This window comes from Dromaius novaehollandiae, chromosome Z (assembly GCF_036370855.1).
Source record: "Dromaius novaehollandiae isolate bDroNov1 chromosome Z, bDroNov1.hap1, whole genome shotgun sequence".
Lineage (NCBI taxonomy): Eukaryota > Metazoa > Chordata > Aves > Casuariiformes > Dromaiidae > Dromaius > Dromaius novaehollandiae.
In genome coordinates this window covers 69,350,501-69,476,376 of record NC_088132.1, presented here as the reverse complement: position 1 = coordinate 69,476,376, position 125,876 = coordinate 69,350,501, and the positions used below count along the sequence as shown (strand labels likewise).

At 40.5% G+C, this 125,876-nt stretch overlaps 2 protein-coding genes across 7 annotated transcripts; both read right to left on the bottom strand.

Annotated features, from left to right (window-relative positions):
* Positions 1-5,353: 5,353 nt before the first annotated feature.
* Positions 5,354-27,706, bottom strand: LOC135325041 (complement component C9-like). The gene is made up of 11 exons (XM_064502437.1): positions 27,221-27,706; positions 22,104-22,221; positions 21,082-21,229; positions 17,173-17,320; positions 15,335-15,473; positions 12,250-12,468; positions 9,768-10,008; positions 8,308-8,436; positions 6,807-6,985; positions 6,362-6,590; positions 5,354-5,532 (listed from the first exon to the last, which is right to left on the bottom strand). The coding sequence occupies exons 1-11, from the start codon at positions 27,304-27,306 to the stop codon at positions 5,372-5,374; spliced, it is 1,797 nt and encodes a 598-aa protein (XP_064358507.1). The 5' UTR covers positions 27,307-27,706; the 3' UTR covers positions 5,354-5,371.
* Positions 27,707-29,182: 1,476 nt separating this feature from the next.
* On the bottom strand, positions 29,183-54,344 carry LOC135323496 (disabled homolog 2-like). Of its 6 annotated transcripts, none has more exons than XM_064502432.1 (15): positions 53,866-54,344; positions 42,123-42,291; positions 40,829-40,968; positions 39,974-40,072; positions 39,534-39,665; positions 37,414-37,497; positions 37,137-37,160; positions 36,815-36,862; positions 36,583-36,645; positions 34,849-35,484; positions 33,805-33,958; positions 32,703-33,230; positions 32,116-32,207; positions 31,358-31,422; positions 29,183-30,692 (listed from the first exon to the last, which is right to left on the bottom strand). In XM_064502432.1, the coding sequence occupies exons 2-14, from the start codon at positions 42,214-42,216 to the stop codon at positions 31,363-31,365; spliced, it is 2,154 nt and encodes a 717-aa protein (XP_064358502.1). In that variant the 5' UTR covers positions 42,217-42,291; positions 53,866-54,344; the 3' UTR covers positions 29,183-30,692; positions 31,358-31,362. The 6 variants fall into 6 exon arrangements, with proteins under 6 accessions (XP_064358502.1, XP_064358501.1, XP_064358500.1 ...); XM_064502431.1 differs by having other exon boundaries at positions 31,358-31,425; positions 42,123-42,242; XM_064502430.1 differs by having other exon boundaries at positions 31,358-31,425; positions 53,866-54,343.
* Positions 54,345-125,876: the final 71,532 nt, after the last annotated feature.

The following is a 125,876-nucleotide window of genomic DNA, read 5'->3' as shown; positions in this document are numbered from 1 at the left end:
AAAGGTAGAGTTGTCCTGGTCAAGTAGGTTATTAAATTCAAGTCGTACACTGCCATCGACTTTCTATGCACAAAAAGTGAATGGCCATAAATCTCACTGAGCTGGGTCTAACGAAGAGAGCTAAAACAGAGATTCTTCAGCCAGCTGAATGAGAAGAGATAGAGGAAGGAAAGAGAGGAGTTGCATGCAGGGGGAGGGGGAACACTGATGAATTTTGGGTGTTGTCCATCTACTAAATAAAAACTCGCTTGAATTTTCATTGAGCAAGCTTGTCGATACGAAGTAGTGGGGAACAAATGCACATGATTGTAAAGTAATGGAAAATACCGCATCTATGGCACAAGCAAGACATAAACTACGTTCTGTGATGAAATCAGGATTTCCTCATAATCTCAGTACTAAAGCACTGGAAGGATTGCTGCAGGACACTGCAAGCCCCAAACCATTGGTTTTCAGTTAAACTTTGACTATTCAAATAAACTATATATCAAAATAGTAATAACAGCAAAAACCACTACAAATACCTGTAGTGGTAAATGGAAAACATATTGCCTATTTTCTAAAAAGCAGAAAAATGCTGGGGCAGCTACAGGCTTATTTGCTTAAGAACAATATTATGCAACTTTTAGAATAGATTTGAAAGAACAATTTGAAAGTGAGAATATCAGGTATATGTAGCTACGTTAACAGTAGGTTTCGTTAATGATGAATTATGTCTGAATAACTTAATATCCTTTACAAATATTTTAACTGGCATTTTAGGCAAAGGTAATGAAATTAATCTATCTAGATTTAAGCAGAGTATTTTATATAATGCCCTTTCATTAATTTTAAGTGGTGGGACTAGGGAGAGGACAAAGGCTGTCAGAATAATTTCAAGGTAGATAAGGTGCAGCTAAAGTAGTATTAGTTTAAAAGCAGAAGAGGAATTCTTGAGTTTAACTGGGATTACTAGCAGTGTTCTGCAGGCACAGGTCTTGGGATTGGTCCTGTTTGTTACTTGTGTCAGGAATCTTGGTCCAAGAGCTGGACTTGTACTAGTGTGGCGAAACTGAATGGTACTGCTAATACTGGGGAGAATCAGGTCATCACACAGAAAGGAGGAGAAGACTTTGTGTATTAGGGTGTAGGAAGCAAGTCGAACTTTAATAATAAAGCCATAACTTAAGGCTAAGAACAAGAATTTTTGCTCTGAGCCGGAGAGGCAATGAAAGAGGAATGTTATCTGAATGGATTCCTTGACTGAAAATGAATGTGAGTCACTGACATGATATGGACAAGTAAAAAGCTGATGTGATTCTAGGGCCCAGTAGACAAACGATTTTCAAGAGGTACAGGGAAAGCATTTGTACAGAGCACTGAAGAGAGCTCATTTAGACTATTGTGCATAGTTCTAGTCAATTATGTTGAGTGAGCATGAAATTAAACTGAACTGCTGGAGGTGAAATCTCCTAGGACAGGCAGGGAAAGGACTTGCTGGCTTCTTAAAGGACACTGAAAGAACTTGATTTATCTAGCTTGAGAAAGTGCAGATGAAAAGAGATATGATGAGGACTCTAAGTATCAAGGAATAATGATTATTTATACTAAAAATTAAAGGATTGAAATCAAATGGGTGTAAATAGGTTGAGAGGATATTTAAAGTGGGCATTAGAAAAAAATTTAGCTTACTTAGGGGAGTGAAGTTCAAAAATGACCTTCCAAAGAGCATAGAAGAGGCAAGAGACCAATAAGGTTGGAGGATACTATATGAACAATTTATGAAAGAGATTATGAAAGAGATATGAAAGATTAGGAACAAAATCTGTCAGATGTGGGATACTAACTGTATTGGAAAGCCACCTGGGTACTTGGTCAGCATGCCTTAGTCACACTGAGGGTTATATCTAGTGCTATGGTAGGTTTCCCTGGGCTATTCCTCCCACACCACTTTCCCCCCCCCCCCCCCCCCCCCCAGAAATATGCATGTGCAGCTATTGTGGATTTGCTCTGTCTGTTAGGCATTTCCTGATATCTGGTAGCTCTGCTCTTGATGAAGGCTGCTGCTGCTCCCACACTGTAGTAGCATCAGATCTTCCACCAAGAACAGCTTTATTCCAGGTGCACAGTGCAGTTAAAGCATATGTGCATTAGGTCTGGTGCTTTCTGAAATGCCCCAGGATGACTGCAGGTGTCACGCACGCAAGTGCTCTGTTCATCTAGGAAATCCCATCTTTACACTTGGGAACACTAAATAAGCGTTTTTCCCTTTCTGTGGTTGGAAGGCAACTGTTCATGGTGGCAGGAACCAGACCTTTTTCAGTCTGCCTCTGTAGCACAGGGTATGATTCACTTTCTTCAGTCATCAGTACTATTTCACTTTTCAAATGGTCTCTTACCATAGGGGCCTTGGGAACTTCTGCTCTCCTGCTTTCTTTTGTGGCATTTGATGTTTTGGTAAGAGTTTTCAGACTCACTTGTGGTGGGCAGGAGGCAGGGAATGAAGGTTCCAGGAGACTCTTCCAGACACGGACTACATGTATGCAAGGGACTGATCTCATTGATCTGGTGGCTTCTACCTTTCCTGTTTTTCCACATTCCTCAGCCCTATATATGTTAGTTCCTAACTTTTAAAAATAAATGTTTTCTTGTGTCTTGCTTCCATGTGGATCTTCTGGTGTCTAGTAGAATAGCTTAGTTCACAGTATTGCCTTTTCTTAAATAGGGACATTGATTTCCTTCTGTCTAGTTAACCTAGCTGCCTTTTTTCATGAGACTTCTAGGAACTTTGTATCTTTGAGAGCTATGCTTCCTCCCTACCCACAACCAAATTTTCTTGCAATTGACCATCAAGTTAAAAAGTTATTGAGGCAGACTGACAAACAGGTGGAATGACAGTACAATCACCTCAGCCTTGTTTTCTTTGGAAGTTTTGCTAAAAATATAGTAATAGAACTCCTGTATCCCTTTGTGATATACCTCTGATTTCAAATAAAAATCTCTAATACATTGACTTATACAAGATACAATATCATACTTTTCAGCAAACCTTCTAAGGCGGAGGAGGAGAAGGAGTAACAACTCTAGTAAGGCTGAATGTCTTTAAAAATATCAGTGATTTGGGGTCTGAATTAGGCAAAAGACATGTGGGGGTGGAAATAAATCCACAAGGGCCATTTATGAAGAGCAGTGACTCTCCCAGATTTTTTACTAATCATATATCATCAGTCAGCTGAAGTTACTGTATATTTTTCTGATATTTACACTGGATTTCTTGTAAATGGGTTTGAAAACACCTACCACAAAGAACTATGAGAAAATCTTTGACAAGGGAGCTCCATTATGCTAGTGCTGATAATTTATGTTCTAATGACAGCAGCAGGCAAATAAAAGAAGGAACACACCCACTGCAACAGTTCGCCTCCATTAAAATGTTTATTGATACATTACTCTGTTTTGATTAGTGATGATTTAAGCTGCGGATGCTTGTAAATCATGGTGTTCCATTGCTTTTGGATAGCTAGCTGGCCAGCAGGAACTTTGATTTGTAAAATTGGCTTGGAATTCATTATTGTTTTCTAAAAAAGAAGAAAGAATAGTGAAGAAGTGATAGCATATAGTTACTGCAACATAATCAGATATTTGCATATGTTACTCAACATTTTAAGGGAATTAGTACTCTTGTGGCTTGCCAGGTACATGATTCCATTGTCTCTTAAGTATGGTTGTAACATAAACTGACTCTTATGAAGAATTAATTAAAACACATGTGACTTTCAGAAGCCTTGAGTATGTAAGATTTCCACTGGCTTCAGTTGGAAGAAAGAGTGCTCAACATGTCTGATATTTCAGGAGCCAAAGTTAGTTGTTTTTTTTTCTTTTTTTTTTTTTTTTAAAAGAGCTTTTACTATGCCACACAGGCACTGCATCAGTCAAAGGCTAATTTGATATCACGTTTCTAATAGGAGGCAGAGGCCTGGGGAAGGATGTACAGGAACAGGGAAACAGACAGAAATACTTTCCCAGACTACTCCCCTATACCCCCAAAATTGACAGTTTAGAGTCTTCCTGAGCTAGCTCATTATCTGCATGTTTGAGAGCCTTGCATTAATTTGTCCTGAGTTTTTTAAAATGCATATTTACTTTTGTTATGTGCACTGTGTGAAGGACCATTCTTCAGTTTGTTTTGCATATGCCACTGCTAGTTTTATTTAATGTCCCCAGTTCTTATATTTGTCTTCCTCATGCCACTCATGATTTTACAGCTCTGTATCATATTATTTCCTCAGTTTCCTTTCTTCCAACTCCTGAAATAAATTATGGAAAGAGTAGCTTTGACAGCCTAGAGAGGAGGTGCTGTTGAAAGCAGTGTGTAATTCTCTGATGTAGGGCTAGTTGGTTCCCTGAATGCTAGCATGTGCTACTGGCCAAGCTTTCTTCAGAATGCTTCACAAGTAGAGGATTGGACATAGTTGAACTCTACTGAAGATGAGCTGGCACAGAAGAAATCTTCTGATAAATATCTTTGGCCCAGGTGGAGGTCATTTTGCATAGCTTACCATCAGGATGTTTCAATGATGACATGCACAAGATCCTTTCCCTATCTTGCCACCTCTTTTCCTGTTGTGGCCTTGCAGGGGAAAAGGAAGTTATGGTAACCCATCAAGCCTAAAACCCGAACACTTCCTCCTGGGCCTGAAAGCTTTTACTCTCACATCCATGGGGCACACAAGCTTCTTGTGCTCAGCAGGTGAAGAAAATTGAGACCACTTTGTCATGTTACAGACTAGAGCATCAGTCCTCAGAATACTTCTTGTTTTTTGCTTTGCTTTGGAGTGTTATTTTAAAAATAAAAATTGTCAAAACCTTGTTGCTAAACATTTTCTAAAACCCCAGTTTTCTTCCAACATAAAAGGTTCAAAATGGCTGTAACAGTAGCTCTGGTGGATCTAAATGTACTTACCAAATATGAAAGTTCAAATTCCCAAACTGTCGTTTATATCATGAGTGGAAAATGTGTCTCTTCCCTTTCCCTAAGACATAAATGTTCTGATGGAGAGTCTGACTGGAGGTGTTATCTGGATTTCAAGGGTCAGGTTTTTAGTCTGTTCTTATCCAGAACTTCATTTTACTCCCAGAGTTCTGTGTATAATGTTACTCATCAAGACATTCAAATACAGATATAGCCATTCACAAATTGGAGCAACAAGGTGTCTGTTTTTAAAAACTATCTCAAGTCACAGATTTAAATGAAACATGTAATCAGGCTTATCCATGTCACATCTTCAATATTGTCACTGGAATGCCCCAAATGTTGGCTGACCATTTATTCTAAACAGCAATAATACATTAGTACCTAAATGGGGCTGCTTACCTGTTCTGAGCTGCATAACTATTTTGCTTCACCACAGGGCCGTTTTTCAATGTTTTCTCCTTGGCATGGTCTGCCACCAGCTTCTGGTGCAGGGTTATTACACTCACGAGTTCGAGTGCTTTCTCCATTCACGCAGGCGGACCAGGCACTCCAACAGCTCCAGCCGCCATCAGTGACAACTGATAAGAAGGCACCATACTAAGATTAGTACAGCATCTCTCTGGCTTCTGTGCAGTGACAGAGATATCATTAACTGGAGGTTTTTTGAGGGTGGACAAGGTGGACCACCATTCAGTTCTTGCTTTCTCAGCTACGGTGACTCTACAGATCATTGCATATTCTAGCTTACATCCCATCTGCACAGTCTTGACTTTTCAAAACTCCATGTCAGCAGCATTTCTTAAGTTTCAAAGGTTTCAAAATTTTGTCACCCTAGGAAGCTGCTGGAGTATCAAATATTTTTGCTACCTGCACCTCAAAACTTGGCCACTGGGAATGAATTTACTGCACAGTAAATTTTTTTACACAGTCAACTGTGGAACTGCATTTATCTCCCTCTTCCCTTTTGTGGATCAATCTAACATTAAGCTAGCAGAGTAGGTAAGAAACGTGATCATGTGTTAGCAAGCACGATGCTTTGTAGGAAACTGAAGACAAACCAGTTTATGACATTGTTGGAGTGTTTTTTCTTGAACTCCATTTACAGCCCTGATTCTGTACCATTACTCCACCGTGCTTCAGTAATGCTCCTATTTACTTAAATTAATTTGGGGTGTCATTCTAAGACACAGCAACGTATGTGGGACAAAGAACTCTAATGAGTGCCCTCTTCATGGAAAGATCCTAGTAACTTACACTAACTGCCACACTATCTACCCATGGGATTTGACAGCAGTAGGTATAAGGGGGTACTATGACACCCTTATGTCTTGTGATGGCTCATTTTGTCAGGATATTGTACATATTAATAAACATGCTCATTTTAATCTGTCTGAAGTATTTACTAACCTTTAATTAGTGTAGATTTGGGAATCTGACAAGCAATTCCCTTAAAGTAGCTAGAGCACATGCACGTACAGGCTCCATCTACCAGCACAACGGTGCCTCCATTTTTGCAAGGTTCACATTTGCACACACTGTATTCAGTAATGTAGTCCTCAATTGCTCTTTCCAAATTTTGTTTCTTTAAATATGCATCTCTTATCGTAACTGGAACAAGCGTATGTATTGGAGAAGGCTGTAGAAGAAAACAGGCTGTGTATAACGGACTTTTTGATAGTTCTGAATCCTTTTGATATAAACATCACTAAAGTAAGCATCTGAAGAAAAAGGCTAAATCTGTCAAGATGAAGAAAATACCTTAAAGTTAATGACAAACTTGGGGCCTCACCTCTGTCTCATAACAAAAGCTTTACAACTGCAAGAGACCCAACTTAGAAGAGCCTGTACTTACTCGTTGCTGAATCACTACTGGAGCATCAACCAATGACTTAGCCCACTCTATGTAATCCTCTACATTAACTGCTTTTAATCCTCGCAGTAACATTTCTTTTATTTTAACTGAAAAATCAATCTTCCCTCCATCAACTAAGGAAATGACATCATCAATGACTGCATCATCTTTATGTTGTACTGTAGAAAGAAAACAGAGAGGAAAAGAAGGAAAGTTTAACATCCATACAACTTGAAGAATAGTTGTCCTTTTAGCACAACTAGTCCAGTTCTTTAAAATGACAGGAGATAGAAGAACCTTTCACTTAATGGTCATGGTGCAATTCCATCTGTCTTTGCTTGCAGTTAGTATGTGGGAAGAAATCTTCTATTTTGCAATTAAATCAGACAACCCTATACCTGAAGGTAAAAGAAATGGGTAGGTCAGAATGAGATAGGTTATAGACATCTTAGCCATTTGATAACAAGCCAAAGAAAATATGAGTAATACTACTGTATTACCTGAGCTGGACCGGAAAAGGGCAGGAATTAGAATAGGAGGAGCTTGCACTTAATAATTAAAATGTAAGAATAGAGCAGCACTAGACAAGCTTGAAATAACTGCCTCTCCCGTGCTCAACAGCAAACACTTCACTCCTTTCCTCTTGCAGTTGTTGTGTGATAAAAGGCTCATCTCCAGGCACACAAAGGAGCACATAGGAATAATGACAAGCAGTGGAACCTGAGTAATCTGATCAGAGGAATGGGGCCCCTGCCCCTCCCAGGTGCACCTTCTGGGTGAGCCATCAGCTCCACAGGCTGACAACAGGAGAGGCTCTCTGGATTGCCTTACAGACTGAGGGAGGTTACTGTCTAGGGGGTATGGGACTAATTAGGATTAAAGATAAATGGCTTGGGAGCCAAGTATCAAAGTGGCCATAAATCTGGGTGGGATACATGTGTTTCTCTATAAGTGAGACAACTCGAGGAGTTGGCTACTAAGGCTACTGGGGGTCCAGACCAACCACTGGAGACCCTAAGGTGTGTGGGAGTCAGCTGAAACCTGTTTGCATGTGTGTCTGTGTGTGAGGCAATTGGAGACAAGAGGATCCAAGGGCCAGTTACTAGAGAGATTGAATGTCTAAGGCCAGCTGCTGGAGGAATTCATATTGTGTATATTTAAATATTTCTCATTAATGGTCCTTCACCCTGATCAGCCAGAGAGGGGAACAAGATGAGGCCATAGGTGCTATTTGTGTTTCCATAAGTGCTGTGTTTCTGTCTATGTTGATATATGTGGCTGGCTGTGAGTATATGTTTGTGTGTATGTGTTGTACATGTGTGTTTGTATGTGAGCCTAAGAGGAATACAAGTTCAGCCTTGCTACTGGTTGGACCAGGGGGCATGGAGTTACAGTAGCTTCACCTCCACTGGATTTGTCCTTGTGCAATCACCATATCAATTATAAACAGAGAATAAAATGGTATCATCTTTTCTTAAGCAAAATGTAAGGATATACTTACATTTGTCCTTCACCGTAATCTTTTTACATCTATCATCATTAATATCAAGATTGGCATTCACTCCTTTATATACTATGCTGGCATCTAAATGATAGCCAAGACATTTTTTTACGTCTTCTACGGTGATACCTGGGAGTGGAAAAAATTAGGTGATTACTACAGGGACAGAATGACCATAAAGAATGTAATTATATTATTCTTCTAGGATAAATTTCAAGGCTATTGGAAATGTTTTATGGCTTTCTTCGTCCCATTTCTCTTTTGTTTTCTCCTCTTCCATGTAATGAAGTTGAGGGTGATTGATTGCATTTGAAGTGGCTACACTGAGGCAAGTGAGATCTGCAGTGATTAGGAAAATGCTAAGAACCCTCCAAAAACTCATTTGTTTTCCTTTCTTTACTTGAAAGTAGATATTTTGTCTTTCTTTTCTGCTTATCATTTCCTCTTTTTATGTGCTAAATTATTGAGTTCTCTCAGCTTCTGTCTCCCCACCTCAAACAAGTTGTTTTCTCACTCCTTTTACTCATACACTTAATTGACACCACTAATCTCCCATGTGCACTCTTTCCCCTTAAATTGCAATCCTTCTCTATCCTCTACTATCTCCAGCACATCTTTTCTATCTATTGAACTCAAGCATTTGATCTGAAACTCTACCCTTTGTTCAGAGAGATTTTGCTTAAGTTTGGATGTTAAGAAAAGAGCAGCAAAACCTCCAGGTGTTGAAAAGAATAATACTACGATCCATAAGTGACATCTTTGCCCCATGTCCCTTGGAATATTTTGAACATTGTGTGCCAATATTATTCTTAATGCTTCATGCAGCAGGTATTTATTTTCTGACCTCCAAAATCAGCTTCAGAATGATCACTTAAACCCATCACAAAACCACATGTACCTGAACTTCACGAGGGAGGATTAAGTTACTGCTTTCCTATCTTAACCATGGTAAGGAAAATTCCAGTGTGAATGTTAAGGTCTATAAAAACAGTTTCAACACAGTCAGCTATATCATGTGATTTCTGGGAAGTTCTTCAATTTATCCATTATTTTGTGCCACTGCCATACTCAGAGTGATTGCAGCATAAGCAGATACCGACTGGCAAAATGAATTTAAGGTTTTGTCAGATTTCCTAGGCATTGCAGACCTCTTGCGAATCAGATCCCACCAGTAATTATTGTGAATATTTTGAATAGTTTTATTTAAGATGATTTTTCTTTTCTTTTCTTTTTTTTAAGTGACATGCTTAAAATACAGACTTCCAATAAAAATGCTGGAAGTTACAAAGACAGACTATCATCTCTTGAACTGGTGTAATTCTGTACTGATGCCATTGATGGCACATACTGAACCGTGCTGTCCTCAGTAAAGCTCCATAGATACATGAGTCTGTCCTCATCCATTTCTCTGTGTGACAGTGATAATCTGCCTAACAGAGCTAGGCCAGCAGAATGCATACCTGATTGAGACATAGCATAATCATCCAGCACATACACAAGTTCATATTTTCCTCCCACAGCTCCAGAGACCGCATAGTGAGTTCCATAATCTTCTAGGAATTTGAAATATTCCCCCTTATCATATTCAGCAGGCAGAAAGTTTAGATCATCAAGGAAACTATCTGTGAGACGAACATCACGACTTCGCATTTGGAATCTTCCAAGCTGAATGTTTCCTTTTACGTGCAGAAAGGTTTGTTTCTGAATACACCAGTGAGAAGAAAGCAAGAGATGAGAGTGCCATTCTGGTATGCAGTACAGCAGGAAAGTCTGTTCTATTTTACTTTTAAAGAAACTGTAGCACTTTTAAACATTGTATTCAGTCTAGCATTTTGGAACAGGGACAAACTTGTTTAAATGAAATAGTAAGTTCTCTAAAATGTCATCTAGTATTTTAACTGAGGAAGTAGCAAGAAGTTTAGCTAATTTCTGTTTTTCCAATTTTGCAAAGCTCTCCATTTGCTAATTTCAGTAAACCCTTTGTGATCTATTTGATGACAGGGTCTTCTCTCTAAGTACACTATCTATAGAAAGTGCCTTCCTGACTTAATTTTAGAACATAGGAAAATAATTCTATATGGCTTGCCAGATAATAGAAGCTGTTCCGGCCTGCACACTGAAGTCAGCTGGAGTTAATTAGAACAGAACTAAGTTCTCTCTTTTTGGAATCACTTCTCTGTTGTTCTCAGTCTGCCTGAATGAAGGGCACTGCTCCAGTTAAAAAACAAAGATGAAACAGCATCATAAAATGAAAATTAGTCAGGAAAAGAACACTTCGGGGCGTATGACCCATACATATATTCTAACTTGAGGTTTCATAATCTGTATAGTCATAAATTACACTGCTGATGATTTTATATCATAGTCTCAACTAAGACCTGTCTGCTGCATATAATACAGGATATCTTGTGAAATAGTAACACTTAAGGCTGTAAGCGAACACAAGCCTTCCAAACTCCTTTTTCATCTTGCAGTGCTTACGTGGATCCCTTCACAGTAGTGCCTAATAGGAAGTAAATAAGAGGGATTTAGCAACTGACCATCACATCAGGTGGTGCCACTTAAGAGATCTTAAATCCCCCACTCAAATGTTGCCTAGGAATGGCAGAAATCTTTGGGCAGCTAAATTTCAGTGAGGAAATTTTTGTGGGTGCAAATATTTCTGCCACCAGCCTATACAAAATCTCTTACTCTACTAATGTTCCCAGGCTGCTCCAGGCTCTAACTCACACCTAAGCCCTGGTGGCATTCTCAGGCCAGAGATTCCTATTACACTAATCTGCAGCAATGTGAGTTTATGGTGATAGACCTCTGTTGGTGAGCGATTCTTACTCATTTTCTGAACTGATCTCAGAGCAAGGATTTGAAGCCAAAACTCGCATTGGAGATCACTAGACTATAAGTGGCCTGACTACCTCCTGAGATACAGGACCAAATCTTTTGAGTCTGTAGAGATGAATGCTTTTACATCTTGGCTTCCACCTCAAGAAACAACCCATATCAATACATTGCCAGTGCATTACATTATTTTATTCAGTATGTATGTATTCAGCATTATTTTAGCTAACCAGTTATAAAATTTATCTTAGTTTTCCATTAAATCCATGTGATCTCCTGGTCTCTGAAGGTGTCCTGAAAAAAAAGGCTGACAAGAAACTGGAAAGATTGAATTACTTGAGGCAGATATATTCTGCTAAGGCTACTTCTGTACTGGTACATAAAATGGGTTAGGGCCTTTTCTCTATTTCAAAGGCAAGTGGAGAGGCATGGCTTGTGTGTACCCCCAAAATCTGCTTGCTTTGTCCAGACTGCCTCCTGGGAACATTCCCTTGGTTCTGTGGTCCCCTGCATCCTGCCTGGCATTGTTTGAGAGCACTAGAGCTGGCACAGACCGAGTCATGGCAGGCAGTGTGCTAATGGAACAAGACAGATAATCAAATGCCAGTGTTAACACCCATGCCTCTTAGATCCGGCTAATTTATTAGTACAGTCATACCTAACTGGCCGAGGTCTGACCTTTGGGTTATTATTATATCTATTTTGCTTGTCCAAGCTTACCTATCTTTAGGCCTACTCATTGGCAATTTTTTATCCCAGGACTTGATCTAATTTGTCCACACTGCGCTAGATCAGAGCTGCTCTGTAATCAAGATGAGATTGGAGATCTCTGGCCCTTCCTAATGTCAAGGCCTCATTGAAGATGAGGGTGGTTGCTAGTTGACAAAAACTGTAAGAACAATAAGCTAGATTTGATTACACTTTTAGCCGCCTCTGAAATCTTAGCCCTAGTATTGCCAGTATTTCATTTTTGTGAATAAATGCCAGAAAAGTAGTAGGCAACTAGAATATTTAGAAATATTAATATTGCTTTTTTCTGACATCATGTAAATTTTAGTGTTTGTAAAATCACTGCATTAAACATGTTAGCATGATTAAACTTACCCTTTCTGTGATGCGTTGCAGGACAGAACTTAAACTTGAATTCTTGCTATAGTAAAACCTGAAGTTTCCTTTTGCAATTTCTTTGTCGCTTGCCTCAGTAGGTGTGTATTTCAGAGACAGATCAACTGAAAATTTTCTTTGTTTTTCTATGTAAACCTCTCGGATCATTTCTGCACGATCATGATAGTACTCAGCTGCAAAGCTTTTGTCTGCTTTTGTCTTGGAAAAGATGATGAAAAGATTGCATGAGTAGTTAAAAAAGGTAGTAACAGAAAATCTATGTAGCACTTTAAAGTTGTATGTTTTATCTATGTTATCAGTACAAAAATATATGTAAAACAGGTTGAATATAAGGCAGTATGAATACAGCAGATGAGCATAAAGGGTGGAAATCAGAGTCACTTTGTATGCTAGTTGGACTGTCTTTGAACAAACAACAAGACAAGAGCTGAGCTTTTTTCTGAATAGCCACATTCCACAGAACATATTAATAAGGCTATATGGCATTTTGAACTAGAAAACTATTTTTTCACACAAAAAAATCCCAGTCTTTAGTAAACAGTTGGTTTGTCTCCTTGGAAATGTTCAGTTTTCATTGAAAAAGCAAATGCTTGAAACTCAAAATAATTTGACTCATCTAGAGAATGTGATTCAGCTAAATCAATAATTTGATTTGTCTTGGTTCTCCCAGAACCTCATGGGGGTTTTATGTGGTTTCCTTGTGTATTCAGCCTCTCCTGAGATCCAGGCTCCCAAGGCTGCCTGCATCTGTTAAGCTACCTTGTGGCCAGAAACTGTTATGGAAAAAATCCCTCACTATGTGGACAGGTGATGCTGTCCAAAAGTAGATGTAATCCAAGCAGGAAGTCTCATCTTCAGAAGAAAACAGGAGCACAATGCCTTCATAGCAGCATGTCTATATTTAAAAATGTTAGGACCTTCACAGATGAAAGAAATTACATGATTTTTTTTTTCCTGGATGGAAGAAAAGCATCTTCTCTTGGTCTTTAGTTTTGATTTCTCCACAGATCAAGAAAAAAACACCTCAGAATTCATAAGCTGGACATGTAATTGGATCTGCCAAATGCTGGGCACAGAGCATGGAGGCACATATGCCTTACGACTCTCTTACATTCCTTGCCCCTGTTCCACAGGGCTTGCATTGAGGCATCTGCAGGGCCTCTGCCCTACTCTGTGGCCAGGCATCACATGCAGCATGATATCAAGATGTGAGAGAGCCACTGAGAGCCAGTAGAAGTGCCACGCAGAGGTGTCCCCATACAGGGAGAAGGTAACTTCCCTACTGAAAACCTTGTCTTTCTGGCCTTTCCTTAGATGATTTGTGTATCTCCTGTGTGGACACACTATATTGTGTGTCCCAGCATGAGGATTCCCAGGTCACTTGTAGACTGTGCCCTGTTGCTTGCAGTGTGGCTTGGTATGCCCAGTCTTACAGTGGGGGACAGCAGGAAGCTGCATGGTCTGTGTAAGGGACTGCGATGTCAAAAGTATCATCACCAGTGGTTTGAGTTTCTACATTATTTGGGTAGTCAAACATAAAAATTCTGTTTTGTTTTCCAAAACACCTGAGCAGCCAGGCTATGAAAATTGGATTTGTTCACCGCATCTCTTGTTGAATATCCAAAACCACAACTCAGTGGAAAAAACTAGCCAAAAAGCTGGACTCTGTGGAAGCACTTGAATTTAGTTTGACAAAAGTAGTAAAGAATCTCCCAAAAATTTATAAAGCTAAAATAATTCATGACATTTCAGAAAAATATCATACCAACTTGCATGTAAATGCATCAGAAACTGCCTTTATGACAGAAATGTGGTTGTTGTGTTCATTTTTTTGTTTTAATATCTATTCTTTTCCCTAGAAGCACCTTTTAAAAGGTTGAACCAAAAACCATAGCCCAACTTGGCATATTCATCAGATATAACTAAGATAAAGCCTGTCACTCCCTCCCCTCACTCCCCAATTGATTTCTGCTATTGCAAGCTATGAGGAAAAGCCAGAAATATTCAGTTTTGGGCTTTGGCATGAGTCTTTTCTTAGAGCTCTAACAAATGAAAACAAATTCCCAGCTCTACCCAAAACACCTCATCTGGATCAGCTCAGTAGTTCAAAAGTAAACAGAAAACTGTGGTGACAATGTTTCAGTGAATGTTAAGTCTCAGCATGTAACACTGTCAGCGTAATTTATATGTGTCAACAGTTCCCTTACATTTAAGGAATAATAGTCTCCAGCTCATTCCTAGAATGCAAACAAGATTTATTATTAGGTCTCAACCTCTGAAATGATTTAGAATTCTGATTTAGCCTACTTATAGCAGACAATGGCTAACTCGTAATGCCTATTTCAATGTTGTTTTCTTTTGCATATTTTAGCAGAACAATAACTGAAAAAGATTCTGTGTCAAAATCAAATACAAGCAATGATCTCTGGGTCAGATTTGCTCATTTTAGGGAGGGTCTTGTTTAAATTGTTATTGTTCTATGAAGCTCCTGCTTATAGTGATAGGCAATACATTTGGTAAATATAATACTTTGCTTTCTCAAACACAGCTGAAATTGAGATTTCTAAGATCATCAGCATTTGGGTGTTCAAACCTCATCTCTAAGGGTCTGTTAGTTTTTCTCAGTAGGACAGAGAAAGTCAGCACAGATTAAGAAACCCAAGCAGGACCAGGGTATCAGGATGTTATTCCTGCACTTTTATCAGTCTTTTGTATGTCCTTGAAAATGCGGTAAAATTTCAAGGTACCTGGTAAAAGCTAGGTATCATATTCATTTCTTTACATTTGCTGTTTTTCTCTTCCATTCATACTATAAACATTCTAGAAAGCCACTTTTGTTTACTATGTGCAAGTACAGCATCAAATGCAATGGAAATTTATATGGAGCAACTGAGCTTAATTGCTAATGCAAATGATAACACGACATGTTGCCCTCTGGAGTTTATCAAAAGCCTAATGCTGAAGAGCTTTTACCATCTGACTCAAGAGATATGTGGAGTCTTCCAAGAGGATGTCAGGATTCAGCTTCACTTAAACACATCCTAGCTTGCCCAGAGGGACTTACATCGTAAATGAGAACACCAACGTTCCATGGCTTGCGGTAGTAGGTCCGCGTGTTCCCGTCACGCACTCTTTCACAAAGGCCGTTGAAAAAGTCGTTGTCAAACGGAGTGGCCATTGGCTGCATTCCTAAAACATTGATTCTACAACAGAAACACAAGAGAGGTTGCACTTCAGAAAAGGAGGTGTCAGCACCCACAGCCTCTTGACAATAGTATTATGACCAGAAAAATCATATTCTGCAAGAGACAGAGAATATAGCTGGGGAACTGAATCTCTGGTGATCAAGAGAAACATGTTCCATCACAACAGGTTGCTTCACCTCTTGTGCTCTTGTCTTCTCATCCATTTAATGGAGATAATGATACATCTTTTGTAAAGCACTTATAGGGCCATGAATGAAAAATAAACAAATAAGATAGATATTAAATATAACCTTTGGAACTGAAAGGAGGTGGAAACCATTTCTTTTTAAACAATATATTTGTTGGGAGTCATTCTTATGGGTTTAAAATGGACGTTTCAACAGCTACTTTTATCTTGTTTTTTTGTAACTCATATTAGTTTGTTTGCTGATAGGAACTGTAATAGCAAACGTACACTAGACCCATCAAACCTGTAGAAGTAATATACAGCCACTCCTAGCTTTGGTCTCTTCTCCCAGGGAGTGACCTGGTGGAGTAATAGAATCTTCTGGGGCAGATGAGAGGAAATTTGGATCATAATAAATCCAGAAAAGAGGGCACGTTGTTTTTATAGCTCTATATGCCTATGTACCCATGTACAAGAGATACTTCCAAAACAACTTCTCCTTGTGGGATTCCATATTGTTTTTTGCCTATTCATGTCTGTTTCATACATGGAGAGCTTTCCAGGGGCCATAGTATTTGTCTGATACATGTTCATATACCTAACTGGGTAGAGAAAATGGTTATCAATCAATCCACCAAAGATGTCAGCATCACAACTGCACATCTATACAACGTTTTCTCATGAGAGACTAAAGTAATAGATTATAATAGAACTAATAAAGTAGCTACTTCTAAAAATGCCTAAGTACCTGGCTCACTTCCTTATTCTACAAAGGCAGCATTTAGCTCTTGTGGAATAGTATCAAAATGAAATGGAGGATGTATCCTTCTCATTTAGTCACAAGGTGGTGCTGTGGTATACTTATATTTTGGTCTGTTCCAGTTTGGATAGTGCCTTATTACTCAATTTGTAGATATACTGTGTGTCCTACTTTTGTTTTATTTAAAGTAAAAGAGATCCATCAGAGTCTGAGAACAGAAAAGTGAATTTTCGATTTAGATTAATGAGGAAACTCCTGTAAACAACAAAGGTCTGGGGAAGAGAAGAATTTAGTACTGAAAAAAGTTGCAGGCAGGGTGCTGTTGCAGTAATGCAGTCTGTTGTGTAAAATAATCAAGATACATTTTCTCCCTCTTAGATATGCATGTTAGTGAAATAATTGGGAATGACATTCTTTATGAAAGATCACTTGAAAAGATGATTTAAATATAAAGATTATATTTATATATAAGCATTGTATGCATATACATATACATATAATTTCTCAATATATGTTATTAACATAATGATTAATGATTTATTTAGTATCCATAGTCTGGATAAGTATTTTATCATCTCGATGTGTATAAAAGAAAACCATACTTAGGTGTTCTTCCAAAGTCACATAGTGTTTCTGAATACAAATGAGAACATCATTCAGATTCCACTTTTAAGAATGGCAGTCTAGCCTAGTGTTTTCAGTTGGCTTTGGAGACGGTCCTAAACTCCTCACAAGGCCCAGTACTAACATTATGTTTCTTCATTACGTACCCTTGCCCTGCAGTCCTGCCAATTTCTGACACATCAATATCATGATTACGGCATGGCGATCGTAAGTCTGATTCACAGTTATCTTCATCAGAAAAGTCTCCACAGTCATTATCTACATTACACACAAGGCGTTGCTTTATACATCGACCTAAGCAAAGAATAAAACATTGAATGAATTAATTTTTTTTCTAAGATGGACTTTAAACACTGTCCCCCCTGCAGCTATTCTTTATGAAGATCTGCCTCTTAGACATATATTTTCATGACTGTTACAAGGAATTAGAATCCTTCTCCCAGCATCCTTCAGATGAAAAAAACCATACTATGAAATTGGCTTATTAGCTTACTCGGATAGCTAAGAAAACTAAGTGACAGGAGAACTGCTGTCATTTGCAGGAAGTTATTATTTCCTTTGACTGTTTCTGTATTCATCTTTGATTATTAGATTTTTAAAGTTGTATTATGAGAATATGGGAAAATATTAAGTCAGTATCAACAAGGAATTATTTCTGAGTTGTTTAAACTGTTGGTATGGGGAGGACATGAACTGTAGTGAGTTGTGTTCTAAAGCAGCAGTGAAATATTAATTCCATTGAAGTCAGGTAGGGTTTCACTATAGGTTTTTAAAAGACTGATTTCTTTCTACATGATTTAAAGATTTGGGGTAAATTTAGCCCTAGCATGACAAAAAGACACTTGATCCTATAAGCTGCCTTGCCTGTAGAGTGCCACAGAATGGCTCTGAACTACTATTTAAACATATACTTTGTAATTTTTCTTTGTCTACTTAGACTTCATGGTATTTGAAATACAGGCACACCCTGTTTTATTGCGCTTCATTTTACTGCGCTTCACAGATAGTGCAGTCTTTACAAATTGAAGGTTTGTGGCAACCCTGCATCGAGCAAGTCTGTTGGCGCCATTTGTCCAACAGCATGTGCTCACTTCGTGTCTCCGGGTCGCTATTGGTAATTCTCACAATATTTCAAACTTTTTCATTAGTATTATATCTGTTATGGTGATTTGTGATCAGTGATCTTTGATGTTGCTATTGTGATTGTTTTGGGGCGCCACGAACCATGCCCCTATAAGATGGCGAGCTTAAATTTATAAATGTGTGTGTTCTGACTGCTCCACCAACTGGCCGTTCCCCCATCTTTCTCCCTCTCCTCGGGCCTCCCTATTCCCTGAGACACAACAGTATTGAAATTAGGCCAATTAATAACCCTACAATGGCCTCTAAATGTTCAAGTGAAAGAAAGAGTCACACGTCTCTCACTTTAAATCAAAAGCTAGAAATGATTAAGCTTAGTGAGGAGGGCATGTCGAAAGCCGAGATAGGCTGAAAGCTAGGCCTCTTGCGCCAAACAGTTGTTAGCCAAGTTGTGAATGCAAAGGAAAAGTTCTTGGAGGAAATTAAAAGTGTTACTCCAGTGAACACACGAATGATAAGAAAGCGAAACAGCATTATTGCTGATATGGAGAAAGTTTTCATGGTCTGGACAGAAGATCAAGCTACAACATTTCCTTAAGCCAAAGCCTGATCCAGAGCGAGGCCCTAACTCTCTTCAATTCTGTGAAGGCTGAGAGAGGTGAGGAAGCTGCAGAAGAAAAGTTTGAAGCTAGTAGAGGTCGGTTCATGAGGTTTAAGGAAAGAAGCCGTCTCCATAACATAAAAGCGCAAGGTGAAGCAGCAAGTGCTGATGTAGAGGCTGCAGCAAGTTATCCAGAAGATCTAGCTAAGATAATTGATGAAGGTGGCTACACTAAAGAACAGATTTTCAGTGTAGACAAAACAGCCTTATATTGGAAGAAGATGCCATCTAGGACTTTCATAGCTAGAGGAGAAGTCAATGCCTGGCTTCAAAGGACAGGCTGACTCTCTTGTTAGGGGCTAATGCAGCTGGGGACTCTAAGTTGAAGCCAGTGCTCATTTGCCATTCTGAAAATCCTAGGGCCCTTAAGAATGCTGCTAAATCTACTCTGCCTGTGCTCTATAAATGGAACAACAAAGCCTGGATGACAGCACATCTGTTTACAACTTGGTTTAACTGAATATTTTAAGCCCACTGTTGAGAGCTACTGCTTAGAAAAAAAGATTCCTTTCAAAATGTTACTGCTCATTGACAATGCGCCTGGTCACCCAAGAGCTCTGGTGGAGATGTACAAGGGGATTAATGTTGTTTTCATGCTTGCTAACACAACATCCATTCTGCAGCCCATGGATCAAGGAGTAATTTCGACTTTCAAATCTTATTATTTAAGAAATACACTTCATAAGGCTATAGCTGCCATAGATTGTGATTCCTCTGATGGATCTGGGCAAAGTAAATTGAAAACCTTCTGGAAAGGATTCACCATTCTAGATGCCATTAAGAATATTTGTGATTCATGGAAGGAGGTCAAAATATCAACATTATCAGGAGTTTGGAAGAAGTTGATTCCAACCCTCATGGATGACTGTGAGGGGTTCGAGACTTCATTGGAAGAAATAACTGCAGATGTGGTGGAAATAGCAAGAGAACTAGAATTAGAAGTGGAGCCTGAAGATGTGACTGAATTGCTGCAATCTCATGATAAAACTTTAATGGATGAGGAATTGCTTCTTATGGATGAGCAAAGAAAGTGGTTTCTTGAGATGGAATCTACTCCTGGTGAAGATTTTGTGGACATTGTTGAAATGACAACAAAGGATTTAGAATATTACAGAAACTTAGTTGATAAAGCAGCAGCAGGGTTTGAGAGGATTGACTCCAATTTTGAAAGAAGTTCTATTGTGGGTAAAATGCTATCAAAGAGCATCTCATGCTACAGAGAAATCCTTTATGAAAGGATTGATGTGGAAAACTTCATTGCTGTCTTATTTAAAGAAATCGCCACAGCTATCCCAGCCTTCAGCAACCACCATCCTGATCAGCCAGTAGCCATCAACATCAAGGCAAGACCCTCCATCAACAAAAAGATTACGACTCACTGAAGGCTCAGATGATGGTTAGCATTTTTTAGCAATAAAGTATTTTTAATTAAAGTATGTACATTGTTTTTTTAGATATAATGCTATTGCACACTTAATAGACTACAGTGTAGTGTAAACATACATTTTTTGGTTTCCCAATGCATATGAAAGTTGTGTGACTTGCTTTATTGCAATATTCACTTTATTGCAGTGGTCTGGAACTGAACCTGCAATATCTCCGAGGTATGCGTGTACAGACAATATTGACAATGGCTTGGGACTCAAAATCCACTTAGCATCTTTCCTTTTCTGTATTATTTTATTACCATTAACATTTCCTGTTTCATTTTGATTTGTGATGAGTCTTGGAGATTACATTAATTCATATGCATGTATGGTTCTACAAATTTATACTTTATTTGGGATCCAGAGGCATTCTGATCTCCAGCAGACATGTACTGTACTATTGTGATCACTTAAACCTCCCTAACCATTTTGTCAAAATTCTTTCAGTTCTAGTTTTTCCCAGTGATTTTTCATAAAATATAAGGGTTCTGTTCCAGGTGGAATGGATATGCTGGAAGGAGGGAAACTCATAGTAAGTCAGCTTTCAACCATGGAGCAGAAAAAACAGGAAAGGAATTTAAACACAGATACAGATTATTATGAGAGATGAGGGGAATGCACTCCTTCTCAAGCATTGTTCATGCTCTGGTTTTGGCCTCCTGGCTTTGCAACCCACCTCCGTACACATTAGGGACTCTGTTTAAACCTTAGTGCTAAGGCACAGCTTCAGGAAATTATCGCCAACAAGCAAAGCACTGAAGTGTGTATCTCTCTGTCTGTTTATGCTTATTGACTTCAACGGATATTGAATGAGCTTCTTCACAGAACTAAGTAAAAAGTGTTTTGCCAAGTTATTGCATAACTCATGGTATGAAAACAAAACCTACCAGAACTGCATTGAAAGTCAGTACCACAGTGTGGTTCTGGTTCTTCAGGACAGACTTCGCTGGTTTTACAGCTCTGTGCATCTCTCAGAGTCTCCAGGCATGATTTTCCATCAAACTGTCCAAATTTTTCAATATTTCTAGACCGAAACTTGGAAGATAAGTAACAGTATTAACATTTCTTGGAGAGAAGAGAGAAGAAATGCCAGAACTGAGGGATTTCCAGCTGAACTTTGAACTTTCCAGAACAAAGGATCTTTGGTGAGATTTTTGGTTGAGAAGTAAGTACTTGTACAACAACATTTAAATTAGTAACAAAATTTTAGCAAGCGTATAGAGATGCTTACCTTTCACTATTTTGTTTACAAGAAATCCAAGGAAGAAATTGCATCATATTTTATATGCTTTTAAGTCTGTGCTTAGAAGAAGGTAATTCTAGTCCATTAATTTCACATGGATTTCACAGATTTAGATGAATATAGATCATCTGTAAGTCTGCCTCCAGAAGGCATTGCATTTTTATCTGTTACCAGTAGGCATTAGCTACTTTTGGGGCACCAGTAATTAGCAGAGTTTTTTGGGACTTGGAATTCTTGTAACTTCATGAGGCAAAATGATGATATAATCAACAAACAACTGTCTTTTGCATTTTTGAACTTTCATAGGAAGAACTCCCCTGAGAAAGCAAAAATTTGATTTTGACAAAAATATCACTTTTAATTAAAAAGGAAAAATGTATTAAAATGTAAGGTTCTTACTAGAACCATCCCCATGGCTGAGAAAAGATTATTTCCATCAACAAAACATTTTGAATGAGAACCTTTGACCAGTTTTGTACACCGGATGCAGCCTTTCCTTGTTACTACTGCTTCAGGTCTCAAATGATTATGCATTTCATCAAATCATGAATGTACATTCGGCATGTATTAAGGGTTGCAATCTGATATTTTCCCAAATCCAAAAGGCAGGGAGATAAAGTCCCTGTGATTGTCACTTTGAAACAAAGACTTACAGCTATAGCTTACCCTTTGATGTGTGCATGGGTCACAGGGCCCCCATTTGCTCCAGCTGCTCAGCTTACAATCTATCGGAGACGGAGCATTCAGTTCTCTTGTCTCCCTGTGGAAAGCTTTCTCTGAAGAGCTGTCAGACAAAACATTCCAGTACAGTCCTGGGCAGCACACTGATATCATGCCTGAGTTTGTTTTTAAACCATAGACCAATGTTTTGGGGACATCTTCAAGCTGTTTCCTGGTTTCACTTTTGTAGCAATATGTGGTACTTAGATTTATAAACTCTTTCCTACTGGTTTAAAATTAAATTTTATTGAGGAAAAAAAAAGAGTCAAAGACTTAATAAGCCAGTCCTTTCCTTTTTTGGATCTTTGTGCATACTCACGTTCTTCTGGTGGTTCAATTCATGGTACTCAGTTCCTGGTTATGCCATGAATTGAGTAAAATGAAACAGTAATACATGGAGAATGCCTGTAGTTCCCTTGTAAGACAACAGCTGTGTCCTCCCTGCTTAGAACTAAAGACATAGGTGCTGATCTAGCAACGTATCCCTAATTGTCAAAGCACTACAATATATCTTTTTAATTTTTGAACTTATTAACTTTTATTTATTTTTAAGGGCAACTCCATTGAAGTTTAAGTGCTTTCCTGAGTTGAAAGAAGGCTCACAGATAAAGGACTGTTTGTTAATAGGCTAACTTATATAGTTGGAAAAGCAGGCAGACGTTTAGCTCATTAATTACTTCTTCAGTTTGCTGAGTTGAATGAGTTGCCAGTTAAGTTTCAAAGGCCTAGATTTTCTAGAGTGACTCCTCATTTTGTTGTCCAGGCTGAAATACTGAGAGACAAGAGTTTCACGGTAAGTGAACGGGCATCATTTTATAAAAACCCAGTTTCTTGGAAGTACCGCAGTTAGACATTAAAAACAGAAGCACTGTAGGATAACTAGTCCATTTTAAAAAGCAAGGCCAGTACTTTACAGATGACCTTATCTTCACAGGTAACAATGCTGCAAAGCAGCAGAGTGAGGGAGCATTAGGGTCTAACCTACCTGGTTTGCTCTCTGTAATTTATTCAGTTTTGGTCTTCCATGCTGAATATTCATCCACTGCATGGTAATTATTTCTTCACCCTGCAGGTTAATGCTGGGGCTTCTGCTCTACAGTGAGATCTTCTCTGCTGAGCCTAGCACGTTGGTAAATCTGCAGCTCCCCTAGTCTGATGTATGCACTTTTTTTGCAGGCAGGGTTTTGCCCTGCACCTTTTGACCCCCTTCCCTTGTACAAATATGCCAGGTGACCAAATAAATATAACCTGATTCCATGAAATTGAGAAATCTGCAGTTTGGATAAAGAAGATAAACCAGTCAGTTCCACCTTCCATTGCCATTTATTGTACGTTAAGATTACATACCTATTAAGATGTTATTGAGACACTAAGTTGACCTGTGTCTCTTTCCAGCCATTGAATCTGAAACAACTCAGTGATCACATGCTTGCCGTGCAACCCTTTATACACCCAGCTCACCCTGACTGGCTCGTATGCTTCAGGTGTTTTGCTGTCGCACTACCAGTAAACATGCACAGCAGCTGCTGCTGGAAGTATCCATATCATGCTCTCATGCTGCACTGCCTGCTGCTTCTAAACAACTCTCTTCCTAGAAGCCTCTTGATCTTAAGCTAGGACTGACTAGGGATGTTGCCTTCAACATGTAGGATTCCAATGAGACAAGCAAAGAATGAAAAAATCCCTACATACAATAGGGACCTTCCAAACTCTAGGCCAGTAGGGAAGTGTGAAGCTTTGCTGTATGCAAAACACCAGGTATTGCAGTAGCTGGCCCAGGACCAAGTCTGACCTTGAGAGAAGTCCACTTTACCCGGAATTCCCTTTCACTGACTGTTAGTAGTGCATTGAAAACTTGCCTTGTTCTTATGCTTCTCATTGAGCATCCTCTAATGGTCACTATCAGATACAGGCTAATGGATCAGCTGGCTCTTTGCTTTGACCAAATATGATTGTTATTAAATCCACCAGGGTACTCTTAATCTGAATCTTTTCTTCTGATTTCATAGGCACACTTAGTGACTAGCTTGCTTTCTCCAGTGCTGTTGAGGCTTACACATCCCCAAATGCTCTGCGAGGGGCATGTATTTCAGAGACTGACTAAGCATACGTACATCAGGATAACAAAGGAGATCTAGCTAGGGAACTGATACAGATTTTTCAAGTTATAAATTGACCTGAAGTTGCACTGGAGTTGCACTTACCTTATGTTATAATAAAGAATGGGGGGAGGGGAAAGAGATAGGAAGAGAGGAAACCACACCTCTTAGAAGCTTTTTGTCCTAGAAGATAGTTACACTGAAGATGGAGGCAATATGCACAAGCTGATTCAGGGGATATGCCATTTGACTATAAAAAAAATCACCACCATGGGGGACAATTAAACATTGAATCAGGTTACCCAGATAAGTAGTAGAATCTTCCTCACTGGAAATATTCAAGACAGCTTGATCGGACTCTGGATAACCTAATCTAAGGCCTTTCAACAGAAGGTCATACCAGATGTTCTCTAGAGGGCCCTTCCACCCTAGACTTTTTCATGATTTTGCAGCTTCCTAGAGTTTCATAAATTATAACATATTTGAAGTTTGATGTAGCCCAACTGCTCCCTGGCCTCTTCAAATACAATTCTTTTACCTGTAATTAGTTCATCTTACAAATACTTTAACAATACTACAATTTACTATAGCATCATAATAGGCAGACAGTACATTGAAAAGCTGCTGTACAATATTCCACTAAATATTTTTGCAACTCAGCATGAAGGTAACATCAGTAGATTTTTATTTCTTCCCTCCATTAATCTTGCAAATGGATGTAAACTGACTCATTACTTCCTATATCTGTAAAGATCACTGCATATATGACCTCTATCTACTTACTGATGTAGTACTGTAAACTTTGAAGGGTAACATCATCTATTCTGGCATTTTAGGGAGAAGATGGACCAGTAGTCCTTTAACATAATAGGACTGGGAACCCTCAAAGATATATTTAGACACCTAGCAGGATTTCCAAAGGCATTTCATATCTCATTCCTATCAATGATTTAGGTGTCTTAGAAATGCACTTCTGAACCTTTAAACTATTACCTTAAAAATGCAATGAAAATCCTCATGCAAAAAGGTAAAAAGGGTACATGAAGAGCAGTGTGTATAAGGGGAGCCTAAAGGAGGAATCAGCCACAATCCACAGCTCCCAGAGAGTCTCCTAAAAGTTCCTATAAACCATTATTTTGAGTCTGCAACAAGGCAGGAAAGGCTGAATTGTTTTTTTTCCAGTGTAAATGAAGGTTTTGCCAGGAACTGTCTTTCTGCAAGCCAGAGATTATGATGGTTGTCTGAGCTGACTTTCAAGTGGCAAAGCTTTTTACTTAAATTCAAATGAGCAACTTGTGCTTGAACGTGCCTTTTGTGTGGGGTAGATATCTCCTCGGTCCTCCTCCAGGCTGTAGCACAAGGTTCACATGACTTGCTGCAGACCCAGCTTTGAGGTTTCAAATTTTCAGAAATTCCAAGGAACAGGTGTGGGAAGTGTTTTACTCAAAGTCACTTTGGGCTGGGGGGAAGATTTGGGAAAACTGACAAGCTTGTCACCTCCACATTAAACCCAGGGAGAATAAGTTACTAAAAAGGAGGTATTAAGGCTAAAAATTTAAATAGGACAAGAGGTGGAAGCAGTTTAGGTACTGAAGAATGTCACTGAAGGCAGTAGCTGGGAGGAAGAACTTCAGAGACAAATGTGAAAATCAAAATACCTTCTCTACCAACCCTGACTTGGGAGTTTTGTGGGAGGGAACAGTGCTCTTTGGAAAGGAAAAGCCATTTCAGAATCAGTGCACAGGATTCCTTGCACCTTGTCCTGGACTGCACAACACACTGTACACCTTCATGCCACCCAGCTTCAACCAGTAACTTATTAGTGATCTATACTTCAAAAGAGAGCCATTTTGTCCATCTGTTACAAAACAGAGGACACAAAAAGGCTTTGTTTGACAGTTAGCACTGATCAGCAGAGACGGCATAGCTCTTATAGTTGGAGACATGATAGCATCATGTGAAGGCATACTTATACCAACTGTAATTGCTAGTGCCATTATGCAGCAGCATAGACTTTGGTATGATATGTAGCCAAGCAGTTGGCCCATCTTGCCTGCTATGGGCTCTGTAATAATTATCTCTTCTGGCTGGATTATTTCTAACTGAACTTATCAGATGTGCTGTAATTGGATCTAAATGTTCAAGCAATAAGAATTATCAAAACACCAAGATGAAAGGGAAGCATTAAATATTGCAGTTCTGAAAGATCTTCTACCAACTCTGGGTACTCCAGACTGTCAAAAGCCACCCTTCGGCCTAGACAGACAGACAGACAGCAACACTTGGTTGTTCAGGCAACATTCACACATGATCATAAAATATTATGCATACTGCAGTTTAAGTCTTAAAGCGAGGGATCCAAGTTTATTCTTATGCTGTATATAGCTATTATGAGATTCTTGCACATTCTTACAGCATTTAGTACCAGCCATTCTCTTAATTGAGATACAGACTAGGCAGATCTCCAGTTTCAGGCAGTGTAGCTATTTCTGTGTTTTCAGATGATGTTTTTGTATGGGCTAAGCCCTTGATTCTCCTTCTAAAGATACTATAGTAGTATAACTTCCTCTCCCTCCTCCCACTAAAGAATCAGAGATAGATATACTAATATTTCAAGTCTCCTAGCCTAACTACTGTCAGCAGAAAATTGACCATTTTCAGAAAGACATCAGGCAGACTGAGATTAGGTTATACTTTCACCCTAAACATATAATAGAAAACTGTTGCTTGAGTTCCACCTTCCTGCTAGAAGATAGCTTAAATGGCTTTCAGCCCCTTTGTTGTGCCCTGTACATGTAAAATAAGAAAAGTTCCATTTGACTCCTCTTGGAAGATAGGAAGACTTCTCCCTTTCAGTTGGATATACAAATAAGCTACCAGTGGAAGTGTCTGCATTATAGATTTAAGCTCTGTATTGGAGAAATAGAACACTCTAGAGACCTGCAAAAGACCAAGGACACTTACCTTCTGCTTTCTCCCAAAAGTGAGGCAGCCACTTCTAAAATGCATAATACAGATATAAGCTGCAGAATAACATGCATGCTTCTCATTTTGCAGCTGAGCAGAGAAGAATGGTCATAACTGAATTTGAAACTTATTTGTTCCTTTTGTTATTTATTACCAAGAGAACAAACAGAGAAGCGCTTACAAACAAAAAAATCCCAACCAGTTACTGACAGAACTGACTTACGGTAAGCACTCTAAAGTCCACTTTTTCCTGTGTGAAGACTGGGAAATAGCATAAAACAGTTTTAAGATAAAACAAGTGTTTTTGTTTACTGGTATCTTTAAACACAAGGAAAAAGATTTTCTATTCCATTAGAGGACAGTTAACTGGCTAGTAAAAGCAGCTACTGCAGCAACTTGCTTAAGGAACAAATAGTCCATAAGTGTTTACAAGAACAAATTCAGCTTCTAAGATGTTTGGAATCTTCCTGTGGAGCCTTGGAGAAATAAAGTGTTTTTTTTTTTTTTTTTTTGGCCAATATAGGAGAACAGCACACAGTGTTTGTTGTTTTGAAGGAGCTTAAAACTCTTCTAGCTTTCACTGTCACTAAAATCTATACCACAGCTTTTTAGAAGGCATTCTTGTTCAGCAGTTTGCTATAATCCAGACTTAAGGCATCATGTGTTGGACACAGTCACAAGACAGAAGTAACTCATGCATAACCTGCTGTTTAGCAGTTAAGAGTTTAAGTGTCTAGACTCAAGCTTAAAGCGATCATGTAGCATAAGGATATTCCACAAGGAGTACATAAAGAAAACAAAACCAAAACGCACACACAAACATACCACACAAAAAAAAAAAAAAAAAAAAAACCCAACAACTTACTTTTAATTCTGTCCCCACCCTCACCTTTTTAAATGGAAGAGGGCAGGCAGTGTTTTCTCCTAATCCTTAGCTTGGGATAATTTCATCTAGAGGAACATAAAACTGATGCAGCTTCAATGCTAATCTAAGGAATTCAGTTGCACTACACTCCTATGTTGAATAAGGGTCAGGGACAGTTAGAGACACTTGTAATATTGTAGTGTTTCATGATAACTGCTTCAAGCGATGCTATGTACAATTGACACAGTTTGTAGTTAAGAGAGGGACTTAAAGTCAAAGTGAACAGGCATTCAAACAAAGCTAGCAGACCAGCAAGCATCTTTGACCAGCCTTTAAGAGGTCCTTCTGACCCAACTCAAGAGTTCTGGAATAGCTGTTTAAGCTAGGTTGTCAGGATGATCACTACTAAGTTGTAGTATTGCTGTAATTTTAGCTTGGCTAGCCAAATAGCTAGATGCTTAGCTTAAAAGCTTCTGTGTTCTAGTCTTACATGTCAGGCTGACAATTAAGTCTGTCTCCAGTACTACAGCGTAGTCTAAAACAGTAAGTTTAATGCCTAAGAATTAATCCATTTTCATCAAAAAGAGATAAAACAACCCCTAGAAATTTTGTTCTGGATGAGCTAGGTATTTCCCCCCTTTAATTTAGTTCCCCCTGCATCAGTTACCTCTTACAAGCAGTTGGAATAAACAACTTAGTTGCACTGAAAGGGAGGAATGAAATTTATGAAGACACATGCCCAGCTTCCACACCCTTGCAGAATGGAATAAGAAAGCACCTTTAGGCTCAGAGGTATTGACAAACTCAAGCTGTGCATTGGCTAATGGGATGAACTTCTAGTAACAACTTACTGTATGTAGAGTGAGTCAGCCTAGGAGACCACTCAGAGCTGGGATTTTATATTTTACTGTGAGGCAGCAAGTGCTTAACAGGCCTGACCCAAGGAGTTACAGCAGAACTTAAGACCATGCTATAAGACAGCCATAGTAAGAAACAGCGAGACAAACAACAATTCTTAACAGGCTCTGAACTCCTAGTATCAGCTAGGCCACAGGACTGAATTTTGCAGGACAGAATCAACAGCCACACTTACATTTGCTATGAAGAGTTGCTTCTTTTTAATGTCATTAAGTAACATCACTCGAGATACTACAGTTTATAACAGTGTAACATCCAAAAGTTTCTGCATTTCCAGTTTGGGACAAATAATCCGTAGCTTTTTTGCATCACAGAAAGTGCAAGAGAGATTTATATACAAGACAAATTGCATGACTGGCTGAATTGGGTACTAAGGCTGTCTTCAAGTTGATTTTTATAGCTCTCCAGTTCAGCAACTGCTTAGACATTTAACAATACTGTTTCAAGTTTATACTTACTATGAACAGAAAGACTCACACATCAACCATCACCACTGGCCAAGAAAGTAGCTGTTACAGTCAGTTATAAACCAACTGATTTAAAGGTCTGTTAGTAAAGAGGTTTGCTAGAAAAGGCACTGCTTTCAAAGGGATGGAGGACTACCCCACATTAATGGCACAGAGGTGGTTTATCTATTCACAGGGAATCTAGGCATGGAGTGAAGCCATGATTGTCTTTGTTTTCTAACATACTGGAAACATGCCACACTACATTGTGCAACAACTCAAACTGAGCAACATCAGGGACATTCACTGAAATACAAGCAAGAAGCCTATCTGCTTGTTCCATTTGTCTGCCAAGCCACCTTAAGACACACTCATAAAAAGCAAACTAACCAACAAAAAAAAGTATCCGAGTAGATTTCCCTCCCTGAAAAAAAATAAAAAAAGCCATTTTAGCACCAAGACAGTGTTTAGTGTCCATGACTACCTGGATGCTCTGCAAGATGTGCTTCAGCTTACCTGACCCTACAGCTTAGGCCTCCAGTACTCCGGGACCCTAGGAGTTCTGTTATGGGCCAAGTCTGCTCAGAGTTCCACAGCCCCATGGTTTAGTCACTTTATTACACACTTAAGGCAGAGTGCTAGTTTTACCATTTGGTGAATAGCCAAGTACTGGATTTTTCCTACCATACAGTTTACCTCCTTGTGGCTCAGAGACCAAGTCATATGTCCAGTCACCAATTAGAAGTGAGTAGTGTCCACCTAACTTTACAACTGGCTGCCGTTGTTATAACATGCAACTGACCTAGTTGTTGAAGATGTGGAATTTTAGCTACTAATTCAATTCCCATGTGTGAAGGTAGCATTTCTTCCCCAGGTACATTCAGTTCCTATATTATAGGACAGTAAGTGCTACAGAAACAGGAATTGAGGTGACCATATTTACAAGACAGCATGACTTAGTGTTGCTAAGCTCTTCCATGGAAGACTGCCAAGACTAAAGTAAAATTACCATCCACCAATTTGAACTGGGGTGTCCGGCATAAGTCCAACTTCCCACTTGCTTTGCCCTGAATCATCTTCACAGCATGTTCTTTAAGGGTTCATGTTTCAATCCACCTGGACGTGTTTTAGATTACAGACATCGTGGAACGGCAGCAAGAGTGGCAGACAGCAAAATGAAACAAGTAGAAAAGTCATGTTGAGAAGTCCAGTTATTCCATTTGTCCTTTTCTGGTTATGCCTAGTATGATGAAAAGGACTTAACATTAGGAATATGGAAAGGAACGGAATTGCTAGTTTGGCAGTTCATGTTCTCTGGTCAATGGTTAAAAAAAAAAAACCAAAAACCAAAAAACAACACATACACACACACACCCCACACAACCCCCCTGCCCCCCCCCCGCAAAAAAACTTCAGACTTGCATTAGTCCCTAATGACAAAGGCTCTCATAACTACACTTATGTTTTTACTGTCACTTTGAATATGAACCGTGAATATTTAGGAGATAGCTACACAGTACACTGTGTGCTAACACTGTGCTTAAAGAGATATCTGAAGGAATTTAGTCAGTCCCTTTGAATTTTGCAGCACATTTATTCATTAACTTTCCTCAGTGAAAGAAAATCTAAACCTCCTGTGGCCTTGAAATCTAAGTCCACAGAAGAACTTAAGATCCTTATTTCTACGAAAGTGACGATGATCAGGTTTATCCAGAAAGAAGCTGTGTACAAGTCTGAGTAGACATATTCTAGAAAAGTGTTCTTTTAGGGACTGGGTGAGTCCTTGCAGTACTTCAAAGGGGCATTCAAGTTAAGCCAGTGTAGTTTTCTAGATAGCTCTTGGCAAAAGTTTTCTGAATCAAGTTCAAAGGACAAAGTAGGTTGTCTTATTAGTGGAAGACTTACCTGATCTATGCAAATGGGTTGCCAAAAGGATCACCAAATGGACCAGAAGGTGATTTCTGAGATTCCTTCTAAGAGAAAGACCATAGCCTGTTAGTAGATTTTCAGGTTTCACCAGGTTCACTCTACGTGGTTATATCAGCTAGTTCCTGTTCAAAACACTTTCTGGAAAGATGTTACTCCAGAGTACTTGCTATGTAAGCACCAAATATACTGCTTTGATATGAGAAAAGCAGTCCAAAGCCATGCTGGCAGTTATCTGTTAGGAAGGCCATGCATACTTAATGAATACTCATCTGGAGTTAAGCCAGTGTAGTCATGATGAGATCTGTTTTAGCCAAATGCAAAGTATCTTAAGTCAGCATTCTGGAATTGCTCCAGAGTTTCCATTCAGGGCTTCAAATGCTGTGTCCCACAGTGACTGGTTAGGCCACTTCCTCCCCTGGAGGATACCAAACAGAGCTCTCATTCAACAAATGGGAGGCTCCTACAGTCTGCACTCAGTCTACTCCGTGGAGGTAAACACATCCAAGGTATGCTTTTTGCAGTTATGTTATTTTATAGTCTGTTCAGAAGGCTATGAATCCAGGCCAAATGGACTCATACTTGCAAGAAGGCTAACAAAGCAATGTCCTGCTAGACTATATATTAGCCTCAGGTATGCAAAGTGTTTCGTTCTCTGGTCTCTAAAAGCAGAATGGACTGGCCCTCAAACACAAGCTTCCCTATCATGAGGGAAACATGCTTTTTTTACTACTTACAGCAGAGGTGCTGAAAAGGTCTGGTTTAGGTTGACTTTCAAACAGGCCATCAGCTGGCAGAGCACTCTGTCGGGGAACAGGCTTTGGAGGTTCTAGGTAGAAGAGACATACTTCTGCATTACTAAACACTTTTCTAAAAGTACTCAGCTCTCTGTATAGCAACACCCCAGCTAGCCAACATTGCTTTGAGTGGTCCAGTAATCTTATGTCCTACTTTCACTTCAGTGCATTTATGCTAGACAGGACTTCTAACACTGTGCAGATATAGTTTACTTGCATGATCTAGTCAACTAGTTTAGGCACTAGGTGTCAGTGTTGGGCCACTGCTGTAGGTTAGGCTTTTTAAAAATTATTAGGGGAGACAATCCTTGAATCCACCATTTCAGTAACCAATAAATCATTTTAGTCCCATCTGATAAAGGCTAGTGGTCAGTCATCCCACTCCCTGAGCAGCTATACAAGCAGAAGAGAGATTTTACCAGTCATTTTGGCAGACAGCTTGCTAGCTTCCAAGTCATCATGATCTGTACTATCTGGAGTAATGCCTACTTTACTACTAAAATAGCTACTAAAAGCTCCAGAAGCACCTGAAAGGCTTTGCTGCTCTCCTCTCCTTGCTGGTACTGCAGGTGGCTTTGTCAGCTGGAAGTCTTTGAACATTTCCTTGACATCCTTCATCTCTCTATCTCCAAGTGGATCCAGAGCAATAAAGGCATCACTCTCTTTCTTGGATAGCTCCTTCTGAGGTGCAGTTCTAGGTGGTGGCTGAGGTGGGCTAGTAGTTGTTGACATGGAAGGCAGTACAGATGGTGTCTGAGCAGGTAGTGTTGAAGGCGGGAATACGCTACTCTGGAATGGATTTACAGCATTGGATGGCTGTGCCCATGAAGTAGATGGAACTTGTGCTGGCTGTGCCCACAGACCAGGGGACTGAGAGGGTGCTGGACCAAAAGATGCTGGCTGGTTCCAGCTTGACACTGCTTGAGTACCAAAGGCAAGTGGTTGAGTAAATCCTGTAGGCTGAGCAGGCATCATAGATCCAGGAAAGACTGATGCAGCCTGAGTGAAGGCAGAGGTCTGTGCACTCCATGGTGAAGTAGTCACTGGCAAGCCACCTGGGAGGGAGATTGTTACACAGCACTCAGCGATCTGAGAACTCTAAGCAGAAGTGCATTGATTCCACTATGAGTACCAGCAAGATGCTTGCATGTGCTCTTCACAAAAATCTGTTGCTTTATACTTAAAATGAAGGCATTTGGCAGGGGGAGGAGAGAAGTCTACCTTTTACCCAGCTCTGTTTCAGTCCTTAGGGGACCTGAAGTTGATAGACAAGCAATAAGAACATATTTAGTCCTAGCACCATCTACTGTACAATTACTGCCAGGATAGCCTAAGACTAAGGCTATAAGACCGTAGCAGTACTACCCTGGCCTCACAAGTTGTGTCTGGCACACACAAATCTTGTGCAACTGAAGCAGCAACCTGTCCTTGAAGTTTAAGCCAGAAAAACCCAGTTCAAGTCAGGAGAGCAGAATTTAGGGATAACTCAGAGAGAGAATTTAGGGTCCAGGGTAGACAGAAAAGCCACATGGGTTAAGTACTGTACATGAAGTAAAGGGAGCTAGAACCAGCATGTTGGTCTTAACAGATGTAGTAGACTGGAGCAAGAGTTTCACTTTGTGAACTAACCTAGACCAGCCAGTGGAGGTGCTGTGGTAGGACTTGCTTTGAAGAGATCCAGTGGGCTAGTTGGCACAGGTCCTGGCTGTGCCACTGAAGTCAAACCAAGGCTCTCTGTAGTTGGTGCAAACAAGTCTGAACTAAACAAGTCACTTGATGCAGTCTGGAAAGAAAAAAGCTGTTGTGAGAAAGCTTGACCAGGCACTTGCTAGCAAGATCAAGACTCTAGTCTGGAGCTACACATGCTTTTGTGGCAGCTACCACAGAGTGACAAGCTTCAGTGTATTCTGTTAGGGCTCAGGTTCAGAAGTCTCAAACCTCACTATCTGGTTTGGGCATATATTAATACACATGGTATTAAGTGGGTATAATCTACCATTGACTTGTAGTTACTGTCAAAGAGTAAGACAAAGTAACCAAATCACTTGCTAGCATAATAAGCATGACTCTCATACAAACACTCCTGCTCAATCTGCAATATTCCCTGCAGAGATAAAGCTGTAATATTTGAAGTTACTTCAGTCTATATGGTACACGGCAGTTGTGTCATGGCTAGTAACCAAGTTTTACACTATTTAAGTACAGGAGAAATGCAACTGACCTGGAGCCACTTCTGCCATCTAGTCAGAGAAGTCAAGATTGCCTTCAGGAGGCAGATGCTGTCAAACTACATACGTTTCAGTAAACTAGTACTAGTATTCCACTGCTGTGGAACCACGGATGGACAGGCACATAACCATCGTAACAAGTTCTGGCATTATATCAAGTATCAATATACATTGCAGCATACTTACCAGACCTTTACAGAAGCATGGCAGCATTAAGGAAAAAAAAGTATATATAATTTAGTGATCATAGCTACTATAAAGCATTCTTGAAAGTTAGAAGATACCATGGCTGCAGAGAGGTTAGAGAAAGCATGGTGGGTGGAAGAGAAGTAGCTGTATTGTGAAACTGCTTAGCTAGTTACATAGTATGGAAAAAGGAGAGCTTCCTTCACCCAGCTTCTCTAAGAGCATGCATTTCACCATTAATTACTTGAACATTGTTCACCTTGACAGACCTCCTTCCTCTTCCTGGCTTGGTACTTTGTGGTGGTGGGCTAATTGTTATAGACTCATGTGACATAAGCTGGATATTGCTTTCAGAATCCAGCTTTATTCCATTCTGCAGAGATACTCCTTTGGAAGGCCCTTCCACAAACAGGTTTGATGGGGCTTTAAGAAAGCCATTCTGTTCTCTCTCTGGTACCCCATTTGGGGTTCTTGCTGCAGACGGTTTACTCTCAAATGGCCACTGGCTTGTGAGTGCTTCTCGTTTGCCAGTTCTATTAGAAATCTGGTCAAACTGTTTACCAAAGTAGTCAATATCACCATTTGAAGCACCATTACCCACCGGTGTCAAGGTGCTCAGACCTTCCTTCTTCTGATCAGCAGATTCTAGAGAATCAAATGAAGGCTGTGCAGATTGGTCTGGCTGTGCAAAAGGATCATCACTGAAAGGGTCTGGATTAGGTGTGGGAAAGAAGCTGAGATTGGCAGAAAAAGAAGTCTCAGGCAAGAAAGGTGGCTGTGGCTTTGGTTGTGGAAGAGAGGTTGTGATGCCATTCAAGAAGAGATCCTCTTTTGTAAAAGTCTGTTTGGTCTCAATTTCAGAGTTTAGATCCACTAACAGAATCTCTTTAGTTTCCTATTTGTTCAGAAAGAAAAATAAAGTTAGTTTTATGTATGACTTGCCTCATAGTACAGAAGTTCAAAGAGAAATAGCTGTAAATGGAGAGACCCTGGTAGCCAATACTTCACTCTGACAACAGATACTGGATCAGTATGAAGTTACACTAAAGCTTAGTTTTACAAGCCATACAAGACAGGCACTGCAAGCCATCATCAAATCAAGGCTACTCAGTTTCAGAAACTCAGTGTTAAAAGCACCAATTTTAAGATTCTTTAGTTTTATGTAAGACGCTTGTTTTACAGTCTAGAGACTGTAGAATCATTAAGCACTAATTATACTTAAGCTTTTGCTGGAGTCAAGCACTCTATTTGAGTTCCAGTCCTTTGTTTTAACAAGCTGAAGTCACAATAAGGCAACACGATTTTGTAAGTTAGCACAGTCTTGCCTTCAGAGTAAGATGAGAAAGCTATTCACAAATGGAAAAAGTTAGTACCCTGTCTCCCCACTAAGCAGGCAGTAGAAGGGCACCAAGACTGAGTCACTTGCTGGAGTGACACCTATTTCAACACTGCTGATTGCATCACTGCTGATTGTGATAGAGCTTCTAGTGTCAGAGTAAACCAGTAGGATTTTTGGTGTCACACTGAGCTGTGATAAAGCAAATTCATACTTCTGTGGAATAAGGCCACATCTTGACCCTAGGGCCACCATCTAGGCTTGCCAGGAGTCCACTTTGAGAGACTTATGTAAGGATTTACTTGTCTTTAAAGCCAGCTTCAGCTTTAAGGGCTTTCAGCTGAGGTTTCTGTAATAAGCCTCACAAAGGCATGTACTGCTAGTACATGCTTCTACGACATCTGACTAACAATAGAGAACTGTCTCTCTGACAACTAGTCCCAGGTATACTCTGATGGATAAGTCAAGAGTGATACTATGTACTCTAGTTAGTAAGTAGGTACTATTATAGCTCTAGGACAGTAATACACTGATTATCGCTAGGCAAGTGTCTTGGTGAGACCAGAAATCAAGACTAGCAAAGTGAAGTAGATCTTAGCATTAGGACCATTTTTGCTTTGAAAAAGCTTTAAGGCAGTTAAGCTAGGCTCTACTTACTGTGGGACTGCTCACATCAGGAGGCGTGGACATATCCCCAAACAAGTCCATCTGGTCAACTCCCTTGAAACCAGAAATATTAAAAGAATTTGCATCTGCTCTTGCATGAGCAAGAATTAAGCATTAGGCAGGTCTACTGCAGACACAGATACTGAGTTTCCCACCTAATGTGGGGATACTGAACTAAGAACTCCTTAGTGGTATCAACATAAAGCTCTACAATTTCACCTACCAGTTTCAGTTTGTCAGCTTGATCAGCAGGCAGTGCTTCATTACCATTCTGGAATAGATGGACAACACTGTCAGTGATGAGAGAAATATCAAAACTTGCCTTAAGCAAGGGACTTTCATGCTTAGAAGAGCAAGTGATATAGAAAGGAAATATAGGAGATCATTATTCAATATTAATTCTATAGATCCTTTTTACTCCTATTTCCATTGGAACTGGGCATCTAATGTTGCTTCTATACTGATAGCAGCACAGAGAAGTCAAAACTAGCTGTATCACAGCAGCAGACATTTTTCAAGTGAAGCTGAGCTGAAGTTCAACTTACCTCAGTCTTATTGACTTCTTCACTCTGGAGAGGAAAAGAGGATTTTAGCATCTGTATGTCAGGTAGAATATTCAGAGCCTTTGCTTTGGATAGCTTACCAGATGCATGAGGTCTTCAAACTGCTGGTATTAGAGCTAATAATCACTGGCCTCAAACAATCCCAGCTCTAGATATAGAGACTTTAATGTCAAGTCTCACAAGAGCCCACAAGCCAAGTCAGAGCTGCAACAGGCTTTACTTTTATAGAAGCTGGATTAGTTTACATTGTTTTACTTGCCTTTTTCTTGTCTTCCTCCTCCTTTTTCTTCATATTATATATTAGCTGGAACAGGTCCTTAAGATCAACAACTAGAGGCTCAGCCTGGGGTAGAGGGAAAAGGATTTTAGGCCATGTACCATTCTGCAGCTTGCTTGAATAGAAGTCCAATGAGCCAAACTTGCCTAAGTGGTGCAACAGTAAGGCTGAGAGATACTAAGAAAACCAAGAGTCTAAAGGACCATCTAGTCTGTATAGAAGAGACCATGCAGTGTCCAGGGATAGTGGGGCACAACAGGCCCAGAACAGTTTTCAACTCCCCAGGAAAAGTTACTGTACTTTCTGCTAAGCCTAACTTTCTTTTGTGTGTGTGTGTGTGTGGGGGGGGGGGGGGGGGGGGGAAGGCAGAGGGTGGGGGGAGGGGGCCCATAAGGTTTCATATGCACCTGACAAGCCCTAATCCTATTTCCTCAAAAGTGCAAAGGGTATCCAAGCTCTTTTGTAAGAGTCTCATGAGAAAAATGCCAGTTTGTCATCCCCCCTACTCTAACAATGAGTCTGGAGAAAGCTTTTATAACTAGCCCTGCATTTAAACAGTGTTTGAATGGCATGTCAGTGAGGCAGGCATAAGGTAAGACTGCCACAGCCTCAAATGCATGGAGCAGACTCCTGTCTGAAACAGTATCTGTATCAGAATGAAAATTCAGAGTAATCAAGAAGGAACGGCATTCCCTGCCCAGGAAGGCCCTGTTCTGAGCCACCTGTTAGAACTGGCTAGAATGGTTTGTGTTGTTGCTGAAATGGTGGTAGGTTAAGCCATATTACTCAACTGATTTGGAAGTGTTGCTTGAGGCATAAAGCAGCTGTATCAGTGTCTAGAGTAGGACAGTCCTGTTCAGGCACTAGGGGGGACCTTTCACTTTATCAAAGGATCTGTTGAACAGGTCTCACTTTGTTTGCCTGTGAGCATCATGTTCTTACTCAAGGATTCTAGATTTGCAATCCCAGGAAGAGTGATTTCAAGAGTTAACTTCCACAAGCAGTACAGCTGCAGCAGTCTAGAGCTACAAAAGTCCTGCTCAGTTCCCAGCTAGAAAAGTTTAGGTGTTAAAAAACAGCAAGTAAAGAACCATCTACAGCTTGGTTAAGCTTACAGGCTGGCAAGCAGCACCTCATGGCAAGAAGCTCAGAGGGAACAGATTCCCAACTAAGGCATAGAGAAGGCTTTTGTATTTGAGTTGTGACTCCAGTGAAGTCACTACAATGCAAGACTGATCAGATAATAAAGCAAGGCTCCCTAAAGAGGGAGCCTTGCTGGAGCACTATCAGCGCTACCTGTAGTGGGTCTGAAGCTTCCAACATATCCTCTGGGATTACAGGCAAAGATATGTGGATGAGAAAATTCCTAGTTTGGGGGTCTTGGCTCTTCAAGTCTGTAGTCACTAATACACAATAGACATCTAACTAAAGGTCAGGCTATTTAGGAAGCTGAATAATACTCTCAGCTTGTTTATAATATCGCTTGTGTACAGCTTTCCTTTATAAAGAAGCTTTAAAATCCTGCATACAAAATTTCTGTATTGAGGAAGCCCATCACAAGAGGATCAGTATCCCTCTCAGAAGGGATAACTCCAGGAGGAGGAGACATGCCATCTATAGGGCCTAAAAGCACTATTGCAGTGGAGTAAGCCTTAGTTTTCAGTGTTGCCAGAGAAAAAGCATCATGAAACCTAGATTAGTGGAGTTATAACATCAGCTCTTTCTCCTACTAATTTTGAGCGAACTTGTGGATGTTCAGCATGGGAATTAGTGTTCTCATTGACATCAGGCCACAGGAAGCCATGACAATAGTTCCAGTTTATCTCACTAGTGACTGCCATGGTGGATGGACAAGTTCAGCAAGATTAGTCACAGTAAGCAAGGCCACTTAAGTGTTTTTATTCTTGACTACAAAGATGAAGGTGAACAAGATGAAAGCCACTGCTGCACAGTCAATGCCTATTGTCCTTCTCTAGAGGAAGGACTGATCTATCTGTGCTGATGTTCCCCTACATCTCATAGGGCTACCAATAAGATTCTAGATATTTATCAGATGTTAAGTGTTCATGCTATAGCAAGTAAAAAGGGCCTCGGATCCATACCTGTTGTGCTGTTTTTATGGCAAAGAACTGGTGCTGGCCCTCGCCTCCACAAATATAGCCAAAGGCACGATTGTCTGTTACATCCCGAGCAATAAAGGAGATTTTGTTCACTGGATGCTCATGCTCTATGACCTAGAATCAGGAAAAAAATTAAGCACCTGTTTGAACTGCAGAGGACACTATAGCTGCCTTTCTCTATAGCCCAGACGAGAAAGACTGTCAAACACCTCCAGTTTAAGACTAAATTTTCAACATCCTATTGTTGTTTGTCAAAACCTGGTCTCCTGCCAGAAAGACAGCCATGTTACAACCTATTCCACTTGCAGAGTCTTATAGAGGGCCCCCCTCCATGATGCCATTAGGCAGTCTAGTTCAGATTGGTCTAACTCCCAAGTTTCTCACTTTGGGAGCCATATTGAGACACCTGAGTCATTTCTTACCCCAGTTTTCTCATCTATTATCTTGATACCAGAGAGGGAGATGTTCACCCAGATCTTCTGTTTGTGCTGACCCTGGGAACGGGCTGCCACTGCCATTCCCTGAAGAGAACCAATATTGAAGTATTAATGAGAGTTCTGTTAGATTTTGTGCTTTAGCTTGCCTCCTCAGCTTTTCTCATGAGCCCATACTGTGTCTGTGTTAGTGTTATTCTAGTTACCCCTGCGCAACTCTGCTCTTAGAATAGCATTGCTCTTGCAATATGCCTGACTAGGTTAGAAGTGACACCTCAGAACCAGATTTTAAATTTTCCTTTGTTAATGTTTAAGAGCTTTGAAGCTTTGTATCTTAGTTCACAGAACTGCTGCAGTAGCAGCATCCTTACCCGGTCAATACAGCTTCCTGACCTGGTTGAAGCTATGTGAGGATTCTGCTTTCCAAGAGTAGAATCATCTTTGTTGCTGTGATTTCCCATTTATTCTTTGGTTTATCTATATCTCCAAGTGTCACCATTGCTATAGTATATCAGCTTGTGCTTTGCATTCTTATATGAAATTGCAGTTTCCCACTCCCCATCCAAAACCCAAGTGTGATGAAGTCCACACTTGGGCATCCAGTCTGGAGGATAACAAGAGATCCATCATTCTGAAGCATTTCTAAGACATTAGAGAGGCATGGTGAGCTACATTTAAGGCCACTGTCCTCTGAGCATGAGGTTACGGATTTGGAAACAGCTTCTATCCAGGGTAGTGCTGTTATTTCTTGATGTTACCATTAAGTCACCAGTTGTGCCAAAATGAGCATTTGATCTGCTTTCTGAAGGCTGAACAGAACATGTTCCTCACACAAGCCTTTACCTTCAGCTTCATCATTGAATCCTGACTCATTTTGTCTCCTCTTGCTTCTGGGACATCATCAATGCCAATTAGTTTAGCTTTGTATTTTACACCATCACCTTTGAATCTAGCCAAGAGAGATTCATCTGTCTTTTCTGACCCTGGAGATAGAGAAAAGTTTTAAAAAGTCTAAGCTGTGAATTTGAGAGTTGTTTTTTTTTTTTTTTAAAAAAAAGAAACAAAACCAAAACATCAGCTATTAGTATGTATTTAAGACTGTCTCTTGACCATAATTTTCTCTAATCTTAGATCTTCCAGTAGCGTATACACACCAAGGTAAGTTTTCACTCCTTTAAAGTCACAGTGCTTTTACAGAATTCAGCCTCTGTTCAGAGTGGAGCCCAGTGCTTAATATTTGGGGACTTCAGGACAAGCATTTGTCACATGATGGACAGAAGACAAATATTTATAGGGAACAGCCAAGTAGGTATGATCACTAGGCAACACCACTAATGAAAAATAGTACTTCTTATGCCTGCACTGAATGTTACATAAGTCTTTCAGATGTCAGTCTCTAGTTGGTTGCATCTAGTGATCATCTAGTTGGTCTAGTGTGGTCACATCTCTTCTTAGCCTGTAAGAGTTTAGCTAATCCCTGTGCTAGAACTTTCCATCAACATTGTTAGCTCTACAAGTCCTGGCACCTCCATTGCCATAATCACTCAGGATTTTAACTGTATTTGCAATTCCTCTGTTCCGTCTACTTTTCTGAACTGCTTTGTTTTCCTCTCTGTATACCCACTATATTCAGAGTGTGTTCCTAGATCTTCTGTACTGAGGGGTTCACATGACCTATCCTATCCAACGTCTACCATCTGATCTTCAATCAACTGAATTCTCTAGCTTCTTTGAATATAAATCTGTATTTGTATGCAGCATGTCACACCTCACTCTCTTGGGGAGAAAGAGCAAGAGTCTCTGAACACAGGTTCACACTGATAGCTACCTGGATGGTCCTGGGAGAGGAGTCACCTTGTCAGAAGCCTTTCATTTCCTCAGAGTCTCAATGGCTTGTTAAAGACTCATTCACTGAGCCTGACTACTAAGACAAGAATCTTGAGAACTAAAACCTAGAAAAAGTTTTCAAAGGTTAAAGCCTGCCTTCTGGGTAGATTTTACTAGCTTATTTATTCATTCCTTCAGTTAGCTTGAAACCTCACAGTTACTTTCACTATATAATGAAACAGATCCTACTTTTAGGCAAGCGCAAGAAGTTAAGGAGACTTGTACTAGAAGAAGTATTCAAGTTCCTTACCTTTCTTTTTCTCCTTCTTTGAAGGTTGTGCTTTTGGTGGAGCCTGCTGCTCAGGCTGGCTGCTGATAGTAGTAGTTTCAGCTTCAGTAGACATGGTGAGATGGTGGTCAGCTCTGCTTGCTGTGGTTTAAATCCAAATAGCAATCAGTAGGCAGGCATAATATTTTACCTTAAAAAAAAGTTGTTAGACCTGTTAGTCCTTTTTTTTTTTTTTTTTTTCCTGAATAATGAAGCCCACTAAAGCCTGAAAATTTTAGCAGTAGATCATACAGGAAGTGTGAATCAATGTCTGTTCTTCTCATGCTACAAAGACCATGAAGTTATGGCCGCTAGGTGATGAACCCTCACTCAGTGATACCTAATCAGTAGAATCAAACTGATCTACATCTACAAGCTGTACTTGCATCGTGTTCAAATCTGTCAAGCTTTTTTTTTTTTTAAACCCTTTAAAGCTATTTATAGCACCTCAGGTATTTTGCTGTCTTCTCCTTCAGCATTGCCAGCAGTGACTCAGTAGGATGGAAGACAATGCAAGAAACATTTGCTAGGATCCGTTCTAAAATGCTCATGAAGATGATACCAGAATACTATAAAGAAACCGTTAAGTCTTATTCATGTTTCTGTAAGTAATGGAAGTCTGAGGTAATAACACCAAATAGGTAAAAGCAAAGAGATTCCTTAGGCTGCAAACCAAAAGTCCTTTCCTGTTCCAGGAAAGAAAAACCTCAACTTTTCTGAGCAGTATCCAAATGATCTTAAAGTTTTTTCAACCCTCCTTTCCTCCTCCCCGCCCCCCCCCCCCCCCAAAAAAAAGAAAACCCCATATACTCCCCACTAAAGTTAAGAGGAACAATGGACTACTATGACTCCTCCTCATTGCATCTAGTTAGGAAGAGAGAGGAAGAAAAGGCAGAATTATGGCTGAATCAGTAGTTGTTTACCCACTCCCATCTGGAAGGTAACTTGTTTAAAAAAATGGATGCAGAAGGACAGGACACAAATAGACCAAAAACGCTCCCCAGGATCTTCTGTCCAGCTTCATTCTAGAAAGCAGCAGCAGTAACATCAAGGCATCCTAAGCCCTGCCTGCCAGTGATCCTACTTCCATGATGGTAGTTGGGGGAGTTACTTACTGTGACTATATAACAATCACAGAGCTAAGTGCATCTTAGTTTTACCTCAGAGTCAAATACAGTAACAAACAGATATCCTAGAAAGGGCCAAATACGCACAAGCAAGACCTCACCTTGGTAACTGTAAAGTGGCAGAACTTCAGGTTGCCAACTTTAAACTCTATTCACTCATGCCTGCCTTAAATCTGTGGATTTATTTGCTTGGAGCCACGCAGTACAAAACCCTGAGGTGGAAGACAGCAGGAAGGGATACACAGGAGTTTCAGCTTCTCCACAGCAAGACAGGGAACATTTGCAAGGATTCAACTATTCTCTTGTTAACACTTTAATTTGAGAAAACCTGAGAATTTTCCAGCCAGTTTGTTTACAGAACAAACTCCCTCCCATCCTTTATCTTGAATCTGGCACAGCTCATCTCACCTGATGAGGCCTGTCAGACCACAGCAGTCATTTATCATACCTTTGAAGGGCTCAGTACCCCAATACCTTTAAGAATCAGTCTAGCAGGTAAGCCCCTTTCTCCAAAGGTATAAGGATGCAGGGATAGACGAGAGTTGCCTTAATACATGTTAATATTTTAAGTGACTACTCCTTACATCTTAACTAAAGGGTCAAGACTACCACGTAATCCCCTCAAGGCTTGCTTTAAACTCTCCACAAAAAAAAAAAAAAAAAAAAAAAAAAAAAAAAAAAAACCTTGAATGAGCGGTAATCTAGTCTGCTTTGGACTACTGGAGCCTCAGCCACAGCTACCTCTGAGTTTATGCTTTAGACCTAAGTTACAGCTGTGCTAGAGCATAAAGTCTTTGCCACACTAACTTCATTTTGGTTACTTGCATATCTACAGATGCATATAAACGGCATGTAGACCACACAAGCACTTTTTATTAAGATGAGACAAATTTATATTTATAGTTCTCACTCTTGTTTGGAGGTTTCCTTTTGCAGTACTCAATCCCTTAACACTTCCTTACTTGGGCTGCAGGAATAAGGTAACAACAGACCAGAGCTATTCTGTTACACCCAGATTCTGAGCTTATCTGTAAAGAAAGCCAGCCAGCACAGTGTGGCAGGGTTAGGGATGTGAGTGCTTAACTCAAAGACAGTTCTGCCTTCAGTTATACTGGCATAGCCAAGAGCAAGATCTTTCCCACAGCAGCTATGTCTGTGAACTGCTAAGCGATGTCTTTTGAATCTTCTCCGTGTAGATAAGTCCACTGTTATCACCAGAGTGAGCTTAACTACTCTCTCCACAATTGTATGGTCTATTTTAATTGCTAGGCTAAGCGTACTATTTCTGAAGTCTTAGATGGCAGGTTTCCCCTTGATGTTACTATCCTGGGAGAACAGTCTGTATCAGTAGATATGCATCACATTCTGCTCACCCATTTACATTTCATTGTACTCCAGAAAGGTATTGTTAACAGGCCATTGCTGGCTATCTTCCTCCTTTCCTATAGGCATAGTTTTGTGAAAATTGAGCACTGGACAGTCCTTAAGAAAGTGACTATTTCAGGCTCTCTACATACAGGCCTTCAACTATGAAGTTATCTATTCTTTCAAGTTAGGCAACTGTTGATTCAAATATTAGTATTGAAGTTTCACACATTTACCCAGGGGGTGGAGGAAATCAGTCTTAACACTTTGGGTAGACTCCAGTTTTGATGTTTAAGAAGTCTGTAACTCCCTACAAGGAAGGCTATTGCCAGTGACAAGACATCCTTGAAACACTGGTTCCTTACCAAGAGCTGAAGCATATTCCACACAGTTGAGCTGAGCAGTGTTTAATTTCCCTCACTTGAGGCAAATGCACCAGTCTGCTGCCTCCCCTAATGGTTAGATTTTAGTTCTGTGTAGTTGCACAAGGGATTGAGACTCTTCATCATGGCTGTAATCTGTCATGATATTTAAAAGCTGGCCAAGAATCTTTTCCCAACAGAAAGGCTTCTTCCTCATCTGTCACAGCAGAGAAAGATAACTGCCTTAATATTGATGAAAACTTGAGTGACAAGGTAAGAAACACTGAGAAGTCAGAGCCAAGAGAGATAATAAACTAAACATCTGCTCAGCAGTCTAATACTTTGTCCTTTTCACAGCCTGTGCTCCTTCTTTGTCCCTTGATACTGCAAGTACATGATTCAGCTTAAAGAGTTATTGCATGTAAATATTAACCTCAAATTAGAATCTGAGAGGCCAGGAGAGGACAAGAGTAGCTTTTACTGCCAAATCCAATATATCCTGTTGGGAAGAAGTAGTAACCGGAAGCACAGCAACAGCACAAGTGTTGAACACACTTCCCCCAGCCCATTTTTCTTTTCCCTTTCCTTTGAAGAGTTAGTCATGTTCTTCTAACAGAAGCTTGTATCAGGACCTGAAGAATGCATCCTGAGAAATGTCTAACCATTAAGTTCAACAGAAGAACTGTTTTTGAGGAGGTTGATAAACAAGCTCTCCACTCAAGTGAGCATGTTTTAAGACTTCAGTTTTGCACACAGGAGATAAGACTACACAGGCTGACAGCAATATATAAAATGCCTAGCAAGAGTTGAAGCTTTAAGCCAGATATGTTTACCAATAATGGACAATCCTGTCTAGCAGGATTTTACTTGTTAAAGTATAATAGTACATTCATGTGAGGCTCTCTATGACTGACCTAAAGTCACAGCTATGCACAGAGATTTGTTAGATGTGAATGTATCACATTTTCTGCTTAGTTCCTGCTGTGCTGGTAGTGCCCTGAGAAGCACTATGCATGCATTAATGAATCAGAAATATGAATGTGCTATTCAGACATCTGCCTTTTGAACAAGGTCATCTGTGCTGGTAAGCTGAATAAAATACCATTTTAAATGTTTTCTTTCATTACTAGAACACCCATTGCTCTAGCATCTAACAGTGTACAAGAGTACATGAATAAGTCTCCCATAACATGACACAAGGTTACTATGATTTAGATAGCAAGTAACTAGAATTCGCTATCTGATGCAAACAATACCATTAGTTTGCTTCCTCTACTAAAAACAACCAGATTAGTCTGTTAGGATCTAGCATAGCCAATAGCTAACATACATGAAAGATATTAGCCTAACCTGCAGGTAGGGTTGTACTCAATATGCATTGTTCACATTGACATGTGACAAGTACCTGCCTGAATACAAGTGGTTGAAGACAGTTTATAGACAGCTTGGGTACTATTCCTCTACAGTTTATGCCATGTCTGGAATGCAAGAATGGCATCACTTGCCAGAAGATTAACAAAATATAGGCTCCTGTGCTGCCAAGTCTAACTCAAGTGCCTACAGTTAGTCTTGTCAGACAAGCCAGGCTAGTGTCCTTTGCTCTCTTACAATGGAAACTATCAATCATCCCCTCACAGAATAAGGTCTAGACTAGCAGTGTCCCCCACCACTCAGTTTCTTCTGCAGTTCTTTGAAAGGAGGGAGGCTAAGGTCAGTGGTTTTAGTCTAAAATCAAAAACCTGTTCAGCTACCTAGTTTAGACCATAGGCACTTAATCTTTCTTTTGAGAAAGAGCTCAAGTTTATTTGCTTGGCTAGGCCCCCACACCAACAGGACAACTGTCTGGCCTAACCTAGAGTATGTCTAGATTAATAGGAGTTTACTTAGGGATCTGCTCAAATATTCCTTTTCCTTCCCCCTACATCCATTAAGTTTCCTACTTCTTTCATGCATCTTGCTTTAAGCCCTATCTAATGTTCTGCCATCTCACTTAGAGGAGAACAGATCAATACTTTGCAGAGGTATTAAGACAGCCCTATGTCAAGGGCTCCTTTGCGAACCGTTCCCTTCTGGAATAAGCTACAGCTGTAGTTGTACTTACCCACTGCAGAACTGGGCATGCTGTATGTGACCAAGGCTGTTGAACTATCAGTAATGAGAAACAGGGAAGAGCAATAGTCATCTGCTTGGTGGGACAGAAGTGTGGTAATGGACATCTCAGGGAATACCTTCCTCACGCTGCTCCCTTCCCTCCAGCTCCTACTGCAAGGTAGACAAGATCTTTAATAGGCTAATTAGCTATGTCAGCTACATATGTTGGCATGTACCACTGTCGGTGCAGGATCCTGCCTGTGAACCTCTAGCCAGACATCTTACCATTTCAGTCTATCTGCCGACTGTTATTTCAACAGCTGAAGAAAACAGTCTGTTCTCATAATATCAGTGCATTGGTTTCCTGTGCTGTTTGGTTTTAAGCAAGAACCTAAAAAAAATTCAAGTTTAAAGTTCCTGAAACCATTTTCTCCATACTTGAATCACTGGAATTACAGTGAAATGAACATCAAGTTAGCAGCTAGAACTGAGCAACCACTTCAGTTCAAGTGATACAATCAGACTGGTACTTTTTGCCATAGTACCATGTCTGAGAACATCATTACTGATCAGATAGTTGGTCACTTCTCAACACAGCTACCGTAGTAGTGGGCTCTATTTTGGGTTTCTCTTCCAATTGCTATGGGACCAGTGTTCCAATATACCTAAAACAGCTGTAGAGGCATCAGTGGAACTCATGACCAGTTTAACGAGACATGTTGTTAACAACTTGCTATGGTATAACTTGGCAAGCACTGTATTCTTCTCACTTCTTAAGAGCGAGGTGCTCCTCATAAGTTATTGCCGTCTGGCCCACAGAAGACTTCATCTCAAGTTGAAGGGAGCTAGCACTGTCATTTGATAGCCTGTGGTCACTGAAGTTTAGACAATAGTTTTTCTTCAGCTATTTCAGCTGATGAATTGTTGCAAGCATCTTGCAACAAGTCTTGTACTCTTTCCAGCCCCCATGCTCAGCATTTAGTATCCCAACCTATCAGTTCATTTCACAGATTAAGAAATCCCTTCACATCAGCAATGCCATTAGCTTAACTAGACTTTTACTTTATTAAGGCTGAACTCCTCCTTACAGATCTATTTAGTTGGTAACCCTGACTTATTCTTACACCATACACTTAATAGAAGGTCACTAGCCTACTTCTGCAGTCCTTACAAGAAAGCTTCCACAAAATGTTTCCTCATATCAATCTTCCAGAAAAACTGCATGCTTTTCAAGATGTAAGCAGCACTCCTTTATGCCACTCACTTCAGTTTCCAGTGCTAAAGCCCTGGAAGTCAGAGCTACTGAGCCAGGGTTCAGTTGTCTATTCTAGCTATTGCTCAGGAAAGTGTCACCTGACTACTCACAGGGTGGAGAATCTCAGGCAAGGTGCCTGCAGTGCTTGCCACTCAGTTTTTTATCATACTGTTTGTCAAGACTCACTGGATATACCCAGCAACCTGGAAGCAAAGCAGTTTTTGGTCAGAGCAGCAAGTGTTTACTTAGATGCAGAAGGTCTGATTTTAAAAAAAAGCAAAAAAACCACCCCACACAACAACACAATACAGCACAAACACTTCACTCAAGCTGTACTCCTAATGCTTTCCTGCCTAGGAGGACTGTTTCTGATCGTCTTACTAGTTAGCACAGTATAGGACTCTTGCCAATAGTTGTGCTTTTCACCCCCTCTTCAGAGCAGGAACTTGACACATATTGAAGCTGTTATCATAGGTTATTTCAGCTGCATGCCGTTAACTGTCCAGTGCTGGCAGAGTTATCCCTCTTTGCAGTTTGGGTGTGTGCAAGCTCTGCTAGGAGAGACTGTACATGTTCTGCATAGCTTAGGCTGAATTATAAGTGTTCTCTCTACCTGTTCACAAGTGTATCTGCATGAGAAACAGGATTTTCTTGTATTCTTCAGTTCACCCAGCTTAAGATCAGTCATCACCATACGGTCAACTACTGCAATCTGTTTATCCAGAAAATCCTTACCCAGCCTGATGATCCTATGAACAGCCAGAATTCTGTCCTTAAGCATTCATTTTAGTGATATTTGAGAAACCTCCACCCAGCCTCCAGCTACTGCTAACCTTTGGTTATGTGAACTGTTGTAGCAGTCATTGGTCACAAGAGTGAGGATTGACTCATGCAACAGATCTGAGTTATGTTCCAGGTACATTACTGGAAGACTGATGAGTCTGTTTGCACCTTATAATGGTAAGTTCTACAACAGATTTTCAGTCCTCAGTGCGGTAATATGAAGCACACTGCTTGTTACAAGGGTTACTCTCACCTTCAAGATTAGTCATTACAAGGGTCTTAGCTCTCACTTGCTTATGCAGCAAGACAGGCAATGGATAACTAAACAAGAGGCAAATCTAAGCAGGATGTACAGAAAGACCTACACCAGAGGTAAAAAAAGAAATCTAAACATGCAGTTTTCAACACTATGCAGCAGCTTGTTTAGTAGCTGTCCTACTGAAGTGGTAGTCAGGTCTCTACTGCAAAATGACTATTTCACAGTAGGTATACCTGTAGGTAGCTGTACTTACACATGCCGTTCTTGTTTGCATTACAGGAAGTTTACATCATTGCTCCTAAACCCAGACTCTGAAGTAATTCTGTAAAGGCTTCCCCTAGCTTTCCAACTCTTCATCTGAAGAGGTCTGATTGCCATCAGAAGGGTACAAGGACAAGACCAGATGTCAGCCTTCCATCCCACTCCGGAGTTCACCTTTTCACAGGCCAGGATAGCTGTTTGCAGATAGATCTGTGATTCAAAGTGCTAGAAAACTACTTCCTACTGATATAGCAATGTTTGTGCCTTCCTTTAAAGTACAAATAGCCCTGTTTAGTGGAATCACAGAAGTTACCCTGCAAGCTAGATTTGCAGTTTGCAACATTAATGCTCCATCCTTAGCATTCCCTATTCATCCTGTCCCTCCCCAGGGAGGAAGCCTCATGCCCTGTGTTTAAGCTACAGGACAGGTGTATTACTGACTTCTTGCAGGAGGAGACTTGCAGTCATGTGACACATTGGCATTAAGAGTTCAGTATTCTCTGCTAGAGGAACAGGCTGCCAGTTGACATTGTCACAAAGCCTCCTGAACACCAGGGTAAAGGTCTGGTATCCTGTCTCTGACCTAGTTGCTCTCTTCAAGAGATAATCCTCATCAAATATTTCACTTCTTTTCATCTCATTGCTTAAGGATGCAAAATGAACTGGCAGAGAGGCAGGAAATTCAGCTCCAAGGCCAACAAACTGTCCTTAACTGGCCCCACAGTGTTGGGAAAGCTTTGTGATTTAAGGGGACATACACCAGCTACAGTGCTTTATTAGAAGCTTAAAAAAAGTCTGCAGGGCATTGCAGCTGAGGAACTTAACCCTCAAGAATGCCATAGCACATGCAAGGCACATCCCTTCAGTAAAGCTGAAACTGGAATGGTCTATGCCCCCATCGACCTGGGCTGACAGGAGTTAGACAGGTGAAGATGCTTTGTTCAGCACTCAGCTGGCCAGCTTGTATGAACAAGCTAATCCAGTTTAAACTGGTACATCTTGTTTATTGACTAGGTCTGCCACTAGCAAGCTATACTTCATCCAGCTTCTTTATAACCCTTAGACCCTTGAACCCTGGTACAGCCTCAAAACCAGTTTCCTAAAGTCAGTTTGTTTTGCCACTTAGTGGTACTCAGACACCATATTCTACCCAGTCCTTTTAACAGCTTCAAGTTGCATTTCTGTAGAGTCCATCATCTGTAAGGTAGAGACTAGCAGCTTACTGCCAGATTGTGTTGTGTCGCAGAGCAGAAGCTTCAGACCTCTTAGCATCCTCCTTCCCTTTAGGGAGGGAGTCTTAATTCTCCTAATAATCCTTCTGTTATCTCCTCATTACTTCTTTTGACAGAACCTAGAAAGCAAACAGGATTGCTCTGTCAGTACTGTTCCCAAAACAAGCTGGCTTTCTCTGGATGCAGAATTTATCCCTTAGTTGTAAAAGCAAGTTTATGCTTTTGAAGTGCTCACATATTGCTAGCTATGCTGAATACCATTCACAGGCATTCTTAAGAACTAGGGTTAACCTAGCAGGCCACACAGCTGTCCCAGTAGTATGAAGCTCACCAGATGAAAACAGCATCAATAGGAAAGAAAAAGAAAGGAGAGGAAAAAAAGAAAAACACACACACACATAAAGAGACTGCAGGCCTGGCAACAGTGTGCAACAACTATGGCATATTATACACTATTTACTACACATCTCAGGCTGCAGTTTTAGTTCTAAACATTCTGCTCAGACACCAGCCTATGATTCCCTTCACCCTGAGGGTAAGTACACTTAATTTTCCACAAAGACCAAGCCTTTTTTGCCATCCTCTGCATTTAATATATTCCTCTATTTAGAATGCTTCTTACCCTCTCTGATGAAGTAAAAGCCTTACATAAGAAGTACAATCATAGCATCCACTGGTCCATTGCCTCCAATAATTGGGTTATCCGGGTACTTTAACAAGCAGTACTCTTCTCACTGAGAAAGTGGGAAGTATGCTGCAGATGTACAGAGATACTTAGAAACTTAGCAGAAGGCACATATTACAACAGATAACCATCTCTACCTTCACAGAAGGAAACTGATGCCAGATTTTTGGCATCTGGCCCATCCTTCCAACTGATAGTGCTGTGCACAACTGCTGGTGCTCGGTCAATAGCTGCGTTTGAAGTAAGAGCACAATAGATGAGAAGCATTATCATGAGTCACAAGACTAGCAGAGTAGCACTTGTCATTCTCCCAGTTCTACTATCTGGAGTGAGACTACACAGAAAGACACTGTTAGATTCCCCTTATCATGAACTAACTCTTCTATTTAAGACTCAGAGCACCTGTCATTGTCTCCACTTGACCCTGAGCCTTCCTACTCTCCAAGTCATGAGGCTTGCTAGTTAAGCCTCTACTTTGAGGTGTCATCTGATGCTCATTTAGCACTTACATCCTCATCACTTAGTTCTCCACCCCCAAATGCAAACACTAGTGAGTGTCTGTTAATAGAAATTACTGCTTTAGACTTCACCAAGTTCCCTGAATGTCCTGAGAACTTTAGAAGCCCGATATGCATCGAGAGCCATTTGAGTTGAATGTGACTGCAATAATTCTTTAAATAGACATGGGGGAGGACTCCTCCAGACAGTTCCCTCCACAGCTAGGTGAGATTTGTTTTGGCGCTCCAGTCAGACACCTACTGCCTTGCCTTCCTCCTGAGAAGGTCCTATAATCACCTCATAGAAGCTGACCTGAAGACTTATCAGACACCAGGGCATGTTTTCAGGTTACTAATTACAGGACTTTACAGCCAGCTAGAATACAAGACTTCATAGTTACCTTATTTCACTTGAATCTGTATCTCAGTTCTGCCTATCTACACAGGAGTTTCAATCCCTAAGCATACCTATGCGCATTGCTTGGCCTATAGTCTCCAAGTCTTTAGGTTTACATGCTCTCAGATCTGATCCATTTTGGACAGCCTTGTTTTTCTTCCCTTGTGGAAGTTACAGGAGAATTTTGAGTTAAAAATACAGTCTTCTAAGGCAAGCTAACTTCATCAAGAGAAGATGAAAAGGATTTCTACCCCTTCTCCCTCTCCAAAAAGTACTCAAGCTAATCCTGCCCTTCCTCCTCCTCCCCCCCCCCCCCCCCAGAAGTGTACTCAAGCTAATCCTACCTTACCAGCAAACTTGTATGCTTCCCTAGTAAAGCATGCTGCTATGACTTGAGCACCGAGGGGTAGAATTGCTATATCAAACCTCTGGAGAAGCTCTGCTCTAGAGAGGTCCGGCTGTATTGACAACACCTGCATTTTACTGCTCAGAGGAAAGACACTGCCTTGGAACAACACTCAGCCTAAGTGTCATCATATGATGAGCATTAGAGGCTTGAAATCTCACCAGCTGAGAAGCTATAGAGTTTCTCTGACAAGAGAGAGGACTTGTTCCCATTAATCCTGGAACTCTGTAGCTACACCCATTTACTATGAACAAAAGTCCTATCTTGAGATTCACCAGCAGGTAAAGGTGTCTTAACCAAGGATGCTCCATCAAGAATAAAAACACGCCTCACTGCATCCTAAGCCTTTCCTCTTCTCCTGGAGGAGAGATTCTTTCATCTCAAATGTTTATGCAAAATTTAGCATTTATATACATAGTTTTCTCATCTTAAACCCCTCCTCTTCACACACACGAAAATGCATGTTTATTTTGCTTTGAGCCCGGGCTTCCTCAGGGAACCAGCCCTGTTAGCGACCAGAGCAGGATGCAGGCAGCTTCCACCCCATCGCGGCCCGGACACGCTGCCCGCTCCGGCACGGAGAGCGCTACCGCTGCCTGCTCCCTCCATCCCCCTCGTCTCCCGCGGCCGGGACGCGGCGGAGCCCACGCCGCAGGGGCCAGGGCAGCCCCCGGCGGGCTGCCAGCGCTTCCAGCCTCCTGCCCCCAGCTCCGCACTGCCAACGCCGCAGATCTGACTGCTCAGGAGGACTGAGGCGCAGCCTTCTCAGGGCCTTAGGAGCAGGGCTCCCGGGCGGACCCAGCGGCCGTGCCGGGCGCAGCGGAGCGGCGGATCGGCCGCGGCAGGCGCCGCCGGCGCTGTGAGCCCGCACCGCCGTCCAGTGTCACGTCCCCGGGGAAAGGCGCCTCCCCGTCCCGGCCTTCTTCCCCCTGCCCCGGTGACAGCCCGCCCCAGAGCCCCCCGGAGGCTTTGCAAGAGCCGAGCCCCGCTTGCTAAGCTACTTACAGGCTAGATCCGCGCCGCTGCGTGCATGATCCGACGACTGCAGCCGGTAGCCTGGCTGGGAGCGAGGGCCCGGTTAAATATTCGGTTGTACTCTCGCCTTCAGATTAGTTAGCCACTCACAGCGAGAGATATGGTTTTAATCAGATGCTGGCAGCTGAGGACTACCCAGGAATGTGCTACGATGTTTTTGCTGCTTGGTCTTGGCTACTCCCCCTCAACGTGTCGGTGCTCACAGCCTTAACCCCTTCCGAGCCGCGGCTCCGGCTCCTCCGGCGAGGGGGGCCGAGCCGGGCCGGGCCGGGGGAGAGCCCCTGGGGGCCGCGGGGCCCGGGCGAGGCGGCGGGGGCAACGCGGGGCCGGGCGGGCGCAGGGGGGCTGGCGCCGCGGCGGCAGAGCGCGGCCCGGAGCGCCGGTCCCCCCGCGTGTCTGCGCGTCCTCCTCCCATAAACGTGGCTGCGGTGAGGGTGTTAAAAAATCCAAGCCCAGACCCAGAGCTGCTTCTTGCAAAAACCCCGAAACCAAAATACCACCCCCTCTCCCCCAAATCTGTGGCTGGCTGAACCAAAATATTGGGTCAGTGCAATTCAGGTTCTGGGTCGCATCCAGACCTGACCTTTGTACTTCCCACTCATCTTTATTCAAACATCTATCATGTTTTGTTTCCCAGTGCTGTACAGCTGTTTTCCAACTTGTATGAAAGAGCCTCTGATAAAAAAATCACATTTTTGTCCTTGTAGCAGAACTTCTTATTTTTCAAGGCTGTAAGCTTAGCCTAACATTTATTTTCTCATAACAGTCCAAAATATTTCTGTTCAAAACTGTGATATTGCTCTCTACAGCGATACCTAATTTAAAAAGAGAGACAAGACTAACATTTTTTCCTGCAGTTGTAATACAGTTGATGTATTAGTTAAGTATTTGTGTAAGGGGAAAATACTTAATACAAAATGATTTTACTACGAGAAAGTTGTGGGTTCAAAACTGATGGAAGAATTTGGTGATCATTCCCATCCAACCCTACCAAATGACATGATACTTCTCTTCACATGGTGTGGTACACTTTTTTGTGACAGACTGCTCAGGCCTGGAATAGCAGAAGCAGTAGGAGCCTTGCTCATGAGGTGACTAAAAGCTGATAGTTGCAAAATCTAATAGTCATTTGCCTGTATCAGTCTTTCATTTCAGAAGTGCTAAATTTAACCAAAATGGCTTCATGAGAGACATATTTTTACATACCAGCCTAGCAGACATAGAAGGAAGTACATGCTACATAGGTATAGAGGTATTTGCTGCAATTAACAGATTGCTGGCTAAGCACATGCCAGTATTTGCAGGATTAGATCCAAATAATTTGTAGCACTGTTGTATTCATGATTAACAATTTGGGTTTTGTACAGCTTGCACTGCACTTCACATCATTGTTCTGTATAGCTTGCGCTGAAGTCCTACCAGCAGGGCTGGACCTTCTTGGTTCTGGGGCAGGATGTATTTTAAAGAATAATACCTTGCTCAGCATACTTTGTGGAAGTGAGTTAAACAGACTGCCTAAAATAAAGGATGAGATTGTGCCTCGTCGAAACACAGCATAGTAACAAAGCAATTTCGAAGCAGTCCACCCCATTGCTGGCGTAAGCACGATTAGTATTTGTGCGTTGCCTAACACAAAGCCTAACAAAAAGCCTAGGCACTTTTCACTGAAATACCTTGACTGGTGGTGGTGACGGTTACAGCTATGATTTATACTATTTGTCGTTAAATTTTAAGAAGTTGAAAATGCTTTTCAGTTGTCAGGAGAGGACAGTTTAACAGCTCTGTGGAGATGCAATGAAAATACATTTAGTATAGAAATACCAAGAGGCCCTTCACTATCTACTAGCACTCAGGATATCACTAATATTCTACACGCAAAAAAAATATTACTGATAAATGGTTAATAACTAACTGGAAAAAAATACAGCTTTTTTGGAGAGTAAAAGCCTTAAAGAACTGCACTATCTATTTTGTAATTCAACTCTAAACAGCTCCCCTGATGTCCCACATTGTTGGGCTAAATGCTAAAATGCAGAAATGTTACATTAAACATATGTAATAGGATTGGTTTTTAAATGTAGGAGGAATCTAGGCAGAAAGCCCCACAGGAATTCAGTTATTTCTTCTGTACTGCACTGAAAGAATTAAAGAGCATACTTTATGCTTTATGAAAAGTAAAAGCATTTTTATTTCACTGCAGTAAAAGCAGAATCAAATTGACAGTGGCTGTTATGACTTTAAGCCTGACTATTAAAAGATTACAGCAGAGAGAGTGCTATGTTTTCCAGGATGATGATTTTTTTTCTCAGATTTGTTGTGTCTGATCTTACTATTGCTGGCATAGGTTCAGTGCCCTACCCAAGGATTTTTTTTTAAAGTTAACCACTTACTGTACAGAACAGTATCAGTCTCAGTGCTTCACAAGCACAAGTCATTTTTCAGCAGGTCTAAAATTATCTCGCAGTTGCAGCTGGAAAGCTTCACCTCAGTGAGTTTTTCTATTGCTTTTCCGGATGTTAACTCTGCTGAAACCACAGTCTGTCACTAGGATCACTGGGATTCCAGTCTGGGTGGAAACTGGGGTAGGAGAATGAAATAAAAACACCAAAATGCAGAGACCTTCAGAAGACATCAACTTTAACTTTAGAAACATGAGTCTCCTGAAAGCAATATGAATAACAGTTTGTGAAAAATCTGCTTGCAGCAAAGCAATGTGGTAGCTAATCCTGCGATGGCTTGCTCAAGAATGCATAGTTTATTATTAAAGTAATCTTTTAAGATTTTATTGGAATGTGCTTCCACAGCGGTGTTGCTGCCTTTGTGGGCTTTGCTGTGTGTGTCATCTTGTCCATAATTAAACTTTTCACTGACAGACCTGGGACTTTTTTTCCTTAAACCTCCCGCTTTGAATGCTGGAATTTCATTTGAACTTTAAATACTGCCTTGGAATTTGCCATAAGGTAAACTGTCTGCTCCTGGAAGCCTCAATGCTCTGTTACAGATGTTGCAGACACACAATAAGTGACTGAATATTAAAGGACTTGCAAATTTGTGTCTCAGTGTAGAAAAAGGCTGAAAAGAGCTAAATAGTTATTCAGTTGCTTGGGTTGTCCTTAGAGAATTCACACTTTGAAGTATATGGGAATAGAAATTAATGGAAAACTGGCCTAGAGGGTACGTTTTCAGTGAAGCTTCACTGCTGTCAACTGAGAAAAGGCAAAGTATGTCAAAGGAAACATGAAGGAAGAATTTGTACTTCAGCCTTTGGACTTCTCAGCCAAGTTTCTCATGTGACTGGGACTTGCTGACCACTTCTTTTTATAAATTCTGTTAAAGATAAAGTCCACTGAATACCTGAAGCAATAAGCATCCTTGCTAATTTAAAATCATGAATTAAAATTTATAGTTCATGTTAGTATATCTCTAGCCATAAAGCTCTGGGAAATGAAGTCCACAGGTGCAGCCTCAGTACACAAACACTGGGTCATCAACAGACCTCAAACCTGTCTTGAAAATAGTTATGCCTAGAATCAAGAACAGACTTGGATAATTATTTATTCCAAAGCTTGTTTTTGAGGCCCTAGTCTGGTCCTTTCAGGCTCAGACTGCCACAGGGATTTAAATGGGAAATGTGCTCAACAATTTAGAAGTGATTGAGTAAGGGAAAGGTAAGAGCTATTGCCCCTCAGCTGTGGCACAGCAGCTCACTGTGTGTATGTCCTTAACCAGTTGCAATGCAAGGTAAAACCAATTATTTTGAATTGCCTTCAGTGGCATGTGATGACAATATAAGCTAACCTCTCCAAATTCACAAATGATGACTGATAATATCTGGCTGTGAAACGGTGACTTCCCATACTTTAACTTCTGTTGTGTTTCAGGCAGGGATATTTGGGGGGAGATGGGAAATTTTAGCACTGGACGCTCATGCATTGCCATCATAGTGCAGCAGCTCTCCAGCCCTGAGTTTCTACCCGTCTGACATAGTCATCAGCCCAGTGCAGGCTTCTGAAACAAGGGAGATGATGTGGGGCTGTTCATCAGTTTTTCATATCTCCCCTCATCTACAGTCCTAGCTTGCCTCAGGACTGGCTATGGATGTGTGCCGGCACGGCGGGTAGGCATGTTCTTACGTCACATAACCTGGGCAAGGCGCACAGCTTACATGGCTCCTCTGCTCATAGCGTGACTCTGCTGTGCTTTGCTCAGCTCGGGGGCCAGCAGATTCTGGCTGAAGCAGCGGTGATGTTTCCATTGCTCTAACTCAGTGCTTGGTCACTGCTATGGTCAACTGATGACCATGAATTGTGTGAAAAATATGCTGGTAGGCAATACCATCTCACCTGAAAGAGCACTATGCCCCGCATCCTTGTCAAATAAATACATACTGTACTATGTTTGACAACACTCAGGATGGAGAAATGCCCCTATCCAAGCCGACTTCTCTAACTACAAGGCTACTCTGTAAAAGGAGGGTGGTGATCTCTCTTTGTCTTAAAAGAAGAGTGGCCATTATCTGTGGCCTGGATGACAACGCATACATGCATACATTCCTACATACGGGAAAGGATTTTTGGGTGGTGCGTTTCTTCCCTGGAGAAGTGCTATGTGCAGAAGAGAGGGAGGATTTCAAGTGCATCCCTCCTGTCAGTGTTTCCTGTTCACTGTCTGTAGCTTCCTCTGTTTGTGTGTATAAGATATTCTGGCTAAGGTTTTCAAGTCCACAGTTGGTGCCTGACTTCTGGACTTCATAATGCTTAGCATCCGAATGGGTGAACCTCTTTTTGGGTCTGGCCCATCATTCCTAACTTGTACTGATTGTCAGCTGGAGTTTGACAGTTGACCTGCTTGCTCTGTTTGCAAATCCTGCTGGATACACCTTGATGTTTTAGGTGTCTAAATAGCTTTATAAACATGGTCCAACTGCTTTTCAGTCTATTAAATCCTGTCCTTGGCGCATTTTACAATTCCCTGCATCTAAGTATCAACCTTACAACTTGTCCTTAACCCTCATGATATGTAAATTGGAGTTTGCATAAATTACACATTGTAGAGGATTTGGATCTAAGCAAATCTAGAATAAGGTAGTAAAACATACAGATGTAACATAATCAAATGTAGACATCCTTGCTAATATGGATTATATTGCATTTCAAAAGTGTGGCTCTATAGTTATTAAATAGATTGAGCAGGAGGAAATCTGAGATAGTCTAAGTTTATCCAAGTACTAAGAATTCAGCCTCACCTCTGAATTTGGCCGTATAACTGAGTGTGTGTCTTAAGCCTGAACAAGTATAAATTAGTGCCTGAAAGAGGTGTCAGGTACATCTGCTTGAGCCCCTTACATCAGATTTGTATTTAGCTCAGGAACAGTCAAAGCCAGGAAGCTGCACTCTTGGGCTCAGTCATCCAGGAGAAGAAATGCACAATTATTTCTTCTACTGTCTGTAAAGAAGGCTGCTTTGGTTACAGCCTTTCTGTGTCCATGTACTTTCAGACGCCTTCCTCAATGGTGTTTCCTACCTAGGTTAAGTCATCCTTGTTCACCTATTACATCCTAGAGCAGTATTTCACTCTTAACGGCCAGCCCTGGAATTTTTATATAAGAATACTCATGAGGAAGCATAAATACTTTCAAAAAAAAAAAAAAAAAAAAAATTGGGGGTGAAAATATGCAACATAGTCCTGTGGGGAATTTTGATTTAAACAGTTTTGTTTATTGGTTCATCTTCTCCTTTCTCCTATCCTGTGTACCTTGTACTTCTAACCTACTTAAAAACACATAATATAACGTAGTACAGTATATACTGATTGCTTTCTGTGATGAGCTTTAATTCCATTCTAACACAGAACATCTAATTTGTATGTGTATTCACAGAGTCCTTCATGCATAAATTGCTTTTATTGCCTGCACTTCAGATAGAGAGACTAGGGTTCAGAGGTGTAGTTTATACTGCAAAGTAACTTCACATCCAAACTGGGTTTAGAGCTCAGGTTTCATATGCAAACCTTGAAATTAATCTGCTTGAGCAGTAACTTTCACTCATTTGCGAAGAGAGCCCTGGGAAAATCATATGCTTCCATACTCAGAATCCCATTAACACCCTTACGGTAACAAGGATGGTAACTAGTAGCAAATTAATATTACCTTTAGGATATTCACATGCCAATCAAGTAATACATGATTTAGGGAGAAGAGTCAAGTCAACTTGAAAGTCTGAAATAAACAGGCATTTTTTGGCGTGTCTTCAGGGCACCGAGCTTTAACAGCCTAAAATGATTCCTGTTTCATTCGAGATGTTTTCATCTTAGATACCTGAGTTCTTCTTGAACTTCCGACACTCACTCTGTGACTTTGACCATGTCATTTAACTTTGCTTTACTCATACTGGTAGGAAAGCTGGGGCAGGGCCATCTTATGAGTTTAAACTAAATAAAGTTTGTAGGGTGCTTGTAAGTTCAGTGAGAATCAGGATATGACTCTTATTTCTCGGACTGTGCTCATTCCTCTAGGCTTCCTGTTTGCTAGAGGTTTTTTCATAAAAAGCTTCCTCTTGTTGCTTTTTGAAAAGCTTGATATTTTACAAAGCAAATTAGATTTTCTGCTTCCATTTGTCATAACTGAGGTGAAATACTGTTAAAAGACATATGCAATGTGAAAAAATGCATATGATTTGATAAATCTGAAAATGCTCAGAGTTGGTCAACCTTCCCTGGCTGCAACATTCCAACAGCCTGGGAGATAAGAACACGCAGTTGTTATTAGCAGACAAATGGTTTGTAAAATGGGTTCAGGATTTTCCTAGTAAAGGAAAGCTGCCAGAGTACTACTTTTTGAAATAAATCCGGATTTTTGATAAACACTAAAAAATATCAGAGAAGCATGGAACAAATTCATCTATATAAATCTGACTATAAAAATGTATTAATTTTACAACAGTTTGTTTATGCTCGGGAAAAAGATTGCCACATATACTGTAGCTCAGGCTGAGGAAGCTAGGCTGTAGAGCATAGGCTGCTATATCAGTGATCTCGCTCAAATGCATGGCACTGAATAGTTAGAAGATAGCTTTCTTTTCTACAACTTGGCCTGGAGGTAAATACAAAAAGATCATGGTAGACTTATTTTTGGTATTAATAGCTATACAATTTGTCACAAAAAAGTTTGCTGGCAAGAAACTTCACTTTCCTTAACCCTGGGGCATCTATCCAAGTTCTGTCACATCCCATCAGGCAGCAGTATATAAAACTGATTTGCTAGTATAAAAGACCGTCTTTTTCTTTAGCCTTTGTTTAAAATATAAATTACTAAAATAGCCCAAGAACAATCCCTGTGTTAGGAATATTTGGTAAAAATGTGTCTTCCTTTTATTTTAGTCTTCTGTGAGGAATGTTCCTTTAAGGGTTACTATAGCAATGCAAGCTGCTATTGAGACTGTAAACATTAATGATGACTTGGAAGTTGACACCCTGCAAAAACATTTCAGTCATTCTAAGTAAGACTTCCAACAGCACTGCCATAATATGCAACTCCTACTGAGAACAGCAGGATTCAGAGTTTTTTAAGAAAATAGTCTATATACTAGACAGCAAAACTGCAATGAAAGGAAAATAATATACTCTAATTTCGCAACAAACCAAAATTCCCATTTCAGCATACTCCGATGCCATATTCTTTATATTTTGGGAGGTCTGTCAGGCTACTTTTAAGGCAACATTTGCCTGCCAAGTCAAAATTGGCTCTACATCTCTCTGGAACCAAACTTTCGTTGTTGTTGTTGCCTTCCTTTTGCAAATGCAATAAAAATATGTGCTAGGTTATATGTGACCATGGATATCATTTATCGTGTAGGAAGCACAGAAACAAACTAACCACCAAGCCGACCAGATGCTCATATGGCATTTCGAGAAGGCAAAATCAACTTCGCTCCAAAATTGGGAACTTTAAAATAGGAAAGGAAAATCACAGGTTTGTGTCTCAGACACATTTTCTGATTTGTTTCCACAAACATAGTTTGCAATATAGGCTGACAAGTGCTGTCTTCAGCTACTATTAACAGGAAAGGACCTTTTAATGTAGTATGTATACCTGTATCAGTATTTAATGCGTACATATACACAGTTCCTTTGTGGAGCAACAGGGTAGTAAGTAGCAAAGCTGAGACAAAAGGAAAATGGTCTTAGGGATGCATAGCTATTTAATATTCTCTTCCTAATAAAATATAATATTTGGACTTACTTGGGGGCTTAGTTTAGCTATCTAGTGCAAGTCAAAATGAATTGAACTGACAATTGTTGTCAGATTGAAAAAACGCAACCCGAGACAAAAGGCATTACATTTTCGCATACCAAGAGCCTGGCTTCTGCAGAGGCCAAAGATATTGGTGGTGAGCTGGATCTTTCCTGTCCTCTTCCTGTGGCACACTAGAGTCTCTGTGGCTTTTGCTCTTTTGCACCACAGGTCGTAGGCTTGTTACAGGGTGTTGGGAATTATTTTGTGGTTTGTGGGGACCCTTCTGGACTAAAGAGGCTTTTACATTGTTGTCTGTGACTGTAGGAGCCTGGACTTATGGTCCCTTGCAGTACTGTAATTCTGGAAACTTTGTTTTTATTTGCAACAGAGCTGATCTCAAGGGGTGGATTGTGTTCCCCTGCTGAGGCTGCTATGTGTGTACTCCTGTAAATACAGTAGCCATTAATTTTCTGATTTTCTTTGATGTTACACTGCCTTTTAACAGGACTCTGAGTAGGGCTTGTGCTGGGGAAGATCTATAGCTGTGTCTTGAGAATGCTGTAACTCATGGTGGGGCCCCTTCAGCCTCTCAGCATCCCCGAATCTGAAAGGTACAGACGGGGTCATGAATCACTGCTTAGCCCAGTTTGGGGGCTAAAATATCAGTTTCAGATTTTAAGTACCTCAAATTTCTAACTCCTCTTCAGAGATAAAAATGTAAAATTGAGAAATTCAAATTCCAGAAGTACAGAAATGCAAACATTTTGAAAACACTTAATAGAAGTCTGTCTTCCACTGGAAAGATTTCTGGCAGCTCTGATTTATTATACTGTGCTATCTGCCATTAAGCCATCTGTGTTGAGCCATGTACAAATACCCAGTAAGAGACTGGTCCCTGCCCTGAAGAGCTCACACTATAAATAGACTAGTGAACCAGAGCACAGGAGGTGAACAAGGACACCATGAGTCTGCTGCAGCAGTGTCCAAAGTAGAGCTCATATTGTTTTAATGACAGGATGGCCTATGCTGCTGCTCTCTGTATATTTTTAAGCATGTCTCTCCTCTACAAGGGTGGAATTCCTCCATAAATTAGAATAACCCGGTAATCCATATTTGAAATCCACAGGAAGGTAACCTGGGATGTAATGATGTAGCTTCTACAAGGTAGGGCGCTTAAGTATGCGAGTGACACATTAGTGATGATGCACATTAATGTTCCTAATGGTTGTTAAAAAGGTTGCAGTAGGAATGGCTCTGTCACCTGACTGAGGTACGAGCTATGTCTCCAGCTGATCCTACTAGTCCCCATTTTGAACCTCTATATCTTCGCTGGAGGGAGATCTTCCCTGATTGCCCATAAACACCTTGTTGTGTACGGCTCCAATCCAGTCAGCTCTTGTATATCATAATGCTGTGTCATCAACTCTCCCATGTGTCTTATACTTCTCCTTTGAACCTTCTGTGAGTATGTCCTTAAATGCTTCGTAATACATTCAAACGATTTGTATGCAGGAAAACACTACCTTTTAGAAGTTATCTAGCTAGTTATGACTTAAACCATTGGAGACTCTACTGACTACATAGTCTGTTTGACCTTAGGAAACACCAGAAAATCTTATCTTCCATGTGTCCCTTCCATAAGTGTCACAAACATTGTGTATTATCTGTAATGATAAACACCAGTAGAAAAAGATGTTGTGAAGCATTAATTTTTGGTGTTTCTATGCATTTAATTTTTGGTTTTGATTGAGAACTCTTCTCCTGTTGCTGACTGGAATATTAATATAACTTTCATAGCAAAAATATGTCCAGAAAATAACAAACGAATAATATAAATTGTGGAGAATGCGTGTATCTACTTCCTCAAGGAACAGAGTACTCTCTGAATGATACCTGTCAAAAAGTTAGCAGGCTTCAGTAGCACAGTTGTGCATTGGTGTTTTAGGCATTATTTTTCTGTAGATTTTCAGCACGGTCAGAGATACAGTTTGGAACTCGGTGAGGAAACCGCGTGGGTGTACCCTGTGCACCTATCCACAGATCTACCTCCTGTGTGCTAGTGACAGGGCATATGCTGGTTATATTGCAATTCCCAGAGTCTGTGAGATCAAACAAATGCAGAACGATTGCAGCCTGGTAGGGTCTCAGGTTCTAGGGGAGGGGATCCTCAGTGCTGCCTGGGCCAGGCCACGGCGGCAGCTCCGCAGCTCAGAGCAATCAGGTCAGCTGTGGAGTGCGGAGACCAACAATGTAAAAGAGAAAGGCCTTTAGTGATGGTCTCCAGAAACTTGCCAGGGACCTGAGTACACCAACAGGCTCAGCAAACTCTTCTTCCCATCATAGGAAGCTGTGTTCAAGGCCAGTTCTTATATGGCAGAGCTGGGTAACCTTGGATTAGGCTGCTGTGAAAATAGCTAGATTGTCAGGAGTCCTGTCTGGGGCTGCCTTTAGACTCAGGCTCTCACCCTCGGTCCTTGCTTGAGCGACGCTGCAGGCACCCTGTCCCTGGCCTGTGCCTTGCTGGTCCTCACCTTCCTTTGCTGGCCTGATTGCCTGGCTCAACCTTGGACCTGCCTCGTTGCTACAGTGTCCAGCGCTCACTGGCTGTGGCTGATCCTGGTTGCTGCCACTGGACCTGCTCTGCTCTTCTTGTTTGGGCACTGTGGGAAGGGGCACTGAAACTAAATAATACGGGACCACATAAAGGGACCCTTGTCATGAAGTCACTGTCCTGCCTGCCTTGCTGTCCTCTTGCCTCCTAGCTCCCCTTTCCTTGCAAAACAGCCCCACTCTTGTTTCTTCCTGACAAAACCATGAGGATGTTTAAAAGTGTTACGGTTTTTGGATTTGTGTATTTGGATCATGATCTTTTTTGGCATTAGTTTCACAAAAAATTAAAAATATGGCTCCTATCACTCCTCCCTAGCTACCTACTTACCATTTTATTTTGGTAAGGATTAGAGAGTCCAGAAGAGATTGGGGCCTCTTGCTGTAGGTATGATAAAACTCTTCAGAAAGGCCTTCCCTGGCAATGTGTTGCCACCTGTCATCAGCAAAGTACCACAGTATCCCGACAACAGATCCTTAACTGTCCAGCTCAGTGGGGCTGAATCTCGGAGTAGGACTCCGGCATCTCAGAATGCAAAACTAAATAATACCAAACCACATCAAATATGCAGTATAAATTATGGACAACAAAAATGGTATGTGAATGTTGTTCAGACTTGAAAGAAAACTTTCAGCCAGTATATGGCCAACAGCAGAGGGGAAAAAGAATTAGGAGGCACAGAGAAAGGTAAAATCCTCCATATTTATAATGAGATTTGAAAAGCTGTGGAAATGTCCTGAGACAGAACAAGGCAGGACACTGGTTGTCAGAGCAGTTTCTAAGTGGTACAGTAACCCGATTTTACCGCTGCAAACTAGAGAGGTGTGAGCTGCATTCGTGTTATGCAATACCTGCATGAGCTCAAAATGGTCCTTCAGTTGAATTCATCTGGCCTTCAAATTCAGCAAAAGTTGCAGCTTTCATTTATCCATGTGGGAGTTTTGCGGTGGGCCAAAGATGCTGGGGTAAGTGGAACACTTGAACCTTCAGAGCTGGAGAAAGATCGTTCTTGGAAGCTGCCTGTCAGCTGTGTAGTTAGTATGTTAAATACAGTAACTGGTCTCAGTTTAATTCCTAGTCTATACCCCCAAAATTTCTCTCAAAATCAGCACCAATGAGCTGTAGTTTCAGAAGACACACCGCAGGATGAGCATGGTGTTGGCAGTCTTCTGAGTAGTTCTGCTGGACGAGGGGTGAGGTACGCTTGCAGGGTGTGCTGAAAGAGCTACATGCGTCTGCTCTGGAGGCAAAGCACCTTTTATGTTTGCTGCTGTCATCTTGGGGCTTTCAGAAGCATGGAGTCCAAGCAAAAAAAATGTTTTAAAGAGTATTGGAAGACTTCATTTTATTTGTTGCCTTCTCACATAAGGTGACAGAACTGCAGTCCGTTCCCTTCCAACTTTCCAAAAGGACTGTCCAAGCTCAGTGCAGTAAAAATATCTTGGAATCCAGTCACCAACCTCTGAAAACAGGCGTTTGTAACTGAAATGGGGAGCTGGGAACGGAAGTTGACAGGGGCTCCTCTGTCTTCTGTATACAGCGCAAAATCCAGAAAGATAAACAGTGTGTAAAAGAGGGAAATGTGTTATTTACCTACTTAGGGCCAGACTGCGATTTTACACAGCAGCGCTGCCTTGGGAGCCGCCCGCTTCCCGCCCCGTGGTTACCCGTTGCGTCGGTGGCCGGGTGGGAGAGCAGGGTCCTTCCCTGAGTGAGGCAGGTGATCTCGCAGCTGCTGCAGCCCGTGCTGGTGATAAAGGGAAAAGAGGAATGGGGAGTAAAGGGTCCTTCCAGTTACTACTCCTGCCTATTCCTTTCCACTCTACTGCCGTGGGAGAAGCATTCTAGCTCCTTCTCTGCGGTCCAAGTCTCCAATAGTTAATTCAGCCAAGGGTATAAGAAAACCTCTGCCCCCTCTATGGCTTCTCTGCATGGAGAAGTGAAAGTCAAGTAAGACTCTGTATGCTGTTTTTCTGCTAACTCAGTACACAGTTGCAATGAGTGATACATTTGAATTCTTTTCAAAACCAACACCAAAAAGTATTGCAATACCACAAAGTATTGTGAAACCATTAATCCTTTTAAGAAAGGATAGCTGGAACTGGGGGGAAGGGAGGCTGTGGGTAGGGGCAAGGAGTTTTTATTCCATTATTCCACTTACTCTGCATTATTTCCATGTTCCCAACTCATCTGATTTTGGTGTGGGACCAGAAATTGCTCTGTGGGACTCCACTTTCTGTTGCTCTAGTTTCTGGGACTTCCATCCAGACCCTTTACCCCAGTACAGCCTCCTCCTTTTCCCACCCCTCCTCTGGGGCCCATGGATGGTACCTGCACAGCACTTCTCTCTGCTGGGAAGTTGAAGGACCTCTGCCAGATGAGGCAAGGGAGATGTATTGCCTCCTGCTAGACCTTTCCTACTGCATTGCTGGAGTGGAGGGGCTGGTCCAGGAAGGGTTGGTGCTGTTGTGAGGATGGGAAAGAGGGAGGGGAGGAGCCAGGGCAGATGAGAATTTGGTTGTGCAGAGCTGCAGTAGGCAGGTTTGTGCTGTGAGAGGTATAAGACTTAAGCGGTGACGATAGTTGCAGTCATGGTATTGTCTGGTGCATCATACATTTAGTATCACAGTACTCTTGCCTAGCATTAGTAGGGAATAGCCAGTTCACACATGCTGTCTTGTTTGATAGGAAGATAGCTCAGATACCAGTGTGCCTATTCAGCAACATTCAGCCCTGTATGGTCCCCTTTGAATATCACCACTGGGGTCCTCACAAGTGAGGACAGATCTCGGAATTTGCTCCAAGCCAGTGAGATCCTGCTCTTCTACGTGCAATGTTATGTGAATAGCCCTAAGAACAGCGGGATGACTTGCACGCCGTTTCTAGGACTGAGACTAAAGTTGGTTCACGGACAAGTGAAAGCAGAGCAAGATACTATGACACAGGGATATTTGTTTGTTAACAATTCAGCATTACAGATCTGGCTATATTGGGGAACTGAGTGTTCCCAGTTTCTGAATTGTCAAGCTGGGGAATATTTCTCTTTTCTTTCCAGGACGGTTGACTCAGACAAAGTTGATTGTAAACTGGGTATTTTCAGTGTGTTGCAAGTCCTGTGTGTTGCTGCTTTTCTGTATGGCACAAGGTGTGCTGATAGGATAAAGGGCTTAGAGAATGTAACTAAATTATTGGAAACTCCTGTTACTTGAAGTGGTGTGATTAAGTGCAAAAATACATGTGTTCATGTGCATGTAGAGAAGTGTTTTGTACCTGCACAGATAATAAATTAGTATAGATATAAAAGGAAGATGGTTTTGATAGCAAGTAGAGTTAAAATGAGGATCAGTGATCTCAGAAGAAAACTTCCCATTTACATAATAGGAAACCATTGCTTATAATATACATAATTAGTGACTGAAACTCAATAGCTAATGAGATGAGGTAGATTAATCTTTTTTTTTGCAATAAACTGAGATAAATGATAATCAGTATGTTTTATTTAATTGCATCAGTAGCTCTATTTATTACTTTTAATTTGGTATTTTATACTAAGTCATTAACTGGGTTATTCATCCTGCATATGGTCGATCAGGGTGATCTTTTTGTTGGTATGGTGATGAAGATCTAATCTGCATTCGTTTAGCCATACATGCAGAGAAGTAATTGGCATTCTGCAAGGAAATCTTGCTATAAGCAGGATGTAATTGAAAAACAATGCAGAAGTTGCAAAAACTGACCTCATAAAAATGAATCAGTATATAGTGTAGTACCTAAGGAAAAAAAATCTACAGAGTAAAAGTGAATGGGGTTTGAATAGATGTGTTTATACGCTTGTGACTAACCAGCATAGATCTGGCAGTTGTCGAGGTGAAGAAAATCTCCACCTCTTTGCCAACATGCTGATGACCCTGACCGATGTGTAAGCACAAGTTACGTTTACAGATGAGTCCTACATCTGCAGCTTCTGTTGTTCGAAGGACTGGTTTAACTGTCTTCCTACAAAATATTTTCAATTATAGGTCAAAGAAAAATTGGCACATATATTGGTAAAAGAAAGGTTAAAGTCATCAGCAGGCTGCACCTGGGAATAAAACGGGGACCTATTGCATTCTGTAGCAGTTCTGACTCAGCCAACGGGTGTGCCTAAATGAGCTAAATATTCCCTAGAGTAAGGGTGGAACAGTTTATCCATTATGAGAATATTAAAGCACTATTTTTGCATTACCTGCTTACCTATGGCTAGTTCTGATCTCCGTGTGCATGTTGGAGTTGTGGGAGCTGGTGGAATCTTCACAGATTCTGGAGCTTTGCAATAGGTGATATGATAGAAAGGCTGCAAGTTGCTGTTTTTCTCCAAAAGTCAGACGTCTTTTGGAGATTTCATCTTTTCTGTCTGTATTGGATAATAAATCCAGTTGCTTAAACTAGACAGCGCAGCAAATCTATGCATTTTTGCAGATGGAGCCCCAGGGAGTCCTGTCGTGCAATACAGTGGCCCTCTGTCCTGGGCGGAAGAGCTGCAGGAAAACTCCTGTCTAATGGGCAACTTTAGTTTGCAGAGTTTAGGCTTGATCTCACTGTGGCAGAGAAATCTGTGGCTGGTCTGCATTCATAAGTGTTAGTATCCCTGCAGCAGCTCTCTGTGGGCAATGATTGTCAGGAAAATGTCTTTTTTTAAAGACAGCATAGTGGGTACCTGCAGTTGCAACTGGTTCCAAATGTTTCTATTGATTGTAGGCATCTCTGAAATATTATCAAAGAATTATGCAAGTGCCATGCAGCCAGAGTGTTGCCAGTCACCAGCTGGATGGTGTTGAAAAGTAGGTAAGGGAAAATCTTTGTGAGAGAAGTGTAGAGATAAATCCTGATGAATGTAAGTGGGTGGATCAGATAAGATCTGAGATTATTCCAAAGCTTTCAGTTATGGATCTCTACAGCTATATAATATGTGTCATTCAGGGTGTAGTGTACAAATTGAATAGATAATTCTGTGCTTATTATGAATTTGGGTTATGAATTAGACTACTATAAGCAATTACTCTGTTTAGCTTACTAAAAGACAATATCATATGACCCAATTTTGCAACTCTACTTACTGATGCTGAAAAGCTTTTTGCCTGGGGAGATCTTGGCAAGCTTAGCTAAACGAGTAGTGTGGAATCCTGTTTTCTTCCTGGAGGTCGAAAGAGTCAAATTCAGTCTTTCTATAGCTGGGTGTAACTCTTCTTGACTTCAACAAGAACACTCTCCAGTTGTACAGGGCATAAATTTTGTCCCCAGTCCTATGCTATTTATGAGTCTGTAATGAAGCAATTGTTTGGGTATTGTTTTTCTATACTACATCAAAGGAAGCTGCCTGTGCATATGAGAAACTGCTCACTGTGAATTCACGTGGATTGCAAGAGATACCATATCCCATCATGGAAACTGTTGGTGGTTTTGTTTTCCTTTAATCCTTAAACTTTTAATTGTAAATTAAGTTAATTCAGGCTCCAAGCACAAAACAGAGCTTCTCTTTGCCTATTAAAAAGTTTTAAGTATATTTATCAGTAAGTGAAGCTTTAGAAGCAGATACAGATCCATATAGGCCAACTCTAAATATGTATGTGGAGTGAAGGAAAGTAAATATAAACATTGTAGAGTCAGAGGGCAAAAGTGATGAACCTCCACAGATAGCTGAGGAACATTAGGCTTAGGGATAAAATCTCTTTCCGGACATGTGGACTATTCAGTGTTTAGAAATTTGCCTATCTTATTATCATAAAAATATAGGAATGTCTAAGTAATCTAGCATTCTTTGATGTAGAAAAGAGATGGCTGAGGGGATAAGATAGAAGTCTATAAAATCATGAAAGTCATGGAAAGGATGGAAAGGGATCACTCTTTCATTCAGTAAAAGAATCAGAGAATTTCGAATGGGGTTGGTACGAAGCAGAGGCAAACAAAAGAAGACAGTTCTTTACCTGGCAGAACTCCTTGCCAAAGGACAGTATGGATGGTAAAAGTTTGCCTGGGCTCAGGTAAGGACTGGACAAGTTCATGGTAGAAAAATCCAGTGAGAGTTACTAAATATATAGAAACCACATCCAGCTCAGGAAGCTCCTGAGCTGAAAAAAATGGGAAGCTAGGAACTCTTAATGGGAAGTACTATAGGCCTGCCTTTTTTTATACTTTTCCTCAGCCATCCACTTATGACTACTGTTGCAAATGCTAGGCTAGCCAGACCTTTAGGCTGATGCCGTACTGCCATTTTTCTTCTTATAACTGCAATGATGGAATAAGTGGTTTTTCATACTGGAGTGTCCAATATAGTGGTTAAAAAAAATCACCAACGTCTGACAAGTCATTTAGAGCACTGTACAATAGAAATAACTATATATTGAATCATCATTTTTCCTCTACTTGTAAAATGGAGATAAAAAGAGAAGATCTGTGATTTTTGAAACCACTGGAAGGAAAGAAGAATGGTAGTCTGGGTTCTTTTTGTTGGATTTTTTTGAGAGTGGGAGTCTTACAGAGTGCATTTTGCATGATTTATGAAGGTAGTCTGAAACTTTTGGGTATTTGTTTTCATTTTGGAAGTTATACAAATTTTCCATATGAAAAATGCAGCAGTATCTCTAGAAGAGGCTGATAAAAGAGTACAGAACTAGTGAAGCTGTGGTGTCTCCTAAGTCAAACAAGTGAAAGGGGAAGGATTTCTAGTCAGACTGTTCAAAAACCCCTTCCAAAAAGAGTGAGAGTTGGCACAAAACTTTAGAGAACCAACTGAAGACAAGATTTCTCATATCAAATATTTTTAAAAATAAACAAGAAATAAGTAAAACAACCTAAGAAACACAGACATTCTTAGGCTATCATTGTGCGCAGTAAAAGAGCACAAACTCTGCCAGCCAGACTTCTTAAATTCACTTCACATAATCTGAAATTGTCATTTGAAAAGCGAAGTGACAGGAAATGAAAGGTCTGGTCTAAAGACATTCATCTGTTCATTTCAGGTGCAGTTGTGGGTTTCCTAGAAAACATCAAGTGTTAAACTGCTGAGGTTCAAAGAGAAAGGCTAAAAGGTAGCCAAGCCTTAACCCAGGAAGGTTTTTAAAACCAAGACTCTAATAATGCAAAAGCAATACTCAGAGTCTAAGGTGACCAGAATGAGATCCCAACCACTCAGCTCCATGAGGAAGTGTATTGCCAAATGCAAACTGCAAATGATGGAGAAATCCAGCTAAAAGGCCTATATGGGAAACAGAACAAACCAGCAGAAATCCTTCTGGGTTGCAAGGGGGAAATCAGCAGTTGCCAGATCATCACAGGGGAATAGATGTGCAGCTCTGGCCATCTGTGCCCACGAAAAATTCACTTTCAGTGTGTGAACATCTTACAGGTAGATATGCCCTGCACAGAAAAGACACTAACCCCAGCAGAACTGTTCGCATTTCTTGCTAAACAGGAAGGGATTTGCAACCAAAAAGCTTAGTGAGTAATGAAGAAGTTAAAGGGAGAAGCAAATTTATTTTGCAAAGTAGGAATACATTGGCAACCATTGTAAGTACTTTAAAATGGCTTTTTCATTGTTGGAAACCACTTCCATCTACTCCCCTGTTCTGCAGCATACAGGATAAATAAATAAGCCCTGACTTACATTTTATTTCTCCACTTTTTACAGTTTCCCATCATCTCTCACTCCTCTATTTCTTCTTTTTATTTATGCAGCTTTTCTGTCTTGTGTACTTTGTCTCTGGAGGTTGTTCAAGCACTTACTAGGTGAAGTACTCATTTCCTTTCTTATATATTTAAAGACCGTAATTTCTATTTTTATAGTAGTATTTGTATTAAAAGAAATCAAAATAGCTCATGGAGAAACACAAAGCTGTGTAGTAAAAGCCATCTCTTTGTCCTGCCTAGATGGAAGCTGGGATGTATGTGTTTCTCTTTTAAAAACGTCTGCGTTGTTCCATTCATTGTTGGAATATTGTAATAAAAAGTACCAGGGAAATGAGAGCCGTGTACGATAAGCTGAAATGGAAGAACTGCTCCTTGGAGGAGCATGACCGATCCTGGAGCAGTTACTAAGCAAAATGTATTGCGCAAATTCTGTGGGAGATAATGGTAAATTCTTCCTGTAAAATGTGCTAACCGAATCCCTCATGTTCACATTTTGTGTCACTCCAATCACTGCATCAGAGAAATCTTTCCAAAGTGTATTGACTGGCTCTGCGAACTACACAGTAGCTTTTAGAAAACTCCAGGTCTGTCTTCTTCTGTAGCTGAAGATGTCTTTGCTTAAGATAGATCTGTTTGCTTTTTTATTTTCCTCTTCGCTGTGTATAATCTGTGGCAGTTCTGTCAGACAGGAACATTTGGCAAAGTGATTTGAATTTAGGCAGGATTAAAAGGAGCTTTATTTGCAGTCTGTGTTCTCTGTGTATCTCACACTCTCATCCAAACAGTGATATAGCGCTGAAAAATTGTCTTTTATATAATAAGTGCAAATAAATATTAACGTGCTGCCACTTGCGGAGTCCTCTAGAGAGCAGCTCTCCCTAAAAAGGGAAAGGAATGGGTCTGAAGTGAGAAATGTGTCATTGCCCGAGCACAGATGTTTATTGCACATGTGCAGAAATGGAGGGGGCGGGAATGGAAGGGAAGAAATCGCTGAACTCATCCAAGAATAGCTTGCCCAATATCAGAGGAAGATGATAACATGAGACAGATTTCTCACATTTCCTTATTTGCTATTGTGCAAAAATAGCCGAGTGTGATAGCTCCTTTGTACTGACCTCACAGAGAAAATTCCTTTAAAAAAATTTCCATTCACTCTCCAGTCCACGTAGCCCTTGGATGATAGATGTTGTTTGGATCTGACATCTTTGGGCTGTGCTCAAAATGCCTTAGGCTCTTACTTAATTAATGCTGTTGTTTTCAGGGAAGCGAGGTTCATGTGGGTAACCAGGCCATGGAATAGTTATGCGAAAGGTAAAAGCATTCTACTGAAAGTCAAATTTAGCTCCCTGATGTAAATATTACGAAGCAAATGAGCTTAGCTCGGGCGACATTTCTTCAGTGTGCCCAAGGGCCAAATACTTTGCTGAGTCACAAGGCAACATACCACACACCGGAAATCAAAGCAAGTCACAGACTGGTATGAAAATCTCTGTGGAAACTAAATGTCAGAGGGAGATTTGACTCAGAGATATTGCATGAGGAGGAGTCTACCCGGGCTTGTTTCTTCCTCTGTAAAGTAGGCATAATCTGATGCAGATACAGATTCAGTATGTGATGGACCATCTAGTAGTAGCACTTCTGATAGCACTTCTCTTTTGTTTTGTTTTGAAAGGATTTTAATCCATTTTCTGTAAATTCCTTTTGTTCTTCGTTGTTATATTTTTGTTTTGGAACATAAAATGGCTGTTTGAATTGTCTGTGCTTGGAATAAAACAGAAACAAACTAAAAATGGTTTGGGGACCACAGGAAAGGGGTTTATAGCCAACACTACGATCCACAAAAGCTGGCATAAAGACTCTTTCTTTCTGCCTTCAGTGCCATGGGATTTAAAGGAAATAGCTTTAATGGGCAGCTGCAAACAATTACTAAACTTTTTAATGGAACTCTGCAACATTATGAATCTGACCTGCTTCTTCAAAAGTGCTGATTTTTATTCTCAGGAAATAATCCCTTCACTCTTCTCATAAGTAAATCCTGTGTACCCGACACAGCACAAAGACCAAACTCATGCTGTTTCTTTTCTGCAAGGCTGGAGTTTTCAGAAGCCAGTGTTACGTTCAGATTTTGTCTTAGAGGCAAAGAAAGAAGGAAAGAAATAAACTGTTTCCCCATATGTTTTCATTTCTGCTTTCCAAAACACATTTCCTATTTTTCCCCTTTTGCTTCGGTGTTCAGCATTTCAAAGCGGTGGAAACTGGCTGCTGGAGAGGGAGAGTTGTGTACTTTCAGTAGGAAAATTTCTGTGCGTACAAACAACATGGTCCTTTCCACCTGAAAGGAACTGATTGACAAACACTGTCTCTATGAGGTCTTCTGATCACCGGACTGGGGAGCTCATGGTTGGGACTGAGTTCACAGAACCGGTTGCTGAAATCATTTAACCCCTTAGAACAGTTTGCAGAATTTGGGAAACAGATCAGGGAACAACAAATTGAAACAAAATAGAAAAGTCAGCATAAACCATCAAGAGATAAAAGTGTTTTGGGGGAACACGAGCAGTGGTAGTCTGATTCCTAACCGAGCCATTAATGACTTCGTGAAAGAGAAGAGAGGAACTCACTGCATTCCAGACATGTCTGTAAATATTACACTAGTCTGTTTATTACTCAGTGGCCTAAAGTCACATTATATAGACTATTGAAGGTCAGCAATTATAAAGACTCCTAGTCACTTGTTAACTATTTGCTTTTCTTTCATTGCTACAGTAAAAGAGTAACTTAGACTACTGATTAAACCACGCTAGGCACAAGGGTCTGATAGACCAGAAATGACCGCACCACTGGGGACAGCAGATTGCAAAATGCAGACAAATGAAGGAATGGGAAATGGAAGAAATAAGGCAGCACCTTAGTGATTACTCTTTCTCCTTCCAGACCTCCTCCTACAACTGAACTAGAAAATTTCCTAATTTCTTTTAGGTGCAGATGTCTTGTAGTCTTTTCCTTTCCTATATATCCTACAGACATTTTTCAAAACTTACGGTCTTTATTGCAGTGCAGAAACAAAGGTCTTCAAACATATAGCAAAATCCCATCTTTTTCATGAAGTGTAAATCTTTGTGTTTTGGTTAGTCCTGCAACACAAAGCCGTTGACCAGCATACTACATGAATACTGAAGTATGGGACTAGAGCCACCAAACACATGATCACGTAGATCACCAAGCAATCATCAGATAGTGATAATTTTGGTCTTCTGCTGATGTGGGCTCAGTATTAAATGGTGATCTACGATGAAAGCCTCTGTATCCTTTTACCAGTAAGGTAAGGCAATTTGGTCATTTCATTGTAACCAGTTTGAAAAACAGGGATAAGAAGAGGAAATTTAATACATAGCTATTGCACTTCGAATTAGAATTAGAATTTGGGATTGAGAAAGAGGTAATTCAAATAGGCCTTTTTAAAATAATAGATTCCAGACTGAAGAAGAGATTTAATCAGGTGATTTTATTCGTTGGTAACAGAGCCCAGAGAAACTAATGCCAGATTTAACCTCAGAACAAATAATAATTCCTGCCATCCCTGCAAAAAGGCTGTTTGAACAGAATCATGAAAAATCAAAAACTGAATCAAAGTATTAATAAAAAAGCATTCATTTCCAATTTGGTAAATTGGTGAAAATAAGATAAAACAAGTCAGCAGAAACCTAGTATTGAAATGAAAGTTACAAACAAAAATTAATTTAATGCTCAACAAAAATATCTGAAGAAGGTAGGAGGATAAGAGGCAGGTTATATCACACGCTCATTTGTGGCAAAACAGGTCGTATAACATATAAGAATATTTTCATAGATAATCTTGCCATCATACAACTTTCTATGTCTGCCTTATCTCACAAGCCCATCATTTGCAGCTGGTAGAAAATAATAACCCTCCACAAGAGTTGCATGAGATGCCTAGGAGCGCCTCTCTAGTGAAGATCATGGAATGAGATGTACCTCTCCAGCAGTTTGCGCCATCATGTCATTATTTAATTGCCTGTATGCGTGGGTAAATGGCCAGCTTGTGGTGACTGTATATGCAGTGTTAGCTATAGCCCTGGATTCCTGCTGCGCTGAAAATCCACGCCACTGCTTTTAGCTCCAGTCTCCAAATAAAGTTCAAGAAACACTCATAGAAGAGAATATAACTTAATTATAAAAGCTAAAAAGCTCACTTGGGATAATTGTTTATTTATGGACACCATTGTCGCTGATTGGCTGCAGCACAGCAGTTTCCTTTCAGACCGAGTATATGACATAAATCTATCTGTCTGGATATGTTTGTGGTCTCTTTGATACACAATCACTTTCAGAAATCTCTGGGATGTATCCTGCATGTCCATACTGCAGCAATGCAAAACTGTGCCTTAAAGGCACCATCTGCCCCCAAGAACTTGGTGTTACACCCTTACTCATTGGGCTAGTCTGTGTTTGGATGAATAATTCTATTCTTTCTAATAGAACTGCTCATTTGTACAAGACTGACTTATTAAGGGGTTTAAGTAAGTAGGAAGTTCTTATTCTACAGAACCAACTTTGATAAGAGAAAATAATTAAAAGCTGTATCACACGTACATTATAACATAAAACATAACATATAACAGGATAAGAATCTCCTTTTATGAAAATAAAATTGTCAGTTTTGCCTTGACATATATTTTCCATAAATGCCTCAGCTTTGCCCAATCCCATTCATGTAGCAGCAGGAGTCTATTATCCCATAATAAATAATGGCATATCCCATGGATATTGTCTCTTAATTTTCATTCATAGTGTGCACAGAATGTCGGTATTATTTATAACAAGTTATGTGACAAAGAACAAAGGAAAGCCAAAGACATTTTTTTTACTTTGGCCAAGCTCAGGAAATGTTTTGAATTATGAACATTTAAAAAAATATGTATATATTCAGATTTATTGATTATAGACAGGAGAAAATAGATTCTGGCCTGACTTATTTACAGCAAAGCAAATTTACACCTTATACATTGAAATTTGTATTATGAAAATGAGTAATTGCTCATTTTCAATTTACAGATCCCTTTTCAAGATAAAAGGAAATCTTATATTAAGTCTACAACCAGGTGTTGCACCAGCTTTACTACAATAGTTTCTAAATCGATTTATTACATTATTTCAGTTCCTTTGTGTGGAGATGTAACACTGGGCTTCTAAAGTAAAGAGCAATTAAGCAGTATGAAATAATTTACTCCTAGGTGTTTGCCCTATAGCACTAATTTTACTAAACTGAAGTTGTTCAAAACATTCAATTTCTGCATGTATTTGTATGTAGAGCCTATCCCTCAGTCTAGAGATGATTCAGACTTAGAAAGTAGAAGACCAAATGAGATGGGTGTAGTATTTCCACCGGCAGGAAAGCCAGAACCTCTGGGCTGCAATCCATGTTCTGCAGAAGATCTGTTGTCTGAACTGGACCCATCCACCCCCAGTATGGGGCACTGCAGAGGCCTCAGGGTAACTGCTGGAGCAGAACAGCTGTCTCAAGGGGGCATAAAGACAAGGCTAATTGGTTTGAAAGCCTTGGTGCTTCTGGAATACTTCAGGGATCCTAATGAATTTCTCTCCTCCGTACCCATCTCTGTAAAGGCACTTCTTCCCCTGGAGATAGCTTGGGTATCTCAAACACAGTTGAACCATGTAGATGTGCCTTTAAAGTAAGTGAATGGGGACTAAAATCCACTAGGCAAACTGAATGCCATTTTTCTCCAGGGCATAGTTAACTTGTGCCAGGCTACAGCAAGGAGCCTTACTTGACTTGGAATTGCTTTGGGATTCCCATTCCCAAAATTAGATACCTAAATTCTTTTTTCAGAAGAGGAACAGGCCTCAGCTGTTTTCTTTAAAAACACTTCCAGAAGAGGAGGTAACATCACCCCTTTTCCCTGTAACTGAAGAAGGCTTTCACCCACGCGCAAAACATCTAGGTAATAGCCCCTCTGCTTGATAGGGATCGGACGTAACTCTCTGGTTGCAGGAATGTGTCTCGAATACAGGACAAGGGACCATTTGGTGGAGAATAGGGATCTCTCGATCAGGTTTAATCTCTTCCACTGAAGCTCTTCAAGTTTCCACAAGGAAACGCAAGATTCCAGGGAGCAGTGAGGGCACTTGAGTCTCTGGGCCTGCAGAAAGGGTATCTGTCTGCTGTGGAAAATCTGGATTTGACATTTCCCAGATGCAGAAAAGGAACCCGAGGCCAGATTCCTGCCTGATTGCTCTAATCACTAGCCTTTGGCTAAAAGTGGATCTCCATCCCACCTCTTCTGGCTATATTTTATGCAGAACCTGATTCTGATTTTCTGCTGTGTTCAGAGCATGCCTAGTTTAGGGCAGGTGCATGCAATACCTAGTTTCCAGGCTTAAAGTGAAGATAAGTGCTGAACAAGTCAGGCTGGTCAAGATAGATATTTCTAGGCATACTGAAGAGCAGAACTTTAATTGCCCAGAGTGTATCGCTGCCCTGAGTGTGAAAAACTGGAGCAATTACAGATTTTAGTTGCTTCTTTCTTTGGTGGTAGCCAACCATGGGTTTGAGGAAATGAAGTTTGGAGCTGGGACTTGCCTCTATAGAGAAGATAGGGCAAAGCAGATTTCTTGCACACTAGCTAATGAGTACACACTGACTTCCCAGGTAGACACAGCTGGCACGTAGTAAGCTACCTCAGGCTTACATAGAGAAGCCATGTTCTCTTGGCCATTTCCCAAATAGGTTGATGTTCATGGGCACAGTGTAATATGGACGATGAGCCTCACGCTTTGTGCACACGTTTGCAAAGCCACAGAAAGGAAAAGGCAAGCAAAGCTTTTTAGGGTTTTCCAAAGGGTGGAAGTATGACTGATCCTTGCCATGCTTCTGTTATTGCTGCCACTGTCTTGGGAGACAGGGTGCATGTCAGTGATCTGGTGCATACACGGAAGGTCTGATACCTCCTGGAAGAGGCAGGCTTGTCAAGCATGTGCAGAGCAACTGCTTGTGTGTGAGTGGCAATTTGGATGTCAGATGTGCTGCTCATTTGTAATGCAGTTGAGCTGCATGAGCTGTGTGCATGTGTCCAGTTCTTACATGTCAGACAGCCTGGGCAAATATAAATAATCCTCAAATTCTGCCGGTCAGTCCACCAGGTGCCGGCATAATTAAGGCAGCTGAAGTTTACTTTGGAACAAAGGTGCTACAAAGCTTCAGATGTTTGCAGCTGTCATGAACTGAGAATCTTGTCTTTGGTGAGGCTTGAGTTCACTCCAGTGCACAGTTCCACACTGTTTCCCATTCAAGTTATTCCTTGGAGAAATATACTACTGAGATATTTTAGGACTGGCTGCTAGACTTAAACTACTAAAAAAACCCAAGAATTAGAACATAGTATGATGTCGTTCATTCTTTCCAATTAGAACTGTCATTAGAGGAACATAATTTAAGACTTTGGGATCAATTCTGTGGTTTTGGACTGAGCAAGTTCCCCCTGAAAGTAAAAGGACAAATTTTGAACTCAGCTTGGAATATTTCAGTTCCATTGTCTGTTAGGAGAAATAAACATTAATTTAAGGTTACATGGTTGCATGTGCCAGACTGCCTGAATCTCTATGCACAATACAAACTACTTCAACTTTCACAATTTACAAAAACAATCTCTTTCAATATTTCTTACAAATTTAAATGTTTGCTTGTCAGAGACATTTATTCCTCATTTAGCAAAGATAAATTATTTCTAACCAGTGATCAGACTAGAAAACAACCCCTTAACATCAGATAGCTTATACTTGCAGAAAATGCCTTAAGAGAATGCTTCCAAGAGCAAATGTATTCTGCAAAAAGGAAACAGCAGAAGCATCCTGTATTTCCCTGCAGTTCAGCAGTACTCATTGCCAACACCAACACCATATACTTTCAAAGTTATGTTTTTCTTATTCTTACGCTGTGCATTTTGAGGTTACCTCGGGCAAGCCAGCTTGGTGTCAAAGTCCTCCATACACGTTGGTGATATGAATTTGGATGTTTTTTCTTCCTTGTTTGTCCTTGGAAAAGCAGTTGCAAAACCTTTATCTAGTTATCAGTCTTACATGTAAAGAAAGGGACATCATAAACCCTCTTTTTTGTCTTTTCAGGAACTGGGGAGAACACCATAACATTCAGGTAGTAGAATAAATAAGAGTGTTAGAAATCATTTACTCGCAGAAGTGGCTAATGGCTGGGAAGTGACAATAAAGTGTTTCTCCCATGTGTGTGTTGCTTGTTTTGGTTAGAACATATTTTGAAATATGCTTTAAAAATCCTTCAAGGATGGATTTGTTTTCGATGTTGCAAGAATCCTCCGTGGCTGCCCTTTGCACAAGAACCTGATGTATTATTGATGGTGGGAAATCCTTGCTTCTGCGAAAGTCTTGAAAGGACATCTGAAGTGTTTGGGGTTTTTTTTGTGAAAATAAAGTTTAGATCAGATGACCTGTGGAACATCTTTGGCAGAAAAAGGAAGGCTCAGAAAAGAGATGAGATGGCCTCATTTACAACTGCGTTTTTTCGTTATGCTGGTTTAATTCTGTTGAAAGCATCCATGTTGACATTCAAGTAACACAACAGCTGATCAGATCAGGTAGTCATAAAGATCTAGATTTATATTACATGCAAGTAAAAAATGTCACTGGTGATGAGATTGGAAAGGCCATATGGGGAACTGTTTAAAACTGGAATTGAACAGTATTTTAGATGACTTTGGTGAGCCTATACTTGAGGGCTGTCAGGCAGATTCATGGGTTCAAAATTCAATGCAAGTTTTCTTTTTTCAATCTCTCCAGAAGCTAGCTCTTGATTTCTAAAACTGTGACCATCACAATTAGTGACCATTCAAATTATTTGTGCATTTACTTCATTTATGTTAGGAATTAACTTCTTTCGTTTTGGCTGTCATCTCAGAAATTAACAATAATTATATGTTTATTTTTCCTTTAATTAATTCTTCGGTCACATCACATTCTCATAGATGCACTTCCACATTTTCTCTTACTGCTGAACAGTAACTAGTAGAGAGATAAGTTTTTTAAAAGCTTCTCTTAAACTCATTCCTGTTGATATCTGGCTGTTGCTTTGAGGAAAAAGAGAAAATATGTTAAGCCTAAACCCATTTTTATTTTCAAACTGCTACAATTCCATTTATTTCAGTAGACTTGTTCTGGATTAACACCACTCAAATCTGGAGAGCATTAAGGGCCTTGACTAACTTAAAGTTTTGTTGATCACCAAAATTCATTGTCCCTTGAGGCAAATATTAACCTTGGCTTCATCCCACGTCAATATTTACTTTGTAAATCAAAAAACCTTGATGTTTTATCACTCCAGTTAAAGTCAGTATCTGTTTAATATCTCATACTACATATCATTACTGCCAAGAGTAAATTTAAAGTCTCCTTTTTATTGAAATGCTGTGGTGAGGTGTCTTTCTGTGAGGTTAACAAATATTTAGAGAGTTTCAAATGTGCTCTACGGCTTTACAAATAGGCTTCCATAGTAATATTATTAGTATTTTGCTGGCTTTATTTTGCAAGAATTGGAACATGACATGTAAATATATACAGAAGACTCTTGCCATGGCCAGCCTTGACAGCTCCAGATGGTTGCACCTCAGGCAATTTGCAAAAGCTAACTTCAGCCTAATGCCTCCAGCTTAAAGCCTCCATAGGCTTTCTCTAACATCTGACATCTGGCCAGATGCTCCTTTGAAGATGAAGAGCTGAAGCCTCACTGAGCAACTCAGACTCAACCACCTGGGGAGCTTTGCTGCCTCGGCTTGGTGTGGAGGGCACTGTGGTAGGCTGGTGTGTTAGGCTATCCGCACACTTTGTGAACACTCCCTTTTTCCGTACAGCTTACTTTTCTGCTCTACCATGGATATAAGTTCTGGCACTTCTCCTTCCCCTGCTGCGCTAGATGTCCTACAGTGGTACCAGCACCAACTAAACCAGCTCCCAAGCCTGCAAAACATGCGTGGACTTTTCATCACTTGTGTAAGCAGCAGTATTCAGCTGTCGGCCAGGTTGCCCTTGTACCATGTAAAAAGATAAATTAATTAAAAGAGAACTAAGAAGGCAGCTTCTATCCCAAAGCAGTCACAGTTTAGATGGGCGTAACAGATAAATGCAGCAGGAAAAGGGGCATTTATAGGAACATAAATATGGAAGAAAACTGAGTAGGGTGTTGCATAAAAATGGAAACATACACTAGCCATGGGTGTCCATTCTGCTTGAGCTCTTTATCTCTTTTGGAGCATGTTTAGCATTCTCTAAAGAACAGACCAAAAAACTAGCTCAATGCTGTCACCTTCTCATTTTACATAGGGAACCCCCATTTGGTACTGTATGGATGGGAACAAAAAAGCTGTCAACATGAAGTGTATCTTAATGCAATGTATTGTACGCATAGATATAATGAATATTTGTTGACCCACAGATAAGACTGGAACTGATTTATTTCATGACAGTACAAATGGATACTGCTGGGGCCACACTTGTAGTGTGAATCAGCGCCATTTCATTCAGCCATTGATTTCAATCAGATTTGCTGCAAGTTCTGCCCTTTCAAAAATGATATTTTTATTCAGGCTGAATTGGAGTATTAATCCACTTGGAATCAGAGATAGGGACTTCATCTTACAAATCCCAAATGCTATTTGAAAGGAGACAAGAGTAATTATTTCCATTTTAGAGATGAGAAAACTGTAACAGAGGGAAATCAGTTACGTTACCCGAAGTCTCACAACATATCATTGAGACAATTTCTTGGCTAGCAGAAATAGACCCAAAATCTGGCATATTCACACAACCTTACTTAATCATTTTGCTTTTTGAGACACCAGCCTTGTTTTTCTCAGGTCTTTGACTAGTTTCCTTTCCATTTTTAAATCATTAAATCATACTCAGATGTGAATGATTTGTGTCATAAAGGCACTCCAAGATGTCCATTTCACAATCAAGTCAGTGAAAATACTGCAAAAAGTGAAACAAATATCCTGCTTTTGGGTAATCTGAAAAGCAACCCGGATCGTCTTTTTCTTTCTTTCTTCCTCTTCCTCTCCCTCCCTCCCTTTCTTCCTTCCTTCCTTTTCTTTCTTTTTCTTTTATTGTTCTTCTTTTTCTTTTATCTTTCTTCTTTCTTTTTCTTCTTTCTTTTCTTTCTCTCTCCCCCCTTCTCTCTCTCATTCTCTCTCTCTCTCTCTCTCTCTCTTTCTCCTTCTCTCCTGTCTTTCTGTCTTTCTGTCCTCTCTCTCTCTCCAGGCTAGCTTAAGTGCAGCTGTTAAAAATAATACAAGATTTGTTTTTCTAAATATTTAAACAAGGATTCTTTCCAGTAGACAGGAGGAAGAACACTGCCTAAAGGGCATGTTGTGCCAGCTCTCCTAAGACATTCCTTGTGATTTTTCAGCAGCCGGCATAATAATGTGGTTGAATAAAATTAAAAGAAGTAAGATAAATATCACTGTACTGCAGGTCTTTGCCTGAGTCACAGAATCCTTTTCATGACACCAAAAGCATTCTATGAAATTCTTTTTACTCTTTTAAAATAACAGGGGAAGCAGGTGACTATTTCTTCTTACAGTATTTACTTCTTATTCTTATGGTAGCAATTTATTAAATCTTAAGGATTCTATGTAAAGAGTGGCAGAAAGCTATTTTGTGCAACCAGGTATAAAAGCAACAAAATAACAACAAGGTGAAAACTGCCATTTTGGGGGGTAAAAACTACAGATATTATTGCAAAGAATTTTTATGTTAGAATAAGGTGCTAATGGTGTCATATCTTCTTTTCTGAAAAATCTCTCTGAGTCTTTCAGTAACTTTATTTCACTACTCAAGTTATAACAGGTGAACAAAATCAAACTCTGGGAATTTTTGAAGCTGGGGTCATCTAACACCAATACACAATTAAATAGGGATGTTCCCTTGTAGACATATGTGGATTTATTCCTAATTTTAGAGAATCCAGCCAACGTTCCAGATTTAGCTCTTGGCTACCTTTATTGCCTTAGTACACTGTTAAACCGGGACCTCACACTGCTGTGAGAGACATCTCTTGGGGTTTTGCTTGTGTCCTGTCATCATGAGGGAGGAAGAAGAGCAGAGCACTTCCCTGCCCTCCCTTGCAGGGGGCTGGGGGAGCGCAGCGCGCTGGCTGAGCACGCAGCCAGGCGTTGCAGACTGGCGAGCTCTCGCTCTCTCGGGGCAGCTCAGCCAGTCCACGGGCTGCCTTCGCCCTTCGCTCTGTGAACAGGAAATGGAAGTACCTTAACCTCTTCTGCTCTCAGCCTGTCACCACTCAGGAGCTATGCTGGACTGTCAGTAATGGTGAAGGCTCCTTGCTTTCATGACATCTGCGTATTTTAGACATTTCAGACCCGTTGTAACAACAATCCTCCTGCTGAAACCGGTGGAAACCTTCCTACTGACTTAGATAAGAGGAGGTTTGGGTCTGTGGCTTCCTTCCTGCACTTCGGTTTCATTACCTTGACCAACTGATTTTGCTTCTGCTGGCAAATATTCCAGGTCACCGTAGTAACATCAAAACTTTCTCAGCACTGGGTGGAATACTGGACAGTATCTGCTGTCATTTTAAGTGACAATATCATGATATTCAATTGTGCCAAGAGTGAAACTTGGTTGCCCCTTCCTTCCTCCCATCTTCCACTGATTGGATCATTGAAGTACCGAGACCGAGAACTGTTGCAACACCCTGTTGCTGCCAGAGTCAGGGGGTGGATTGGACAGCGGAAGTGGTGGGGAGCGAGAATGATGGCTGTGGCTCAAGCACTAAGCCTGTGATGGAGCTGAATTTTTATTACGCTGTAATTAGCACCAGTGGGGTGGAATTGGACCACGTTGCCCATCTTAGCAACAATTACAAGTTCTTTCCATCTCCCCCAGAATCCTGTGGAATTTCAGTATTGATTTCTGTGGTGTGTTAGCATATGTTAATGAGTGTTTCCAAAACTAACAAAAGAAGATTCAGGGCACGGAAGTGGAGGAGGCATTGATGGCAAGAAGAAAAGACAAGCAAGAGAACCAGATGAATATTGCTGCCAAGTTTTACTAAAGCTGCGTGGCTTGCTATGACATTCAGGTCCCATGGCATTTGCTGGGGAGCAGTCATAGACTTCAGGGGCATAATTATTTGCACCAGAATATATGGTTGCTGGATGACCAACTGGGAAATGTAAACTAAATATTAAAAATGTATCAATTAGTATATTTTCTTAGCATGGGATTCTCTGACAGATATGGCATGTGTTGCAGGCTGGAATCAGAACTAGCTGTGGCATGTTCAGTGAAAGAAACACAAAGAAAGAGAAAGGAATCAAAAAGTGCTGGTCCTGTCATTGGGTGCTCAGTGTCTGGGTTCAGCAAAAATAATGCAGTAGAAGGGGAGAGGTACTGAATGTCAGCAAATGCGCCTGACCTCTGCCTATTTCTGCTGCCACTATCCAGGATAAAGGGTTGGGATGGCCGCGGTGGCGGTGGCTGGAAGAAGCGCCAGGCACCTGGCAGGAGTCTGGGAGAGGGTGGATGCCCAGTGGCTAGAAGGAGCCAAGGGAAAGAGGACCTGAAGAGACAGTGGGCTGCGCCTGGGAAAGGGGCTGCAAGGGAGGCTGGTGAGGCCAGTGTCTCCCTTGAGCTCTGAAGCAAACATCACAGTCCCGTGCTCTCTCACCACATTCCCCGCATAAGCAGGCAGCGGCTTGCTCCTTTCTCCTCTGTTCTGGACTCCTGTGTGCAAAGCTTTTCTTGGCTGGATACGCTTTTGTGTGGTTAGTGCTCTCCCAGGCCACCTGGGCTCTGGGGATAGGTTCCTGGTGCGTAGGCTGTTCTTGGCCTCCATCACAAGGTAATTAGATCGTGACCCTGGTGCCTTGACACACTTCTTGCCTTGGTTTGCGATGTCCTGGTAGAATTGTATTTAACAGCTGAAACACAACATGTTCGGATTTGTTTAGATGGATCTGAGCAGATCTTTTTGAATAGGTGTAGTACTTTTCCTACTGCTGGGAAATTGTTTCCTCCATGTCCTAGCTCAATTTCATTATCTTAGCATACTTTACCATTTAAAAGCACAAGGCTGAAGGCAGGAGGTCCTGGACAGATGCTGGCGAAGGGGCACTAAGTTTCAAAGGCCTCTGCAATAAAACTAATCCCTTCCAGGGCCTTTTTTCCTCATCTGAATTCCCCCCACACCACCTGTCCCTCCAGGATCATCCTTCCTTGCCAGCAGGATGCGTCTTGTTACTGCAGCAAAATTGAACATTGTCACCTTTGGGAAAAATACAGGTTGTAAGCAGTTCAGGATTACCCATACTTGGGTACTGTCGTTGACTGTGACTCTTAAGCAGGGTAAGGAATTGCCACACTTTGTGCCTAAAACTCCAATGAAAGCAGTGATCCCATCTTCTGGGAATCAGAGAGGACTCCGGGGCAGAGTCTGCATGACTGCATGAGGGTGAAGCTTTCTAACTCACCTCTGCAGATGCAATTGCGACCACCTGCCTGGAGGGCCACAGCTCTCCTTGCTCTCGCCGTACAACGCTCTGGGTCTCTGGGCGGGTGTACAGCCAGCCGCCCGCCCCCATTCTGGGTGTGCTGGCCCGTCCTGCTATGTGGACCCCGTCAAGCACAGGTGCCCCACTGATCCCCTGCAGCGAGGCTGACGAACGCGTTCCTCTCCTCATCCTGGCTCGCTGCACTTGGAAATGATCTCCTCTTTGGACCATCATGTGGCAATGTAACGCACTGGTAGCTGCATGAGGTGTATGTAACTTCATGTGCTTTTATTTCCCAGATCACACCAATGCTAAACAGGCTCAAGAAATAAGCAAATATTATCTTTGATAGGTCCTTGCTGCTGTACTACACATATAGTTTTCCTCTGTGGCTTGATCATTTAATCTTTCTCTCACCCTTTTCCCTGTTACTGCTGATCAAGCAAAAACACTCCGACTGCCAGGGAGAGGAAGCCACCATTATTTACATTAAATTTTGACCAAGTGAACGCCCTGATAAACCAGGTCACAGAGGACACAGATCCTGCTTGTTTTTTCTTGAGGTTTCTCTGCTTTGTTGTGAAGGACATTTACAAATGTACTGATCTTTCTAGATATAAATGCCTCTAAAAACCCCAGACAAGTTCAAATGAATGTCTGCAATTCAGGACCTTCTCTAAGGGAAAATTTTTGCTACTAGACAGAGGAGATGATGGAGGAGATTTAAGTACTACTTCTCAAAAGCCCATTAGCTATTAATAACTGCTGTGGCTTATTCCAAATAACTACAGCAGCAATAGCAAAGGTGACATGGGCTTCCCAGAAAGGCAACAGAATTTGCTAAGGAATAGCTGGCAATGTCTTGACAAAATTCAGCCTGGTAAATTCTGCAGTTACATGCTGTGTCAAGCACTTCTCCACTACACAAACAAATGTCCTGGGCTAACACTCAAGTATTTCCTGATTCAATTTTTGTATTATGTGCATATTTAGTTTTTAAGAAAAGTGAAATATTTCATCTGGTACTCCTGCAAGTGCTGTTACTCAGTTAACAGTGCAGATCCACATTTTCGTCCGGGTTGAGCAAAGCTGAGAGTATGAACCATAGGAAGGCCAGCACCAGCCACATGACTTTAAGTCCCAGACCCAGTAAACCCAGAGCACAGCTGAGATAGCTATAGTTCTCAATTGGCCATTTACCCTCCCCTGACAGAAACTGCAGAATAATAATGTATTCAGCGTACATGCCCTCTCTTCCACCCCCTAGAAGGGACTGGCAGAGGGAGCTAACTTAAAGACCAGTGTGAAAAAATCAGAACTAGACTTAGGGAAAATATCTTCCATGCTGGAGGTTTTGTCACAGGATATATGACCCCATGGTGGGTTGTGACAAAGTGATAAATTATGTGATATGACACTCTCACTGGAGCAGTGATGGGGCCCTACCTTCTTTTCCTGGCTGGCCTCGGTACTACAAAAAGCTTTGGCTTTGGCCGTGACTTTACATGCGGCCACAGAGAAAATCCCAACCCCCTAGTAAGAGTTAAGACAGCATGGTATCCTGGGGGTTTTCATCATGATGCAGTCCTGAATCCTAGGACTGCCCCAGGCCATCATAAACTTGGACAGTTTTGTGACTCTTTATGATTTCCCAGTGGTTAGGGAGATCTCTGGTTACTGGCTTTCCTATCAGCCAAAATACAATGAAAAAAACCAACCCGTTCCTTCAAAGAATGGTATGCAGAACTTTAAATAAGCAAGTATTTTAAAGTGAAAGGGCAGCTGAAACCACATCCAGAAATCTGAAATACAGAGCTCCGTGTATGCAGTCTGTGTGCATGAAGGAAAAGTTCTAAGTCTTTTCAGTAATTACACCAGGATAAGTTTATTTTGTTCTTCTCTCTACTGCACGCTGCCTGTTAAAGGATGATCTGAAAAATACTTATTGCTGTACATGGGTGAGTAGACAGCTGAGCTAGAAAAATGTGGCTTAAACTTCTTTTCTTTGTCCCTATCACTACAGCATCATAAATTCATACAATTTGGGACCACATGACATTTTGGATTAGTGAAAGGTTTATTGTGGCATTGCTTGCTAGTGCTATGTGGATTCTTCAAATGTACAATTGACTTTTTCTTTTGAAAACAAGATTCTGACAAAATGCAGAACAGATAAAACAACAATTACAAGTTTTGCTTATACTTTTCTAAACAAAGTAGTTCTGCGGTGCTGACAGTAGCAGGAACAGCAGAACCAACTGCAAGTCAGTGTTCTGCTCACTCGCTCATTGGGATTAACAAATTCAGAGCAATGAGTTACCAGTGTTTTGTTCCAGAATATAATTCTCAGATACTCCTTGAATTCATTTTTCTTGATTTTGCAAAACCTGTTCTACAGTGCAGCCCTCAGGGACCAGTGATGCAGAATTCATACTTCCATTCTTTCTAAACCCTGCGTTAATGCTGCAATAGGATTTGTAAACGTGTCTTCTCAGGACTTTTCAGAAAGCACCACATGATAGTAGACCTGGGAGCTGTTTTATGTATGTAGAACCTCTATATTTTGGTTTTAGTAGTTCCCAGATTATTCTTGAAGAAGCAATAATACTCAGTTTCTTAGGAGAACAAACATCTAATATACATAGAAAACAGGCTGTGATTCCAGAAGATGAAGTCTTTTGCAATTATACTAGCTTAATTATACCAGTTCATGTATCACCCCTTCAGATGTTCCCACCCAACGGTTTGTGCAGCTGCTGATGAATCAGACTGAGGAGCTGATCAGCTTCAAAAAACACAGTTTTGGGGAGTGTTTCTAAAAATGGGATCTGTTTATAGGCTGGTTCACAGCGCTCCATGGCATTGCTTCACAAATGGCTGTGCCAGCACAACTGAGGAGAGTGCCGCAGGGTGGGAATGAGTGATATGGTGGGAAGGATAAGAGTATCTTACATTGGCATTGCTGCCAAAGACTCTGTCTTTTTACAGATAAAACTTTGACTTTGTCCTTTATAGCCACCTAATAAATTGTATAAGGCACTGCAAGTAGTGTTCAGAATGTAAAGCAGATCTTACAAACAAAGGCTATTAGACAGTAAATTTACTGGCTTTCCTTATTGGGCCTCCTCCATTTTGTTGCTGTTGCGTATATTCAAATACATGGTTTCAACACCACATTTATACCTTTGTACTTTAGCACAAATACTTACATCTCCCACTGATCTTTGTCCAGAGCTGGTGTCTTATTCTTGACAGCATGTCCCAGACATGTCATATTTGTCACTATAGACTGCTAAGAGCTTGCGAAGGTCTCAGTTTTTCCATCCTCCCAGCATCTTGTCAGCAGGCATAGCCAGCAGCCTTCAAGCCTCTGGGGTAACAGGTCAGCTCAGTCGCTGGCGATAATAGAAATCTGTATGAAGTGCATTCAAAGTGGAGCAGTTACTTGGTCAGCATGTAAAATATCCCCAGATTTTGTGTAAGCCATTCAGGCTACAAGGTATTAATTATTTTCTCCCTAAGACACAGGTCGTGGGCTTTAGAAAGAAAATCTCAATTGTATATTTGAAGAATTCACATAGCACTAGCAAGCACTGTCACAAGCATTACTTTGATGCAAGCTGTCTCAAGTAAGTAAACCTAAAGGTATGACACTAATATAGTGGTGCTTTAGTAGCACAGATTTGGAAATCCAGCTTACTATTGCAAATATGTGTAGTCCTGCATAAAACAGCTGCTTTTGCATGTGCGTGCACACACACATGTGTGCGCGCACACACACACACTTCATTCTTAGTCTGTTCGCAGTTTGATTGGCCTGGGTGGATGAAATTATGCCGTATATGAGCTGTTTGCAATAGTAGCTACCTAAGTGGCTTGCACATCAGCTACTGAACACGTCTAATAACTGCCAATCTCAAACGCAGGTCTTGCCAGGCCCTCCTAGGTCATTAACTCTGCCTTACCTCTCCTCGTATGTGCAGAGACACAGAATATCCTGACACCCACATACCCTCCTCACTGCTTCTCTCCTGTCTTTGGCTTAATGTTAAATCTTGCATTTTATGGCTTTTATATACAGTTGAGTAGGCTAGGTCAGGAATTTTCCCCTTTCAAATAACCAAATATACTGTAATTCTTTTCTTTCTTTCCACCGAAAAAATAAGCAACATTTGATTTCAGCATGAGGGATCAGAGTCTGCAATATTAAATTGGTCAGTTGTTTCCCAGTTTGCTCAGGTCTCTTGTTTTCAACATGTAAAAAAATTAATAAATTGCACCTGCTTTCCAGAATGTTTTGACCGGTGAGTAGTTCATGAAGACTGGAGTGAAAAAATTGCTACTAGAAAAAGGAGATGGAAAAATCAAAGCTGGTGTTGAAATCTTTAAAAAAATATTAGAACATTTCCTTAACCAAAATAAATATGTGTGAGCATTTTCTTTCCAATCCTGGATGCACTCATAATATAGTTAAACTACAGGCATATGGTGTTCACTGCATTCTCTTAAATATTTCCACTATGCTCTAAATGAAGTGTCAAGTTCTATAACGTATTGGTTTGTTCTTTAGATAGTGTTGGACATGCTCGTGTTCCTCTGAACTCAGTGTGTGTGGGAGGCTCAACTTCTCAGGTGGTGTTTAACTTCTCGCAAGATGGGGGCCCCAGTTTCTGCTTTAGATGAAGTGTATGAGCTGCTTTTAAAACATATTTTTAGTTTTATGCAAAGCATTCTTTCTTTGAGTCCAGTTAGGTGTCAGCCTAGTTCCCACACACCTAAAACACAAATTACCAGGGCAGCAAAAACATGTTCAAATTCCAAATATGCTTTAGCGCAGCACAATGGTTAAGAATTTTCTTTTTTTCTTCCTGTTTTTTTTTTTAAAGCTAGTTAGTGCAGTATTAGGTAGGTCACTCTGGCCCCATTCCCAGAATTTAACAGTGGGGGCCTTGTGGAATGCTAAACGATGTGTATAACAGTATTCAGGCTCTCCGTGAGCCAATCCGTCAAAACATTTGCTGCTTTGAAAATGTGTTCTTCAAAAAAATGGGCATATGGAACTTATTAGACTATTTGGTGGAGTTCAGGCAGCAGAGCCCAAGAGAAGCATAAAAACATTTGAGGACACAATTCTACCTTAAGGTAATAGGATCTCTAAACTGTTCTTTTGCAATCAAATACATACAAAATACAGGCGAGAAACATCCTGAATGGAGGTGTTTGACGTTCCGGGCAGTCACAAGACCCTAAGTAGAGAACCTATAATAGTAATAGAAAAGTAGTGGTTCGACTGTAGCAATGGCTGGTACGTTTGGTTCTGTTTCCTCAGCTGAGTGTGTTGCTTCTTGGCTCTTTAACAGCTTGGGTTGTATCAAGGAGTTCTGACTCATGATTTCAGTGCAGTGGATTTCTGTGTCTCTGGTGCGCTGGCAGTGAGGATCAATCAGTCTCCTTGGAGATGAAAAAAAGACAGCGCTGCACAAGAGAGAAACAAATGAGATGCTATTTTCCAGCACCTGCTTGTACCTTCTTCCAGGCGATTCCTTGTCCCTGTTGCATAGGCACAGATCGACCCTGGAGCGAGCAGATCTTCTTCTTGCAGTGTTAAACGACACAGCAAACTGCACAAATAGATTAAATTGTGGCTTTGGCAGCCACAGCAAGAGATAGCATCAGGTTTTGCTGCTCCAGGAGTAGACCTAGAGCAGATTGTTAGGGCAAGTCATGCTTTGGGGAGAGGATAAGAGGGGGGTGTAGTAATCTGTGCCAACCCTCTGCCCTGGCCCTCCCTCCCTTTTACCCTGTCACCCTTTTGAGTATGCAACTGTGGCCTGTGCAGGCTCCTCCTTATGCCACACTGCCAGCCTTGATCACCACCGTGGAGGATTAAAAGGGCACTCTGTTCCTGTGTAGGGCATGTTTGCCATGTGATGTTGCTTTAGCCTCTTTCTTATAACTGCCTGTTAGAGTCTAGCATAGTATTTGTGGACTTCTGACCATTTTTTCCATCTTTTAAAACACTGAAATCTGAGCTTTAGGACTTTATTTTGTTGATTTATCTGTACAAATCAAGGATAATTCCCTTCCTGTGTGGCTGTGGTGCAAATGAGACAAGACATGATACTGAGGTGTTTTTCTGGACAAATAGGCTGAAAATAGGACTGTTACCTTTTAAAGCAAAGTTAGTTCAATTTACTGCTATCATATAGAGGAGTCTTTGTTATCCTCGCGTTTGGACCAAGGACTGAATTGCAGAGCAGCTTTGATGGCTGTTACACAGAATCTCACATTTGCTGTTCTTAACAGGAAAGTGATTTTGTAGTCACTGCAGGAGCGATGGAGAATGATCCCATGACACATAAAGGCTGTCAAGTGATGCTGAAGTTATCTGTCACAGGTATTGTTGAGGTATTTGCAATATGACTTGTATGCCCTGTCTGGCACTTCTTGCCATGGCTCGATCCAGTCTTGAGCCGTGCTGCCTGTCCCCAGCGCGCCCCTCTTTCAGCCTCCCGTATTCCTCCTGCAGCCCTTCCTCCAGAGCGGGACGCTGGGGTGTGCACAGCCTTTCCTCTCCGGGAGTGGGGAGAGGGACGGGGCTACAGACAGGCGGCTCTCTCGCTTCCCACGTGCCAGCAGGCGACATGCCTCGCTGTCCCTTGCAGCCAAGCGGAGTGGCTGCCCGTGCGGTGTCCCCAGAGATCCATAGGGAAGGAAACCAGCACTGGCAGTGCTGTTTTGGGTTCGGCATCTACAACAGGGTGAAGCATCCCAGCAAATGGGTCTCAGCCCCAAGACATTGTAATGGCTGGGGAGCAGAGATAAGGAGAGAGAGGAGGACATCTCCACCTTCAACCACAGCCCCGTGGAAAACTCACTGACCCTTCTCCAATAGGCTTACCATGATACTTGGCAATATCGTGAGAGTTTGTTTTCATTATTGCAAGGAATTCAAATGGCAGTGCCCCTATCTACTCTGAAGAAATGCTACATTGTTTTGTTATGCAAGGGACCTTGAAATAAGCTGCAACATCCAGGAGAAACTTTCCTTTTTACTTTATTCCCTGTATTTGGAAGAGACTACTGGGACAGAAAAAAATCTTGGGAGCTGGACACTAGTGTAGGAGTGGAAACTTTTGAAAAAGGAAATTGTCTGTAATGGGTTTGTGGCTGCCTCTATCACAGGGCTGCAGTGTATGAGTGAATCAAGTTAAACTGCAGATATGTTCCCAGATCCCATTGTCACTGATTTTTCCTGAGAGAAACTGGTCTGCCGCGTTCATGAGCTGAATTTTCACATGGCAGGGGCGTGACACTGGAACCACAGTGCTGGAGCCAGGGCAATATTTTTGCCTATATTGCAGACAAGAAAGAAAGTAGAACTGCCTGGATAGAAATTTCAGAAGTGCTGTGCTTTGGCCTTCTGCAGCTCCTTTTGAAGTCACTCCCATTACATTAGATTGTGACAGAGTCAGAACAACGTCGAACTCCTTCAAAAAATCCCACCCACCATTTTCAGTGGATGCTTTTATCAAGCCAGGGGATTTTGGTGCTGGAAAGCATCATGGGATTTTGTAACACCCAAAGCTTGACTCCCTGATTTCTTCATGTTAGCACTATCCCTTCAGTTGAATTCTCCTGACACTGCAAGGCAGCGCTGCTGCTGACCCCCAATATTGCCTGCTTCTCATCCCACCACAGCAAAGCGTGGGAAGAGGAAGGTGAAAGAAAGGCATTGCTGCCTGGGAGCAGCATCACTGCACCAGCCTGCCTGGCCGTAGGCCTGGTGGGATGGGTGGCAGCGTGTCGTGTGGGATTGTCCCTTTCTTTGTGCCATCTTCCTTCTCTTATCTGACATGTACTGCTGTAGTCCCCGGCGGCTCGCAGTCCTATGAAAGATTTTCTCTTGGAGGGTTGTTCATACGCTACTGGCTTCTGTCCTCTCAGCTGGCTTTTTAAGAACCAAGTTACTGGGTTTGCTCCTCCTGGCAGTGTGGCAGAATACAGCATCTGGCTGTAGCTCATTGCCTTGTGGAGGGTTTTTTTTTGGTTACACTAAATATGGGTTTGTGTTTCAGCAATTCAGCTATCACACCTCTAGTTAAAGTTCCTTTTCTAGTTTTATGAAGCCTTTAAACTGAATTGGGTTTTCTTAAGTCTCACTGGTTTGCTATTCAAAGTTCAGTCTTGGAATAACTAAACAAACTAAACATTTGATACTGAGATCCCTCTCTGTTCAGCTCTCTGTTGTGGTTAATATCTATTGAGCCATTAAGCTTTGTTCTGCTCAAGTTATTTTATTTACATAATTGTAATTTATTTTACTTTGGTATTCTACAGTCACTTCCTAAGGGATTTGTGCCTGGAAAAATTAGAAGAATGAGCCATGTAAGTCCATGAGAGAGGTTATAAAATAAACATTATACCATGTGTGGGGTAACATTTTTTACTGCAAGTGGCTGCTCTCACTTTCTGGCATTTATACACATGGCCATCTGTTTGAAGGCTGTTTGAAGTGGCTGTATTCCAGCATTTATGTAACTTGCCTGTCGAAAGGAAATGACATCATTTAGTTTCCTGAAGAATATTACCAATGCCAGAACTAAGGAAATAAAATCTACAATAAATAGAAAATGTATTTTTAAAACTTTTTTCCTTTTACAGTAGGCCACCTCTCCATATTGGTCTGACCATGCCTTACCAAGCAATGGCAAACCCAGGAAACCCCATCCATTTCACAGGCATTTTCACACATACTGCTAGCCAAGGTGGACTGCGAGCCACTGCGCCATACGCATTTGCTGAAATGAGATCTAGTGAGACAGAATTGAACTAATACAATGGCAAAACCTGTAGTTGTCACTGTATCTGCCTTCATTGAAAGATATAGGCGTAAATGAACAAGCACAGCAACTTCCTAATTGGACAGTGTGAAGCTTCAGTGCATTCAAGTGACCATGAAAGAGCAGCAGCTACTTGTCATGCCTGGAAAAAAAACATGCAACTCCATTAATAAGAGTTAAGCAGTTTAATGCAAACCCATATTAGGGTTTAAATTGAAAGAAAGTTTATGTTATTTGAGTCTGCGTAAAGGCTGTGTATGTTCTGAGACATTTGTTTGTTCTGAGACATTTGTTTTAAATCTTCGCCAAGCTATAAAGGTTCTCAGCTGGTGATTTCAACTGAGCCATGCTGAGTTACATCACATGAGGGCTTCCTCTCTGGCCAGGAACTTTTTCAAACATTCGTCTTGGCTGATAATTCCTATTTTTTTGCCTGCCTTGTCAATAGAAGTAAGTTGCCAAGTGAGTGAAGGACTACTGGATCACGCAGCTAGCAGCTCAAATAAAGTAACAAGGGTATCTACTTTTTATGGAGATTTTTGGTTGGAATTTGCATCTGATTTTCTTTCTGTGAAAGATAATGCAAAATAGACATACTATACTCTCAAAAGGCCAATTATGATCAGAAGTTTGGTCATACTGCTGAAGGAACCATTTCAAACTCTTTTTACAGCTTAAAGGTATTTAATGTTACGGTACTAATATGAACTAATGACAAACAAGTTGCAGATTCTAGAAGTTATTTCTCCTGGACTGTCTTTTATAAAAATGTTTATTAGGTACTATACAATCTGTCCCATAAATTGCAGTGTAAACTGGCTTTAACTTATGACTAGTTTATTAAACCCATTTGGGCTGCCTATTTTTCATGTCCCTGTACTTTTCAAAGTTTTCTATAATACAGTCATCATCACTATCAAAAGGAAACTGGGATGAGGAGAAAGGCTGACTAATGATGACCCTTAATCATTTATGGAATTCATCTGATCTACTTTATGTTTCTTATCAGCCTTGGATCTTCTCTAGAATATGTTGCAATGTGAGCAACAACTCCCGTGCCTTTGACAACAGCACAAAACCAACATATTGGTAACCTCTTTGCCGCTCTCAAAAAAGTAAATCTACTTAATATCAAGATGGCAATTCCTGCTGACCGGGAGATATTTGCTACCAAACCATGGTCTGATAGGATAATAATAATAGGAAAACCCAATATAATCATAGAAATGAGCAACAAAGGAGCTCATTTTCAGCTGATTAATTGTATAGACTTTCCAGACTGGAATAATAAAGGCTGCTGATTAAATGCCAGTTTTAATGATGGCTTTTTTTGGTATGGATCAACTGCCAGCAGGATTGAGGCCTTTGTATAGGTGAGTACTTATGCATGCAGTTAAAGTCAATCATGTGACTTCCTGAATGTGGATGTCTCTCTAATTTAAAGCCCTACTGAACATTATTAAACCACTGAATTGCTATGACACAATACTAAAATTCACTGACGATTTAAACAACTCTTAAATCAGTGGATTGGAAAGGAACAGTTTTAAATCCATCAGCTGAAACTAATAGGAAAAGTTTAGTGATTGTTGCAGTATATTGGCTGTTACAGATTCTAAGCATGGGAGTACTGCAGTAAAATTAGCATTCTTTGCAAATGCTAATTGTATTCCTATAAAATAGCAGTAAGCCTCTTGAATCACTGAGTCTCCTAAATCGTGTGATTTTGAAGTGTGATCATAGTATAATCTTAACGGAATGTCTGAAAGTATGAACTCAGGTTTGACCAAATCCCCAGAAATGAATGCCTGGCTAAATATAAATCTGCATTTTCTCCCAGTTGTAAATATCTGTGGGGTAGCCCAATGAGTGTGAAAAAAACACAGATGGAACAGTGAAATGAGAAATAAAGAGTTTTTCAAAGGCACATGTTTCAAAGCATTATAATCCGTATCAGGCAGGTACTCCTCTGTAATCGCTCCTTATTTTCAGATTCTTTAGAAGCTCTGTATATGTTCAGTACAGAGGTCAGATATGGGATTTGTTTTAAAGGAGAATTCTTCATATCCTATCTTAAGCTCCTGCAGGCGCACTGGATGCTCTTATACCAATTGCGTAATATTGTGGTTGCTGTGCAATGCACAGCACCAGTTTTACTCCTGTCTAAGTAGAGACTGGGTCTACCTGTGACAGCCAGGTAAAGAAGAGCAAGAAAATGACATGGCAAATGATAACCATTTACTATTGTCTTTTCAAATCAAGCAGTTTCATATCTGGTAAAATAGAATATGGATTTTCAAGAAAAAATGTGTTGTTTTCTCATCTACAGGAGGAAAAAAAATGTGAGCAGCACAGTGCAGATGATGCAGTTCTGGTCAAAAATGATATAAATGGTTCTGATACCTGCCTATACTATGCATTTCTGTGACATGCTGGCAGAGGTGTTCGTTACTGTGTAGGACACTTCCACCTTCAAAGTTAGCCTTATATGATGCTCTTCTTCCTTAATGCATTTTTACTATCAAAGAATCAACAAAGAAATGCACACAGAAAAACAAAGTGTAGTCATTGAAACTGTGCGAACGCTGAAGCAACATCAAGCTGGGATTCAATCAGCTACTATTTGTGCACATGTATAGAGCAGTCCAATTAATAACTGTTATTCCTCTGCTCCACATATGTGGCCATAGAAGCTTGCTGGTTATTAGACCTAGTAAATGGGGTTATCCCCTCTCTTTTATCACTCTAGGTAAGGACTGTCTCCAGAGGGTCATAGATATTCGTACACTTGTTTTTTAAATAATGAGAATGACACGGAAAATACACTGCCATGCTTTCCTTCCTAATGTATAATCATTTTTAGCTAATCTTTTCTTAAAAATCCATGTCCTTTTCTGAAGCAAGTAATTTGTACTTATCCAAAGGACATTTCCTAGAAGTTTTACAGTTACTCATTCCACAGTTAGTTCTCTGATTTCCAAGTGCTCTGTTTGCTTTTTTTTGGAAACTGATGGCATCTACTGGTTCTTGGCAGGTCCAGATTGGGCATCTAAATATCGAGAAACTCATTTGTGTTGGCTTTAGTTATTTTGCTTCATTTTTATTTCTAAAAGAAAAATTGATTGCAGACTTCTCTGAAGTCTAAAACAGATAAGCCATGAAGAGGTCAGTTAGAGTATTGTGTCCTTAGGAAACTATAATAATTGAAAAAGCAGATGTATTCAAGTTCAGAATAGAGCTTAGAAATGGTGGTATTATCTTCAGAAAGGAAATGTCTGAGTTTCATAATTGTGGAAACATTGAAACATTTTTGTTCTTCGATTTTTCCTACAGAAACCTGAAACAACTGGTGCTCCAAAGCTCTCCCAGTGCTTTGGAGAAAGCCAGAGCTGAAGGAATCGTACAATGGGAAGCAGAAGCTTCTAAAATGGAGATGGTTCAATTTTAATTTGAGAATCCCATGGTTTTCTAGGTTTCTTGCTGAGGAGAGGAAAGTCGCACACCCTTAGGACCTCTATTTCAAACATAAGGTTCATAGGGGTTCTGCAGCAAAGTGTGGATCCCAACAGCCCTCAGTAGAGCTGTAGTTCCAGCTCCATAATGGGGAACATGGATATTTGGGATCCCTAGCTTTAACATGATCTTGATGATAAGGTTGCCTCAGAGCAACAGAGCTTCTGGAGTCAGAAGGCAAGCTGGCAGGAAACAATGCACAGTTCCCAAAAACATCTTATATTTTTGGCAGGAACAGTGGTTCATGAAAAATTGTGCCAATTTTGGAAAAAGTAAGTGCCATTAGTATGTCTCCAAGACTTCCATTTGTATTCCTAAATGACTGCTTTGAATTGCACACAATATCCAGGATTTTCTGATGGAGTCACCTCTGCTCTCATTATTATGGCTGTGGTCACAAGCTGAGCAGGGATATAAATAGGGCTTTATTCACCCTAAATCCTCAGCATGAATATATTTGAGACATAAAAATCTGTCCCACAGGAAGAAGCCTTATTCTGGCACTTAGTCCCAGTAATGTCAGAGGAGTACTAGTAGAATGAATTAACTCTCTATCTAAAAAAGTGCAATAAAACATTTGATAGAAAAAATAAAATGAAAATGTGAACGCAAAACATGAAGCATGATTGTATTTCCAAGTAGTCTCAGATGCTTTTCTACAGTGGTTATATAATGTAAAGGTTTTGTAAAGACATTTGTGGTGTGGAGGATTTGGTATTTTGAAATTTGGTATCCTTCCAGTGTGGGATGAAAACCAGAAATGCTGCAACTCCCAGTGGAAGAGAATGGGCCCTGGATCCCTGTGTCAGTCCCACCTAGTTGTTCCAGTGCAGAGGACACGGGAAGCCTCAGATCGCTTGCCTCGATCATCTGCAAAACAGGCTGACCGGGTGAAACAGAGCGATATGGAAGGACCTTTGTGTCTGAAGGCCTCGGTTTCCTGAAAGCGTGGCTCCCTGCTCTGCTCGTCTCATTTGGGTGCTGTGGGACGGGGCCCTTGTCGAGAGGCTACGGTGCTGCCTGCCTGGCCGTCCCCTTGGCTCCTGGCTTGCCTCCCCTGCACAGAAGCCTGTCCTCACTGCTCCCTGAGAGACAGTGAAGTTTCTTGGGAATTTGGCATCTCAGAGTCCTTGGCAGGGTGCCTTTCTGGGTGTGCGTGGAGGGGCGGGTGAGCTGGAAGGAGTCGGGGCACACTCGAGCATCTGCCCTCTGAGAAGGAGCCTTTTAGGTCCCCATTTTGATTCCTCTAGAACATAGCTAGAATCAAACTGGTTTTGTGGCATGTTTCAATATCAGAAAAAACAATCATGTTCCAACAGCAAAAAATTCATTTTTTTTTTCAGACCATCCCTATATTTTTCCTCCTTTAGTGTGTATTCGGATAAAAGTAGCAAGCACAAGTGCTAAATATCTATAATGAAAAACAGCAACAAATAAGAAATTCTGGTGAATTTCTGGGTTCAACAGTTCTCTCCAAGAACAACTTCCGGAAAGTATTTTAAAATATTTCTGGAGAACCTTAAGCAATTTCTTTAAGCAGTGTTTTCTAGAAATAGTTTAGGCAGTAATGACACATGCTTACCTGACAGATCAGGTTCTGACTTTATTCAGTATCTGCTCACTTTGACAAGGCATTTTACACTATCAGCCTTTCACAGCCAGTAGCACCAGCATGGAGTGAGATGAGTGCTATTCCTTTCTAGTGCACCACTTAAACAATCATTTCCAAGCTTCTCCTTGGAATGGCAAGCTTTCATAAAGCCAGTGAAGGAAAATAAGTTCCCACAGGAAAACAATATTATTTTTCATTAGAGATAATACTGGTGTTTATGGATGGAAAGAATCAAGTGTCATTCTCAGATCTCAGGCTGTAATTAAAAAAACATATGTATTCCTTTATGAATTCAGTACATTTGAATTTGAGAAGGCACAATCTAGGAGTGGAACTGCACCTTGCAGTATTTCCCAGAGGTATAAAAGAGTAGTTCATAGAGCTTTCTTCTGTATTCTAGTAAAGGAGAGTAGAACTTGGTCTACAAACACATGAGGTTGGGAGAGCATTCGTATGAGTCTGAGTAACTTGCTTTTATGAGTGACTTATTGTGCATTCATGTTCGACAGTTTGGACACTGCTTACAGACTTGATATATTCTTTACACTAACTGCTAAGTTTTATTAAGCAGCTTTCTATTGAGTGGGTGCTGACTTAGCCCATAGCTGCCCCTTCAAAAGCACATGCTGAGGCCCACCTTGGGCTGTTGGTCTTCTGATAAACTGGACTGAAGAACAGATACAGCTGGGAGAAAAGTCACCACAAACATTAGGGGGAACACTGATAGAAGTAGTTTTTCAGCAGGATCTACTGAAATAGTTACACAGATGTTTGCGAGGGACAGAGTGTGAGGGAGTCAAGAGGTGGGAATTAGAGGCCTGTGGCAAAAGGTATGGAGGGTTAGTGACTGCTTACCTTTAGCAGTATTGTCACCAAATTAACCATGGCCCAAGACTTCTGGCAAATTAAACTCCATACACATTGTCTGCGAAAACTGGCTTTTGATGTGTATGCAAACTACTCCCCCAACAAAGCACAGGTTTTTTTAAGGCAAAAGTAGAGGCCTTAGCTGGGATAACAATCTCATTTACAGATGTCAAATAGCATCTATATACTTCTAGAGTAAGATTCCTTCTCAGCCCTGGAAGTGTCAGAGCGTTTGGCTGAGCAGTGTGGTTCAGCGTCCTTGCAGTCGCAAGCCCCAGAAGTGCTGGGAGTGCACGTAGCCTGGGCCCCTTGCTTTGGCAGTGCAGCTCAGAAGTGCATTCTTATGTAGGCCTCAAAAACAGGAAGTGACATTTCGAGTAATTACAGATTTACTGTGAGTACATGGCTGATCCCTCTTCATTGTCCCTGCTTTCCTGTTTGAGCCTGAAGGAAGTGGCCAGAGTGATGGGGGGAGGGAAACCTCGCTGCGTTACTTTTCTGACTACATCCTACATTACTTAGGGGAAGAGTGATGAAAACATATCCAAACCCCTGCCAAGGGCTCACAAGAAATATTTGACATCTCACCTACATCAACAAGCAGGAGTTAAAGGTTAAACCACACTCAACCCAAGCATTTGGAAAAAGGATGTGTTTATGTCATCAGCTTCTGTTGGGTTCTGGTATAACAGTGTATAACAGCAGAACAGGTTCTGAGCTATCAGGAAAATACACTTTGGCTTAGTGCAATTATTTGTGAACATGAATAGAATCAATTTCTTCTATGTGTCTATATTTTCATATCCAAATGCCCTTTTCAACTCTGTGGCCATTCAAATGTTCACATGAGGAGTGGACAGGGTGGACATCACTCGGTACTCTCTTTGCCTATGTGCATATAGACGTAAGTTATTACACGAATGCTGTGATTTTCCATGTGGTATCACTTCTTACAGTACCTGTCACTATGGAATTAGGCAATCAGCATTGTCTATTGCTCTCATGTAATTTACGGAAGTATCAGTTACTTCTAAGTATCCAAACTAGCAAAGTGTTTTCCAAGATAATGTGTTGGTGTTCTGCAAACTGAATCAAAGAAATACTATCTTTGTTGCTGAATGCCAAAACACTGCAGCTAGTTCAGTCTATATAATTCTAATACCTCAATGGTTATACTTCAGGAAAAGTGATTCTGCTGGTCTTTCCTTCTCTCATCTGTAGAAAATCAGATGACTTTGAAAGGATCTGCCCCATGAACTCACGTATTAAGGTTCTTTCTCATTTAATCTCTAGTCAGGCTCATTGGGAATTTACCTGGACAAAGATTCACCCTCAAAAGTGAAAATCAATCTTCTCCCAAGGTAATGAATATAACGTTGTATGTTGTTACAGTATTCTTTTTGTATGTATCACCCAGCCATCAGCTGGTTGGGATCTGTCTCACTTAGCTTTATCAGTCTAGAATAGGTACTCCAAAACAGTTGTTTGTGTTTCCTTTACCAACAGTGCAGAGGCATAGGAACTGCTAGAAGACAACTTACCTTACCTTTTTAGATGGCTAGATTATCACTGATTATAAAGGAAACCTATGTAAACAGTTTTTACGAGGTTTCTAATTTTTAGATGGCTAATGCTTAGTGAGTTGAATCTCACTGTAAGAACTGAAATTCCTGTGTTTTGCACATTCAAAATTAAAAATAACTTTGGGACAAGAATTAAAGGCCAGCATTAATCCTCTATGAATGTGTCCCATTCATTAACAGAAAAATGCACCAGTACATAATCATTCATAGCACTCAGTATTATATGCCAGCAAGTTGTAGCATGAATATAAACATTGTGCTGGCAGAGAAAGAGTGACTTTTGGAAATATTCCTCTAAGAATAGGCAAAGCTGCCAACAACACCTGCAGAAAACAAAATAAAGTAGAACAATACATCAAATTAATGTTGTAGCATAGGCTTGTACTATGGTTTCCTAGTCATGTTTCTGTGTTCTGTGGGGGTAGAGGTTATCAACGTTTATTTAGTTGTGTGCACTAAACAATATGCGTTGAGATATAGATATTCTGCCAGTAGTCCTCATTTGTAAAATGAAAGAGTCTGGAAGTTATTCTAGGATGCTTGATTATTTTATTTTTAGATAAGTCCTTCCTCATTGGCTGTGTTGGGTTCCTCCATTCACTGTTAAAAATATTTTGCCTTAATGATTTTCTCTTTCCCGCACTTATTGTGATTCAAGTCACAAAGGTCAGAGGCAAAGACAGAGGTACTACTGAGCAAAAAGACTAGATCCATATGCTGAAAAGAAGGAATGAAGATGGTTGATCTGAGGTTTATATACCATTATCTCCTAACACTATTGGCTCCTACTTCTTTATGCCCAGTTATATACGTTCACATACGTTTAAGTCACTGCAATGGTGACAACAGAGCCTTCCAGCAGAGCTGGAGAATCTGTCTGAGTTTTTCAGGTTGATGTTTCCATTTTCTTCTCTCACACCTCTTTTGGATTTCTCCGCTGCTGCTTCAGTCTCTTACTTTGCTGTCCTTTCAACAGGGTATACTGGGGTAGGCCCTCCACTGCACACCTTACTGTTTACAATGTAGGACACTCTCCTGACAGGCAAGAGATCAAAACCTTCCTCCAAACTGGAGAGAGGAGATGGAAACCTATTGTTTTACATCCTAGGTGCTCATTTGACCACTGGACTTGCACGATATGGGAGAGGGAGAGAAAGACACAGGCAGCTGGCAGGAGATTCTGAAAAAAAAAAAAAAGGATAGCAATTATGCAAAACAAAAATGAAAGTCTCTGCCTATGCAAGCAAATTAATCTATCTGTTACCAGACCAGCCCACTTATGCAGTTTCTTAGTAATATAAGCAAGGTCTCCACTTTATTCACTATTCTTTTGGCTAAAACCACAGACTGACCCTTCACCATCCCAGGTGTTAAACATTGCAGTTGTGGGTTTTTTTCTCATTTCATCTCTTCATTAATTCCTTATGCCTACTCAAAGGAAATGGAACAGGATCAGGGCATATGGCCAAGGACACTGGTGAATGCCCTCAGCAGATGTGAGTCTGCAGAGACAGGCAGTTAATGACAATTCAGACAAAAGAGGCCATTGGTGGAATTGTGTATAATGTCTTAAGGCTGAGAGGTGTTGGCTGGCCTTGCACTATTCCTGCGTGAACCACCTTGCTCCACTTGTAACCCTAAGTTTCCTTGTGTACACTGAGGGTCCTCGATGACCACTTTATAGGGTTGAGGAAGGAACTGGAATCAAATACATCAGTTTAGCCTCTGCATTAGGAGGATTTGGATGAAGTACTGAGAGCAAGCATGAACTGAGCCTCAGCTTTCAAAGGAATCGATGCTTTAAAACAATCCATCAGTGCTGTGAGGTTACAAAAGAGGCCACACAGTGAACAGAGATCTCCCCAGGCCTTCCCCCCTTTTTTGCAGAGTTCTGAAAATAGTGATCATGGATCCAGGAAAATCTGTGCCAGCAACCTCCATGGAACTGTGCATCTTCAGCCCACCAGCTACAGATTTGGCTGAACCTGATCAGTTGGCGTATTTTCAGTGGAAATATCAGTTCTCTTTTACCAGACTCTATATACGGTCACAATGCTACGTGGTTCAGGTGGAAGTTCTGAACTCTAAAGCAACTGATGACCAGCACATTGTCCTTGATTAGAGCTTTATGGTTAAATGAGGCTTCAGTATCATCAGTGTATTAACCATCTAAAATCCGTATCTACAAAACCATGTGAAATATAAACTATATATTTCCAAGAAAGCTTAACTGTCTGCGGCTGTTTAAAAAGGAAAGCTCTTCAAGTTTTATTATAGCTGCCACTTTTAGGCCAAAGCTATTTTCTTAACATGCTGCATCTGGAACAGTGGAGGAGAATGTCTCTGCTTTGACAGCACTGTCACAAGCAGTTGCAAAAAGTTACTCCTTACAATAATACATATAATCCTCAGTTAAAATTGGAAAAAAAATCTTTTTTAAATTTGAATATGAGTATCAGTACTACGTTATTAACAATCGGTTTCCCCAATGAACAGTCTGACATCAAAATACTGTTTTTCATATCCTCGTGGCCCAGCCATTCAGTAACTCCTTGCCATTGTGCTATAATTTTAGAATGTCTTGCGTGCTCGGTTCAGTCACTCAGTTTTGGTGGGATACTAACTGAATTCTACAGACATAACTGCTCTGTCCCTTGAACTGTGACCTTAAACAACCAAGCTTCTTCCTTCCCCTTGGGAATCATGTGATTGCACTCTCAGCGGATAAGTTTTCCTGGATTCTTTTAGCTATTTCCTACACAGGAAAACCATCCTGTTATCTGACTTTAGAAGTTTACTAATGAGCATTTGCATGGTTTTTAAAAAACGTATGCATCTTCTTCCCCTTTATTGCTTATCTGAAAACCCATGCTTTAAAAGAAGTAAGAAAGGAACACAGATATACTTTTTTCACTCAAATCAGAAATGAGTAGTGGTGAGTATGACAATGTAGCTGTTAATCAGGAAAATCCACTATAATATAAAAAAGAAAAATACTTAAACAGGAAAGTACCATTGGCATTTTTCAGCAAAAGAGAAATAAACCACAATTTAAAGTCATCACACAAAATGTTCCATAGTCTCAGATTGTGAATTCCAACAAGGAACAATTTTCAGGATGAATTAATGCTTTTTGTTCTCTTAGTCCCTCACAGTGATATAGGTAAGATGCTTCCACAGACTCACATCTTTATCTGGTGCTCAGCTAAATTAATAACTTATAAGTTAAATATAAATGGACTTATACAGTGTGATTAAAAGTAATAAGGATTTTTATAGGTATGTGTGGCACAGAAAAGGCTCTTGTATAAAGCATAACTTTCAAGAGACTAGTTTGTCTAGCATCATCTAGATGGTTACATTTTAACAACTGATCAACCCCTGGACTGATCAGTTTACCATTTATTAATACTTTTACCAGTCTTTTACAAACTATTTTATAATGTAGCTTTATATATCTTGGTTATATCAAAATTTCTAAAAAAAAAAAAAAAAAAAAGGCTGGAGATCTATTACAATTGCATTGACTCTGCAGATGGCCATGAAACATCTCATTCTAAGTGAAATCAGGCATTTCTGCTTTAGATTTCTGCTATGCCTTCCAGTCAAGAAACTTATTTTACAATGATTAATGTACATTAGTCTTGATAAATCACAATGATTAATTACATCTGTCCAGTACTTTAGCAAAATCCATCCTATATTACTTCTTTTTCCTCTGCTTCTTGCAGATGGAAACACAAAATATGTTTTTGCAGTTACATTTGCTTAATAAAACACTTCAAGCTGGCTTTTGAAGGCTCATGAGCTACACGAAGTCCTCAGAAGCAAAGACATATTCAACTAAATACTGCCCTCAATTACTCTGATTTGTAACTAGATTAACCCTGAATTTTTTTCCACCGTATCTGACACAGGAATTTGACCCAGCATCACTCGCATATTGCCTTCTGTTCCTGTGCTACAGAAAGCTAGCATCCTTATTGTTAAATAAAAATCAGTAGACAGGTATTAGTGATATCCATTCATATTTTGCCTGAAAAAAATGGTTTTTTTATATGCAGAGACTTGGCCTGTTCATCATAAATATAATTACATTAAGATAACATTACATTTACTTATAAAGAAGTGCATCTTCCCCGTGTTGAAAAAATGATCTCTAAGAGTCAAATATTTCTGTATACAAATAACAAAGGGCTCCAATGAACCAAAATTCTAGTTTGAGCTAATTTGTACTTCTAAGAGTACATATTTGCCACGCTTTCATTGACTGCAGAAGTGATTAGCATATGAGTAGCTGCTGAAATATTATACAAAGGCAAATTCAAACTCTTCAATCCACATGTCACTTTCAGATCCCAAGAGTGGGAGATTCCTAAAAGAAAGCATTTGTTACAAGATTTTCCTTTGTTAGGTTCACAAACGACTGCTTTCTCCTGTTTTCCCCCCATAGATTATGATTACTTATGTTTCCAGGTACCTGACAGCAAGTCCAGGATACCAGGGCTCTTTTACAAGCTCTTAACTGAGTGACTTCATATTCTTCCTGCCTGCCTCTGCAATTTGTTTGCTGTAGTCACTCTCTAATTCAGCTCCAGGGAAAATGAAGAGATTCTTAAGAACCATAGCAAATTTACTTCACCAGATCTCAGTGAAGTAATGATACAGGTGGGATGGGATGGTTTTGCCATTACTGGAAAGGTAACAAGATTCACTTGGTAACATAACATTTTGTTTTAGCAAATGTGCCTTTTTCACCTACTAATGACCTATCCTGAATGATCAGAAGATGAGCACTAGTAACTACTTCTCCTTAAACTCAGGTAATAAAAATCTTTATTTTTTAGGAGTGAAGGTTCTGAATATTGAATCGATGCATTATACTAGCAGGGTATAAATTTCATTTGTTATACACCAACTGTTCACTGAAATGATCTTCCATTTTTCAAGACATGTAGCAAGAAACTTTTCATATGATATAAGATTGGTGAAATTTCCTGTGTTTTCAGAAGTGAGGCAAAAGATAAAAAATAATTCTTCATTTTTAATCAAAATGTACCCTTTTTTCCTGTGCTAAAGAGGCACTGTCTATCAGAAAGGTCTTCATCTGCTTGATACTTACACAGAGTGTGAAAAATTTGCCTCCTGACTAGTTCTGGCCAAAAGTCCATAGATGCTTTTGATTTTCCAGCAGCAATAAACAATTCAAAAATTCTGTTGTCACAGCTCCAGAGTTCCAGTCATTTTTCCATGAACTATAAGGCTGGGCAGATTACATCTTTCATGATGTGCCACTCTTTCTCACACAAAAGTCTCTGATCATATTGGGAAGTTTTCTGCCCCACCTATTTTACAACATCTTTTGAACAAAAAAAAAAAATTGAACTTCCTTAATCTTTCACTGTAGTTCCTTGAATCACTCTTGCAGCTTTATCTGAACAATTTCCAAGTTGTCAGCTTTCTTGTTAAAAAGAAAGTGTTGATACCAGATCTGGGAAGAGTATCCCAGTGAGAGGCTCTGTAATTTCTGTAACAAAATTACTTCCCTCCTCCCACTTCAAGGTTTCCTGCTAATGCATCTGAAAAGTGCATTTAGCTTCTCGCACAGGCAGCATATGTTAAGATATGCTTTTCAGTGTTGCTGCTTTCCAGGATTCAATCTTCTACCTTAACAGTGTGTCCTGCAGAGCATTAGCTATATTAAATTTATGTTGCTGAAATCAATGTGTCATAAGAAGTCATTGAGACAGGCCTACATATAGGCTCTGTAAATATAAATTCACATCTCAATTACCTCGCCAATGAATTATACTGATAATTGCAGATACTGCTAGAAGTTTGTACATTTTCCTCAAATTTTTGATAAAGGCATTGATTAACAAACTGAATAGATCGCTTTAGAAACACCCATTTCCCCTTCAGAGCTACTTTTTGTGCTATATCAGCTACCTAGGTCTTCCACAAGACAACATGGTTTGCATTCATTGTGTTTCAATACTTTTCTGATGGCCATCCATCCTAGTCTTTCCATGATGTTGCCTGTGGTGGATGTTAGCTTGCCATTTTTTTTTTTTTTTATTACTACTGAATGCAATTTACGAAGTGCTTAACATCCTCTCTGTCTTTTGAGGGAGTAGAAATTATTTAATTTTCACTGGAGAATGAACATATTCCAAATACAGATTCTTTTGAAATTCAGAACAAAGATGTTATTATAAAAATTATTTTGTCTGTGGCCATGACCGGTTAACATGATCAATAGTTTTACCATATTAATTAAATTGATCTCCAGATCTGGAGTTAAGAAGGGATTCCCCCCCATATAAGATTGGCAGAAACTTTTGTATGTTTTTGAGGCCTTTCACATACGGAGTAGGTGGAGTAGACATTTTGATGAAGCATGCTTAACTATTTCAAGAGCATGGATGCTCTTGGTGACTTTGGAAGACCGCATAATGATAGAAGTAATTCCTCCCAGTTCTTTATACTTAAATATCTTTTTCTAGTCTATTTTTGCCTTCAACTTTGAGAAACTGGATCTTTTACAGCACCCAGTGTGTACATTAGTCAGAACTGTGTTCTGTTTTTACATGGGGAATGCATCAGTTAAATTATGTCTACTTTTACTTACGCAGTGCCTGAACCTCCTAAATTGATGTTCTGTAGATTAACATATCTTTTTCCTGTATGCTTTAGCAGCTAAGGGACTGCTCTTTCTATTTTCTCATCCTACTCAATAGCGTATTACAGTGTCTTAGCATTATCCCATTTTGTGAATTATAATTTAATACATAAATTAGTATACAGTCAAGATCTTGCCCCTGAATTATCTTTAACTCTAAACCGTATAATATCACTGCTGTCTTTCTTAAATAGTCTGTAACTGTTGAGTTTAATATCCAGTCATCTGAGTCATACCACTGCAGTTGAGTAATACCAGCTAGCTCAAATTTCTTTTCCTAAATTTATATTTCTAATATAAAGGTCAGGAGCCTGACTCCTAGAATGGTTATAGGAACAAAGGTTGTTTTTCTCTCTCCAAGTCTTGATGTTTCGGTCCTTTTATGTTTGTTCATATGCATTTCCAAGTTCTGCACAGCTTAGAAGTTACCTAGGATGTACTTTCCTTTTTACAGAGGTGGAAGTAGTCCAAAAGCCGTCCATTCTGTCCTCCTAGGAAAAGCATCCCATGTTTTTGTTTTTCTGCAGTAGTTTCACTGAAATAGAGACAGTTCTTCTGGTTTATATTTCAGGTAGAATTGGCCCTGTTGCATGGGTATATCCAGCAGAGGATTAAACATAGGTAGGGGGAGTTAAAAGGAGAGAGTAACAAGAATGAGTGTCTATCCATATTTTCATTGATGGTAGTATTCATCTGGTGCAAAGAACCAGTTTCCTTCCTGGATATAGGCAAGTGGTAAATAAGACTTACGATTTACACCTGGAATAAATGAAGTAGGAACCCCTTGTGAAAGCAAAACGTTGTTATAGTAACAAGGAGACAAATACATCTTAAAATAGAGAGACTGATGAGCTGAGTTAATAATAATCTTTTCCCACCTGATTTGAAGAAAAATGCAGTTCAAATGTATCCAGCTGGCTGCTTAGCTGTGTTTCAGGCCTCGTGGCTGATACTGATATTTTCAAATGTTGTTCTGAATGACAACTCAGAAATCACTACTTCTGAATAAATCAGGGCAGGAGAAGTTGACTTTGTCATTGGGAGCTGGTGGAGGTTTTTGATTACACAGTTTCTCTGAGTTTGAAAGATCAGCATTAAAAGTTTCTAAAAAAGTAGTAACAAAGTCTAGCTGTGCTTTACAGTTGTTACCGATTTAATAAAAAGGCTGTGTTCTTACAGAGCTAAATTGTTTATGTACTGAACAAAGGGCATCACATATGGGAGATGCTAGATACTGAGGAGGTTTAACATTTTGCAGAAGCAGACTATCTCTCTTCCTACTTGCTGCACTCAGTGAAAGTTCTTTGACTTCTCAGTTTCCTTCACAGGCTCACTTAATAGCGGCTGATGTTGAATTTCTAGAAGCATTATGAAAGTAGGTATGAGCTGTGCTGGAACAGAACTTGTATACCTCACGTAAGCCTACTGTACTCATGAAAGAAGTCATCTTTGATTTGATGCATGACAACTATGTGTATGTTAAAGTTGAAGATAATGTATAGGTGACCTTCCGACATCTGCACAGCAGGGAGTCTGAAACTGGTGATCAACGAAGGAAAGAAGTGCTCTGGTGATACTATGGCATTCACTCTCTGCAGCCCCAGGGAGGCCAAATGAGGGGTGTGTGTGCGTGCGCGTTGTCTTTTGTGGAGCACTGTGAAGGAGTTCTCTAAACACTGCAACTGAAGTAGCTAGCAGCAGCAAAACGCAAATGTCTTTATGGTCAGCAACACAAACCACATGACTGGTATCATTAGCTTCTCCTGCATAAATGGAAAGAGGAAGGAACTGGATGCGAAACACTCATTCTCTAGCAAAAAGGAAGAACACCTTGTGCACATAACAGCATTTAAGGAAGATATTTATACAGTACAAAAATACAACATCTTTCTCTCTGTACACATCACCACTGTATAGAAAGATCTATTATTTTCAGGAAGAAGCTCTTTGGCACAGGTTCTATGAGAAGGAAAAATGGACCTCTAATAGACCACATGTCCAGGAAGTTAGAAAACCTCACTGTATTTTGTTTCAGGTGGACCTCAGAGATCTGTACAGCTGTCAGGAGAGCCAAAGCATTCATAGAAGCAATTCCTATTTTCTTCTGTCAATTATAAAACTTACTACTTGAAAACTTACTTCCTTGATTTTTTTGGCTCTTCTTGGACAGAAATGTTTTGAAAGTCATCCCTTCTCTGTTCCCTGTGTCTTTAAAAGCAGGCTTTTCTGCTTTGCTTCCCAAGGTAATAATATCCCTGTTATATAGATGTGATCTCTGCACATGAACCCACTATTCTTCAACAAGACCTCTTTCTTGCAGTTGGAATGTATCATTTTTAGGAAAATGAATTTGGATCTACCCTTTAATTTAGTTGAGTAATAGCTATATTTGACCAGGGCTTAATTAAACTATAATAACTCTAGACAACCAACTGTATTGAATTGTCCTTACCATGTGAATATTATGAACAGCTTGCATGAAACTTCTGTTCCTTGATTTTGTGCTTCATAAAAAATGAGCTAACTGAAGTTACAATAGGTAATGTTCTTCAGTCAAAATCAGGTTCTGATTACCTTATTTTTGCTGAGTAGTATCTCTGAGCAAGTATCTAGTATACTTGCTAAATTTTCTTGCTAATATTGAAGAAACATGAGTAGAAGAAGTGGTCCTAGTAAGAAGGGAAATGTGTAGTATCTTATATGGAGAACTGCATTATGGCAGAACCTAAGAATAGTAAGGAAGTTATTTCCAAGGATGGAGATTCCACAACTTCTCTGGGCAACCTATTTTAGTGTTTGACTACCCTCATAATGATTTTTGTTCCTAATACCTAATCAGAATTTGTATTATCTTGTGTCCCTTGTCTCTCATCCTAACACTGAGAAGAGTTGGGCTTCATCTTCTCTGCACCCACTCATAAGGGAGCTGTAGGCAGTGATGACAGCCACAATGGGCTCTCTATTGTTACGGCTGAACAAAACCTGCTCTCAGCCTCTCTTTTTATGTCATTGCTCCAGCCCCCAGACCAGTTTAATAACTGCCTGCCAGACTTGCTCCAGTATGTCAATGTCTTTCTTGCACTGTCGCCAGTTTTGGGCTCTTCAGTACTACGTGTGGCTTGAAAGAGGAGGATAGCCACTTCCTCAGCCTACTGACTGTGCTCTTGCTCATACAGCCCAGTATGCAGTTTGCCTTCTTTTCTGCAAGGGCACACTGCTGACTCGTATTCAACTCTTCGCCCACCACAACTCCCTAGTCCTGCCCTGAGAAGCTGCTTTCTATTCAGTCTGTCCCTCGCCTGTACTATCATTTGGGCTATTCCATCCCAGATGCAGGACTTCACATTTGCCTTTGTTGAGCTTCATGAGGTTTCTGTCAACTCATCTCTCCAGCCTGTCAAGGTCCCTCTGAATGCAACCCTGTCCTCCAATATATAAATTGATCCTCCTAATATAATGTGGAAATTGCTGAGAGTGCACTCTGTCCCACCACCCTCATCAATAAAAACGCTAAACAGTATTGAGCCCTGAGGAACTCAGCTCATAAGTGGCCACTAGTTTGTACTACTGATCCCAATCCTTTGAGCCCAGGCAAAGCAGCCAGTTGTTGACTCACCTTATTTTCCCCCTCTCCAAGACATACTTCACCAGTTTGTATACCATTATACAAAGATACGCAACAACAATACATCTCCAAACTCCCTGGCATTCTTTTCTTCTATACATATAGGAAATGTATGGGTCTCATAGGAGGATTTTTTCCAACTTGATCAGTCCCTTTATGGAGAACTGGGATAAGCCACAGGACTGTGTTCACTCTCTGGCTCTGCCAGATCATTAGGATAAGTTTGAGCTAATTGTTTATGCCCAAATTTTCAGTCAAAGCCTTTGATCACTGCCTCAGCTCTGGGGTGCCCAGCCTAAGACACAGCAAAGGCTGAGGTCAGATTTTTTCGGTGATAGATTGAAACATAGTCTCTGTCAGATGGCCCAAATAAAAAAGCCAAAATAGTTTAATTCTTACTGATGCTGATTCTGTCTTGAAAAGATGGAGCATCGCCAAGGACTTCATCACACAAAGCTGTGAATCCCCAGTCTTTGGTTAGGATTGCAAAAACCATCCTCAGAGTTGTCTTCTTGTAGGAACAGTGGGTTTGCTTTAATTTTAAAGGAGTCTACACTTGAAAACAACGAAGAGTTTCTTTATTAGCTGAACTTTGTCCTGGTAGCTCTGGTGCTAAAACAACAAAGGTTTTAACAGTTCATTAATACTCAGTTTTGTGTTTAGGTATAACCGATACAGCTGTTAGTTCTTCAGTATCTGATTAAGCTAATTTAACTGATAAAATCATGTTTACAAAGATCTTATTCAAGCTGATAAACATTGCTTGGAATTGAGATACATTTTAGAGGTAAATACTAGTAAACACAAGAACTTGGTGAGCATTATATAGTTATATATGATTTGAAGTAAGGCTACTGTGTCCTGTGTGGATGTGGGAGCTACCTGAGGCCTTCAGCGAGAGCTGCATAATACAATAACATTTACCTAGACAGAGGCAGCTGCAGGAACTGGCACCTCCTCAGAGAAAGACAGGTGGTCTGGTCATAAGATCTAAGTAATTGACTGTTATACCAGAAATCAGTGCTGAAATTACAAGAGTTCTTTGCTTTGTTCTACTGTTTTATTTTCAGCCAAGTGTGTGGCTTGCTGAGCTTATCTACTTGAAGCTGACCTTTAAAGGCAAGCACCTGTAGGTACACATGCACTGCCTTCTCGTCTACAAGCTGCAGCTGCCTCCTCTGCATATTTAGTAAACACTTCAAAGCACTTCATTGAACTAGGGAAAACCCAGTTTCTTAGCAGCAGGCACTAGTCACCAGAAGGGCCATTTCAGCTCTATCTCCACTGTGCTAACTACAGGGTAAGCCTAAACTGTTTGGACGCATGTCCTCGGTGGAGAGTTTAGGCTTAAGCCTGCATTACCCCTTGCCATATGCCAGGTATGTGCTTCTCTTTGCAGTATGGAGGTGCTGATGGCAGACACGGCTCTGGGGAGCAGCAATTGGGACTAGCAATGTTATAACAACTGGTAGTCGAATAATCCTATAGCTGACTGTAGCAGACAAGTTGCCCTGAGTGGCGTAGATATGGCCTCCATCTCCACGTTTACCTCTGTACTTTATTCTGTAATCAGAGAAAAAAATCTCATCCCTGTAAGCACTGTGCAGCAGCCCAGCACTTCACTTCTCTTTCTTCCAGCCTCGTCTGAAGCAGCAGGTGGGAGAGGTCCTGCTTGCTGCACCTATCAGTCCTCCTCAGCCCGAGCAGGAGTGCTTGAAGGCCAGAGATACTTGGCAGTGCTCTTTCCCAGCTGTGCTCTGGGGGAGGCTGAGTTATGCTACCTCTCTACTTACTCCCTCACTTTTGTAACCCTCAAACTGCCTGTGAGAGTGGAGTGAGAGGGCAGTCAGATCTCTGAAGATTTTTGAAAATTCCAGTGGATCTCTGTGTGTGTATCTTTAGACAATTAAAATTGCTGTTATGATTTTGAACAGTGCTTCTCTGCCAGTGCGCAAATGCTCTTACCGGTCTGGCCCTCTGTGACAACTATGGAATGATTAATTTATAGATTCCACATGCTGCAGTTAGGGATTTTTTTTTTTTCTGTAGCAAAAATGCATACACCACACTAAGCTTACTGTTCTCCCAAGACTTGACTCATTTCAAGAGCAGGGTCTATATGCAGACTGAGAGCCTGATTTTTTCAAGGATGCAAAACTTTGAGGTCAGTGCCCTGGATATCTGACAAATAACCAGACTATGCTATGCTCAGGGTAGGGTGTTACTAGCTCAAGCAGCTGAATTTCTTTTGAATTATTCTGGAAATAGCTTGTTTCCATTTCATGTTTCATATTCGTTTATTTGTACCAAAAGGAGAGTCAAAAATGAGGCCTAAACAAGGGTTTATTCTGGGTAGACGGATAAATCAGCATATGCTATTGTATATAATGTACACAGACGCATTAGTATGTTATTAGCATGTTATTATTTTTGCTAAATATTTACAGCCCATATAAAATTCTTCAGTGAGCCTGTATGAAAACTAAAGGTAGCAAAATTAACCTATGCACTTGCACAAGGACGATAGACTGCTTTTACTCACTGTCTGCTGTGTAACTGTCTGCTCTGTAACAATGCGATGTGTTTCCTCCGACCCTGAGTCTTAGTAAATGGAGACCCTGACCAATCCTTTCTTCTGCACCATCCTGTGCCACGGTACTTCATAGAAATTAATGTTGCTCTCACACAATTAAGAAGGGGAATCCAGGTGGTAACCAGCTACTTTCCTGATGAAGAAAGCAGGTAATTCTGTTGTCTTCTTCATGATGGCCACAGCAGCTAAGGCACTGGATGCCACTGGGTATTAATGGTCAATAGCAGCCACCCGAGGAAGTGTGAAGAAGAGGTAAGGCAGGCATGCATGCAGTGATACTTTCTCAGCAGTCAGTGATTTGTGGTGCTTCCTGAACTGGACTTGGCACCTTCTTCAGACTGAAAGAATACTCAAACATGTATACAGACAAATGCCTTCTCTCTGGAAGGAATGCTTTTGTCTGCTGTATGTGTCACGCTGGTGCTGGAGTCCCAGTGGGAATGGAGAGGACAGTGGCACTGTTTAAGCCATATACAGTTCTGTGTAGCAGCCAGTGTGAACAAATTGGCTGCTGTGGTGGGGTTGAGGTCTTCATCTCCTATGAAGTTTGTCACACTTGCTGTGAATTAAGTCAGTAAATTTTTGATGGGGATGTGTCATATACCATTTCATACCTTCCTGGAGAAAGTAAGGATTGCTCTGGCCAAACCACTGCCTCTTCTGGGCAGAGTTGTTGAGCTGAAAGAAATGACTTTTTCAGGCCATCTGCATTAAGGCACTTTGCAGGAGCAGAAATTGTTTTGGGAGATGTTTGTAACAAACTACAGAAAGTGTTTCCTTCAGAAATGGAAGTTTTCTCCAGAACACATAGCCGGGCGGGGAGGGGAGCAGATTCTGTTATGCTGGAAGAGTTGACCAAGAGCTAAAGGGCTGAGAGTAATGAGGTTGTGTTATTCTTCAAAAAAATACACAGAAGTAAATGAATACAGGAGTGTGTGTTCAACAAGTACCTGGCGGAAGCTCTGCGACCACGTCCCCACCTGGTTATGCTGTAAAGGCTCCCAGCAGGTGTGCAGATTCAAAAGGTTGTAGTGGGGAGATTTGGGGGGAAGTGGGAGGTTAGCACAGGTCTCGGGCTTGGCACAGCAGCCCCGTGAAGTTTAATTTCTGAGAGGTGTCTCTCTTGAGGACTCTGAGACCAGCGCTAATGTGGCTCTCGATGTGGCTCAGGATCCAATCTCAAAAGCTTTAGCACTTGGCTCGTTTGGAGGAGGAGATGCAGAGAGCTCCGCAGAAGGAGCTCCATACCGCCACAGAGGGAATAGGAGCAAGTCTGTGTTCATTCAATTCTGTATACATAACTTTCTTACACCAGCAGCTTTTCCAATATAAATATTTGGGGAATAATGAAGACTGCTGTAAATCTAGAATTAAAAGTCTTCTGACTAGTGCTGTTACATCTGTTTGACCTATCTCAAAGCAAACTTGTAGAATATAAACCGCAGTAATGTTACTGCGGCTACTACAGGTAGCTTAGCAGCAGCACCACAATACTGGTGCTGTTAACTTCTGGGTTATTCAAGACTACCATCTATGGGTATTGTTAGGTACCTGCAAAAAGAGTAACTGAGCAAAGACTACATATGAAAATGAATCACAAGAGTACAGCATTGCTGCTGTGACAGAACAAATTGTATATGTCATATCCCAGAGGTTCAAATGGGATATGACATATACAAGCAAAGGGCAGGAAGCCACATTTTGATCTATTATGCCTTCGAGAGAGACTGTAGAGCTGTGTTTGGAAGAGTCGAGCTCTTCTGTACAGAGCTGGCAGTAGTCGGTGTGCTACTGTGAAGAGAGCTCTCGCTGCTCTGCTAAAAAACAAATAAATTTGGGGCCTGATTTTCTACGGTAGAAGCTGGAAAAGTGGAAGTACCAATCAGCTTGAATGTTTATGTTGTAGATTTGCTCAAGCTGTGAAGAAAAAAAATCAAGGGAAACTTCTGTAAGAACACACATTTTTGTGATTTTTCTATCACTTCTGCTTTTAGTTCCTGTTAGCTATACAATAGTAAGTCACCTGAAACCCCCCCCTTTTTTTAAACTGGGGGAGGGGTATTTTCATGGTCAAGAGTGTAAAAAAAGAAACAAAAACAAAAACAAAAAAACCACACCCCATCTATAAGGAATAGACTAGCCCTAATCTTGTTGTTACATGTTTCTTCAACCTGTCTCCCACAATATGCATGAAAGTGACAGTATGTGCCACAAAATACCTAGAAAAAATGCTACAAAAACACTCTGGAGCCCACAACTCGCACCAGGAGAGGGTAAAGAAGAAGGAATAGTACATGAGAAGGAAGTTATGTTTTTTGATTCATGAGTCAAAAATGTTAAGATACCATTTAGTTTTTTTCTCTGTATAGGAGATTAATTATATTTTGTAGAAGTGAGTATTGACCTTAATTCAATAAAAGAAAAGGTGTTATAGATAAAGAAAGCCAGTTAGTTTCCATCTGGTAAAGCTGTTTTATAACCAGAAAAACTTGATACATAGTCTTTAAAACTCCTAATAAATAAACATTCTTCCAAGAAATATCCATCTAATTATTAGAATAAATTTACAGGTGAATTTTTCAGCTTCAGATAAAAAAAGAATTTAATTTCAGTCCGCTTACTTCAGTGAATTAATGTTTACAAAAGAAGAATATGTTAGTGTTCAAAGCTATATGTCTTTTATTCAAACACTCATTAAAAAAGCCTGTTGTAATGAGAAATGTCAACATTTCATTTCAATATCTGGGCTGCATAACTGATCTTTCTTTTAATGTTTTTCTTTTGTCTTTTGTGCAAGCCTGTCTTATTAGAGCTATAGAGGCAGTTAAGTTGCTGTTCTTCCTTAAGGCGTCCCTTAATGATAAAAACTGTGTAATATAAGATTACTTCCTTTCCTTTCTGATCACAACATGTAAGAGAAATCTTATTGCTAACATAGACAAGAAAATTACATAGATTCATGGTGACCTGTAATTTTAATACAATTAACTTCTACTCTGTACAAGCATGATGTATGGAGTTCCAAATGTGAGTGATCAAGTTAGTTTATTAAAGCCCCATTTAAGTAGGTAAGTGATTAAACTCTACCCATCTGGAAATTCAGCACATGAAGAAGTATTACACTGCCTTACTGAAAAACAATTTCAGCAGAAGGGGAGTCAAATGCATTATGAAAATCAATGGCTACCTGGGAGTCAATAAGCAGAAGCAGGAATTTATAGGCTTGTTACAGAATCACTCCACACGCAATCTCTGCAAGTGGAATTACCCATTCTGAGGCCTTGCTTAAAGATGAACTGCAAAATTAGAATGAAAATCAAGAATGTGGAAATATAACGCAGAAAGAGAGGGGATCGCCTGGGTCAGCACTTCGAATTTCAGTAGGTCATAAGCAGCTACGTTATATGAGCATTTCCAGCTCCATCTTAGTGCTTGCTAGGTTGTTTCTCATTCTGCTCCTACAGGAAGGCTGTCCTGAACCTCGGTCCCCTGAGGGTTTGAATCACTCTCACAGCTCATATTCCACACATGAGTGGTTTATACCCATTTGATTACTTGCCATCATTGTCCTTTACTCTTAATAGCTTTTCTTCCTCCCAGGTTTTTATGCCTCTGACATGTTCATAAAGAGCTACTGTACCCTACAGTACTGTCATAATTTATACTACTATTTATTTCTACTTCTCATATCATTCTAGTAGCATCTGTTCCAGATTAAATCTGTGTTTTCTTGAGCATGGGGGTCAGAACTGTGTGCAGCTTTTCAAATGAGGTTCTACCAGTGCCTTGCACTGTTATGAATATTGTCTACCGTCTCTGAAAGCAAATTTATGCATTACAGTGGTGGCTTAGTCACTTTGACCTAATATATTTCAATCTACTTTCTCTCTTGCTCCATTCTAGTTGATGATTCTGCTTTTTTCATTTTTTTTCTTTTTGGTAAGTCTTAAATGCCAACTGTATTTGAATTCAGCCCATTTTCCAAACTTTGATTTTGGAGATCATGCAAAGCTTCCTTTCTCATATTCCAGTCTTCTTCCAGAGTGATACTGTTGTCTGCAAGGCAGCAATTCTGTGAAAACTGGAAGATTTCCATATAATTGTATTATTAGCAAGTTTATTTAGCATATTCATGCTTTTTGTAAAAAGGCTTAATGATTGAATGTAAAATCAAACTTCTTCTTTCAACGGAAATAGTTATCTCTTGTTTCCAGATCCGAATCTGTTTTATAATTCTTGTGTCAATACCTGTTTTCTTCAGCAGAAGTATTTTCCTGTGCAGTATGTACGGCATCCACCAGCTGTATGATGTTTTTAGCAGTGTGTTTGAATATCTGAACAGATCTTTATTTATTCCCTGCCTGTCCCCATCCTCTCTCCCACCCTCAAAACCCCACTGGTACTTAAAACCACTTTGGTATAGAAATCATCCTTCTCTCAGGTGCCATCAATTTAGTGCAGCAACGTGATTGCTGTCAGAAGTCCCAGTGCAACGGACCTTCCAAAACATGCCTTGGGCTGTGGACGTTCCTTTGCTGGATGGGTAAAACTAGCATAGCCACAAATTAAAACTGTCCCTCCACCCTTTGACCTGTAAATTGCTGCCACCAGCTTGTGTAGCTCTTGTCATTACACTAGATGGCATCACAATCCTTGCAGACGTTGGGAACAGCATTTTTGTGTTCACTCATCTCACAATTTTGACGCTTTTTTTCCCTTTTAGTCCTACAGAGTAAGAACTTTTGGGAAATAACTGAGGAGGTTGTAGAGTCAAATACTATGGAGACTGACAGATGTGCTTAAATGTGTGTATTAAGAATAAAATCATCAGCCTATTGAATTATTTGAGAATTTTTGCCTTTATTATGTGCTGCTTTATGCCTACTGCTTAGTTTTATTCACTTCACTGGAATTTTTGTGAAGGTGAAATCTTAGGCCAATTAAGTGAATCAAACATGTATCTCTGAAGATTCAGCATTTCTAACGCATTTTATTAATAAGAGAAATAGTCTTATCTAAGGCAATCCCCTCTTCCCCTATACAAAAAAAGCAAACAGTGAAGAGCCAAGCTATACAAAATAAAAGCACACAGGCTTGTACTTACAAGAGAAAGGCAGAGTTTGTTTCACCAGCCCTTGCTGTCAGGGATGCTATTGCATCTTCATATTGGCTCTTAATTAGAATACTGGATTAGTGGGTGCCGAGTAATTTCTTTTAAAAAGCATGCAAGGAGAAAGATGCTTTGTTTTGTTGAACTGCAAAAGGAGAAGTTAAGTAAACACCCCCACACACTTCCAGGTTTTTGAAAATCCTTTTTTCTTATTAAGGAATCATCAAAAATTAGATGCTCACAGTTACTCGAAAAGGTAAGACTCTCAACAGGAATCAAGGGTTACATTTAGGCTTACTCTAATTCAAGAGTGATAGGTCAAGAAGGAATACAAGAAAGCTTTAATGTACATAAATATATTTGTATTTATTCTTTTTTGTGATTAGTCAGAACTGGCATAATATTGTTAAAGGCTTTAGATATTTCTGAATTTCTTTTTTCCAAACAAGACTCTAAGAAATACTTGTTTCTACATTACTAGGACCTTAAGTTGTTATGATTTTATTGTAATATTGAGAATGTTTTGAGTCTGAGCTATAAGAACGGGAATAGAACAAACAGGTAGAAAAAAATGTTTGCTTGCATGATTCAAAAATTGCTCATAAGACTTTTCTTGGCCACATTAAAAAAATCAAAAGAGCAAACAAAAGTTAAAAATGTAAGCATTCCCCATTGTCACTGCGTTTAAATAGGGGAAACTTGAATCTGAATGTATTTTTTCAGAAAAGTTATGAGATCAACTTAAGTCAGTAATGATATGTGTACATTTTCCCCTCATTTTGTACAATCTGTTCATTCCTCTTGCAGTGTGAATGTCAAAGATGTGGCTTTTTGAAATAATGTTTATTCTTAAATGTAATACATGTTTTGTCACCAAAATTGTACTCTACATGTTGTGGTTTGTACCAGCTTGCTGAGCAAAATAGTAGTTGTCGATTCCATCTGGGCAAAGCAAGTTTTAGAATCTGTGAGTTATTGCATGTAAATTCTAAGTCTTCTGCCCTAGGAATTCAAATATGCAAGTGAGTTTATCATTAAGATTTCCCCATTGCCTTGACTGGAAACAGGATCAAGCACTTTTCTGCATAAAGAACTTTTATGAACAACCCTGTAGTCTATATTGATACCAGCCTGAAGATTGTTTTTCTTCTCTGGTTGTATGTATGTGTTGTGTCAACAATTTGTATTGACTGTAATAAGCAGATGGAGGAAAAAATACGTGTTTCTATGATTATCCTCTCTCTGGGGTCTTGAATTAAAAAGCTGGATGAGGTTGTAGTCCATTTTCTTTAAACAGTTCTTATGGCAACAGAGGCCTGATTAGGCTGGAACCTTAGATTATTAGTGGGGCTGGAAAGTTTCTTGAAACAGCAGGGCTACATGCAGTTGCAGAATAGACTTCCATGGCTGGGAGCCCTCCTGTTTATCCCTCCACAATCTAAAAGGCCCCATGAGTTAGCTGCTGAATTCAGGAATGGGAACAGCTTTGGGGGGTTTACAGATGTTTGGGTATGTCTGAGCTGTCAGGAGCAGGGAGGGTGGGAGTGTGTATGGGGGTGTTTCTTGGCTCAGGCTGGCCAAACGTTGTGTACAATAAGCAAAGAAGTTCAGCTTCAGCCCAAGTCTCCTCTATAAGCTTGAACTTGAGCCATTACCTGAAATTAAACTTCAAGTTTTCTTATCTTTTCTCTTTTTAATCTTTTAATCCAGGGAAAAAATTACCCCAAATCACCAAATCAGATCTTAAAAAACAAACAAACAACCCCCCCCCCAAACCCACAACAGAGCAGATCAGCTTTCTTTGCAGTGTAGATGCACTCTGTGTTCATGGGGTATGAATATTGATTTAATGATAACTTAATTCAGAGAATACATGGAAGCATCCTTTTTTCATTCTTTTTTGTATGAATCCAATAATTCTGTTTCTGTACTTTGTCATTAAACCACCAAGACATTCACCCCATTCTTTAATTTGCTTAAAAGAAATGGTGTTCTAGACAAAATAGCATTAGAAACATTAATAAATCTGGATTTGTGCTTGACTTTTAGGAAAGCATCCCTCATTCTTACCCAGAGATGAGGTAGAACTTATGGTACATGAGAAATTGCTAACAGTAGTTTATATTGACATTTTGTTCAAAAACAGTCTGCTTTCTTTACCCTGAAATTTTCAGGGTTGGCTATATTCTTATCACTACCTGTGATTATGTACACATATCAAAACAGTCATAGTTCTGCGATTACTGGCCTTTTCAGATGGATCCTGAATCACTGCCAATGTATGATAAACTGCCTGAATGTGCTCTATTTATATGTAATGCTAGCAAAAATATCACTTTTTTACAAAATGTTTGTTAGTGTAGTCATCTCAACCTGCTTTGTTGACATGAATGCAAAATGGGCTCATGCTGAAAACAAGGTTTTGCTTAGATGATCTAGAATGACAATAGTGTAAGCAGAGAAGATTCTTTGCTACAGAATCTTCTACAAGCCACGATAGCTATAGTCATAGCTGCCATATGCTGTTGTCTAGGGCAGATGACTGCTAGCAGTAGTAAAATGGCCAAGAACATACTGCCACTTTTATCTGTACCAGAGCCCTGCTGAGCTAGGCTTGTTGCTGCCACTTCTAATGAGGAGTTTGGAGGATGTGGGGTTTTGGCTGCTTCCAAGGAAGGAAGGAAGGAACCCCTTTCCAGATGTAGCTGTTGCCTAAATATCTTCTTTTTCCCTGAACAATGCCATGAAGCCATCTATATGCATTCATGCTCCACTTGTTCCATTTCCTTACTCTTTTGTCCAACCCAGACAAAAAATGGTAGGACCACCTGAAGAAGTCAAGGAACCCCAAAGGGACATGTTAAAATTTAGAGGTGGTCCCCTGGCACACTAGGGACAGCACTGGAAACTATTCTAAGAAGCAGTGGACACAAGTGTGTTCATGGTGCAGTCCTTGGGGTACCCTCAGTCATGCCGCTTTCTATGACAATAGGAAGAGCTTGGTGCATATATACACCAAATGCGCCAGGCTAACCTTGTACTGAGATTCTTGCTAAGCTTTTTCTCTCACCTTTTTATTTGAACCCTCCCAACTTGATGCCCTACCAAGCTATGGGACCTTTTCCTCACCTTGGTCAACCTAGCCATTCATTCCAGCAAGAAATGGGAACTTGATGGGGGGATGCTGTTCTGACACATCTGTGGGCAAAGCAGCACTAGGTGACATTCAATGGCTCCATGGATGCCTCCAGGAAGTAGTGCATGCTGCTAGAGATGCTCTGTGCTGTCCTTACTGACTCTGCCCACCCATTCCTTGCCTCTTGTTCCTGTGGCAAGGGCAGACAAAACTCTCTTTCTTGGGACAGAAGAACTCAAATTCAATTTTACCTATATTGTTGCAAAGCTTTCTTTTGACTTTGAATGTAAGTCAACAAATCAAACCTGACTTACCCTACCACAGTTCAGGTGCTAGTAGGCTAGAGAACGGTCTTTCTTTACTTCATTTTTTGGTAGAAACATTTTATTTTGTCTCACCATTTCTGTGTATAATTTGTAATCCATAGGGTTTTTTTAAATCACAGAAGTGCCAGGCCTGTATCCTCAGACTTGCATTGTCTTCTGCAGGGCACAGCTAAGCAGGAAGCCTTGAAGATGCAAATCCTCCCAAGTGGGTGAAAGTCTAGCAGCAGAAATCTGGTTTTCTTCATAGCTGTAGTATCTACAGCCTGTTAATACTCCCTGAAGTGAGTGATATTAAGCAGGAAGCAAACACAGCCAGTGCAAGTTAGTACGTTCAGATTCAATCCATCACTGGTAGTTGTTATCTGCAAAAGGAGAGTTGCCCTTTGCAGCACTCAGTTTCTTCTTTGAATAAGTTTCTGTCCTAGCATATGTTTATGCTTTCCAGGAAAGAGTTCAAAATGAACTAGAACACCTGTGGAAGCACTGTAGATGTTGTGATATACTAACCTGGCCAGGCCAATTCAGGCTCCCTCTTGGGCTTGCTAATACAGTTATGCCGATGTTGGCATTGTAGTATGGACAGGCTTTCTGTGTTCTTTGCAGTGGCTGGTTTCTAGTCCCATTTTTCCCACTGCAAATCACCCCTTTCTGACAATTAGGTTGCTTAGCTGGCTAGCTTTTGGAGTTCAGTTTTGGTGTTTAGGGATCCTTGTGGTGTTAGAGTACTAATTCAATTTAAAAAAATGTTCTTCATCTGTAGAAAAGGAGATAAAGAATGAAACTCTCTTCTCAAAATTGTAAAGGAAATATAGATGAACAGAATTTATTAGCTTATTTGGAACCTGCCTGTAAAGCTGGGCCAAAGTCTCTTATCCTTACAGACAAATGATGTTTTTTCCTCTGCATCCTTAGGGTGTCTGTTTTGTAGATAAAAAAGGGTTTTACATCAGCAATTAGACACAGATGAAGAAATTCAGAATGTTTGTGAAGGCCTCAAACTCAGCTTCTTTTT

What these genes read in the sequence shown, in the direction of transcription:
- LOC135325041 (XM_064502437.1), bottom strand. Translation starts at nt 27,306, where the DNA reads ATGAGAAGCATGCATGTTATTCTGCAGCTTATATCTGTATTATGCATT. An exon ending in TGACTTTCAATGCAGTTCTG is followed by an intron (nt 17,321 to 21,081) that starts GTAGGTTTTGTT and finishes TTCTTTGCTTAG; the next exon opens with GTCGATGTATAAAGCAACGC. An exon ending in GGCAGGACTGCAGGGCAAGG is followed by an intron (nt 15,474 to 17,172) that starts GTACGTAATGAA and finishes TTTCTGTTGTAG; the next exon opens with AATCAATGTTTTAGGAATGC.
- LOC135323496 (XM_064502431.1), bottom strand. Translation starts at nt 42,216, where the DNA reads ATGTCTACTGAAGCTGAAACTACTACTATCAGCAGCCAGCCTGAGCAG. An exon ending in AAAGAAGGAGAAAAAGAAAG is followed by an intron (nt 40,969 to 42,122) that starts GTAAGGAACTTG and finishes CTCTATCTCCAG; the next exon opens with GGTCAGAAAAGACAGATGAA. An exon ending in CCATAAAAACAGCACAACAG is followed by an intron (nt 37,498 to 39,533) that starts GTATGGATCCGA and finishes CCTCTACCCCAG; the next exon opens with GCTGAGCCTCTAGTTGTTGA.